The 144,179-nt window shown below is 41.6% G+C and overlaps 3 protein-coding genes, 1 non-coding gene and 1 pseudogene across 12 annotated transcripts; 2 read left to right on the top strand and 3 right to left on the bottom strand.

Annotated features, from left to right (window-relative positions):
• The first annotated feature begins 8,679 nt into the window (after positions 1-8,679).
• On the top strand, positions 8,680-24,564 carry KLRG2 (killer cell lectin like receptor G2). Its single transcript, XM_069462617.1, has 5 exons — positions 8,680-9,466; positions 15,450-15,551; positions 15,914-16,065; positions 23,881-23,984; positions 24,447-24,564. Exons 1-5 carry the CDS (start codon positions 8,680-8,682, stop codon positions 24,562-24,564), a joined length of 1,263 nt encoding a protein of 420 aa, XP_069318718.1.
• Positions 24,565-27,803: 3,239 nt separating this feature from the next.
• Positions 27,804-28,221, top strand: LOC138377328 (large ribosomal subunit protein eL30 pseudogene; annotated as a pseudogene).
• Positions 28,222-47,798: 19,577 nt separating this feature from the next.
• On the bottom strand, positions 47,799-101,712 carry LUC7L2 (LUC7 like 2, pre-mRNA splicing factor). 9 transcript variants are annotated; one of them, XM_069462563.1, is made up of 11 exons: positions 101,237-101,712; positions 87,220-87,290; positions 85,524-85,618; positions 70,039-70,137; positions 66,584-66,694; positions 63,039-63,182; positions 61,063-61,239; positions 58,543-58,634; positions 55,924-55,953; positions 52,940-53,131; positions 47,799-49,108 (listed from the first exon to the last, which is right to left on the bottom strand). In XM_069462563.1, exons 2-11 carry the CDS (start codon positions 87,275-87,277, stop codon positions 48,931-48,933), a joined length of 1,176 nt encoding a protein of 391 aa, XP_069318664.1. In that variant the 5' UTR covers positions 87,278-87,290; positions 101,237-101,712; the 3' UTR covers positions 47,799-48,930. The 9 variants fall into 9 exon arrangements, with proteins under 9 accessions (XP_069318664.1, XP_069318663.1, XP_069318668.1 ...); XM_069462569.1 differs by lacking the exons at positions 87,220-87,290; positions 101,237-101,712 and adding exons at positions 95,288-95,388; positions 95,776-95,854 and having other exon boundaries at positions 47,988-49,108; XM_069462566.1 differs by lacking the exon at positions 101,237-101,712 and adding an exon at positions 95,288-95,306 and having other exon boundaries at positions 47,988-49,108.
• A 10,236-nt stretch (positions 101,713-111,948) lies between these two features.
• On the bottom strand, positions 111,949-116,768 carry FMC1 (formation of mitochondrial complex V assembly factor 1 homolog). The gene is made up of 2 exons (XM_069462572.1): positions 116,082-116,768; positions 111,949-112,411 (listed from the first exon to the last, which is right to left on the bottom strand). The coding sequence occupies exons 1-2, from the start codon at positions 116,217-116,219 to the stop codon at positions 112,208-112,210; spliced, it is 342 nt and encodes a 113-aa protein (XP_069318673.1). The 5' UTR covers positions 116,220-116,768; the 3' UTR covers positions 111,949-112,207.
• A 99-nt stretch (positions 116,769-116,867) lies between these two features.
• TRNAR-CCU (transfer RNA arginine (anticodon CCU)) lies at positions 116,868-116,940 on the bottom strand. Its single transcript has one exon. It is a non-coding gene; the product is annotated as a tRNA-Arg (tRNA).
• Positions 116,941-144,179: the final 27,239 nt, after the last annotated feature.

Raw genomic sequence — 144,179 nt, 5'->3', positions numbered from 1 at the left:
TGGTCACCAAATCATTAGTATAACAGAATACAAGATAGCTCATATATGTGAGGGTGGCACTGTCAGCATGGCCTCCCCACCCTCACCTCCACCCAAACCTTCAGGAAGCTTCTTGAAGGGACAAAGAGCCAAGATTAGGTAGAACAGGGCCTGGAGCTCTCAACATAGGTAAGGGCGCCCTGGCGGTGAGGCAGTAGCACTAAGACCACAGGAGCAAAGTGAACTCTGGAGCTAACGTAAGGGGCAAGGTGGAGTGGATGGTTTTCAGCGGGAGATTTTCACCACAGACAAAAGGACTCAGCTGTCCCAGTCCATGAGAGGGGAAAGGGGAAGTGGGTGTCCAGGGCCCACAGGGGGACGGCCAACTGGGCCCAGCTTCAGAGTGAGGCTGAAGACTCGCATGTGTCTGGTGGGAAATGGGGACCAGGCAGAAGGGCCCAGCGCTCAGGGGTCGGACAGGGGAGCTGCCGTGTTGAGAGTGTGTTCTCCAGAACTCATGGGCTGGAAATTTGGTCCCCAGTGTGGCAGTGTTGGGAGGTGGGGTCATTAAGAGGTGATTAGGTCATCAAGAGGGATTAGTGCCACTCTCGAGGGTATTAATGGGTTAATTCTCACATTCACTGGCCTTTTTGCTTTTCCACCTTTCCATGACATAGCACAAAAGCCCTCCCCAGAAGCGGCCACCATACCCTTGGACTTCCTGGCCCCCAGTGCTATAAGAAATAAATTTCTTTTCTTTATAAATTACCCAGTCTCTGTTATCCTGTTAGAGCAACAGAAAATGGACTCAGGCAAAAGCTGGTGAGAGCCTCCCAGCCACCTGCACGTTAGGGGTGAAGGACCCCAGACACTTCCCGGCTCTCCCTCCCTTGTTGGCTCAGGGCCTCAGTGTCGGGAGCCTGGCAGCAGGTGGCAGGGGACAGGCAGGAGTTCCCACATCTCAGGGAACTGGAACATCTGGTGTCTATCTCCGGCAGTGCTGGAGAAACTTGCCAAATTCTTGTATTTGGAAGACCTTTTCTTATATTCTACTCTTTTCTCCATACCCCTCCCTGCCGAAAATGATTGCTTCATGGCTTTCTTTGCTAATTTTATAAATAATTAGCACCTTTGTCTTGAAACACATGTTCTTCAGCTGTTAATTATTTGATTAGACTGCAGTTTTCTACATTTAGTAACAACTTCCTGGTGATGTATTCGAGGCCCTTTAATTAGATTTTTGCAAGGCCTGATTTGATTCGGTAGATACCCGGTGCCTAAAGACTCCCGGGCTAGCAAATCTCATTCTCTCATTCACAACGGGCTGATTTAGCTCGGAGGGAAGAGAATAACTTCATCCCCACATTTGGGGGCCACCTCACCAAGGTGTTCCTGGGCACTTGTGTCTTCTCCCTTTGCAGCCCTGAGACTCTGGCAATGGGGTCCCCCCCAGCCTGTTGAGAAGAGTCTCCTACAGCCCTGCAGAGTGAGGAGGTGGGTGCCACTTCTGATCTCGTGTGGCCCCGCCCAGCCCCACTCCGTTGCTCCCGTGGTCCTCCCACCTGCCCCCATCCAGGTTTTTCCAGGTGTTGAGCCAGCGAGGTCAGCCTAGGCGGTGACACTACTGCGGAGGCAGGCTAGGTCTGCGGCTGTCTATTGGCACAGTTACGTTCACACAAGGGCTGCGCTTTATAGGCAAGGATTTTGGGGGTGGGGCTCCCGACGACAGAGGGTCTTTGTTTCAACATGCAGGTGACTCAGGCAGATACTTTCCTGCTGTGTCACGGCTGTCCTGCAAGTCTCCTCGCGTGAGCTTGCGTGCAGCCAGGTGGAATGTTTTCTCAGTCCCTGTTGCTGCCTTACCTACGCGCCTGACCCAAAGCCACCTTTGTTCCTCCACTGGAGGCACCTTTGTCTCTCCTCTGCCCAGCCTCGCTGCAAGTGGATCTTCCACTAAATGAAGTAGAAACGGTACTTCTTTGTCACTCCCAGCGGATGGCTAATGTCTTAGAGAGTTACAAGAGATGGCGGGGGGAGGCAGGGGGTACTGGAGGAGCGTGAAATCGAGGCCTGGTCTGCTGAGTAGCCGGGTTGACACCTCCGCCTTGGCCCCAGCCCGTGAACTGCACGGACCCCAACAGCCAGAGACTGGGCATGAACCGCCCAGGGAACCGAGAGGGCAGAAAAGGTGTGTTGGGAGCCAGAGATGGCATGTTGGCTTTCTCCCTCAGGGGTCGTGTGATCCTGGGCAAATTCCTCAACCCCTCTGAATCTCCGTTTCCTCGCCTATAAGGCAGGGCCTGCAGGGCCTTCCTCACAGGGTTATTACCAAGAGTCAATGGGCCTCACAGGTGCATGTGATGTGTGAGCCTTGATGGAAAGCTGGCTGGAAAAAACCGGGGAAATTTGGAATCAGGTCTCTAGAATATCACCTAGTGCATTATTGTTCATTTCTTTGGTGTGAGGATGGCATTGTCCTTATGAAGAACTCGCGTATTCTTAGCAGATGCACGCTGGAATAGTGAAGGGGGAGGAGCCATGCGGTCTGCAGCTCACGCCCGACGGCGCCACAGCAGAGAGCGTGTCTGCACGGAGGTGAGGGAGACGAAGCTGGGATGTGAGGTGCGGACTGTTGAATCGAGGTGGTGGGTATTCACACTTTCAGTTTGTTCTTACCATTTTTCTTAATGTTTAAAATGTGTCAACTAAAAATTTGGGGAGGAAAAGAATAAGTGAGCAAGGTTTGTCAGGCACGCCCCACAGTGCCCTGTTTGGCACTGTTTGATAAATATTCACTAAGACATCAGCCAAGAACGAGGATGAGCTCGCCGGCTACTGGCCCGGGGCCCCAGAGACGAGCATTAAGGGACCAAAACAAACAAACAAAAAAAGTGCACGTGTTGACCGTAGATACTGATGAGTGCTGTGAAGATGGTCCACAGGTGAGAATCTGAGAAGGGGCATGTCACGCTGGCTTGGGTGTCCTCTAAGCCTCTGAGCAGGTGGAATGTGAGCTGAGGATGGGCAGTGCCAGGGAACTGGCTGTGCAGAAACACCTCCCTTTCCATGTGTCTAGGGACCCTAGAAGGGCCCAGGATGCCAAAGGGAGTGGCAGCCACCTAGAACCAGGAGAGGGAGGGTTAGCTTCCTCTCTGGGAAATGAAGTTGCAGCCTAATTTATGCTCTTACAACTCTTCAGTCTCTCCAGACAGGCCAGATACCATCAGCCTCCCTGACCAGTGAACTCCATGGTGTGGGGAGAAGGGGGTGACCAGGGTTCCTGCTGGGCCACTTCCTGGAACCAGCTGGTGATCTGGAACTGACATTAGAGGCAATCTCAGAGGTCCTTTACCCAGGCCCTGACACTGGCCAAGGCACTTCTTGGGGACACAATTAACCAATGTAAAGATGTTCAACTTCATTCATGATTAAAGAAATGCAAGTTGAAATTCAGTATTTTCACCCATCAGATTGGTGAACACTAAGAAGACTGACAATAGGGAGTGCTGGTGAGGCCGTGGGGCAGCCTCTCATCCACTGCTTGTTTAGTCTCTTGCAGAAAATTTGAATAATATGGCAATACCCATCAAATTTGAAAGTGTGACCACCCTTCAGCTCAGCAATTTCATTTTATTGACTCTATTCTGAAGATATCATCAGAGATCTGATTTTTTTAAAACAATGTACAAGGATGGTCATTGAATTACATCTTTGGGGTTTACAGCATTGCAGTAATTGTGTCACCAAAATGGAAATAACTCAAATGTCCATCAGTAGGAGAACTGTCTAAATAAATTACATATGGGAATACACTTAATATGAGTGAAGTTTTGGAAATAAAGATATATATAGGCTGGGCATGGTGGCTCACACCTCTAATCCCAGCACTTTGGGAGGCTGAGGCAGGAGGATCGCTTGAGGCCAGGAGTTCTAGACCAGCCTGGGCAACATAGCAAGATCCCTGTCTCCACAAAAAAATTTTTTAAAGTTAGCTGGTCTCAACGGTGCATGCCTGTGGTCCTAGCTACTCAAGAAGCTGAGGCAGAAGGATTGCTTGGGCCTTGGAGTTTGATATGTGAGCCCTGGAGTGAGCTATGATTGCACCACCGTACTCCAGCCTAAGCAACAGAGTAAGACTGTGTCTCTAAAAAAATTAAAAATAGGCCGGGCGCGGTGGCTCACGCCTGTAATCCTAGCACTCTGGGAGGCCGAGGTGGGCGGATCGTTTGAGCTCAGGAGTTCGAGACCAGCCTGAGCAAGAGCGAGAACCCATCTCTACTAAAAATAGAAAGAAATTATATAGACAGCTAAAAATATATATAGAAAAAATTAGCCGGGCATGGTGGCACATGCCTGTAGTCCCAGCTACTCGGGAGGCTGAGACAGGAGGATCCCTTGAGCTCAGGAGTTTGAGGTTGCTGTGAGCTAGGCTGACGCCACGGCACTCACTCTAGCCTGGGCAACAGAGTGAGACTCTGTCTCAAAAAAAAAAAAAAAAAAATTAAAAATAGGCTGTGCATGGTGGCTCACACCTGTAATCCCAGCACTTTGGGAGGCTAAGGTGGGGAGGATAGCTTGAGCCCAGGAGTTTGAGACCTTCCTGGGCAACATAGCAAGATCCTGTCTCTAAAAAGAAAAAGAAAGAGAAAAAAAAAAAAACTCAGAGATTTCTTGGGTATGAAATGCTGGGGCTTTCATTTTTGACACTATATATTTCTGTAATGTTTACATCTTGTATCACAAGCATGTATTGCTGTTGCAAGCAGAAAAGAAAAGATTTTAAAGTGAGGGAAAGTAAGAGAGGATGGAAGGAAGAACTCTAGTGGATATTTGTTCTTCTTTGTGGCCAGCCAGCGTCTGAAGCCCCTTGGAACCTTTGGCTAATTCTCCTGTCTCAGGGTGCCCGCCACAGACGTTGTAAATGGCCTCTGCCACCAGGCTGCTGTGGCTGTGCCACAGAAAGCACAGGGGACTGTGCAAAGCTTTGCCCTTACCCCAGGGGAGCCGAGGAGCTCATGGTGGGACTCGGGTTTTCTGCCACTTGCAATCAGAGTCTTAAATGATCGCTAATGTAAAGAAGGCTAGTCAGGGTCTCATGAAACCCCTAGAATTGAACAAACAAGCCTTAGGAAAGGCTGAAACCAGACAGACTCTGGGGACCCCAGCAGGAGTCTGTGGACCTGCTCTCTAGAGAGCTGCCCCACTGGGAGTTCTGACAGCTCGCAGCTCTGGGTCCCTCAGTGCCAAATTCCTGCGGAGGGGGATCTGATTGACCCAGCTGAGTCAGCTGGCGGGGTGCAGAGAGTGCTACAGAGACCACCCACATCCTCAGAGCCCTAGTTTGCTGGGGCTGCCGTAGCCAAGCACAGCCTGGGCGGTTTACACGGCAGCAGTCTATTGTCTCATGGTTCTGAGGGCTGCAAGTCTGAGGTCAAGGTGTCAGCAGGGTGGGTCCTTCTGAGGCTATGAGGGAGAACCTGTTCCGTGCTCTCCCCTGGCTTTGGATGGTTTGCTGGCAGTCTTTGGGGTTCCTTGGCTTGTATAAGCATCACCCTGATCTCTGCCTCGGGGTCACCTGGTGTTCTCACCGTGGGCATATCTCTGTGTCCAAATTTTCCCTTATTAAGGACACCAGTCATATCGGATTAGGGGCCCACCTACTCCAGTGTGACCTCATCTTAACTAATTACATCTGCAAAGACCCTATTTCCAAATAAGATCAGTTGCATGCCAAGGTCCTGGGGGTGAGGTCTCCGACACATGAATCTGTTGGGGCAGAGCGGGTGGCACACTTCAATGCATGCTGTAACTGTTAGAGGTGAGCTCAGGAGACAGATCTGGGCTCGGGAGCCACTGACATGGTCCCTGAGAAGCGCCAGCAGCAGACTTTCCAAGGAAGCCAGGGAGGTAGAAGGAAAGGCAGGAGAGCGCAGTGTCAGGGAGGACCAAGCCACAGACGGGTGCCGAGGACGAGGAAAGGATCAACAATGTCAAAAGCTTCTGAGAGGTAAAGCAAGCAGTGAGCAGCAGCTGCTGGATCTGGTGAATGTGGTGCCCTTGGCAAGGAAAATTTGGGCAGGCTAGTGGGGGCGGGAACTGACCTTAGTGGTTCAGGCATGCTTGGGTGTGACGAAATGGAGACATGCATGGGGACCATTCTCTTGGTAAAGCAGGTTGGTTGTGACAAGGAAGAAACAGATGGGCTGTTTGCTAGAGGAGAATATCAGGCCCAAGGAGGCATTTACAACTCAAGCATGAGCTGGGCGGTGGCTCACACCTATAATCCCAGCACTTTGGGAGGCTATGGCAGGAGCATCACTTGAGGCCAAGAGTTCAAGACTAGCCTGGGCAACATAGCGAGACTCTATCTCTGCCCAAAAAAAATTAGAAAAAAAAAATCAGTGAGGCTGAGGATGCCTTGAGCCCAGGAGTCTGAGACTGCAGTGAGCTGTAATCACACCACTGCACTCCAACCTGGGTGACAGGGCAAGATCCTGTCTCTAAAAAAATAAATGTTTAATGGTGATGAGAAAGAACCAGTAGAAAGGAAGAGATTAAGATGTACAAGGGTGGCCGGGCGCGGTGGCTCACGCCTGTAATCCTAGCACTCTGGGAGGCCGAGGCGGGTGGATCGCTCAAGGTCAGGAGTTCGAGACCAGCCTGAGCAAGAGTGAGACCCCGTCTCTACTAAAAAAATAGAAAGAAATTATATGGACAACTAAAATATATATATACAAAAAAATTAGCCGGGCATGGTGGCGCATGCCTGTAGTCCCAGCTACTCGGGAGGCTGAGGCAGTAGGATCGCTTAAGCCCAGGAGTTTGAGGTTGCTGTGAGCTAGGCTGACGCCACGGCACTCACTCTAGCCCGGGCAACAGAGTGAGACTCTGTCTCAAAAAAAAAAAAAAAGATGTACAAGGGGAGAAGAGATCATTGTGGTGCAAGCTCCCAAGAGGGTGAACAGCTGTATATCTACATACCAGGCACGTAATAGGTGCTCAATAAATATTTGTGAAACGAAGGTATGACTGTAGGCAAGAGGGCATGGAATCCAGAAAATAGGTAGAGGGATTGGCCAGGCCCAATTTTTTTTTTTTTTTTTTGAGACAGGGTCTCACTCTGTTGTCCAGGCTAGTGTGCAGTGGTGTGATCATAGCTCACTGCAGCTATGATCAAGCAATCCTCCTGCCTCAGCCTCCTGAGTAGCTGGGACTACAGGCACATGCCACCATGCCTGGCTAATTTTTTATATTTTTATATATTTTGTAGAGACGGGGTCTTGCTATGTTGCCCAGGCTGGTCTCAAACTCCTGGCCTCAAGCAATCCTCCTGCCTCAGGCCTCCCAGAGTACTAGGATTACAGGAGTGAGCCACCACACCCAGGCCAGGCTTACATTGAGTCCACTCTAACTTCTGCCGCCCACTGTTCTTGCACGTGGCCCAGTGTGGTGGCCAGCATTACCACTACCGACCTCTCAGCACCAGTGCCCACCACTGACTCCCTGCAGGGACTGTGTCCCACAGTTCAAATTTAAGGCAGAATTTAGGCTGCCCCTGGGCACCTGGCCAGGGGAACCAGGCCTTGGAGTGTCTCCCATGGGGTTGAGGGAGTGCCTGGGAATGACACACATTCTGTCTTTCACATTATCTCTGACCCTAACCACCTCGAAGGCAAGAGGTCCTCGATTTTATACGCTAGTTGATAATCGTTATCCCGGGAGAAGATACGTACAGCAAGTGAGAAAGCACAGTCAGTATGTCCTATCTGCTATCTGCAGTTTCAGGCATTCACTGGGGGTCTTGGAACGTTATCACCTGTAGATAAGGAAGGACTACTGCACTAAAAACCTATCCCTTGTTTATCTGAAATTCAAATTGAACTGAATGGCCTGTATTTCATGTGCCAACCCTACCCTGGGACACTTAAAAATACCAGAGCCCTTATGTCCCTATGCGATTTAGTAGGTCTGGACGGAACCTCGCCAGGAATGTGTAGTTTTAAAATGGTACTCAGATCACTGGCCCGGTTGGGAACCCCGTACTCTCACCAGGCTGGCGGGGGGGGCGAGGCTCTTCTCCCTGTGAAAATACACATTTTCTTACTTATTCTTCCCTCAATCTTCAGGAGTCAGGCCTCCGTAGTTCCCGTCCCTGGGACTTCTGACGGGGGGGAGTCCTCTCAGGCATGGCGTCTTTTCCCCCACCACCCTGCCGGGACAACTGGTGGCGCTACTTTTACAGAGGCCGCCTCAATTTCCTGCGGACTCCCTGATTTTTCTGATCCAGACAGGCTTGGCCAATCACTCCCTGCCCAAACTGTAACTCTCAAAACCCAACGCAGTGACAGAGAGCTGGAAGGGGACATGGTGGGGCCAGGGACAAAGAGGGAGGGGTCAGGCCGGGCTCCGGTTCCCTCGCACACCCCTCGGCTCTCAGTTCGCTTTTCTCCCGAGAGCCCCCGCCCACCCTGTGACCGCGGAACCCGCAGCCCCACCCAGTTCACTGTTTGTGTGGGCGGGGCTTGTGCCCTAAGGGGCGTGTCTAACAGAGGGTCCACAGCCAGTCACGGCGTGGTCTGGGGGCGTGGCTCGACGAGTCAGCGACGCGCTGGACCAATCCGGACCCAGGAGGGCGGAGCTGAGCGCTACCTGGTCCCAGGTGCGTTCAGTTCTAGCAGTCTCTGGTACTTCGCGCGCGGGATGGAGCTGGCCCGGGAGGCACCGGCGGGAGGCCTAGTTGGGGCCGAGTTGCCAACGGAGCTTGAGGAGAGTCGAGTCCCGGAACTGGAGCAACCGCGGGTCCCCGCGGAGGCGCAACAGCCCGAGAGTCCCGATAGCAGCCCGAGTCTGGCCCGGACCGCGAAGGATGCGGCGGTCGCGGGGCTGGACCTCCCCGGCGAGAAGAAGCAGTCCCCGCCTCGCCCTGGGCTCCTGCGGGTGCCGCCTCTCAGCCTGGGCTACGGCGCCTTCCGCCGCCTGGGGTCCGCCGGCCCGGAGCAGCCGTCGCCGGGCCCCTCCTCGGCCGAGCAGCTCCGGGACGGCGAGGCGCCCGGGGCCGAGCTGCTGCCCTGGGCCGCTCCCGGCGAGCCGGCACCCGGCGCCTGGGCGCCCATGGAACTGCAGGTGGACGTGCGCGTGAAGCCCGTGGGCGCGGCCGGCGGCAGCCGCGCACCCTCGCCCGCGCCCTCCACGCGCTTTCTCACCGTGCCGGTGCCCGAGTCCCCCGCCTTCTCCCGCCACGCCTCCCCGGCGCACCCTCTCCTGCAGCGGGCACCGTCCCTGGGCGGCACGTGGGGCCGCAGCTCGCTGCTGGCCGCAGCCGGGACAGACAGCGGCCGCGACGCGGAGGACCCGGCCAGCCCCGCCGAGGGAAGCGCGGGATCCCCCACGTGCCGCTGTCGCTGCAAGGAGCTGGGGCTGGAGAGGGAGGACGCAGTACTGCTGCACCCTGGCAACAAGAAACTGCCCCGGGCTATAGGACTCATAGGTAAGTGCTCACCGGTGCCAGCAGCACGCGCTGCCAGGTAGGGGTCAAAGCGACTTGAACACATCCACACCCGTCCAGCACCGGGCCACCGAGCAGTGGAGGGGCTAGGGGACCCAGACGACCATCCCGATGCCCCGATCCCGCCTGGCCTCTCAGGCTTACAATCCGTAATATCTGGTCTACGTAATTGTGGTTCAAATTAGGTAAAAGAATAAAACCACAATCCCTCTTAGTGTGCGAAGCACCTGTGAGACGTAGAGACAGGAGGAAGTCCAGATGAGGGGTAATCAGGATCAGGTGGCGGAGCCCGGGCAGGAGCACAGGTTCCAGGCTGGCCCAGACTGGGTCGACTTCTCCAAGGTTCAGGCTAGTTCTTTCTCTCCACCATATTGAGGAGTCTTTGGCCCCACTCACTCAGGCATTCAGCAAATATTGAGTGGGACCACAGGCCAGACTGGCTAGCTCCTGTTTGCCTGTGTGTGTGTGTATGTGAGTTTGGGAGTGGGGAGGGGGGCGGGACAGAGCTTGGCACAGAAGAAAGAGCCTGAGAAAGACATGAACAATCCTGGTCAAGGAACCTGGAGGGTGTGGCGGGTGAACTTGGGCATGAGAAAGCTTGCTGGAGCTGCATCTTCAAAGGTGAGTAGGAGTTGGGAGTGGTAGAGGCTCCTAGGTCGGGAGACTGGCAGGAGCAGAGGCCAGGAGGGCTGGAGCCCTGCCCAGCAGGCAAGCTGGTAGAGGCCTGGCTGATTGAGACGTAAGACAAGCCAGCTCGACAGGCACCAAACCGAAGGGCCTCTACTCAGGGGTTCTTAGCCATGGGTAGGGTTCAGGGGCGTGGATCACTAAGAACTTTTGCAGAGCTTGGTGTGAGCACATTTTCTGCATGATGGAATATTTTCTATTTCAAATTACCACAAATTTAGTGGCTTTAAATGACACAAATTTATTATCCCACAGTTCTGTAGGTCAGAAGTCTGATGGCAGCTCACTGATGTAAAGTCGAGTGGTCAGCAGGGCTGAGCTCCTTTCTTGGGGGTGTCTCGGGGAGATTCCCTTTCCTTGCCTTTGCCAGCTTCTTGGGGCCACTGTGTGTTCAAATCCAGCAATGTTGGGCTGAGTCCTCCTCCTACCACCACTTCTCTGCCTCTCATGTTCTGCTTTCCCCTTTCATTTATAAGGACCCCTGTGACTACATTGGGCCCACCCGGGTAATCTAGGATCCTTGCCCCATCTCTAGGTCAGCGGATTAGCAACCTTAATTCCACTTTGCCATACAACCTAACTGTCACAGGCTCCAGGACACTGACAGTTTGGGGAAGATGTCATTCTGTCCTTCACAATGAGTCTGTAGCTTTTTATCTTAAAAGATGCTGTGACTAACAAGGGTAGGCTGATACCATGGTTGGATTTTTGTTCTAGAAAGAGAGCTCTGACAGCGTTGTGGAGGAAGGCCAGGGCAGGCAGGAGACTGAAGGAAGCGATACCAGCAGGAGGTGATAGCAGTAGTCCATCAGGGGGGCTGAGGGCTTGATCTGTGGCAGAGGTAGCAGGTCCAAGAGGGAGGATGCTCGGCTGGCCCGCGAACAGACGAAGGTAAGCTGACGAAGAGGGGGATGACTCCTGCGTTTCTGACATGAGTCGCTGCAGGATAGGTTGTGATATCCTTCCACAGTGGAGAATGTGAGAAGAGGTGTGGGAGAAATAAATGAGATGGTGCCTTCGGGAGTTCCAGGTGGAGATGTCACTTAAAAGAAGAGGAAGAGGAACCAAACACAGAGCTTGGGAAAGAAAAACATAGGTGGTAGGAGGAGAATCACGAGGTGCAGAAGCAGGAAAAGGAGAGCACTTCTGCAAGAGTGTGGTCAGCTGTGTTGAGTGTCTGTCAGACTCTGGAACCAGATGATTAGGGAGAGTTGCCACATCAAAACAGCTCTAGAGATGATCGGGTAACCAGGGCCAACGGGGAGCGCAGGCGGGAGGGTGAGATCTCAGGTGGGTGCTGATGGTTGGTGCTCTGGGTTTGCTTTCTGGGAAATGTGGGGATAAAGAATCTTGGGTGCTGGGCATGGTGGGCGTACCCGTAGTCCCAGCTACACAGGAAGCTGCGGCGGGAGGATCACTTGAGCCCAGGAGGTCTGGGCTGTAGTGTTCTATACTGATTGGGTGTCTGCACTAAGTTCCGCATCAATATGGTGACCTTCTGGGAGCCAGGAACCACCAGGTTGCCTTAGGAGGGGTGAACCAGCCCAGGTCAGAAACAGAGCAGGTCAAAACTCCCGTGCTGATCAGTAGCGGGATCACCCTGTGAGTAGCCACTGCACTCCAGACTGGACAACATAGCCAGACCCCATCTCTGAAAAACAAACAAAACCTTGGGTTTGCCAGCACAGGGGGGGCGAGGCTTGGCCTGAGGGACGCTGCTTGGATGAGGAGCTCTGCCGGGTGGCTTCTGACTGGGCGATCAAGGTGGTATCTCAACAAGAGGGGCAAACTAAAGCAAAGACTCCATGATGTGCCCAAGCCCTCGTAGTAATGCTGTTTCCTGGTTCCCTCATGAACTTGAGAGGGAACAAGTCCTATGTAGAGGGTCAGGGATGTCGCTGCTTTGTCGCTTCCATCAGTTATTTGGGAATTGTCCAGCCATAAGCTGAGAGATCCAAGCCTTGAGGGTGTTCCGAGTGACTGCCCACCTCCAGGCAGCTGGCAGAAGAGAAATCGCTTTGCAAAGCCTAAGACTGGGGCAAGAGTGAGGTCCTGGGATGGAGAATATTTCTCCCTCAGGCCTTGGTTTGGAGTCACCTTCCCTGATTCCCGAGGCTGGATTAGGTGTCCCTGTGCCATGCCCTCACTGGCCCTGTGCTTCCGCCAGCCGCATCCTTTACACGTTATCGTTGCCTCCTTGTAAGAATCCCCTTGAGGGCAAAGAAGGTGACAGGCACAGACTGTCACTGAATCTCTGACACCTGGCACATCAGTGTCTTCTCAGAGTATAAATACATGCCAGAAATTTGTATTCCCTGGCCGTCTCAGGGGAAAGGGTGCCTGTTAGCACCGACTGTGTGTGGCACACCAGGTGTGGAGGGGGGTGTGAAGTGTCCAACCGGCCCCCTGCCCCCCAGGAGTCCTCCAGACAGGGGGAAAGCATTCAGCAAAGGAAGAATGCTCTCAGTGTTTAGTGCCTGGAGGAAACAGGCATGGGGAGAGATGCATGTCTGGTGTGGTCAGGCCCAGCAGGGAGGAGCAGAGGCCGTGGGCAAGAGTGGATTTGCCTAAAATTGATGGCACAGCAGCAGGCCTCTCTCTGGCATGTGCCCCTGTGAACCCCTTTGTATTTGGAAGTTTGCATAGTTTTTTAAAGATGGGCCCCCAATTGGACAAACTCGAAGTCCCACAAAACCTGGATCCACCCCAGGGCCATTGTATTTGACTAGGAGGAAACAGATGGTGTTTCACTTTGAGGATAGGAAAAGTAGTCAAATGTAGAAAATGAAGATGGGACAAGCAGTGAGAAAGTAAGTGGAGAGTGTGACTTGAGAGATGTCCATCCATGAATTGAAAGGGAAATCGGCAGAAGCCAGAGAAGAGGGCACGAGGGAAGATGCTGGGGGGAAAGGACTATGTTCCCATGGCCGTATGAGTGTCTGGTCTCCTTGGGTGAGGGGGGGTGTTCCCTAGGAACTGGTAAGGGATGGGTCAGAAGGCACCGAGAGAATTAGATTCAGAGAGGAGATCCAGGATTGAGGAAAGGGAAAAGACAAGGCCAAGGGGACATCAGCTTTGTCTGTATTTTCAGACTTTTACAGTGAGCACGTATTTGTGTTACTTGGGTGATTAAGAATTGCTTTTTAAAGGGAGGTGAGGCAGAGACCTCCCTTTGGCTGGTAGTTTGGGAGAACAGGTAGCTCTGCAGGGGGCTACTCCCAAACTCAGCCCCTTGGAATTAGGTGCGTCTTCCTAAATGGTGTGGGAGAAGTTTGTAACAAGATTGCATTTCTTTACTGCTTTGCTTCCTAAAAGGTCAGAGCTAGAGAGATGTGGGTGTTCAGGGAACTCAAAAAATATAAAAATAAAAGGTCAGAGCTCAATTTAGTGTTCAGCGACCATAATTATATTTCCCTAGGTGACTGGTAGATTTATCTTATGTTTCTTCTCTATGCTTTTTAGTTCTGTTTTATTATTTTAAGACTTACAATTTATATGTATCTTTTATTCCAAGCAATTTCAAACCTCTCCTTTTTTGGGTAATAGCTTTATTGAGATATAATTCATACACTATATGGTCACCCATTTAAAGTGTACAATTCAGTGGGGTTTTTTGTGTATTCACAAAGTTGTGCAACCATCACCACAATCAATTTTAGATTAATTTCATCACCCCAGAAAGAAACTAGTGCCGTTTAGCAAGCCTCCAGCACCCCTCCCCAAGCCCAGGGCAACCACTAATCTACTTTTTGTCTCTAGACATTTGCCTCTTCCAGACGTTTCATACCAAGGAACTCATATAATACATATCCTTTTGTGTCTGACTTCTTTCACTTAGCGTGAGTGAAAGTTATCCATGTTGTAGCATGTACCAGCATTTCATTCTTTTTTTATGGCTAAGTAATATTCCCACATGTGGCTATACCACATTTTGTTTCTCCCTTCATCAGTTGATGGAAATGTTGGTCAAATCCCTTTAAGAAGCCGATTACGTATTTGAAAAAAAAAAAACGCTTCAGAAAAGTCCCAGATGGAATGTTGACTTTCCATACATCAGTGTAACACACATCCCTTTCTGATCTTTGAAGCAGGTGTTTTCTCCAATGCAAATGAAAAAATTTGGGATTTCAGAAGTGTCTATGCTTCAAAAGTTGAATTAATGATTGCAAATATGCTTTACTAAAAACCTTGGAAATGTGTCCGCCTCTCTTTGCGTATACCACATGTATGTATGTATTTATATATGGGTACATAATATACTAATATGCTTGTGTTTTTTTAAAAAATGAAGCTAGTCTTTTCAAAATAGAAAATATTGCTGCAGAATCACCAGTGCTTTTTTTTTTTTTTCAGGCTTTGGCCAGTATGATTGTGTTCTTACAACCCTCACACTGATTGTGTGGTTATTGCCGACCACCCCAGGGCCCCTTGCTGCAGGGTTTCTGGGAGAGGAGCATTCTCTCCTTGCTCTAGCAGATTTCATGCTTCTGTGTTCAAATTCAGGAATGCTCAGTTACTTCAGAGGGTGTGAATTTCTAGGTTGAATGCTACTTACAACTGTCTATGGCTGTGATTAATCATATGAAGTCATTCCTGCCCTCTTTTATTCTCTAAGTTTCGCCCTCTGGCTTCCCTGTTACCAGGGCAGGGCTAAATGTGGCATTTAAGTGTGCTGGTCTCCGAGCCTCTGCCTGCCCGCTGCTCCCACCTGCAACGCTCTCCGCCTCCTGCCTCCTCCGCTCACTTCCCTCCCGCAGCCCCGGCCATCTGGTCCACGTGGTGCTGAGCGGCAGGGCCTCCACAGCTGGCACTCATGGCTGTGTCCTGCTCTGAGTCCGCAGAGCACTTTCTCATGATGCTGTATGTGTGCCCTCCAAGACCCAGAGAGACTGAAGAGGCAGGCGTGATTTTGATGTTAAAATGGAAAAACATCAAGAACACGGGAGTGGCTCATGGAGTCAGGGCTTGGACCCAGGCCTGTCGAGCTAGAGTATGGCCTTCGATCCTCTTCCATGTGGTAGTTTCTCCTGCTGCCTTTGCTGCTCGAGTGCAGGGGTCTCTCCTATCTCTGTGGTCTTTGTACCCTGTGTCTAATGTGCATTGAGTGCTCAGTAAGTGGTATAAAGTTGGAACCTAATCCAGTGGTTTATGCCAGTGTCTCAGGCCAAGCGTGTGGGTGCTGGGGTGAGGTGGGTGCCGTGTTGGTGAGATGAGCTGGTTCTGAGTTGGGTGGGTTGGGGTGGTCTCTAACCTGCCTCTCCTGTTTGCCCCGCCCCAGGGCTGTCCACGTACCTGAAGTCCCTGCGCTGGGCCCTGGTGGTCATGGCTGTGCTCCTGGCAGTCTCCGCAGTCGCCATTGTGGCCCTGGCCTCTAGAGCAGGTAGGGTTCCCTCCTCTGCCACCACCATCCCTTCTTCCTGCTGCTCCACCACCAGGGCTATGTCCAGCTCTTATTCCACCTCGAGGAACAGAAAGTGACAACCCCACTGGGAGGTGCAACACAAAGACACGGGGCTTGCTGAGCAAAGTTAAAACAAACTTGCTCCTTCCTTCCACTAGACACAGCTTGCGCCCTGACGGGTAATTGGATGCCAGCTGCCATCCAGGGGGACGTTGTGCATGTACAGACTGTGCAACCTCCCTGGGAGGATCGGTGCCTCCAGATTTGCGCCTTCAGTCAAGGTGATGACAGTGAAGTTTGTTTGTTAATGTGCATAGTGTTAACCCCTACTCTGCTTGCAGGGGTCAGGTGCCAGCCGTGCCCCCAGGGCTGGCTGTGGTCCGAGGAGCAGTGTTACTACCTGTCTGCGGAACCGGAAGCGCAGGCCTGGGAGGCCAGCCGGGCTTTCTGCTCAGCCCACAGTGCGACCCTCCCCCTGCTCAGCCACACCCAGGTGAGAAGGGGGTGGCCAGTCAATGGAGGGTGGCAGGGGTGGGAGGGAACATGTCCTTCCGGATCTCAGAACCCTAGTGCTGGAAGGAATCCCAAAGATCTAGTCCAATCCTCCATCATAGAAGTCACCCGGCCCAGAGGAATGAAGTGACGTGCAGGGGACCAGATGTCACATCTCCAAGGACTTCAATTTGCTCTTCATTCTAAGAGGCAGAGGCAGAGCTGGGATGCTCCCATTCAGCCTGGCGGTCACACAGTTCGCAGCGAGCTCAGGAGCCAGTGTGTGCTGGTCCAGGCCTGCTGAGGGAGACACATGTGTCCTCTCTCGGAGGTCATATGGAAAAGAAAGTACATGGGGTGGGTATACCAGTCAGCTATTGCTGAAATAATGTTGCGTAACAAATCGTCCCAAACCTCCTCTGTGATTTAAGACAATAAGCATTTATTTCTTGATAGGCAGGCTGTGGGTCGACTGTCGATAGGCTGGTCTTGGCTGGGTTGGACTGGACAGCTTCAGGATGCAGCCTGGGCAGGCCTGGCCCGAGGCTGCAGGTTGGGTTTGTGTTTGCTTTGAGTCTCTCGGCCTTCTGCCTGAGTGAGTGTCCATCAGAAACGTGGCCGAAGGGCACGAAGCCAGCCGAATGGCCAAGCATCATTCAAGGTCGCTGCTCATGTCATATCAGCTAATATTCCAGTGGCGAAAGCAATAGCATGGCCTAGCCCAACATCAGAGTGTCAGTGAGTATGTTCCATCCCCAGGGGAGAGGGGATGAGGGGTGAATGTTTGCTGAATAGTAACCTAGTGTTTCTTGGCCTTCTCCCCTGCTGGCCTCTCCTCGGAAACCACCATGCTTCCCTGGCTCTGTGAAGCATTCCAGTTGTGCACCTTCCAAAACCATGTTGACATTTCTCACCTGCTACTGTCTCCTCCCATTCTTTTTGTCTGTCTTTTCCTTCTGTTTTTATCATTTAAGGAAGTTCCCATCTATTGTTATTAATATTTTATTACAACTTTAAAACATGAATGAGTTTAATTTCATCGAATGCTTTTTTGCATCTAGTGAGATGATAGAATCTTTAGTTTCCCCTTTAATCTCTCTTTGTGGTGGTGGTTTTTATTCTTATTATTCTTGGCTTCTTGTGATAAACTTAGTCATAGATTTTTTTTCTTCTCAAAATATTTCTGGATTTGACTTGTTAATATTTCACTTAAGATTTTTGCATACACAAAGTTTTGTTTTCTTGGACTGTTCCTACCCAGTCCTGAAATCAGAGTTCTCCTGCCCCACACAGTGGGTCAGGCACTGTCTATCCTTTTCTCTAGTAGAATTCTCTGGAAGTGCCTGCCTGCATTACGGAAGGATTAGGGATCCAGGCTCTGCCCTGGGGTCAGGGGTCAGGAGCTGCCACATCTGAGGTAACAGTAACAAAACCATCTGTGGCCTGATAGCCCAACCCTCTGGATTTGCCTTCCCAGCCTTGTATCCCACCCTCTCTCGCCTCTCTATGACTCCTGGTCACCTCTGTTCATGCCGCCTCAACTGGGGACAAACAGGCAGAGTGGGAGTAGAGGAACAGAGCCCTAAAGAACTAGCCATTGGGCCCATCCCTGCCAGCTGCCTGCAGTACCCAACATCTCCTGTCCTGGAGGAGCTGAGAGGAGCCCTCCTGAGAACCCCTGGGAGAGACAGGGCAGGAAGTGAATTCTTCAGAACTCACACCAGTATTTCTTTTCTTTGTTTTTCTTGAGACATGGTCTCACTCTGTCAGGTAGAGTGCCGTGGCGTCAGCCTAGCTCACAGCAACCTCCAACTCCTGGACTCAAGCGATCCTCCTGCCCCAGCCTCCTGAGTGGCTGGGACTACAGGTGCACATCATCACGCCCAGCTAATTTTTTTATTTTTTGTAGGGATGGAATCTCGCTATGCTGCCCAGGCTGGTCTAGCACTCCTGGGCTCAAATCATCCTCCCGCCTCAGCCTCCCAAAATGCTGGGATTACAGGCGTGAGCCACCACGTGTGGCCCAGTATTTATTATTGCTGTATTTTTCCTCTTCGAGTAATGTATTCATTATTTAGTAGTAATAGTTTGGAAAACAAACATTAGAAAATAAGCACTAACATAAACTTTTGGAATATTTGCTTCTGGACTTTTTTGTAGGATACATATTTGACTTTTCGTTTTTGTTTTGTTTTGGTTTTAAGTGAGATGTGCCATTTTGTAATCTGTTTTTTCACCTAACAAAGGGAGGTGAGCTTTTCCCTAGCTCATGAAGTAGCTCGCTTAGACTTGGCCTTCCTGGCCTCTTGCTGGGTGGGGCCATCAGTCCACAGCACTGCAGTCTCAGCTTTGCTCCTGGCAGCCATGTGGCCTCAGGCACGAGTTCACAGATCTGTGAAAATAGGACTAATGACAGGACAGTCTCATTGTTTTCCATAAGAATTAAATGAGGTAATTCATATAAAGCACTTTTCCTGGTGCCTAGCAAGTAGCAAGCACTCAGTAAGTAGAGTAGTTACTATATTTATTTCTCTAATTAACTGTTTCCTCATCTTTAAAATAAGGGTAACAAAACCCACTTTATAGGATTGTTCTGAGGATTAAATAAAATAAGTAATGTACATGAACTGAGAATGTTGACACAGAGTAACAATAACAGCTATTGCTATTGTTGATGTTATGACTGGCCGTACCATTGCTAGATACTGTATGTCGTTTGTTTCTACTTTTGCCACCACAAATAACACTGTGTTAAACCATTGATACTTAACATTTTTGTGCACATTTTCTTCACTGTTTTTTGGGATAAATACTTCAAAGTAGAAACTGTAGATCAAAGTGTATTTACATTTGTAATCTTTTAAGTTATAATTTTTGAGAACCTATTATATGAAAAGCCCTGTCCTAGATCCTAGAATATAGTGGTAAAAAAAAAAAAAAAAAAAAAAAACAGATTGGGGCCAGGTGTGGTGGCTCCCAGTACTTTGGGAGGCCAAGGCAGGAGATTTGCTTGAGGCCAGGAGTTCAAGACCAGCCTGGGCAACTGAGCAAGACCCCACCTCAACAGAAAACTTTTAAAATTAGCCGGGCACGGTGGCACACCTGTAGTTCTAGCTATTTGGAAAGCTGAAGCAGGAGGATCGATTTCTCTCAGGATTGCTCAGTCTTTTTCTTGTTAATTTATAGGAGCTCCTTTGGCTGCCAGGCTATTACATAGGGACGTACGCCCTTAGGCATAGCTGTGCTGTAAGAAATCTCCACTTCATGAGCGCTGCGTCATCCCGGCCCTGGTGCTGGGGACCGGGCGTGAAGAGTGAGGCATGGCCAGGGCACAGTCCGGCGGGAGGTCTCGGATCTTCCTCATCCTTCGACCTTCCGATTATTACAGCAATGAAACCTTTTTTCCAAACCTATTGCATTGCTTTACTAGGGCTGCCCTTGCGAAATACTGCAGATGGGCGGCTTAAATAACAGAAATGTACTTCTGTTCTCAGGCTGGAAGTCTAAGATCCAGGCGTTGGCACTTTTGGTCCTTCCAGAGGCCTCTGTCTGTGGCTTACAGATGGCCGCCTTCTCACTATGTTCTTACGTGGAGGTTCTGTGTTCTCCTGTCCCTTGTGTCCCTCTGTGTGTCCAAATTTGCTCATCTCACAAGGACATCAGTCACCTGGGATTAGGCCCACCTGGACGGCCCTGTGTTGAGTGTTTGCTTAATCCCTACTTCAAAGGCGCGACTCCAGGTATAGTCACATTCTGACGTCCTGGGGGTTAGGGCTCCCATGTGGGAACTTTAGGACACAATTCATCCCATGACACTTACGGAATCCCAATAGTCAAGACTGAGAAACACGGCATTTTGATTTGTATCAAATTGTTTTATAAGCTCAAAAAATAATACTTTTGTCATCGAACCCTCACAGCCCTGTGCCGTGGAGATGACGATTCTTTTTCCTGTTTCGTTGATGAGGATTCTCGAGGCAGAGAGAAGCTGAGTAACTTTTCCCAGATCACAGAGGAGGGACTTGCACCGGGTGGCCCGGCTCAGAACCCCCCACCCTGCTACTATGGTTGGAATGAGCCCCCCAAATTTCATGTGTTGGAAACCTAATCCCCGAATTCACATGTTGATGGCATTTGCAGGTGGGGCCTTTGGGAGGTAATTAGGATTAGATAAGGTCATCAGGGTGGGGCCCCGTGTTGGGGCTGGTGGCTTTATCAGCAGAGGAAGAGAGACTCGAACTGACATATGGTCTTGTGCTCCTGCCACGTGATGCCCTCTGCCGTGTCATGACTGCGGTAAGAAGGCCCTCACCAGATGTAGCCCCTGACCTTGAACTTCCCAGCCTCCAGAACTGTAAGAAAGAAATTTCTTTTCTTTATAAATTACCCAGCTTGTGGTATTCTGTCATAGCAACAGAAAATGGACGACGACAATGATTTTCAGGCCACAACCAGCATCGGGGCCATGTCCTCTCCCTGCTCCCGTGGCAGACTCAGGAAAGGGGTCTCTAGCATCTTCCCGTTTTTACCATGTAAAAATCTGCTGGCAGTGATGTTTTATAGCAAACATGGATTATTTCCTAACCACGAATAACATTTATTTTCTAAATGTCATACAAGTAACGTGCTGTGATTGCAGGGGAATGGTAGCCCACGAGGGCAAGAAGTATTCTACACAGATCAGGCTCTGCCCAGGGTCTGGGCCAGGCCCCGAGTTGTTATAATTGAGATGAGAATGGGCTGTTCAAAGGAAGTGTCATGGGCTCCTACACAAAGTGACCCGGGGCCGGTTGCAGCTGCAACATGAAGGCCAGTGGGAATGTAGGTGGGTCCAAAGGTGGGTCTTAGAAAGCACCTGGAGTTGGGGTCAGGGGCCGAGCTGGGCAGGGATTTTGCAGCCCAGCATAATTTTCCATCTCCTGAGCCAGACCAATTGAGTGCAGCAAGTGCCACCAGGAGGCCAGTAAAACAGAGGCCCCTGCCCTGCAGCCTCCCATTCTGGTTTCAACCCAGAATGACCCTGGACCTTGCTGAACAAATCACCTCCCTGTTGCTGGTCAGTTCTCAAGGGGGCAGATGGGTCTAACTATCCAAATTGCAAACAGCCTGAGATAAAGAATTTTTTTAAAACAAAGCACATACAAGATCAATCACTTGCAGCACAAGTAAATTTGTGGAAAACATATCGCAGTCTGGGTCAGCTCCTTCCCTATAAAAAGACCGAAGCTAAGATTCGAGATCCAGGCAGCTAAACTCTGCAGTGTGATGAGTGTGGGGCTCTGGAGCCTTCTCGCGTTCAGGACAAGGGCAGGATGGGGAGGGACGGCCGAGGACACATGCAAGCCCCAGGGACACGCTGGGGGCCGAGGTGCCCACAGCTGCAGGATGAACGTGGCTCATCTTCCCCAAGAGCCCATTTTGCTCAGGATTCGGAAAGAAGAGAACGTCCAGGTGCTCAGCATTGGTTTCATAGCAACTGTGCTTTGCAGGGTGGAGGAGGGAAGGAGCTCACGCCACAGTACATGGTGAACATGGCCACATCCTGATTAACAAAAGGTTAAAATAGGAATAAATACACACACATCCTAGGATTTAAAAAATTAAGTAATTTGAAACATTTTAGTGTTGAAACAGAAAAGTATGGAGACAGAAAGCAGAATGGTGCCCGCTGGGGGAATGGGGAGTTGTTTCGTGGGACAGAGTTTCCATTTGGACAGATGAGAAAGTTCTGGAGACGGATGGCGGCAATGGTTTCGCAACAACAAAGACATACCGAATGCCCTCGAACTGTACATGTGTGATGGCTAAAATGGTCGATTTTATGTTACAAATCTTTTACCGCAATTTTTTTTTTTTAAAGAAACATATGAAGGTATGGAAAATAATTTTCCTTCATTCTAAGATGTAAAGTTCCAGTTCATTCTGCTCAGGATCACATTCCCCCTCCCCACGCTGGCGCCACTTGCGAGAAGCCACAGCTTAAGGCGGTGGAGGCCCCGGGATCTCTTCTGCCACCGTGAGAGAACAGGCCTCTAGGCCACATATTACTCAGAAGTTCCTGGAACTTACAACTCTAGACAATGCCTGTTCCACACCGTCATTCTTGCTAACAATGCTAACAATGGGAACGGGAGTCTGACTGCTAGGAGGAGAAGGGAATGCATGCAGGGTGGGGCGGCAGGGACAGGCCTTCAGCTCCTGCCGCCAAGAGGCCCAGGGGGGAAGGAGGGAGGTGGTTTCCCGTGCTGGGTGCTGGGTGCTCACGGTCCCACAGTGAGCGAGACAAGCTCCCCGCCCGCACCAAGTTCAAGGTCCACCACAGGAGCCCGACAGGCCGTTAAAAGGCGGCACAGCAGCTCCGTTCTAGGCAGGTGAAGGGAGCCCAGGGCAGGGAGGCGCCCCCAGCTCACCTTGGAGAGGGTCAGCCTGGCGTCCCTACAGCAAGTGACCTTTAAGCCGAGACCTGAAGGATGGGTGTAAAGTAGCATCCAGGGGACAACCGTCACTCCAGTGCTTGCTTTCTAATTCCCAGGGTTTATTTATAGAGGTTTACCTTTGTTAATTCAAACAATTTACAGGCAGGAAGAACTGAGCATATGCTAAATTCGTCGACACCACTCATCTCATCCGAGTCGGTGTGAATATGTGCTGCTTGACGCTGTGCGCAATGTGTACTTGTTGGCACGGCCTGCCTTTTTTTTTTTTTTTAATTTGGCATGATTTTATATTTACATTTTCCCGCATAACTACATTTTCTATGTACTTGTCATTTTTAATAGCACTGTAATTTTCCATCATGTTGACATCCTGTAATTTGCCTCGTTATTTCTTGATTACTGAGCATTTGGGTAGTTTCAATTTTTTCTTTATAAATAGCACTGTGTTATCTTGGGATAAGTTCATTTTCTCCCCTTTATGTTCTTGGATCTATTCCCCAGAGTGAAGTCACCCGCGCGCAGTAGGAGTGGTGCTGCTCCTGTTTCCTACGTAGCACCAAGCTGCGTTCCAGCAAGACCGAGCCAGCTCCAAGTCCCCACAGTGGGACTTACGATATTTAAACAATTTTTTTCCAACTAAGAAAATCTTTAATACATTTTTAAAAACATCAAGTCATTTTTGCTTTCGTTAAAAATAAAGTGACATTGAGGACAAATATTTAAAAGAAAAAGTCATCTCGATAGCTCTAACACACTTGCTTTGGTCTTTGCTGCTCCTCGTGTGACCTCCTGCAATATGAATACGTTTGTTATTACGGTCACGCCACAGTTTTGATTCATCTTTTCACAGAACGGACTATAACTCTGTCCCCACATGACTCTGTGGGCTCCACACTCGCCTTTTGTTAATGGCCTTGATACTATTGCGACAAACCGAGGCAAGGTCGTTATGCTCTTGCTGGCAACTGTATTGTCAGCCTGCACCCAGGTGCCTCTGCGGCTTAGTCAATGCCCAGCATGAGCCTCGCCCAGTTGGGCCATCTGCTGTCCCCTGGGCGACTCCCCTCACGCCCCCTTCCTTGTCTCTCTGCCCACTCGATGTGTGTCGTGTGTCTCTCTGTGGGGACTGGTGTTCACATCCCCTTGGCTGAGACGGGGTCACCCTCATTCCTGGTCCCCAGTCCTGAGCACAGCACCCAGCAGCCAGCAAGCACCCAGTACGACTTTCACAGTCGCTAGTGTCTGTGAGCATTGGGTTGAACTGATCCTCTCCTCTGGGTGGGCCGCTGGGACCCTGCAGAAACCTCGGGGAAAACGGACACCCCAGGTGGGCCACGCTGGTGTCCAGAGAAGAGTGACCAGCCTGCTTCTCTCCCCAGGACTTCCTGAGCAGATATCCGGTCACCAAGTACTCCTGGGTAGGGGCCCAGCGAGGCCCCCAGGGCTGGCACTGGATCGACGGGTCCCCCCTGCCACCACAGCTGTGAGTGACCGTGGGCTTTCTCCTCCTTTGCTGGTGCCCCATCCCCATCTGCTCTTCTGGATCCTCCGTTTGTCCCCAGATTCAGCCTCCTTGCTCCACCCCAGCCTGGGGGGCCGCTTGGGAAACCAACCCCACACCCAAGCTCAGGGGCTGGCATTCGTTCAGTCCCCGTTATTCCACCTTGTGTCTGGGTTCCTGGTGCATTCACCCAAGCAGGACTGTCACCCTAGTTTTACAGGTCAGGGCAGGGTGGTCACCCAGTGCCACATGGCTGATCGGCCAGGGGACATTCTCATCGAGCCTGCTTGAGGGTCTTTCCAGACAGTCCCCTTCCAGGCAGTGACTCCCGCGTTGCCTGGGGCCAGTAGGGGAACAGGGGAACAGGCACACAGGCTGCAAGGGCCTGCGCAGGGAAGGAGGCCCCGGCACCCTGATCACCTCCCCTCTTTGCCCCTTCCCCAGACTCCCAGAGAATGACGAGGACAACCCGGATCTCAGCTGTGCAGGCCTGGAGGACGGCAAGCTCGTGGCCATGGACTGCAGCTCTCCAAGACCCTGGGTCTGTGCCAAGGGGACCTAGTGACTTGGGCTCTGCCCATCCTACGCCTGTTGGGGAGCATGCAGCACCCCCCAGCGCAGGCCGATGAGAGCCAGGCAACTTCTTCCTGGACCCAGCTTCAGGTCCCCTGCTCTGCTCAAGGGGCGCCTACCTGAGCGACCCCAGGGAGCTGGCCCCCAACACAGGAAGATCGTGTCTGAGGGGAAGGAGGTTTCTGTGGCCTCGGGTCTGAGTGCGAGTTTTAGTCTCCAGCTTCTGAGGCTGATTGGTTCAGTGGCTTTGTGATTTTTGTTTTTTGTTTGTTTTTGTTTTTGTTTTTTTAGCTTTTCTGAGCCTTGATTTCTCCCTCATTAAAATGGCCATTTCCCACCTTCCCCCCTACCCACCCTCTGCCCTTCCACTCCCGCAGGACAAGACAGGGCTAACCACCCGCTGGTTCCAAGCTGGGTTCTGATGCTCTCGCTGAAACGAGTCTTGCGCTGCAGCCGGCAGTGGGGCTTGGCAGGGGTAACATCACTGCTGGAAATTCCATTCGCCGCGGCTGGCCCAGCTTCCGACAGGCTGTGGAGCACAGCAAAGGGAAAGACGCGCCGGCCCCTTTCCCTCCCCGCCCTGAGAGTTGGCAAAGTGTCGCCAGACAGTAAGGTTCCAGGCAGAGATCCACCATGTGGGGCTGGCGGGCCCCGCAAGGACTAGAGAGAGGACAGGCCTACCTGGCCAGGAGAAGCCAAGCGACGACCCAGCTTGGCAGGTGGAAGTTGCCACCAAGCACGGGGCCTGCGGGAGGAAGGCAATGGGAGAAACGTGGGCAGGTTCGAGTCAGCTCTTCCACTCAGCTGCAGGGACGAGCGGCCTGGAGATGTCTCCCTGCTGGGGCTCAGTGAAAGCAAGAGAGCGGCCTGAAAGCCTTCAAAGCCAGACCTCACGTTCCAAATCCCTTTGCAGCGGAGAAAACTTTGTTGGTGCCTTTGAACCAAGAGCTTGTCTGGGAGAAAGGGATGGAGAGTCTTAGGTGAGAGAAATTTCCCACACTCTTGGGATGGAACAACAAAGAGATGGAAATTTCCTGGCCAGATGTGAATGGGTGGCGGAGGTAGGGCAGGTGCCAGTCACAATACTTCACGCATGGGCAGGAAGCTGTGCCTGTTACCACCCCACCCCCGGAAGTGCTCCTAGTGTCTGTGCCTAGAGAGATGTGTGTGTAGGTAATGAGTATACAGAAATATATTAACTTATTTAGCCTTCTTAGTACCATCCAGAGAAGGAAAACGGTTTGCTCCAGGTCACCCAGCTAGAAGGGGGAGGTCTGCAATAAAAGCCAGTTCTGTCTGACATGTGTGGCCTTCTGACTGAATCCAAATTTTACAGTCTTTGAAGCTTGGATTCGGTCGAGGGGCTACACTTGGGGATCTGGAGGGCTACGTGTGGCCTTGAGGCCACAGGTTCTCCACCCCTCAGAGGATACAGTGGCTGCTGAGTGGGAAGCCATCAGGTGGAGTGAGGGGGAAAGGAGGTACCAAGTTATTTTGCACGTGAGATCATCCACTGCTTCTGTTATCTATTGCACTATGACAAATTGTTCCCAGACTTAGCAACAACTACTCCGAAAAGAACTATTTTTTCCCCTCATGACTCTGGATTGGCCAGGCAGTTCTTTTGCCTTAGGTGGTATTGGCTGGAGCCCTGGGATGGCTGGAAGGTCCAAAATGGCCTCACTTGCTTGGCCAGAAAGGAAATGCTGACTCCCAGCTGGGGCTTTTGTTCCCACACATGCGCCTCTCCACGTGGCTGCTTGGGCTTCCTCATAGCATGGCAGCTGGGATCCAAGAAAGAGCATCCCAAAGAGGGGACAACAGACTCTAGATCTCTTGAGGGCTAGCCTCAGAAGTCACCCAGTGTCACAGGCCACATTTCATTGCTCTACAACAAGTTATAGGGCCAGCCAATTTCAAGGGGAAGAGAAATACATCACTGTGCTGTGTCTGGCTCTAGCTCTTGCTACTTGCCCTCCCAGGCTGGAGGGCAATGGCTCAATCATAGCTCCTTGCATCCTCAAACTCCTGTGCTCAAGCAATCCTCCTGTCTCAGCCTCCCAAGTAGCTGGGACTACAGGCATGTGCCACCACGCCTGGCTAATTTTTTTTAGTTTTTGTAGAGATGGGGTCTCATTATGTTGACCAGGCTCAAGGCCGCACTGGCTGAAATATTTCTTAAGCTAAAAACAACATCCAACACAGTTGTTAACTTTTAAACTGATTAATTATGTCTGAAATATTTTGCAATAAAAGTTTTTTAAACATTGTGGGGCTTTGAATTCAGCAAGGTAATTGTTAATGTACAGCTGTGCTCACAGAAAAGAGAAATCCCTGAAAAAAAGGAGAGAACTGAGAACCAGACCAGGAAGGGCATGAGCTGGTTTTCTGACTCACCCACGAGGTGAAGTGTTAGTCTTGTGAATTATGGGCTATTTTTGAGCTTACGTGGAACAAGAGCTGTAGCCTTAGACCAACACAAGGTGGGGAGGTGGATCTATTTAAATCCAGGAGTTGTAGGGTTTGCCCTCAGTGGAAGGCTGGGCTAGAGGAACAGTGGGCAAAGAAGCTCATCTGTCTCTCCCTGGATGAAAAAAGTTTCCACTAATAATGTGAAACCCTAGGCCTGGGTCTCCATCAGCACAGGATTTGAATTGAGGCCATCTGCATGGCCCAAAAGCTCCCAACCTGAGAAATTACCATCAATATTGTTCTAGGCTTGGTGACACATATGGATGCTTTAGCAGAAACCAATGCAAAACTGCTCTGGAGGGGTGTTCCCATAACCACTGTTAGAAATCCTAATGGATTATGAGGTGGAGGGAATGTTCTAAGGATGTGCTAACTATGCAATTAAAGACATAGAAAATCTTTGAAACAAGAAGACAACACTATGAAAAAAGACTAGACAGAGTTTTAAAAGAGCCAAGTAGAATTTCTAGAAATGAAAAACGTAATTTGGTATTAAAAGCTGAGAGGACAAGTTAAATAGAAGAAAAACACTTGAGAATTAAGGGAACTAGAAGATAAATCCAAGGAAAGTACCCAGAATGCATTACAGAGAGATGAAAAGATGGAAGAAAAAAATGAGAGGGTAGGAGACATAGACAATAGAACACATGCAAAAGATCCAACATAACATCCATAACGGAAATTTTTAACCTTTTTGTGCCATAAATCCCTTCTTAGAATCACGTATTTAAAGGCATAAAATAGGCTTTCTCGCTCCCCAGCCATCTTGGCGGCTGGTCTTGGTTGGGGGCCGTCCCGCACCTAAGGCAGGAAGATGGTGGCCGCAAAGAAGACGAAAAAGTCGTTGGAGTCTATCAACTCAAGGCTCCAACTTGTTATGAAAAGTGGAAAGTATGTGCTGGGGTACAAGCAGACTCTCAAGATGATCAGACAAGGCAAAGCGAAATTGGTCATCCTCGCCGCCAACTGCCCAGCTTTGAGGAAATCTGAAATAGAGTACTACGCCATGTTAGCCAAAACTGGTGTCCATCACTACAGTGGCAATAATGTTGAATTGGGCACAGCATGTGGGAAATACTACGGAGTATGCACACTGGCTACCATTGATCCAGGTGACTCTGGTATCATTAGAAGCATGCCAGAACAGACTGGTGAAAAGTAAATTGTGCAAATTTCTTTTATTTTATTTTTTTTTTTTTTGAGACAGAGTCTCACTCTGTTGCCCAGGCTAGAGTGAGTGCCGTGGCGTCAGCCTAGCTCACAGCAACCTCAAACTCCTGAGCTCAAGCGATCCTCCTGTCTCAGCCTCCCGAGTAGCTGGGACTACAGGCATGCGCCACCATGCCCGGCTAATTTTTTTCTATATATATTTTTAGCTGTCCATATAATTTCTTTCTATTTTTAGTAGAGGTGGGGTCTCGCTCTTGCTCAGGCTGGTCTCGAACTCCTGAGCTCAAACGATCCGCCCACCTCGGCCTCCCAGAGTGCTAGGATTACAGGCGTGAGCCACCGCGCCCGGCCGCAAATTTCTTTTAAATAAAACTTGACAGTGCCTATGATATAAAAAAATAAAATAAAGGCATAAAATATAAGATTATGGAAAAAATTCAATTATGTTGAAATACCATACCAATATGCTTTAAAATCAGCCCAGTTGAGGTACACATTGCATACAATGAAATGCATGCATTTTAAGGGTGCAGTTTAATGAGTTTTGATAACCGCACTGCCCCTGCCACCACACTAATGAAGGTTCCTGTTAATCCCCCAATCCCCACCCCTACCCAGGAAACTGATTTGCTCTGTCACAATGTATTAAGGATATATTCATGCACTTTTCATATAATAAGATGCCACACCACAGCTAAAGTGAAATACCATAATTTCTGTACATAAGTTTTGGACCTAACTGGCCAACTGAATTCCCTTATTTGTATTCATTTTCTGATGGTCTCGAGTTTTCCAGATAGTCATTTCATCTCATCTGCAAATAAGGGTAATTTTACTTCTTGCTTTCCAAATGGTATACAAATTTCTTCCTATTTTTTTTCTTCTTTTTGTTTGAGACAGGGTCAAACAGGCTGGAGTGCAGCGGTGTGATCATAGTTCACTGCAGCCTCGAATTCCTGGGCTCAAGCAATCCTCTCCACCTCAGCCTCCCAAGTAGCTAGGACTATAGGCATGTGCCATCATGCCTGTCTAATTTTTTTATTTTTTGTAGAGATGGGATCTCGCTATGTTGATCAGGCTGGTCTTGAACTACTGGCCTCAAGAGATCCTCCTACCTCGGCCTCCCAAAGTGCTGGGATTACAGGTGTGAGCCACTGTGCCCAGCTCTTCCTATTGTCTAACTGCTTTGGCTAGTATCCTTAGGACATTAAGTGATAGTGATCACAGTCAATGTCCTTACGTTTCTAGACTTTAATGGGAAGAATTCTGTTTTCTCATAGAGCATGAAATTCACTGCGAAGTTGAGGGGTGTGTGTGTACATCTATTCCTATCATGTTAAGATCAGTTTTATGAAATACCGTTTCAGCATCTCTGGAAGTGATCATATAATTTTTCATTTTTGATCTTTTTAACAGTGAATTATAATAAAAGATTTCCTAAAATTGAATGCATTTCAGAAATTTACTTCCTCAGTTATGGTGTTTAAGTCTTCAAATATGTTGCTGGAATCTATTTGCCAAAATTCATGTTAAAGTTTTACAGCAATACAGCCATGTGCTGCATAATGACATAACAACATTGCCTTTTTTTTTTTTTTTTTTTGAGACAAAGTCTTGTTCTGTCATCCAGGCTGGAATGCAGTGCCATGATCATAGCTCACTGCAGCCTCTAATTCCTTGGCTCAAGCGATCCTCCCACCTCAGCCTCCCAAGTAGCTGGGACTACTGCATAATGACATTTCAATCAGTGATGAACAGCACATATGACAGTGGTCCCATAAGATTACAAAGGAGCTCAAAAATTTCTATCCCCTGAGTGATATCCTAGCTGTTGTGACATCATAGTGCAATGGGTTACTCACGTGTGTGTGGTGATACTGGTGTAAACCAACCTGCTCTGCTAGTCGCATGAAAGTATAGCACAGATAGGACGGCCACTTCACTTGAGCCCAGGAGTTCGAGGCTACAGTGAGCTATGATGGTGTCACTGTAATCCAGCCTTAATGACAGAGCAAGACTGTCTCAAAAAAAAAAGTATAACACAAACAATTATGTACAGTACATAATACTTGATAACTATTACTGGTTTAGGTATGGACTATGCTATACTTTTATTATTATTTTAGAGAATAGTCCTATTTATATACATATAAAAAAATAGTTAACTGTAAAACAGCCACAGACAGGTCCTCCAGGAAGTGTTCTAGAAGAAGGCATTGCTATCGTAGGCGATGACAGCTCCGTGCGTGTTATTGTCCTTGAAAACCTCGCAGTGGGACAAGATGTGGAGGCAGAAGACAGTCGTATTGCTGTTCCGGACCCTGTGTAGGCCTAGGCTAATTTGTGTCTTCGTTTCTAACAAAAAAGTTTAAAAAGTGAAAAAAAAAAAAAGCTTATAGAGTAAGATTGTAAAGAAAGAAATTTTTTTGTCCCGTTGTACAATGTGTTGAAGAATTTTTAAGTGTTACTACAAAAAAGTCAAAAAGTTTAAAAAATTTTTTGAAGTAAAAATGTTACCGTAAGCTAAGGTTAATTTATTACTGAAGAAAGTTTTTAATAGATTTAGTGTGGCCTAAGCGTACAGTGCTCATAAAGCCTGCAGTAGTGCACCGTGATGTCCTGGCCTCACATTCAGTCACCACCCACTGAGTCACCAAGAGCGACTTCCAGCCCTGCAAGCTCCATGCATGGTAAGTGCCCTTTACAGATGTTCCTTTTTTTTTTTTAATCTTTTATACTGTATTATTGTGCATTTGCTATGTTTCAGTACACACCTACCATTGTGTTCCAGTCGCCTACAGAATTCAGTGCGGTCACATGGGTCCAGGTGTGTAGCCCGGGAGCCGCAGGCCGTGCCATGCAGCCTAGGTGTGCGGCGGGCTGTCCCATCCAGGGTTGCGGAAGCGCACTCCCCGGTGTTCACACGGCCAACAATCGCCTAAGGGCTGCATTTCTCAGGATCTATCCCATTGCTAAGTGACACGACTATATTTAAAAGGCATTTGTTCTGAAGTTTTCTCCTTCGAATGCTGTTATTGGGTTTTAATGTTAATGATATGATCACATCATTAAAAGAATCAAGGGCTTTTTGTTTTCTCATCTCTGGAGTAGTATCAACGCCACCCGTGTGTTTGGCAGGGAAAAGCAGGGACGTGCTCAGAGTCTACTCGGGTCTACTCCTTTGTTCAAAGACTGTTTTCTTTTTAAGTTAATTAACTTTTGCTTTTAAAAACTTCTTGTCCTCCCCTTTCCTAGGATTATTGTGATTATGTTGAGCATCTTCAGGTGGGAGAGGAGCGGGTTGTCCAGGTGGGCCCAATGTCATCACAGGCGTCCTTAAAGCGCCGGGGCGGGGTCAGAGCCAGGAGGAGGCAGTTGGACGCCAGACACGGCTCGGAGAGGAGGGAGATTTGAAGGTGGAAGGGCCCTGAGCTAAAGAACGCAAGTGTCTTCTAGAAGCCGGAGAAGGCGAAGAGCAGGTTGTCCCCAAATCCCCCAGAGGGACACGGCCACACTTCTGACCGCCCAACGGTAAGTTACAAATTCGTGTTTTAAGCCACAGAATTTATAGCAATTTGTTACAGCAACAACAGGATGCTAATCAAGTGTATCACAGCTTAAAAAATATCTTTTATAACTGTATATCAGTATAATTGATTTCCTTTGTAATCCTATGTATTTTATACATTTAAAAACAGTATTTTAAGAAGGAATCTATAGGCTTCAGCAGGCTGCCAGAGAAGTGTGTGGAACCAAAGAGGGTTAAGAATTCTTGACCTCCGTTTGTTTGCTCCCTTGTGATTTCATCTGGTGTCGTGGCTTTGAATACCACCTACAAGCCAGTGACTCCAGAAATGTGTACCTTCAGGCTGGGCCTCTCTTCTGAACATCAGGTCTGGTCCCTGCCACCTGCCAGGCCTCGTGTCCCCTCTGCCGTGGGCTCGCTCCTTTCTTCAGCAGCTCCGGCTGCTTCCCAAGCCCCTCATTGCCTCCCTCCCTCCCTGCTTCATTCCCCCCACAAGGCTGCGGTCACCTGCTGGGAAACCACACGTGAAGCCTGTTGCGGGGCCTCTCCTCAGTCCCAGCTACAGGGAAGGCTGAGGCGGAAGGTGGCTTGAGCCCAGGAGTTCGAGGCTGTAGTGCGCCATGATCATGCCTGCGAATGGCCACTGCACTCCCACCGAGGCAACATAGTGGGACCCTGTCTCACAAAAAAAAACCCAAAACCCATAACCCATATATGTATGCTTGTTTATGTGTAAACTCTGTGAGAATAGGATTTGTCTATGCGTGAATCCATTCTTAGTGCTTAGAATAGTGCTGACCCATAGGAAGTGGAAGGAAGGTGGGAGGGAGGAACCTTCCTGAATCCCTTTGTGTTCGGTGGATCTCTTGCATACAGTTTACATCGGCTTTGCTTTGTTATTCAGTCTAAGACTTATTATAACAGGGGAGCTTAGTCCATTTATATTTATGGATAAGAGAAAATATGTTTGGGTTTAGCTCTGTCTGCATATTTATGTTCAAAATATTTCACTATTTGGTCTGTGTTTGCTTTGTAGGGTAAATGTCTTATAGTTTGGAAATTTTGTGTCTTTGTACTAGTGATTGCTTTTATGTCACGTTACGCTGCTCGGGGTGCCATGACAAAATACTGTGGACAGGGTGCAAGGAAAACTTAAATCACAGAAATGTATTTTCTCACGGTTCTGGAGGCTGGAAGAGGTCAGGGTGCCAGCATGGTTGGGTTCTGGTGAGGGCTACCTTCTTAACTATCCTCACATGGCACAGAGAGAGCAAGCTCTTTCTTGGCTCTACTTATAAGGGCACTAATCCCATCATGAGGGCCCCATCCTCATGACCTCATCTAAACCTAATTACCTCCCAACAGCCCCACATCCAGGCGCCATCACATTGGGGCTTAGGGCTTCAGCATATGGATTTTGGGGGGACACAGTTCAGTCCATAGCATATATGTTTACAAAACTCTAGGTCCTCTATTTCTTTAAGCAGTGTTTTAACTTCTTACTATTAGGAATAAATTACAGTTCTTCCTCCTCTTGTATGATTCTTATTGGGATTGATCTTTATTACCTATACCACTAGTGCTTTAAATGATCTCTTTTGACCACTAGCTATAAAAGATGAGGAAATTGATGTACTTACAGTCCCTGTTACCTTTTCCCCTTCCCCTCAGTTAGTTACACCATTGCTATATTCCTAGCGTTTATAAGTTTTAATATCTTTCTGTAACTATAATCCTCACATTTGTTTTGGTCTAAGTTCTTCAGCTAAATGGATGCAGTGCTTTACATACAGTCCTTCTAGTTTCTCCATTATTTTTGGTTAGCTGAAGTTCATTCCCGGGTAGATTATTCAGGAAGGGCTTGTGAAGATTATAATCTGAGTTTGCACATAATTTGTTGTATATGTATATAACACATGTATTTTATGTGTAAAAAATGCTTGAGCAATAATTGGCTTGGTATAAAATTCTTGGGTTACACCTTTATTGTGTTGAGGGGTTGGAAGCCATTGCTTGACTGTCTTCTAGCATTGAAGGTTACTGTGTAAAAGTCTAAGCCAGTCCAATTATTTTCCCCCTTAAAGATGACTTTATATCTGTATGTCTGATAGAGTCTTGTCTTTTCGTTTTCTATAAAGTGCACTAAATTTATTGGGATATATGTCAGTGTTGGTCATACTATCTCATTGTTTTCACTGGGACTTAATATACACCTTTTCAGTATGTTGATTTGAGCCATTGTATTTTTAGAACACTCTCTTGGCTTATTTTAAGTATTTTTCTGTTCCATTATTTTTGCTTTCCCCTCTGGGAATACTAAGTGTACGTAGTACTTCTAGGATCTTCGTGTCTGTCATTTTCTATTTGTTTCAAACTTTTCTTTGTCCATTTCCACTGTTTGCTCAATCCTGGTGTATTGTTTTTCCTTCTCTTTTTATGGTTTCAGGATCACTTGTTTTCAGTTGTGCTGCATCCTCCATGGACGGGGCGTCTGCGACGGTTTTATTTCCATCTCCCTCTTCTTTCCTCACCTCTGCCACTTCATGTTCATCTCCTCATCTCGTCTCACCATCTCTTTTTTGAGATCTTGTACATCTGCCCTGAACTTATTTTTATTTTAAAGCAAACTTATTGACATGTATAACATACCTGCAGAAAAGTAACAAATCATAAATGTACAGGTCAATAAATTTTCATCCATGTAACCAGCCACCAAGCCAAGAAATAGAACTAACCAGCACCCCAGAAACTTCCCCTTGTGCTGACTGTCACTCACGGATTGCCCCAAGGACAACTGTTCTGAATTCTGTCACCATAGATAAGTGTGCCTGTCATTGGGCATAATGGAATCATTTATATTCTTTTGGGCCTGGCTTCTTTTATTCAACATAATGTTTTTGGGATTCTTTCCTGCTTTTGCATGTATCTGGTTTGTTCTTTTTGTTGCTGATTGTATTTTATTGGATGAATATACTGCACTTTACTCATCCATTTTACTGTTGGTAGAGATTTGGGTTGTTTGCGGTTTGGTTATTTTGAATAGTGCCATAGTGAATGCGACTTTTGGTAAACACATCTATGCATTTTTGTTAGGTACATATATAGGAGTGGGTCAGAGGATGTATGTAGGTTAGCCTGGATTCTGTGAAACTGCTCACTTGTTTTCCAGTGAGGTTGCACCAGTTTGCACTCCCATGAGCAGTACGAGAGTGTTGCAGCCGCTCCATGTCCTGACCGGCACTTGGTGTTGCCTTTTCATCTAGGCATCATGGTGGGTGTGCGGTATGATTGCATTGTCATTTGCATTTTCCTGATGACTAATGAGGTTACTTTTTAAACACCACCCCCGCCTTTTTTTAATCGGAGTTGACTGTTTCAGTAAGTGCTACGACTTCATCACAGTCATGTTTGATAAAAATTTCCATCTCCTTCAAGGCAGCATTGACTAATGGTGTGTACTTTATTTGTATTTGCTTTTCTTGTTCCTTTTTTTTTTTTTTTTAAGAGATGGGGTCTCGTATGTTGCCCAGGTAGGACCTGAACTCCTGGGCTTAAGTTATCCCCAGCCTCAGCCTCCCGAGTAGCTGGGGCTACAGACAGGAGCCACTGTACCCAGCCACTTGTCTCCTTTTTGACTGCAGTGTCTGCACACGTCCTGTGCTGGCTCCTTCTGATTATCAGTCATGTTTGAGTGAGGCACGTCTAGACCGCCTCGATGTCAGGAGTTGATGGTTAGATAGGGCCTGGGCCATGTTCTAGGACAGCAGGCGTTCTTGGGACACAGAGATTTGTTAGGTTTCACTTCTACCTGTCAACTGAGTTCATCAGATGCAGGCTCACGATGGACCGCTGCTGCCCCCGCCCAACCTCACCAACAGATTGCTTCCTGCAGAGAAGCTTGTCTGCGCCACTCGTCATTCGGCCTTTGCCCTGCCCAGCTGTGCACCCGGGTCTGGGCAAGCCCCCACCTGAGCATCCTGTCATGCTTGTTCCCTGGGGTGTGTCACGACTTTAAAGAAGTATGCTCCACTGGCTTCTTCCAGCATCCGTGACGGTCTTTGCACACCCCTGTGTGATGGTCACGTCGGTTGGCATCCCTTCCTCATACTTCTGTGGTTCAGGGTTTCAGATGTCTCCTAGTGTCATTAGTGCTAACGTTTGAATTTCTGCTTCCTGTTCTTGCTGCTTTTGGGTAGATTTGGAGAGAAGCAGCTGAGAAGGCTGCATTACCCTGGCATTTTTAAACTGGAAGTCTTCTACCGGGTTCCACCACCTTCTCACCAGCCAGTGTCTATTTAAAGGGCAGCAGCAACAGAGGAGAGAGCACATTCAGCAGCTAAATCTCGGAATGTCGACACACAAATCCGCACTGTTAGTGCTTTCCAGCAGAGAAGTGTACAGACTGCTGGGTGAGAGCCATATATATAAAGATCGCAGATTACAATAGAGCCTGCGGTTAGGGGTTGAATTGTGTCTCCCCAAATGTTGAAGTCCTAACCCCCAGTACCTGTGAATGTGATTATTTGGAAACAGGATCTTTGCAGGTGATCAGGTTAAGATGGGGTCATTAGGTCAATAGGTCCTGATCCAATATGACTGGTGTCCTTATAAAAAGAAATTTGGACACAGAGACAGATACACACATAAGGACAGCCCCATGTGAGGAGACACAGGGAGAAGATGCCAAGGAACCCCTGAGGCTACCAGAAGCTGGAGAAAGGCCTGGAACAAATCCTTCCCCAGCACGTTCAGAGACAGAACAGCCCCATGCGCACCTTGATTTGGGACTTCTGGGCTCCAGAGCTGTGAGAGAATAAATTTCTGTTGTTTAAGCCACCCAGTCTGCGGTACTTTGTTACGACCGCCCCAGGAGCCAGTCCACCCATCTCTGTGCCTGCTGTTCCCAACGTCAGCATCCCTTCCTTGCGCTGAGGCCAGGGTCCCGAGGGTGACAGTTCACATGTTACCCCCCAGGACCACTCTGCCAGAGCAGCACAGTGTCCGGGGACAGCAGGGAACAACTAAGCATAAAGAAGGAGCCTCTGGCACAGCCTGGAGTCCCCATGAGTGTCCCCGACTGCACTCAGAATAACAGGATCCTGACACACCCCCAGGCCCTCACTGTGTGTCCTTGCCCTCCTCCCAAGCCTCGTCTCTAACTGCTCCGTCCGTGCTGAACTGTTCACCTTGGCATCACCCAGGAAGCTCCCTCAAGCCCCTTTCTGTCAACCCCTCACCCACCCCGGAGACAAACACTGTCCGGATGTTTTCCCACCACACGCCCTTTACCTGTTAGAGTTCGTGTACACAGAGTCGTACAGCAGGTGCATTTTATTCGGCATAATGCTGTTGGAGATTCACATCCATCGTAGGAACACACAGTACTACAATTTGTTTATCCATTCACCAGTCGATAGACATGAAGTTCCTCTCCAGTTTGGGCTTGTTCTGTATGAATTAACTGCTGTGAACATAGTTCAGCACAAGTCATGGCATGGACATATGTTTCATTTCTCTTGGATTCCTAGGAGTGAGACTGCTGGGGTCATGTGACAAGTATATAGTTAACCTCATAAGAAATTGCCCAAATGTTTTCCTAAGTAGGTGTATCATTTTACATTCCCAACAACACTGTGAGAGTCCAGGTGCTTCAAATTCTCACCAACATTTGGTGGTGTCTTTAATTTCATCCATACTGATGGGTGTGTAGTGGTATCTCATTTAAAATTGCACTTGTGCACAATATACTTTATTTAGCTGCTGTGCCTGTAGATGAGCTTGGATGGTTCTCCCAATCTCAGCTGGGCTCCCTGACATCTGCAAGTTGGCTTGGGGTGGCCTTTCCTAAGCTGCCATGGCGAGGGCATCCTTGGACCACCAGGGCCGTGGGGCACGTTCTCCTCATGGCAACGGCAGAGGCGCAAGAGGACGAGCAGAAACGTGCGAGGCCTTCGGAGGCCTAGGTCAGAACTGGCCCCCCGTCCTTCACCAACAGGCTGTCGGCCAGAGCAGGGGGGACAGCCAAACCCAAAGCCAAGGTGTGGGGGATGGACCTGCTCCTTCAGTAGACGGAACTGCAAGGCCAGAGGGCAAAGGGCGTGGATACCGGGACAGGAGAAGAACTGGACCAATGACAATGTGATCCCTTCTGTGAACTGCTTACAATTTATGCCTCGTAACAGTGTAGAAAAATGAGTAATTGATTAGTTAATTTCTTAAATGAATATTTGTAGGAAGTCTTGAGGATGGATGGATCTGTCAATTGCACACAATGGCCTCTTTCTCGCAGATGGCATTTCTCAATTCCCTGAGACTTAAAGGTGTTTCTTGGCCCCTATCAATTCAAGGTCAGGCCCAGAACCCTGAAGTTCCTTCCCCACGCGGTGCAGGTGGGCTGTGGGCTAAGGTGTGCGTGTCTGTGAGAATCCCAGGACACCCAGTGGAGGAGAAGGCAGCAAGTCGCAATGCGTGGCTCCTCTCGCTGGGAAGACCTTCTACGGAGTAACGTAACAGCTACCACTTCCGGCAACTCTGCTGTGTCCCGGGGAGCGTGTTTACGCGGTTCGTATATATTAACGCATTCGATCTCCACAGTGACCCAACAAGTTAGCAGGTTAGTTTGGATTCTTCGGGTTATTAGAAACAATAACCCAATTCCAAGTAGCCTAAGCAAGAAAGGGAAATTACTAGAAGGCTCTAGAGGGCCTCCGAGATGCCAACAGTGGGGAGACAGCTGAGCCCCTGGGCTCTTCACATGCCCGGGTCATTCTCTCCCGTGGGGGCCGACTTTAGCTGCTCCTTGGGAACACAGTGTCACGTGGCCACAAACAGCTCTCAACTTACATGTCCTCAATTTAAGAGGACAGCCAGTCTGAGCTGGAAATTTCTGGTCACAAGGAAGGACTCTGTTTTAAGTAGGCTCAGGCACCCACCTCTGGACGACTGAACCGTGGCCAGGAGTGAGGTCGTGTTATTAGCATGGAAACTTCCAGTTGACTGAAATATGACAGCAGCCGGGCAAAGGCAGAGCTCCCTGGAAAGGACCATGGGTGAAGCGGGGACAAAACGGTAGGAGTCTTCCATGCTTGTATTTTTATCTCCACGTGACAGATGAGACTTGAGAAATTTGCAGGTCGAGTCATGTTAAGAGGGTAGAAAAGATTTGAATAGACACTTCAGCAAAGAAGATATACAAAAAGCAAATAAGCACATGAGAAAATGATGAAGGGGTAAACTGTGGTACATTCTTACAATGGATGCCACGCAGACATAAAAAGCGATGATGCATGGATGCTCACAACATGAAGGAATCTCTTTTCTTCCTTAAAATTGTACATATCTTTAACCGGGGAGTTGCCCTGAGTGTACGCTCCCCAACACGGATGAATCTCCTAAGTTTGTTAAGGGAAAGCAGCCAGCCCGAAAGTCTGCATGTTGATAATTCTGTTTATACAAAAATCTCAAGAAGATAAAACTAGTGCTAGAAAGGAGATCAGGCATTGCCAGGGGCCAGAGCCTTGGGGAGAGAGAGTTGGGACAGGGCAGGAGAGAACTTCCGGGGACAGGGAACTATTCTGTATCACGACTGCAGTGGTGGTCACACAATGGGATACATCTGTCAAAACTTACACTTCAAATTGGTGAATTTTATTGTGTGCAAATTACATCCAATAAAGCAGATTTTTAAAAAAGGAGGAAGCCGTTATCATTTTAGGCATCTCTGTGATAGGTTTTGCCTTTGAATAAACTCAGTAACATAGAGATGCAGGCCCTAGAGTTAGTCCAAACTGCATTCAAATCCCTGAGGCCCTTGTCTGGCACCTTGGGTGCCTTTCTGACTTCTCTAAACCTCAGCAACCTCGTCTGTAAAACTGGGATGACAACAGCGCCTGGCTCCCGGGTTTGCTGCCGTGAATGACGGAGGGAGGCAGGTAATTCCTCAGCGCAGCGGGGGTTATTTAGCCCGGCCTCGGTAATACGAGCTATTATTACTACTGCCTGAGGCCACACAACTTGTAAGTGGCAGATTCAGGGCTCAAACTGAAGTCAGTCCCCAAACCCTAGCTCCCGGCCACCACACCGCACCGCCTCGCGAGCGCCCCCTCGCGCCAGCTCTGTGCTGCCGCGGCGCACGTCTGGCCGTTTGGCTTCCCTGGTAGAACACAATGATCAACAGACAAGTGGATCTTGTCCTATTTATTACTCTGAGCAGAAAGCTGACATTTTACTTTTGTAAATACTTTTTAAAAACAGGGACAGGCTGCAGGTCGGTTTTGATTTTTGCAAACTCTGAGAAGCAGGCAAGGAATCCAGGGGGGCTTGGGGTTGGGGCGCAGGCGTGGGCCCCAGGACCAGCAGGTCACCAAGAGAACTGCCCCGCAGACGGGGTCTGGCTCTTCATACTCCCAGCAAGGAAGGAAAGGTGGCCGGCGCCTGCAGCTACAGGCAGACCCACGGGGGCCAGTGGTGGCGGGTGGGGGGTGGGGAGAGAATGAGAGCGAGGTGCGGTCATGAATTGGTCTGTATCTGAGCCGGCAAAGAGAGAGCTACCTGTGGCTACACCTGAGCTCTGACAAGGGCAAAGCTGGAGCCCTAAGTATTTAGATTCGGGCTCCTAAAGAGCACGCTTGACAGCCATGAGATCTTAGGAACACTTTGGTGTTTCACATGGCTTTCTTCTTATGCCAACCAAAAATTAACCTGGGAGCCTAAGAACATGGTCGCTTTTTAACTCTCTTCAGAGCCCTTCCCAGCAAACATTCTGTGTGTGGGCCTCAGGCTGGTTTTTAACATCAGGAGCCCTTCAGCCCCTCCCAGCTTCAGGGCCAAGGACCACAGGCCTGGGTTCCCCGGGTGGGGTACCCCTTGGAATCACTTGTGGAGGTTAAAGAACACAGGTGCCCAGACTCAGCCCCAGATGCAGATGTGGAATCTTAGTGAGGAGAAGGGTGGCCAAGTGGTGGACGTGGTCCTAGGGCCTGGAAATCTGGAACTTTTTAGCTTCACTTGGTGAGGAGCGAGTGAACTTCCAGTCTGCCACCGAGGAAGCTACATTGCAAAGTTGGCAGCCAAGAAATAGCACTACAAGCATATACCATTTAGAAATGTGAAGGCAAATACTAGAAGGAACAGCAAAAAGCATCTAAGTGGTTGCCTAAAACTAATCGATGGTGACTGAAGTCAGAACAGTGGTTATTTGGAGGCGCCGAGACTATTAGCTGGGAGGGGGCATCAGAGAACATTCCAGGGTGCTGGAAAGGGTCTGTATCTTGATATGGGTGGGAGGTGAATGTACAGTTGGCCCTCCACATCTGTAGCTTCTACATCGGCAAATGCAATCAAATGCAGATTGAAAATATTCAAAAAAATTAAAATAACAGTACAATAATAAAAAATAAACAATATAGTTTAACCAGTATTCACATAGCATTTACATCGTATTAGGTATCATGAGTAATCCAGAGGTGATCTACAGTACCTGGGAGGATGTGTGTAGGTGACATGCAGATACTACTCCCTTTTATATCGGGGATTTTGCATGGGGGGGTGCTGGACCCCATCCCCTGTAGATACCAAGGGATGATGGAAACTTATCAAGCTGTACTCTTAAGCTTGTGTACTTGACTGTATATAACCTAAACTTTTTTAAAACATGTTTGGCCTCCAAAGAACAGCAATGAGGTTGCAGGGGACTGATTTTTTAAAATGGGTATTTACAAGCTTAAAACCATGTTCACCTTAAAAAAAAAACAAACCCATAATATCTGGGTACTACTTTGATAAAAATAGAAATCAGAAGTTTAGAGAAGGCCCATGAGATTCTGGTGTGCAGCCTGACTTGAGAACTTCTAACTTGAGAAGTGGTTCTTTGGACTGCCTGTTCTGTTACCAGCCTCTACGTCTTTCTCTCACTGAGCTAAACTCTCCCAAGTCTCAGCCTCTCCTTCAGAGCGTCTTTCCCTTTCTACAAAGCAGAAGTTGGATGAGGAAAGTTACACAGCAGGTTGGTCTGCATGGAATTCCTGGAATTTTCTAGTCTCCTTTCCCTCCAGGCACTGCCAAGTGCTAGAGTTTGAAATTCACATCCCGCACTGCCACCAGCACTGGCTGATGTCATGGAGCTTCTGAGCTCGACCTGGACTCGGTTGGCCCAGTGGCTCACACCACCAGGAGAGCAGCTCTGGACCTCTGGTTTGCGTAAGGGTCCTCGCAACTCACCCTCGCCCAGTGCCTGAGATTCTGATTCAGTGGGACAGGGGCCCCCAAACCAGGTCTTTCCCAGCTTTCCTGGCGAGTCTGATGCCGATGGTCCAGGAACCACATTTTGAGAAACCCTGTGTAAAAGAGCCCATATTGCCAACAGGAAAAAAAAAAAAAGTATATTTTAAATAAACTTTATTGAAGTGTAATTCACACAAAAGAAAGTACACCCATTTCAAGAGTGCCTTTTGACAAATGTAGGCACCCGTGTAACCACTGCCGATCAAGACGCAGAATTCCAACATTTGTCCGAGGGAAGAAAAAGTTCCTTTGTGTCCCTTTGCGGTTAATCCTTGGTTCTCCCTGACCTCCAGCCCCAGGAAAATCTGTTTTCTGCCCCTATAGATTAGTTTTGACTGTTCTAGGATTTCATGTAAAGAGAATTTCACAGTATGTTTTTTGTGTCTGGCTCCTTTAGCTCAGCATGTTTTTAAGGTAGTCATGTTGCTGGATGATTCCGTAATTCCTTCCTTTGTAGGGATGTATACAATTTGTTTATCTACTCTGATTGATGGATATTTCAGTTGTCTCCATTCTGGGCTATAATGAAAACACCTGCTATAAACATTCAAAGACATGTCTTTCACTAGACATAGGTTTTCATTTCCTTTGGGTACCTAGAGGATGGTTATTGGGTGCTATGGTAAGGATATGCTTAATTTATAAGAAATTGTCAAACTGTTTTCCAAAGTAGCTGTAACATTTCACAATCCCATTGGCAGACACAAGAGATCCAGCTGCTCTACATCTTCATCAGCATTGGGTACTGTCAGTCCTTTTAACTTGTGGTCATTCTACTGGATGTGTGGTACCATTTCGTTGTTTTAACTGATATTTTCATGATGACTGTTGACATTGAGCATCCTTTTATGTGCTCATTGGCCATTCGTATATTTTCTTTTGTGATTCTGATACAGAATGTTCACAGACCATATTTTTTCTCAAACACCTATTTTATAGGAAAGAGACTTGCACAGTATGTACTCTTTTGTGTCTGGCTCCTTTAGCTTAGTGTGTCTTAAAGACAGTCATGATGCTGCCTGTATCAGTAACTCCTTCCTCTGTTGTAGGGATATATACAATTCATTTATCTGCCTAAAAACACCAACTTACATCTCAGCCAGGACAGTGAACTTAAAAGTGATGATTTACATGGAAAATCTAAGAGTTTCCCTCTGAACTTTGTGAAAAATTTCAAAATACAGAAAAGTTGAAAAAAATGACAATGAACACCCATATGACCTCTACTTAGATCTAACAATTGTTAACTTTTTGCCACATTTGGTCTTTATTTATACATACGTGCATTGAGCCATATCAAATTGTTGAACCACTCGGAAATAAGTTGCAGACATCGATACTTCACCTGTAAATACTTGAGCTCACATCTCCTAAGAATATTCTTCCATGCAATTGCACCATGACACTGAATAAGATGAACAGTAAGTTCACATTTAATCCATATCCCAATTTCCCCAGTTAGTCCATTGTCCTTTTTTTTTTTTTTTTTTTTTTTAGACACAGTCTTGCTCTGTTGCCTGGGCTAGAGTGCTGTGGCGTCAGCCTAGCTCACAGCAACCTCAAATTCCTGGGCTCAAGTGATCCTTCTGCCTCAGCTTCCCGAGTAGCTGGGACTACAGGCATGCGCCACCATGCCTGGCTAATTTTTTCTATATATTTTTAGCTGTCCAGATCATTTCTTTCTATGTTTAGTAGAGACGGGGACGGGGTCTCGCTCTTGCTCAGGCTGGTCTCGAACTCCTGACCTCAAGTGATCATCCCGCCTCAGCCTCCCAGAGTGCTAGGATTACAGGCGTGAGCCACCGCGCCCGGCCAGTCCACTGTCTTTTGAACAAAGATCCAATCAGGATTCAAGCACTGTCACTGGTTATCCCTTTGGTCTTTGTATTTCATCACATAATAGACTGGAACATTGATTTCAAGAAATTTGTATCAAACTTTCTGGAAAAAAAATTTCAGGAAACCAAAAAATGTAACCCATGTATCCCAATTTGGGTAACTATGGGCTCTTCATGCATTACTCTCCGCTCGAGAGCTAGATGATGTTAACGTGAGACGGTAACGAAGGGTTTTGGAAGTGGAATGGTACATACAGTTAAACTCCGCTTCACTCATTCTGGCCGTTTTTGTTCCTTCTCTGGACATTTCTGTTGCTCACTTCTTGCCACTCCCAGCCCAGACATATCTGTCCCAATGTTATGCCAGGAAGAGCTTTGGGATTAGAATGAAAAAGATGTCAGCTGACTGTCTCGTCTTCTGATTACTCACTACACGTGGCTCATCCGCCACCTCTGGCAAATGGCGTGATGGTGATAGCATATGGTCCCTACCAGTGACCACAGGATTGTTGTGCGAATCAAATGAGATTATGTGAGTTAATGTGTGTTTGAAAGGAGGCACTTCATTCATTCCACATTCATTGAGCATCTACTGTGTGTAGGTCTCCATGCTGAGCACAGGGATGTGAGAAAAAGGCTGCCCAAGGCTTCTGGGAAAAGATGCTTTGCTCTTAAGATAGAGACACAAGATGGAATGGTTTCTCCTCATACAGATGTAAGGCTCAGGTGCTAACCCAAAGATGCAGCTGGCACATGCAACTTGATCACATGAGCAATAAAGTCCCTTCATTCTTTAAGCCCCATTTGAATTGGATTTTCTGTTACTGGTAGCCAACAGTAAAGAGAGAGGAGTCAACTGCATTTGGGATCTGGAGAGCCGGTCTCCCAAAGGAGTGCCAAGAGCAGATTTTGGTGCTGGCATCAACTTTTAGCCTCTCCTGTCCAGCCCCATCTCCTGGATCCTCGCTTGACTGAGTGCCCAGCTCTGTATCAGTGCCTTGCTGTTAGCCCAAACCCTGCCGTGCTGACCATTAGCCTAGTCTGATCCCCGGACACGCCTGTAGACCCCAAACCTCTAACACCCTGAGGTTTCTGCTGGTACCTGGAGAATGTGCAGGTGCACCTTACAGTTGTGAAACATCTGCTGGCCCAGAGCCTCCAAGGCCCTGCTCACCTGTGGCCCCAGCACTCTTTGCTGGTAGACCCCTAGCTGGTCCCTTTGGTCAGCCTTTGCCAGTGAAACCACCTTCTCAGCCCTCTTCAGCCTTTCCTAACTCCACTGAGGCAGGGACTATTTTTTCAAATAAGAACAGGCAGTGAAAAGAAAAATATTGAGAAAGGGCAACCTTAAATTGCCTTATTTATGTCCTAGGAAATTTTAATTATTAACAGTCAAATATAATAAAATCACGATGTAAATTGCTTTGCTTTTTCATGCTAAAAACGACGACAACAAAAAAGATGCTTTTCAAAATGTTTAAGTCAGTATAGCATGTTGCAGCAAATTAACTTCTGGAGGCTCTCGGCTGTGCCAGACATCAAACTTGAGAGGTGGGAGGATGGCCTTGGGTTGGGGGAAGGCCCTTAAGCAGCTCAGGGCAGCAGCCAGTTACCAGGTGAAGAGACATGTTTCAAAGGTTTGACTTGTTGTAGTCATAACAGCTAACTATTTATACCTTAGAGATATAGATGTATTTTTTAACTATGTAGTATTTACTTGGATTTTTAAAGTTAAAAAACCTATACATGTTTTAATAATTATCACCAGTATTTATTTGAAAAAAACATATAACATGTAGATGACCATTACCTGAAAACCATTTTAAAAGGTAATTTTTTAGAAAATTTTTTTAGAGTCTCGGTCTTGCTGTATCACACAGGATGGAGTGAAGTGGTGCAATCACAGGTCACTGCAGCCTCGAACTCCTGGGCTCAAATCATCCTCCTGCCTCAGCCTCCTGGGTAGCTGGGACTACAGGCTCACACCCCCATGTCCAGCTATTAATAATTTTTAAAAAATTTTTGCAGAAATGGGGGTCTTACTATGTTTTCCAGGCTTGTCTCAAACTCCAGGCCTCAAAAATGCTCCTCCCACCTCAACCTCACAAAGTGCTGGGATTATAGACGTGAGCCACCATTCCCAGCCGAGAATTTATTGCCACATCAAATGGTAAAAATGTTTGTGGAAATTGTAATGAATGGATGCTTGTCTGTGGCTCAAAAGGCCAATGTTGAGAGCTATTATTAACATACTAAAATAGAATCTTAAAATGGAACTTGGAAAAGATAAATTAAGCTTGATTTTAGGTTTCATAATCAGAGGTAAGAAAGTCTTAACAAGTCTACTTAAAAATGGAGGCTTTTTCCCTCAATTTCAGTTGATGCTGCTGACATAGCTCAGCAAAAGGAGCTTTGGGGGACTGATCAATGACAGCAAAATGAAAGAGGCCTTAGTGAAGGTAAAAACACTCAGTGAGACATCCCCAGAGGGTCAAATGTTTTTGCAAATATGACTATACTTAGTCATCCTTTCTACCTCAGTCACCAGCTAACAAAGAAAAGTACCAAAAATTTTTATGTTCAGCTCAGGTGAGGTGGCTCACACCTGTAGTCCTAGCACTCTGGGAGGACGAGGACGAAGGATAGCTTGAGGTCAGGAGTTCGAGACCAGCCTGAGCAAGAGTGAGACCCGACTCTACTAAAAATAGAAAACAAATTAGGCGCACATGATGGCGCATGCCTGTAGTCCCACGTACTCGGGAGGCTGAGGCAGGAGGATCGCTTGGGCTCAGGAGTTTGAGGTTGCTGTGAGTTAGGCTGATGCCACGGCATTCTACCCAGAGCGACAGAGTGAGACTCTGTCTTGGGGAAGAAAAAAAAAAAAAAATTATGTGTGTATGAGAAATTGAGACTGAGATTTTAGGGTTATTCTAATTCAGAGTGTCTGGCCTGTCTCAAGGATGATTATTTAAAATGTAGACTGCTGATCGGAAAGTCCATATAAAGAAGTATCCAAGCAACCGATTTGTTCTAATAGGATTTTTAAAAATGGGATCACTCATGTGAAGCACCATGCACTTGAAGTGACCCACCAAGGTGCACATCTCCGATGATGGCGTGCTTCACTGGCAATCCTTGGCTGTCGCTGCCCTAACAGGGCTATTGCTGCCCTCTTCTATCTATGTAGCCTAGATAGAACACCTAGAAATCACAACCGTAGTTCCAGCTGATAATAAAGACATGAATACCTATATAGTCAATTCTAATTATACAAATGTAGTGAAACAGATTTTTTAAAGTATGTTTTAGAGTTCCATCTCTAACTCCAGCTATGCCACTAACTATACTGGGGAAGGTCCCAGACATCTTTCATTGCACCTGCAAGCTAAACCCTTTTAATCTTACTCCACACCCCCAGGTGCTAAATCCCAAGTGTTTGTAAGGATTAACAGCACAGACTACCAGGAATGAAGCAGATAGAAAACAATTCCTAAGCACCCCAAAATAAAAGGTAAACAGGCCATTTATGCAGATGGGTCTCTAAAATTAAACTCCATATAAATTAAAGGCATGGAACCAAATATTGCAGCAGACCTTCAGTTAATGCCACAGCTTGGTAAACTGGGGACTTGATGCGTGTCTTTTTTCGATGTAAGTCTGATTCTCACTAGAACAGCCTTAGTCCTAGTCTCTGTGTTCTTTCTCGCACATACACAGAGGCCACCTGTCTGTCACATGGAATCTGTCAAACTTGGGGCCCAAAGACATGAATAGTTCTTGAAAGGTGATCTTAGTTAACTACCCATAGATACTAATTTCATGACTTGACGAATTTTTGTTCCTCATTTTCTAGAATCGCATGTGATACCTGCCAACTATAGTTTAAGTCACTAGTGGGCATACAGCTCTTCAGTGCAGAAACTTAGTCTCATTATGTTGATTACATCTACACTGTTTTTATTTAGGTTTGTTGAATGAGAAGAAAACCAAAAATGCCCCAATTTCTTCTGCAGGTCCAGTCCCTCTCTGCAGTGGTTGTTATAGACAACCCTGAAGTGGCTGGAATACAGTCAGCAAGGAGACCAGGTGGAGCAACAGTTCATCCGGAATCTTTGCAAGTACATATTTATTTCCTTTAGTGCCCTGCACAGTAAGGCACGGTTAATGATGTAATAGAATAGAGGAAATGCCCACAGCAAATAGTTCTAGTGACAATGTACTAGACGAGTTAGTTTAATAATGGTGGTGATTGTTTCTTTCATTTTATTATTATTTTTTACAATAAGGGTATAGCCTTTATACTCCACACACACAAAATAAAACGAGTGCTTATTACGAAAAAGTCCCTGCCCCCACCCCCGCAGAACATCCTGAACATAGCAATTCAATAGAACAGAAAAATCAAGACAAGTTTGATTTCAAAAATTTCAATAAAAAAGCAAAAGTATGTAATACAACAGCTGTTCAATTTCCAACTCTAAATAGGCACCGTTAAACAAACACAAAACCCCAATATTATAAATTTCTCCAGCACACATTCCAGTATAAATGCTCTGAACTGTAATCAGCAAGTTAATAATGGGAATAGAACCTTACTTAGAATAGAAGCTATATTGCTTCCCTGTCCCCTTCTCTCTTACGATTGGAAGGTGCAGGTATTATGGGATACAAAAGTCAGAGGAAGAAAAATTAAAAAGAACAATTCCCAAAGCTGCTGCTGTTTAGACTAGAAAGGAAGACAGCATTTTACAAATGTTCAAAAAAATCCCAAGGCAAGTAACACAATTTGTTCACTATCACTCCTACTTGAAAGAATAAAGAGATCAGTGTCTTATTATATAAAACGGTACTTTCAGAATTGTATTACAGGTTCACCAGAAACTATGGATGTAGTTTTAGGTTTCATATTAAGGAAAACAGGTTCAGTTCAGATCAAGTTAGATACTGTCCCTCTAGCCTAGCTGGATCGGTGTCTGGATCTGCTCACTGTCAACCTGAACAGCTGTAAACTAAACAATGTATGTAACTCCATAGGAAGCTTAAGGATTGAAGATATGTACACTGCTAGTTAGATCTCCCCTGCTTCGCGCTCTTCAGAGCTCCGCCTGTCTTCTGATCTGCCATTAGCACTCTCATAGGACCGCTTCTTATCTTTTCGATCTCTGTCACGAGGTGATCTGTCTCTTGAACTCCTGTCTCTGTCACGTGATGCTAAGTCTTGGTCTCTGAATCTTTCTTTTGAGGATCTGAAAAATATTAATTTGAGGAGCAAAATATGTTGGGAAACCCAAAACCCCAAATGAAAGAATAGGATAAATGTTAGGATATTGACAGCTGAAGATATATAGAAGAATATACCCAAGACAGAAGAGTTAGTTTTCTGAGAGAATAGAGCACGACCCGAGTTGATAAGGAAGTCAGAGATGGGTGAAAACAAATAGCTGAAGGTCAAAAAGCATAAGGCAAAATGATGACTCTCATTGTGTCAGAGACAACCACAAAGCTTCTCTAATTCATAAAAAGAGCATATAATGTAAAATATATATACAGATAATAGCTTTAAAAAGTGAAAGGTATTATCAAATTTTTAAAAATAGAATAGATTCCCAATTGGAGGGAAATCAATGACTTCGAACAGGGGTCAGCAAACCTTTTCTGTTTGCTGTCTGGCCAGACAGCAAATATCTGAGGTGCTGCCGTCACATACAGTCTCTGTAGTAAACACTTTCCTTTTTATCAACCCTTTAAGAACATAAAAACCCTCTACAGCTTGCTTGGCTGTATAAAAACAGATTTGGCCTGTAGGCAACAGTTTGCCAACACTCAACTAAGACAATAGAACTACTCAATAATATCGCTTAAATAACTATTATTTCAAAAATCTGCTTTACTCCTCCTGAGTTAGCTCACTCAACCAACAGAAAAAAAACAGAATAAAAGACATATAAAGATGCTCACACTGTACTAAATTTTGATTAACCATAACTATTAACAGTTATGGTTACTACCTTCTCCATTCCTAACTTCAATGGTAAATAATAACAAAACAATCTCATATCAGAGATTCATCAGAAGGAGAAACCAGAAGATATTATGGGATTAGAATAAATACGGAATCTTCTACACTTTTATTTATTTGGTTCTTTATGGGTGACACAGTACTTTTACATAATTATCTCACTTAACCCATGTTCAGAATTAGGATCTGAGGTACTGCCAAGAATCTGAATAATACAGTCAGGAAAAAAATTAAAATACTTCTTTTTTTTTTTTTTTGAGACAGAGTCTCACTCTGTTGCCCAGGCTAGAGTGAGTGCCGTGGCGTCAGCCTAGCTCACAGCAACGTCAAACTCCTGAGCTCAAGCGATCCTCCTGTCTCAGCCTCCCGAGTAGCTGGGACTATAGGCATGCGCCACCATGCCCGGCTAATTTTTTCTATATATATTTTTAGCTGTCCATATAATTTCTTTCTATTTTTAGTAGAGGTGGGGTCTCGCTCTTGCTCAGGCTGGTCTCGAACTCCTGAGCTCAAACAATCCGCCCACCTCGGCCTCCCAGAGTGCTAGGATTACAGGCGTGAGCCACCACGCCCGGCCTAAAATACTTCTATACTCAGTTTTAGAAATATAGTTGAGGGTAAAACAAAAAAGGCTATAACATCAAATAATGTCAATTTTGAGCATTCTACTGAAGGTTTTAATAAACTTAAAAAATTCACAATGTGAGTCTAGCTATTGCAAGTCTACACCAGCCCTATCCATAGCCTTTGCAGGATAAATGATACCTAAGAATAAGGGCCCCAGAGGTCAGTAACTATAACTGAAATACAACTATGAGATGAGGATCAATTAATGTTTTGTTAAGAGAGTACGAACTCCCACTTACAAGCAGTTACCATATACTACGTTTCTCAATTACCAAAAATCCTAATAAAGCTGGTACTGTTACCATCTCTACTTAATAGATAGGAGACAGGTAGGAAATTAAGTTACTTGGCCAAGGCCACTGAACCCATGTAGTCTGACTCTGAAGTCCTCACTATACATGTCTGAATAGAGCAGAAAGCTGCAAGTGGTCCTTGTTTATCACGGTAATTGTTGCCAGGAAAAGGTCACAAAAAGACAGTCTACTTATATCAGAGACCAGTATTTCACAGTAGGATAAGGAGAGGAGCAAAACATAAAAGGAATTTTTGGAATTTTTACCTGGAAAAATTAAACATGTAGCAATAACTTGTCATCTTATGCAATCACATGTAGCTTTAATAGCAATTATCTGCTAATTTTTGGTAAAAACAATGATGCTTTAAAAGAGAATTTGAATTCAAAGATGAAAAGTGATCTTGAGAAAAGCAAAACTTTTAATAGTTTTACAAAAATAATCCTCTTTATGAACATGCTGAAATCTTAAATGTGAGGGGTATCATGTAGTACGGTGGAAAAATTTCCCATACAACTTCATAAGTGCAGGAAGCACCAGGGATTAAGATAACACAGTCTCAGACAAGGGGACTTCATGCCCATCCCTCCCACCACCAATAAAGACATTTGAGTTCACCAACACCAGAAACAATGACATTTGGGCAGATCAACACTAATTATCTAGACTTTCTATCACCTAGCAGGATGATTCTTAAAATTTAGTGTGCAGGCAAGCCTCACAGAGAACTTTTAAAAAATACCTATTTCTGAACACTGCATTAAGGGTAGCCCCCAAAATTAAAATTTCAAGAGTATGAGATGAGTGTCCTACAACTCACTATCCCTTACAAATTCCCTGATCATTCTCTGCATTTGCCTATGATAGTCACTCTACATGGAATCTTTTTCCTACCTGATTCTACCTGTTCAAATTATACTGACTTTATTCAAGTTTCATCAACTACCTAATGCCGTTTTTGATTACTCTGGTATTTCCCTCATCTAAACTCTTAGAACATTTACACTGCAATATACAGTTTAGCACTTTATAATATGTTGTTTTATACTAGTCTAATTATTGTCAAAAAGCAACTTGAATAAAGTTGTTCAACTATGTTATTACTGTTAGTACAGCAGTAGAAAGCATACAATTCTAACTGATTAAAGACATCTTAAGGATTGCTCAGAACAAGGCCAGAATGTATGAAATAAAATATCGAGATCCTATTAACAAACTCAGCTTGTAAATGACTTCAGGGAATAGCTAGTTCAGAGTCAAAAAAAAAAATAAATAAAGATTTTAACAGCTTTCTGTGGATTCTATTTATGTATAATAATCTACAGAAAATGTAAGACTACTATTTACTAGATACTAAAAAAATGTTTATCATATATATGCTTTAGCTGCTTTAGTTGTCGAGAAAAAAGTCATTTTAAGCACAGTTTATGTTACATAGAAATTACCTGGTTTAAGGGCCATCATGTGACCTGAGAAATTTTGGGAGCTTGGTCTATACAGACAATGAGTGCTAAACTCCTCTACCAAATTCTAATCCTTTGTCCATTCTCAATAGATATTCAGGTCCTTAAATATACCTTACTCTGTGTCTGCCCCTTTTGAGTTTTCTCATTATACCAAGGAAGTCTTGTAGCTTCCATAAGATTCTGAATCTGTCCTGCCAAGCTAAAGGTATAACAATGCATATCTAGAGTGCAGATTAAACAAGAATATACTAACGTGTGTCTACTCTGAAAAAGTATACCAGTTCAAATAAGTCTTGGAAACAATAAATCAAACCTAAATAACTCTTCTGATGAAAGGACTTCTCAGAGCCCCTAATTTGCTACTGCATATGGCAAAAACTATAAGAGTATTGGTACCTAAAATTATTTGCCTGTAAAGAACTTTTTTCCAAGACAAGCAATAACCTCTGCACATATCAGTTCCAATTTTTTGCTTTGGCTCATAAGTATATTTTCAGAACAACCCATATAATCATGGAAAAAAGTGTTTTTGCACACACATACAAATGTGTACATATTACCAGATGCAAGTTTTAAACCAATAATCTAAGCTCTAAACATAAGTAACATAAGTAAACAAGCAACTCTAAAACATAAAGGTAGCTCCACATCCTCTGATCGACACATCAATACCTCCTCTTGGATCGTTCTCTGCTCCTATCTCTAGAACTGTGCCGACTTCTCTGGTGGCTACGGCTGCGACTGCGGCTGCTGGAGCGGGACCTGTGGCGATGGCGCTTCTCCCGAGATTTGGATCGAGTTCTCCTCTTGCGCTCCCGTGACATGGAGCGAGACCGATGTCTGCGATGCTCTCTGGACCTGGATCTACAAGATGACAAGATTTGATTTCGTTTTTAGCTTCACCAGTACTACATTTCTCATTTACTATAAAGCCTTTTCTTTAAAAAAAAAAAAAAAAAATTATTTTTGTAGCCTTAATGCCAATTCTATATGCCAAGTCAGCTAAATTTACCCTAAAATAAATTGCAGGCATGTTAATAACTACACACTGAAATTTCAATATCAAAACACTAATTCTCAGAGGTCATTCAGTATTCTATAAATTTACATTAGAAATAATAAAAAAAGACAACACTGGAACCATTACTATATATACCAGGCATTGCATTATCTAGATGCCTTATGAATTTAATTTCATTTAAACTTTTTTTTTTTTGAGGCAGAGTCGCACTCTGTTGCCCAGGCTAGAGTGCCGTGGCGTCAGCCTAGCTCACAGCAATCTCGAAGTCCTATTCTCAAGCGATCCTGCTGCCTCAGCCTCCCGAGTAGCTGGGACTACAGGTATGCACCACCATGCCTGGCTAATTTTTTCTGTACATATTTTTAGTTGTCCATATAATTTCTTTATATTTATAGTAGAGATGGGGTCTTGCTCTTGCCCAGGCTGGTCTCAAACTGCTAAGCTCAAACAATCCATCCAACTCAGCCTCCCAGAGTGCTAGGATTACAGGCGTGAGCCACCGCGCCCAGCCCCATTTAAACTTTTAAGATTTTTAGCATTCTTTAGAAATTAAGTATGTACTTGGTAGGGACAGAATGGAGAAGCATGAAGAAGAATACTGTTTAGGGTAAATTACTACCTATCTAAATTAGAAAGGTTATGTAACCATAGAAGTAACTTCTGAATCAAGCCCACAATATGCCCAGCTGCAGTGTCATCAAAATGCAGTAAGACAGTTCTCGGTTCAGGTAGCACATTATTTGGGAGGAAAAAAACTTGCAAAAATCATTTTAGACAACTGAAATTGCCGCCCCCCTACCCAATATATATATATTTCTAATGAGTACACAGAGTAGAAAAGGAAAAACATTCTGAAGAAGCAGAAGGAAAGACACTTTTGTAGCCTCGACCGGGTCACAAACTAACTTGTGGGTGTGTGGGTGTGTGGGTGTGGTTGGTGAGGATAAGAAGGGCATGTAGAGAACATAAATATCTGACAGAAAACAAGGGGGAAAAAAACACAAGCAACTCTGTAAAAAGAGCTATCATGAATCTTTCTTCCAATGCATAATTTTATTCATCTTTTAAAAAATTCCAGATAATTATTCATATATTCAAAAAATATTTACTGGGTACTTTCTGCACCCAGTACAACTCTCTAGTACCAGGGAGACTGAACGGCAAATAAAATAAAGTCCCTGACCTCTTATGAGCTTATACTCTAGAAAGGAGTCTCTACAGATATGGAGGCTGTAAATAAAGGTATGTCAGCTATGAATGAAATGGAAAACCTCTGAAGGGTTTGAACCAGGGGGCTGACATGATGTGGTGGTGGTGCTTTTTTTTTTTTTTTAAAGGGCTCATTCTGGCCAACATGTAAAAATCAGAATGAGAAGGGGAAGGGGCAAGCACAGAAATAAGGAGCCAAGTTAAGAGGCTATTGTAATATCAAGGTAACAGGACTAGAATGGTAGAACTAAATTTCTGGTGCAAATATCTAAAGATGTTCTTTGTACAAATACTTTATCTCTTCCACAAAGGGACAGGCTTGTATTAATCTACCAGTAAACGAGCAGTATCATAATTTAATGTTTCTACTTCTCACCCTGGATCTGAGAAACAGTAATATAAACCAGCCGACAAAACTGGTCCCATTTATTAATGTCCTTTAGTTTTTTAGTGTTTTAAGCAAAAATACCATTGGAAGATTCTACAAAGTACTAAGGGGTATAGCTAATATAAACAGGAATTTTTTTGTTTGTTTTTTCATAACAACAAATACTCTACTTTTTAGGGAAAGGTTCTTGGGTAATAGTTACTCTCTAGAGTTTAGAGTACTCAGAAGGTTTCAAAAAGAAGATGTGATCTAAACAAGAAGAATGGTAGGATTTGGAAAAGAATGAGGCGGCATTATGAATGGGAATGGATTCATGAAGAAAGGCTCAATAACAGGAATGAGAATAGCAAATGAAGAATTGTGGAAGAATAAATAATGAAGTAGAACGTTTCCCCACCTTTGTCAGACAGAAAAAAATTCATCAGCAACTAGCAAAACTATGAAGACTCCAAAAAGCCCCCAGATATTAACACTGAACATCAAAAGAAAGTATTATCTTTTTCTCTTCCTCTTTAAAGCTGTAAGTGCCCCTTTCAAAAATCAAAGTTTTTGTGATCACTGTACAAAGGGCTGAGTAATAAAGTCACATAAAGACTATAGCACATACTAAACATTTTAGTTTCCCTCAACCCACAGCGGATCTCTCACTCAAAAATTTAATCTACCTGTGTTTTTAATAAGTATAACCTCTAAGAATGTGTTTCTTAAATGTACCACCTAATTTTTTAAAATAAATTCTATTACATATTTACTCTGAGCCAGTAAAAATGATTTCAAAGAAATATTTTGAAATATTTTTAGCTTTCTCCTATAACTCCAGAGAACTGAATACAATTTTACTCTGATCAAACTAAATTGTAGCTCATGAGTATCTTCTTTTTTGAGTTTCTTCTCAAATAACAATGCTGAAAATTGAGCTACAAAAGAAATAGAGTACTAATTTATTGTCTCATTAATTTTTACAAGATATTTAATCTATAAAAACTACCTTTGAAAAACACAGCTTTACTACTTATACCTATCTTGTGTAATACATACCTTTTGGGATTCTTGCTATGTGATCGGGACCTAAAAAAAAAAACAAAAAAACCTATGTTTAGAAAAGTGGCTATAAAGAAATTTAAAAAAATGCAATGTGCTGTTAATTATTCTTGATTTCTACTTTTTGTCTTAATTTTATAAATATAAGGCATGTGCTAATACCCACAAAGTTTTCCAAAATGCACCACAAACTCTACAGATGTCTCCACGTTGCCAGAGCTCCCTTAACTCAGGACACCGGCTCTTAAAGAATATGTTCCTGGAAGACTAAAACACAGTACAGGTGGAGTATATCCCTTATCCAAATATGCTTGGAACCAGAATTGTTTTGGATTTCAGATTTTTTCCCATTTTGAAATATTTGCTATAACTATAGTACTCCAACGACCATTTCCTTCGAACATCATGTTGGTGCTCAAAAAGTTTCAGATTTTGGAGCATTGTAGATTTTGGATTTGGGATGCTCAACCTGTATATCACAACTACCTAATTATCCAGAAACCACTTCTTCCCAGCCTGGAAAAAATCTTTTTATATCTCTGTCATTTCTTTTTTTTCCCCTTCTGAAAATAGTGAAATTTCTATGATCTGAGATGCATATACTTTGGACCTAATACAATAATCCCTAGAACAGCCAGCTCAATCTTACAACATCTGTTTCTTCATATAAAATGAGATACTCTCTGTTTTTGTTGTTTTTTTTTTTTTTTTTTTTTTTTGGTTTTCCTTGGTTTCTTGAGACAAGGTCTTGCTTTGTTGCCCTGGCTAGAGTGCAGTGGCATGATCATAGCTCACTGCAGCCTTGAACTCCTGGGCTCATGTGATCCTCCTGCCTCATCCTCCTGAGTAGCTGGGACTATAGGCACTTGCCACAATGCCTCGCTAATTTTTCTATTTTTTGTAGAGACAGGAGTCTCACTATCTTGCTCAGGCTGGTCTCAAACTTCTGGCCTCAACTGATCTTCCAGCCTTGGCCTCCCCCAAAGTGCTAGACAGGTGTGAGCCACCAAGCCCAGCCGAGATACGCTTTACATAATGCACTCTTCACATTTCCTAGCAAACAGTTAATGCTCAATAAACAGTAATAGTTAATATTTTGGTTATTAGGACACCACAAGGATTTTTGTGGATAACACATAACATGGTTGGAAGCATGGCTTTGGGTTCAGCCAGATGTGAGTTTTAACTCTGGTTCTACCATTCACCATTTGTGTGATCTGGGTAAATTATGTATCCTCCTCCCTCGGCTTAGTCTGTCATTAGCAAAAGAGGGATAGTAACATAAATTACACTGCAGGTGGGGGTTTGTAAGGATCAGAAGAATATAGCTAAATTCCTTATTTATAGTAGCTGGCATACAATAAGTGCTCAGTAAATGATTGTGATTTCTCCCCCCATTTATCCTTTTCAAAACCATAGTGGGAATCCCATCTTGTGTAATTTTATACTAGCTATTAATTTCCTTAACTTCCATACTTAGTTTCATTTCCTCAAATTCACAGATTTTTAAAATTTTCTAAACATTTCTGAAATAAGGTTACATTTTATAATCAATGTCAAAAGAAACTTGCCAGCTGGCAGGCAAAGGAATAAGATGTTATGTAACTTCTTATCATCTACAATATGAAAGCACAGTCCTTCAAAGAATTTTTGTTCTCATTTGACCATCACCTCAGCTGAATCTTAAACTGAGATTTCCAATGTTACTTAAAATGTCATTTATTTCAAGTGCAGGTTTTCTATTATTTAAAAAAATTCTATTTATATTGTCTTAAATATTAGAATACCGGGCAATATTGCCATACAGTCTTAGTGTACACAAGAAAACAAGATAAAGCTCTGAGGTAAAATTTACAATAAATGAAAATATACACACACACATACACACACCTCTCCCTCAAAAAAAGACTGAGATCACTTCCCCTAAAAGGGGAAGATATGCAAATGTAGCTTTAATTTTGTCTTTACAATGACAAAAGCTTACCCATCACAACATACGTAATATAAATAAAGTCCATTTAAACTTCTTGAGATACTGAATATAATATGCTCAAAGCTAGACCTATTCACATACTATGAAGAATTATGATTTTATCAATTAATGAATACTAATAAAAGCAGAATGTGTACATTTAGCTATTATTAAATTAATGTATTTTTAATGGTTTATGGCTCTTAGAATTGAGGAAATAAAGGGCCAAAGTTCAATGTTAAAAAAAAAAAAAAAAATGAAACAAAAAACCCCAAATCTTATATCAACACGTATATATCATAAAAACAAAAATAGTTCTATGCCAACGTGGTACAAACCTAGCCCAATATGAAAATAAGAGGGCTAGAAAAAGGTTTTTTATAAATCTTACAAGACAAAGATATGAAGCATTCTTTATTCACTCTTCCACACATTTTGAAAGAAATCTGAAGAAATTAAATGGTCATGAATCAATATATTTGTATAATTATATCTTGTATAATTCACATGGTAGTATTTTTTAAAAGTAAGCAGAAATTGTGTGTCTCATAACAGATTTACAGCAACTAATATCTTACATCAATCATCTCTCTTTTTAGAAACAAGGAGATTTAATTTCAAACACTTAAACCATTACTCCATACCTCCTCAGTTTCTCTCTTTCTTCTCTCTCCCTTTCTTCTCTTCGTTTCAGGCGTTCTTGGTTTCTTTTCTCCTGCTTCTCAGCTACAACTCTCTTAAAAATGATAATAGTAAATGAGAGGGATATTTACTGGGTCCAATCTTAATTAGCTTTACCCTAAACTTTACTATATCTGGTTTCCAATATAATTACCCTCAAAATCTGTTTAAGGGTGGGTGTGAGATAAAAACTTACCTATTGGGTACAATGAACACTATTCTGGCAATGGGCACACCAAAAGCCCTGACTTAAGCATTATACAAGATATCCATGTAATAAAAACATTTGTACCCCCTTTATTTTGAAATAAAAAACAAAACAAAAATATGTATAAGAGCAATTCAATTCAAAGTTTTGTGAGGTATAATTATTGATATTAGGCTTACAAGTCTGCTCTCCAGAATCTTTCGCCCTTTTGTGGAAAATTTCATATTTTTCCATGATTTTTTTTTTTTTTTTTTTTTGATACAGCGTCTCTCTCTGTCACCCAGGCTAGAGTGCCATGGCATTGGCCTAGCTCACAGCAACCTCAAACTCCTGGGCTCAAGAGATCCTCCTTCCTCAGCCTCCCAAGTAGCTGGGAATACAGGTGCATGCCACCATGGCCAGCTGATTTTTCTATTTTTAGTAGAGACAGGGTCTTGCTGTTGCTCAGGCTGGCCTCGAACTCCTGACCTCAAGTGATCCTCCCACCTCAGCCTCCCAGAGTGCTAGGATTACAGGCATGAGCCACTGTGCCCAGCCTCCATGATTTCATAATCACTGCTGCAAAACTTTTTCTCCTCTGAATGTTTTCCAGCACTATTTTGTACTTTTAAAAGAACATCAACTATTACAAATCACAATAAATTCCCATGCCCTATGATTTCTTTTTTTTTTTTTTAACTGAGACAGAGTCTCACTCTGTTGCCCGGGCTAGAGTGCCATGGCATTAGCCTAGCTCACAGCAACATCAAACTCCGGGGCTCAAGCAATCCAACTGTCTCAGCCTCCCGAGTAGCTGGGACTACAGGCATGCACTACCATGCCCGGCTAATTTTTTCTATATATTTTTAGTTGTCCAGCTAATTTCTTTCTATTTTTAGTAGCCACGGGGTCTCGCTCCTGCTCAGGTTGGTTTCGAACTCCTGACCTCGAATGATCCTCCCGCCTCGGCCTTCCAGAGTGCTAGGATTACAGGCGTGAGCCACTGCGCCCAGCTGCCCTGTGATTTCTAATATGGAAATGTCTTCGCCCACTTCTAACTACCATCCTGTTGTTGCTTTTTAAAGACATAAGTAAAATGCTAGAGTTCTATTGCTAGGCCTTTATCTGCAGAGACTTCCAAGTGGGTACCACTTCTGAGTTTTAACTTAGAGCCCAACAACAATTTGCTATAGTAAAACTCATTTTGACTTTTAAAAAAATTTCTTGAGATCATCCCAGCTACTCAGAATACTAAGAGCCCACTGTTAAATGCAAATATGTAGACATCCCTGGGCATTTTCTAATTCCACATTATTTTAAAAGTAAAGCTATAGCTCTTGTGTTAATTCTAGAGCTAATAATTACATAGAAAGTGACTACCCAATGTTTCCCATCTGGAGTGAGTTCTCAATTCATGAATAAACGCTACAGTGCCACAATTCTTACAAAGCTAGCCCTATCAGACAACATATTGGCATAAATTTTTTTTGTTTGTTTGGAAGACAGGATCTTGCTGTCTCCCTGGCTAGAGTGCCGTGGTGTCAGCCTAGCTCAATGCAACCTCAAACTCCCGGGCTCAAGAGATCTACCCACCTCAGCCTCCCGAGTAGCTGTGTCTACAGGTGAGCATCCCACCACACCCAACCAATTTTTCTATTTTTTGTAGAGACAGGGTTTTGTTCTTGCTCAGGCTGGTCTTGAACTCCTGGCCTCAAGCAATCCTCCCACCAAAGTGCTAAGATTACAGGCGTGAGCCACCATACCTGGCCTGATTATTCTTTTTATAAAGTAGGTTTCATCCTAAATCCTTTCTGAAATGGGGACAAAAGCATAAAATAACTCTTAGAGGTTCTACAAGCTTGTTTTAGTGAAGAACTACAAAATAGTTCACATAAATATTGGGCTCATTTTTTCAATCTTCCTATAAGTAAATATTATTATATTAATATTATATTGACTTTATTGAAAAGAAAGATAACAAGGTAAATTTCAGGGGATTTGTATAAATTAATTAATGTTGAAACCGGTTTGAGAGCTTCCTAATTCATCATATCAACATAAAATACTACCTCCCAAAATAACAGGATAATATTTAAAAGTCTACTTTTCAGACATTACCTACTAAACTAGCTTAGATCTCCATTTATAATCCTATACCATTCAGTTTGATTTGTTAGCTGATACTAAACCTAACTGAATCATAGTCAACAATACTGTATAAAAAGACAACTAACATAGATCAAAAAAACAAGTGGCTAAATAGGATATGGTGAGGGATACTAATGTACCAATGTACCTTTAATTCTTCAAGTTTCTCTCTTATTTCAATAAATCCCAGGTGCAGTTTACCCCCAAAATGATCAGCCAGTCGTCTGTCATTATCATGAAGACCTAAATAGGCAGAGCAGACTTCACAGACTCGAAGCTTCTGCTGTTGGAAACTGGAAGCTGGCATAGAATTCCGATAAACTTCCTGAACAAAAGTGATAAAAACAATGATCATATAAACCTCATTAAAAGGCATACAATTAAATAAAATATACTATGCTTATACCAAAAATGTTTTCTAATGAATGCACAAAAACATGGCTATTTTGTCATGAAAATTATGTGTGTCCCTTTACCCCATCTTCGGCCCTTGGATCTCTCTGATGGAGGTCAAAGGTCACACAGCTCCAAATAACTTTTGCCAAGAAACTACCGTAACAATTGTACCATGGTACAGAACACAACTTTCTAAGAGGTTTTCCCAATATTCTACAATGCTGTTTCCTGTAACTTTTGCTAAAAATGAAATGTAGGCTGGGTGCAGTGGCTCACACCTGTTAATCCCAGTACTTTGGGAGACCGAGCTGGGAGGATCTCTTGAGCCCAGGAGTTTGAGGCTGTAGTGAGCTACGACTGCAACATTGCACTCCAGCCTAGGCAACAGAGCAAGACCCCATCTCAAAAAAAAAAAAAAAAAACCAAACAAAAAAAAAAACCCCAAGAACAAAAAAAGAAGGGGAAACACTATGAACAGCTTTATTCCAATAAATGCAACAACTCAGAAATTTTTGTGAAAGACAAACTTCCAAAAGTGATTAAAAAACAAGAAAAAATTGAATATCCCTATAACTACTAAAGAATTTAACTCCTAAGTAAAAAAACTTCCTATAAAGAAAACTCCAGTCCTAGATGGCTTCACTGGTGAATTCTACCAAACATTTAAAGGAAGAAATAATATCAATCCTATAAAAAACACTTTCAGAAAAGGTAACTTATGAGTTGGCATTATCCTGATACCAAACCAAGAACAAAGTCATTATGTGAATAAGTTATTAAGAATGGCTGGGAAATAAGATACTCTGATTAATAAGTTTTCCTTCAACTCTCTCTTTTCTGTGAAAAATATCTAATATGTATTAGGTCCTCTTCTTCCTTCAAAAGCAGCGAATACTCTATTGAACATAGTACCTGCCTTAGCCTCCCAAGTAGCTGGGACTATGGTGTGTACCACCGCACCCAGCTTCCTTCCTTTTTTTGACCTTGCCATAATAGACCCTGCTATCTTAACAAAAAAAGAAAACAAAAAAATTGGCAAAAGGTTTAAAAGGGGAAAAAAAAAAAAAAAAGAGGAGGAGTGCCCAGGATTGAGACGAAACACTGCGAAGGAGGGATCCCAAGCTCAGGTATCTATGGAGGCCGTGCAGGTTACTATAAAGTAGGCCAGGTGTGATACAGTTAGGAGCAGTGGAGACTATGGTAAAAGGGTGAAGTACAATCCCTAACAAAGACACTCAATTTTCTAAAAAAAAAATTAGGTGTGCCAACTGAAACAGAACTATGTCTGCAGGATATCAGTTTTGACCTGCACAGTGAAGGAAGAATGAGAGAAGGCTCTCAGGATGCTAGCAGCAGACTGTATTGGGGTAGGAGGAGAAACAAGAATGCTACAGTTGCAAGGGGCTGAGAAGGGACAGGGTATCACAGTGACCAAGTATATACAGAGTGTGGATGTATGTCTGTTACATGTGTGTAACTGTTGAGCATGTATTGACTGGCTACTAATTTAATTTCATTTACCAGTTATATATTTCAACAGATCAATGGCTCCAAATTCCAAAAAACCACTAATTTTGAAACAAAATCTATTACTATAATATGAACCACTTCAGTATTTTTAAATTGCTTTAAATTCTCTTTAATAACTTTTCAATAATTTCCGGTCAAACATATGTTCTTCAAGAAGTACAGATATTAAAGCTTTATCTACTACTATGAAGAATGTACCTCTGCTTCTCTCTTCTTTGCCCGTGCTTTCTCTACTTCATCCATTACTTTCTGGGATTCTTCCACATTCCCTTCTGCTCCTAGTTGTTCCACCTTGGCTAACAATTTACCAATTTCTTCATTTAACTCATGAACACGTTCTGCCTAAAAAGAAATAGAAGATCATACTTAAACAACAAAATGAATATTAAACCTCGAAGTACTTCAGAAATGCTCAGAAAAGACTTGTTATGTAAGCAAGAATGAATATAAACAATGATTTCTGAGCATATCCTGAATGAGCTGATGAGACATCAGGATGTTTTGAGCCTGCCTGCCTTTACCTTGGTGAGGTCAGGGATACTATGGATCCCAGTCTAACTTCCCAGCCTCTGCTTGGGCAGCGTGCTCCAGGTGTAAAATACCTTTTCTTCCATGATCTAGCCCTCTATACCTTCCTAAATCATCTCTCACTGTTCCCCTACCTCACAACATAATCTATACTTATTTTTAGTTTCCCAAACTTACCTTGTTGCTTTCTGCCTCTGTGACTACACATATTGTTCCCTCTTGCTGGGACACCACTCCTTACCTCTCAGACCCCTTGCCTGCCTAGTGAATGTCCATTCATCCAACAAGACTCACCCTCAAGTGTCTTTTCAGTGAAGCATTCCTGAACAAATACTACATCTCATCCTCACTTAAATACATATATACCCTTCTTTTGTGCCACACTTTTGTATCTTTTTTGACAATTACTCTCATAAATATCATACTATTTAAGGATGTATGTACCATGTTTGTATCTCCAATGCCCAACAAATAACACAGGCTCAAATATGAGTTTAAGAAATGAACTGGTGGCTATGTTGTAAAGCAACTGGCAGGTACAGCTCAGAAGTGCAACAGATCTGGCTTATTGCTAAACCAATTACTAGTTGTGTAATTTTGGCCAAATTACTTACACCTGAATGCATTTCCTCATCTAATAAGTAGGAATAGTATCTATCCCACAAAGTTGTGAGAAATGAGAAAATGTGCCTTGCACACAGATTGCACAGCACCGTGCTGATCTGCAGTATACTGACATGGTGCCCCCGCTCCCTTAGTCCTTGCCTTTCCACTGGGATTAATTCTTGCCTTGGGATTTGATATGCTCCTCCTCGGCAGCAGCATCATGGGAACATAGTTCATTCCTACTGTTTTAATTGCATATGATACATATACATAGTCTTTATTTTGGCCCCAGAATTAGTATTTAGTTTGCTATGTAGCCAGTTACATTAGCAAAGGTCTTAATTTGGTATGAACATCTAGTCCCAACAAACTAGTCTGTCAACAATCTTTACTTTTCAAATTTCCTTCAATCCAAGAAATTCCTTCACTCAACGAGATTCCCATCTCTATTATCACTATCTACCCTCTCTGCCAAAGTGGTATCTCCTTTAAATATGTCATTCAATGACTGCACTGATGCCCAAAACTCTTCACCCTTCCCTGTTTCCATGCCCTTAACCATGAAACTGTGTGCCACCATATTCTGACTCTGAATTTGGCCATAAACTTGCTTTGGCTACTGGGATGGTAGCAAACATAACCCAAGAAAGGTTTGAAAAGCACTTGTGTGACGGCTTGATGCTTTTGCACCTCTGCTACCACCATGAGAACATGGCCAGGCTAGCCTTCTGGGCATGGCTCAGTAGTCTCCAGCTAACTGTAGATATGTGAATGAGCCCAGCTTAGACAGAAATAGGTGCTCAGTCAAGTTCAGCCTAAATCATCGACTATAAAGTCATAGACTAAATATTTACTGTTTAAGTGACTGAGTTTTGAGGTGGTCTGTTATACAGCACTTTTGTAGTGATAGATATGCAATACAGCTTGGCCTCTACACCAAGCATTCGTTATGGGTCTCTCAACCATGAGATACTAGCCACATCTCTCATGCTTTAAGATGCCTATCTTAAAGTATCCACCTTCAGAAAAAACTGGCTAAAAGTAACCCTTTTCTCAAACAAGGGAATCAATTTCCCTTTGTACACATATATCTGAACATTATTTTAACGCTGTCATCTGAACTCTACCTGGGTAAATATTTTTCTACCATTCTGCATTTTCATAAAACGAACTAGTATATTGAATTGACAGAATAATGTTAAAAGTAGTTAAGTCTTCAAATCAACCAAATGCAATATATAGGACCTTGTTTGAATTCTACCAAATTAACTGAGAACAATGAACAGATACTGAATATTAGATGACATTAAATAATTAACTTTACTCTGATATTATGATTATATTTTACAGGTAAAATATAACATCTAAAATTTGCTTTTAAAAGCAAGAAAAACAAAAACAAAAAACTGTTAGCTTTGAAACTCAGTGACAGATCCACTGGGATTCATTGTACTTTTCTCTCTACATTTTCTGTATAACTTCACAACAAAACATTTTTTAAAAGTAGTGAGTTGAGTAAAACATGAATACTAAAAACTCAACATTTAAAAAACCAGCAATCCAATTAGAGAATTGGCAAAAGATATACAAAAATATTTCGCTAACAAGGATATACAGATAATAAACACACGTAAAATAATGTTCAACATCATTAGTCATTAGAGAAATATAAACCGAAACCACAATAAGGTATTACTACACACGTATTAGAATGGATACAATGAAATATAGTGAGGCAACCAAATGCTGTCACAGATATGGAGAAACTGGATCATTTACACATAGCTGGTAGGAATGTAAAATGGTATAGTCACTCTAGAAAACAGTTTGGCAGTTGCTTTCAAAACTAGAAACAGATTCTCCTTATGACCCAGCAACTACATTCTTGGGCATTTCCCCAAGAGAAATGAAATCATGTGTCAACATAAAAATATGCACACAAATGTTTACTGCAGCTTTTTTGGTAGTAGCCAATAACTGGAAACAACCCAGATGTCCTTCAGCGTGTGAATGAACTATCCAGTACTCTGAGTGGAGTACTATTCAGAAATAAAAAGGAATGAAATGATACAAACAACTTAGAAGAATCTCAAGGAAGTTGCGCTGAGAGAAAAAAGACAATCTCAAAAAGATACATACTGCAGGATTCCATTTATGTAACACTCCATGAAATAACATAAAGATGGAGAACAGATTAGTGGCCACCAGGGACTAGGGATGGTGGGTGAGAGGGTGGGTGTGGCTACAAGGAGGTAACATGAGGACATCTTCTGGTGATGCTATAAGTATCTTAACTATGGTAGTAATTACACATGTGCCAAAACTGCATAGAGCTATCCATACACACATGCATACACAAATAAATGCATACATAACTGGCAAAATCTGAATAAAATATAAAGATATGGCTAATGTCAATTTCTGATATTGTGATAGTTGTGAAAGATGTTAACATTAGTATAGGCAAGAGAAAGAGTACACAGAATTCCTTGTATATGTCTTTGCAATCTCATGAAAATCTAATTATTTCAAAATAAAAAGTTAAAATAGAACAAAAATAGCAAGTTGAAACTATACTTTGCAGTAATAAAAATGACTGAAATTCTTACCTTCGCTGCTACTTCAGCACTAATCTCTTCTTGAGTTTCTGCTAACCTTTTCTTAGCCACTTCTGTTCTTCTATCACAATCTGCAATGAATGACTGCAGATGATCCATGGCCTACAAAGTTTAATTAGAAGACAATTACTACCAGAAAGTCAACTTTTAGAAATATCTTTACACAAAAACTAATTTTCACAGTAGCATTTTAATAAAAAAAGCAAAATGTAAGAAATAACAAAAGCAGGTTCAATTATGAATCCAAAATACTATTTGTGAGCTATCAAATTGGCAAAGAGTAAACATAAGTAATTCCAAAAGGTAAGGCTACAAGGAAACTGCCATTTTCATACCCCACTGAAGGGAACACAAACCACTGCAGCCTTTATAAAAAGGCAATATGGTTTTTCTCATCAAAAGCCTTAAAAATGTCCTTTGACTTACTAATTTTACTTGCAGAAATTTATCTTAAGTAATCAGAGATATATGGAGTGATTAATACTCAAAGATGTTCTTCACAGTGAGATGTTCTTCAGTGTTATAATAGTGAAAAGTTGTAAATACACTAAATATCCAGCCAACACTATAAAATTTTGATATTTAGTCATTAAAAAGTTTTTAACAGAAAACTTGAGGACATGGAGAAATGTTCAGGATTCATTTATAAATAAAATACAAGTTACAAATATTATATGCAATAGGATTCCAATTTTGTAAAATGAAGCATAAAAAATGAAAGACCATACATAAAATGTTAATATTAACTATTTCTGAATATCTGAATAATTTTTAATAATTTATTTTCCTGTGTTTTTTAAAATTTTCCACATAAGAATGTTACACAATTAGGAAACCCTGCTTTTTTTCAAATAGACCATTGAGAATTTTAGCAGTGCCTACACTATAAAAATCCAGTTCAATATTTACACAAAAGATTTGTGAGGCACATATTAATATGTCTATAATAGTTCATTTAAAAGTAAACTTAAAAAATTTATTCTAAAATTTAGCCATTTTAGACTTCCAAATCTCACTGTACAGAAATACAGCTAATTCAAAATACAAATGTTTAATCAAAAATATAAATTTATCCAACACATATTCAATTCCAAAAATGGTTGGATAATCCAAGAATTTCTTCAAAGTGAAAAGCAGTAAGGATCATTTAAAAACTTTTAACTGTGATGACATAAAAATAACTTTAATTTTTTAAATTTGCAAATTATCTTTTAAATCACAACAGAAATCTATTCAAATTTCCTTATGTGAAGATAAAGGTGGCATCTCAAAGCAGTATCAGAAACGATGCACTAATCAACAGTGTTGGGTAACTCAGCAACTATTTGGGGGAAGGAGTAGAACCATACCTCAATTCCTTAGACCAGAATAAATTCAAGATGGATCAAAGATTTAGGCATATAAAATTAAGCCAAAGAATACCAGAAGAAACCACTGGAGAGAACTCTTATCACCTCAAAATAAAAAAAATGAAAAAATAAAATTCTGCAAGACAGAACAAAACAAAACAAAACAGTCTGGTGAGGTGGCTCATGCCTATAATCCCAGCATTCTGGGAGGTCAAGGTGGGAGGACTGCTTGAGCTCAGGAGTTCAAGACCAGCCTGAGGAAGAGCAAGACCCCATATCTCTACTAAAAACAGAAAAATTAGCCAGGTATCAGGGTTTGGGCCTGAAGTCCCAGCTACTTGGGAAGCTGAAGCAGGAAGATCGCTTGAGACCAGGAGTTTGAGGTTGGGCAGTGAGCTATAATGACACCAGTGCTCTACCAAGGTGACAGAGTAAGACTCTGTCTCAAAAAAAAAAAAGCAAAAGAAAAAATATTTGCAATGTATATATCTAAGGAAAAAACTAATTTTCATAATATATAAAGAGTACATCAGTACAAATCAATTAGAGAAATGCTAATATCCAAGATTAGCCAATAACCTCCAAATAATTGCACAATGACAGTTCACCAAAAAGGAAATATAAAGAGATCTTAAATACACGCAATATGTTCAAACTCATTCACAAGAGAAATGCAGATTAAAACTATACTTATATTCCACATTTCATCTATCAAAGTTGCCTAAAGAAATCTGGACAACACACTATGTGGCCAGAGGGGAAACAGATAATTTCACAAATTACTGGTGGGAGTGTAAATCAATAATTCTCATAAACAGCAACTTAGCAATATTTATAAAATTACTATTTGACTTAGCTGTTCTATTTCTACATATTTATCCTATAAATACTCAGTGTGTGAAAATAATGTATCATCACATTATAATAGAAAAAGATTGAAAACAGCCTAATGATGATGAGCCCTGCTGTGATTTAAGCCCAGAGCATATTAAATCATAATCCAATTACTTTAAGGTGTTTCACTCAATTGTTCCAGCCACATATTAAATTATATTTACAACAGTAATTTTCATTCCATTAGCAGAAATTCTTGGAAGTTCAGAGAAGTAAAGACAGGGAAGCCTATTTATTGCTTGATATCCCAAACCAAATAAAAACACGTAGTATCTCGTTAATAAAAAGTATCATGAGATTTATGCATATTACTATGTTTTATGTAATGCTAATGCTTTATACAGATGCTTTATATAAATCCTTTCTATAAATGTGAAAAAAGGTTCCCTACTTTTATACAAGCAATTTTCACGTAAAAGCAACAATATGGTCGCATTTTGGGTCCTTTTAGATATCTAAATGGTATCTTCTATTTCTTCTATTAGTTTTACATTAAAAACATCATCCTTAACACCCACTCCCATATGTATATACAGCCATCCCTCGGTATCCATGGGGGACTGATTCAAGTATGCTCAAGTCCCTTATATAAAATGGTGTAGTATTTGCATGTAATTTACACATATCCTCCCATATACTTTAAATTATCTCTGGTTTACCTATAATACCTAATACAATGTAAATGCTCTGTAAATGTTATAATGTTTAGGGAATAAAGACAAGGAAAAACGTCTATGTTCATACATGTTCAGTACAGACACAACAATCCATCTTTTTTCCCTGAATATTTTCAATCCAAGATTTTTGGTTTTTAATCCAAGAATATTTTGAATCCATAGATGCAGAAAGCATGGATACGCGAGGCTGACTGTATATACATATACAGACATGAAAATAAATATGAATATAAAAAAATTCAGAATAACTAGAGAAAGACCGTTATAAACACTAGAAATTTTCAAAGGAATATATAAATTGCACGACTTTTTGACTTTTATACATTTTCTTAAAATACTCAGTCTCAACTTCATATTTTAAAAAGTGTTAACAAGAAAGTACATGATCTTACTTAAGTATATATTACACTTAAATAACCACAATGAAGATAATTTGCTAAGAGTTTTTCCTATTGAGATGTTAATCCATATTGAAAATATTTTACTGCAAAAAGGTAATATAACCCATTAAAGCAAAATCACATACATCAAGTTCAAAGAAAAAGTCTTGTTCTTTGGATGCAATTTCATAATCTGCTCTTAAAGCCAGGTCATGGACTTTTAGACACTCTCCAAGATCCATTCTCTGGAGGGGGAAAAGATACATAATATTAAAACACAAAACATTAAATATTAAAATTGAAAAATTAAAACAGAAAACTTTTCAAAAATACATTAACAACCACAATTCTCTTCAGAATACATATTAAGTCATACAGATGCTGCTTTATTTATGGATTTTCAAATTTCAAAATTTCAAGGACAAGTATAAAACTTGGTGTCAGAAAAATAACAGCACCATTCTGTCTACAACAGATGGGAACAGTGATCACTTTTGTACTTAAGAACGAATGGATATGACAAGCTTTTGGGAATCCTAAAAAACCTTCTAGCTTCTATATCACAACATACTTCACTTAGCCTAATGACACAGAACAGATAACATTAATTTAAAACCAAATTAAAAGAACATATAAATCAAATTGCTGAATTGTGGTCAATGTTCTTTGAAGAGCATTGTTTTTCAAATAAAGATGGAATCCTCAAAAAACAGCCTGGTGACCCTTATATCAGACAACACTCCAAGTGAACTAGTAAAGAGATAATTTATTAATAAGATCCCATACAAACTCATAAAGAACAAGTACCTAATCCTACCTATGATGAGCATATGTCAGGAAAATAAAATAAATACTCTTACTGAACACTAGAAACTTTCTACTTGGAATTTCCAATTAGACATTATTGACCAAACTAAAGGCTTTTCTCCTGTCTGAGACAAAAATCCCTAAAAATCCACCCATTGTTACATGTATCTGGGCAACTAAGATCTTCCATGAAACTCTTCTGGGGGAAAATGGAGCAAGATACAAAGATAATTATAGATGTGATTAATGGGTGATCAAAGCAGAGATTTTCCAATTGAAGGTATGTGACCAGAATGTCTCAAAATCTCTGAAGGGTTGGTGAAAAGAGGGTACAATAATTCAAAAAAGTGACTCGGTACAGCAGCTCATGGCTGTAACCCCAGCACTTTGGGAGGCTGAGGTGGGAGGATCACTTGAGACCAGAAACTCAAGACCAGCCTGAGCAAAATAGTAAGACCTCGTCTCTAAATTTAAAAAAATAACAGTAATAATTCAAAAAAGTATAGTAAATACTCCTTTTGGTTTTGTTACAAAAACTATACACAAAGTACAAGTACAACAAAACATGGACAGCAGTGAAATCATTCCTTCAATTAATAACTAAATACCCATTTGCACCAAGCACTATGCTTTACACAGACATAGTCTGACTTCACGGAACTTACGTTCTAGAAAAGGGGTAACAAATGATAAAAAGAACATCTATGAACAAAGTTAGGTGACCTAATAAAATAGTAATGCTCCTCATAATCATGGAGGCCACTTGGGAAGAGGTAGTCAGAGAAGACCTTTCTGAAAATGATGCATTTACTGGATCTAGAGAGTGAAAAGAAAATGAACCTTAGGAAAAGCCAAGAAAAGAGTGTTTCAGTTTTTATAAAAGATTAAGAATGTAGATCTTTAAAAGAAAAAAACTATGCCAGTGTTAATCACAGACAAGTTTCTGGTAACAAGAAACAGGTCTACAGTATCTATAGCACACAGGTCTAGGACTTAACTTTGTATACAGTATCTACAAATGAGGCTGGGTGTGGTGGCTCAGATCTGTAATCCTAGAGCTTTGGGAGGCTAAGGTGGGAGGTTGCTTGAGGTAAGGATTTCTAGACCAGCCTGCACAACATAGTGAGACCCTGTCTCCACAAAAAATAGAAAATTAGCCAGTGGTGGTAGCACACACCCATAGTCCCAGCTACTCAGGAGACTGAGGCAGGAGGATCACTTGAGCCCAAGAGTTTGAGGTTGCAGTGAGCTATGATGATGTCACTGAACTCTAGCGGGCAACAGAGCAAGACCCTGTTTCAAAAAATTAAAATAAAAATAAAAAAAAAAAGTAAAACTGACTCTGCCTATTTAACTTTCTTGCCAACAACCCGAACAGGATATGTATAAAACAAAGAATATGGTCAATTATGTACAATATCCCAAATTAAAAAGGATAGCAAATTCATTGGATCAAGATTCAAAAGGATTAATAAAATTTAAAGAAATAAATATGAAGTCCTATAGTTATATATTCAAGGAAACAAATTTACAAGTAAGTATGACCAAGCCAGGTACAGTGGCTCATGCCTATAATCCTAGCATTTTAGAAGGAGAGCAGAAAAGAATCAATTGCAAAAAGAAAACCCTAAGTCGGTGATTGGCAAATAAAAGAATCAATTGGAAGGAGAAGCAGAAGGATCACTTGAGGCCAGGAATTCAAGACCAGCCTGAGCAAGAGCAAGACCCTGACCCTACAAAAAATAGAAAAATTAGTCAGGCATGGTGGCACACACCTGTAGTCCCAACTACCTGGGAGGCTGGATCACTTGAGCCCAGAAGTTTGAGGTTGCAGTGGACTGTGATGATGCCACTGCACCCTATCCTGGGCAAGAGTGAGACCCTATCTCCAAAAACAAAAAAACAAACAAGAAAAAAAAAGTATGACCAGATAATCAGAAAAATTAAAAAACATAACTACTCAAGAGTAAGGATTACAGTATGGCATGACTGAGATAAAGCTATATGGTATAAAACTAACTTAAAGAGGACACAGTATGAGCAACATGAGAAATCTCTACTGAAGGCTGGTTTTAAAGCAAACCGCTGCCCTCCAAAACACTATGTGCTAAGACATTTCAAAAAACGGATATGAATAAATCAGACGAGTGTCTCAAAACCAAGCTATATAAAAAAATCAGGGAAGAGAAGTAGATGGAGAAGAGAAAAATCAACTAAGATGTCAATCTAGTCATCAATCAACTAAGGAACGTTTCATTAAGAAACAGAAATAGGGCCGGGCGCGGTGGCTCACGCCTGTAATCCTAGCACTCTGGGAGGCCGAGGTGGGCAGATCGTTTGAGCTCAGGAGTTCGAGACCAGCCTGAGCAAGAGCGAGACCCCATCTCTACTAAAAATAGAAAGAAATTATATGGACAGCTAAAAATATATATAGAAAAAATTAGCCGGGCATGGTGGCGCATGCCTGTAGTCCCAGCTACTCGGGAGGCTGAGGCAGGAGGATCGCTTGAGTTCAGGAGTTTGAGGTTGCTGTGAGCTAGGCTGACGCCACGGCACTCACTCTAGCCTGGGCAACAGAGTGAGACTCTGTCTCCAAAAAAAAAAAAAAAAAAAAGAAACAGAAATAGATTTATTATGGTCCCAAGGGACTCCAGTGAGTCAGATTTTAACTACCCTCAATATAAGAAAATATTTACTAATAATCACAGCTTTCCAAAGGTGGAACAAGCTTCCTCGGGGTTGGTGAGCTCCCAGATAACTGGGTAGTTCAAATACATTTCTAACTATTTTTCTAGGAGACTGAGCAAAGAATTCAACCATCAAGTAGTTTTTTTATTTCTTGGGATATTTTTGAGACAGGGTCTCACTCTGTTACCGCGGTTAGAGTGCAGTGACCTCATCACAGCTCATGCAGCCTCAAACTCCCAGGCCCAAGTGATCCTGCTGCCTCAGCCTCCCGAGTAGCTGGGACTACAGGCGTGCACCACCATGCTCTGCTAGATTTTTTTTATTTTTTGTAGAGACAGGGTGTCTCTCTCTTGCTCAGGCTGGTCTCAAACTCCTAACCTCAAGCAATCCTTCCACCTCAGCCTCTCGAAGTGCTGGCATTAGAGGTGTGAGCCACCACGCCTAGCTGTAAAAAATGATATCACAGTAGAGTAAATCAAAGGGTTAATTTATACATTTGAGTGTACTGGCAAGTGTACATTAATGACAATATTATGTTAATGAATATATTAGTAATAGAAATTGGCAAAGCAACACCTTCAAATAACTAAATATACTAGCTTTGGTACATGCTATTGTATTTGCTCAATCCTATGAGACAGATCTTGAACCAAATTACAAAACAATGTGAGAATATAATTCCTGCTATCAAGGAATTTATATTCACAATGAAAAAAACAAGACATTAAAGTTACAAATGTACACAAAGATGTACATACAAGGATTTCAGTGCCACATCATACACCAAAATCAGAAACAAAGACTATTAATAAATTAAAACTCACTGGATAAGGAAAAAAAAGAACAGCTATCCTACAAAATATTATATATTTTTTTTAATGTACATGACTGATAATGGAAACCTCTTCAAGACAAGTGAAAAAAACATTCAAAAAATATAATACCATTTGTTTTTTTCTGTTTTGGTTTTTGTTTTGAGACAAAGTCTCACTCTGTTGCCCAGGCTAGAGTGCCGTGGCATCAGCCTAGCTCACAACCACCTCAAACTCCTGGGCTCAAGAGATCTTTCTGCTTCAGCCTCCAGAGTAGCTGGGACTACAGGCATGCGCCACCATGCCCAGCTAATTTTTTCTATATGTTTTTAGTTGTCCAGCTAATTTCTTTCTATGTTTAGTAGAGACGGGGTCTCACTCTTGCTCAAGCTGGTCTCGAACTCCTGAGGTCAAACGATCCTCCTGCCTCGGCCTCCCAAAGTGCTAGGATTACAGGCGTGAGCCACTGCACCCGGCCTGTAATGCCATTTGTTAACACACATGCTTGTGTAAATGCAAAGAAAGGATAGTGAAAGATATACACTTCAGTGTTGACAAGGTTTGGGTCTGAGAAGGGGGGTGATGTACAATGGGAAACATGTGGCTGGGCATGGTGACTCATGCCCACAATCCCAGTACTTTGGGAGGCCGAGGCGGGAGGATTGCTTGAGGCCAGGAGTTCAAAACTAGCTTAGGCAACAGTGAGACCCCGTCTCTACTAAACATAGAAAGAAATTAGCTGGACAACTAAAAATATATAGAAAAAATTAGCTGGGCATGGTGACACACATTTGTAATCCTAGCTACCCGAGAGGCTTAGGCAGGAGGATCGCTTAAGCTCTGGAGTTCGAGATTACAGTGAGCTATGATTGTGCCACTGCACTCGAGCCTGGGCAACAGAACGATGCCCTTTTCTCTTAAAATTTAAAAATTTTAAAAATAAAAGAAAGAAGGGAAATATTCATGTTTTATGCTATATGCTCTTGTACTTGAAGACTACATCGTCTAAGTGATAAACAAATTAAGACAGACCGGGTCCTGGACCAAGTCATAGGACCTCCCTTTCTCTTATTACCTAATTGACTCTGAGAAATTCAATTACTCTCTCTGAACTTCTCTTTTCTCAAGTACTTCAGGATTGCTATATAGATCAAATAAGATGTTTATGAAAGCACTTTGAGGACAGACCATTGACCTACTTACTTTTGCATACTGACTGCACTGGGATATAAGCTCAGTGAGGGAAGGACATTTTCTTTCTTGATCACTGTTACAGCCCCAATATCTATAACAGTGTCCACCACATAAAAGGTGCTCAATATTTTGTTGTATGATACACTATTATAGTGGAGTTAATTGAAGGGCAATAGGTGTTAATTAAAGGGCATATTTTTTGGCTCATAACTTGACATATTTCTAATTCATCCATTTTCAAAGGAATTCACGAAACAGAGCTGTTGCTATAGTTTTAGTGTGTATAGGGACGTTTCCAGGAAAAGTGAAAATGATTTACATAGGAAAAGACAAAGAACAGCAGGAAATATCGAGAGCAAATGCTTCAAGAGAAGAATAAATATTTCCTATCTGGAAAATGAAAAGTGTGAGAGCTTAACTGGGACCAGATGGTTTCTAGTAGAGGATAGGGGAAAATAATGTTGAAAAAAGAGGATATAGGATTACTTTGGCCCCAGAGGCCACCAGTTTGCAGCCTGTAACTACTAAATTGTGAAAGAGTCTGAAAATTAGTCCAAAAATGCAGAATTTACTCTATAGGCAAAGAAGAATGCTTGACTATTTGAACAGAAATTACATGACAAAATCTGTTTTGGAAGCATCAACACCACTGGACAGATTGACAAGATGGACTGACAAGAAAGACACCAAGGGCAAGAAAAGCTATTACAACAACCCAGGAATAAAGACACTAGGGTCAAATTAGAAGAGGAAAGAAGAAAAGTAGTGATGGAGGTAAATAGAATGCCAAAAAAAAAAAAAAAATCATTTTAAAGATAAGAACTATCTCTGAAATCATCAATTCCATCACATCCTCCTACAGATAAGGAAATCAAGATTCAGAGAAGCCAAATGATTTGCCTAAGAGCATAAGCTGGTAGCAGCAGAGTAAAAATCTGAACAGATCTTTAATATAGCTCACAATGCCTCTCAATCAACAGTTTTTAACTAAATGGAAATGAAGTATGGAAAGGAAAAAGTCAGGAGTCTTTTTAAGCCTTCGAATATTTCAAGCAAAAGAAAACAATAATGCCACCAAGAGAACTGACTAAATCAAATGGGAGAATTCATTTGTGAAGGAAAATGTCCTGTTTGGGATATGCTTTGACGTAACAGTAGGAAATCTAAGTAGCAGTGTCTAGTACAGATCTAAGACTATATTTACCGTAGGCTTTCTTTATTCAACTAAGTTCTCCAACCAGAAAGTTTTACATATTCTTCCTTAGACTTACAGCAAGGACTTTTTATAGGAGACCCTTATTAACAAATCATGTAAGAACAGAGTCTCACCTCCATGTCAACAAGCCACAAACATGAGTACAGGGTGTGGAGAAATGGGGCACACTGCACACAGAAAGCAGTTCCTGCTTTTCTACCACTTCCCAATTTATTTTTTTTATTTTTTGTAGAGATGGGGTCTCACTATGTTGCCCGGGGTGGTCTCAAAATCCTAAACTCAAATGATCTCCCGCCCTGGCCTCCCAAAGTGCTGGGAGTACAGGCGTCAGCCACCGTACCCAGCCCACTTCCCAATTTCTTAATTGCCCAGTATGTTCCAACTCCGAGTCCATTTTTCCCCAAGTAGATAAAGAAAAATAATGCTCTTCTTCTACCTTAATATTTTTTTTGAAGGGCATGACAGGAAATACTTTTGTATCTATTTCTGATCCTAGATAAGCAAAAATAACTAGAAAAAATTAAAACAAGAGGTCTTGCCCCACAGAGAACATATACACAAGATAAATAACAAGTGCCCATTCAGCAGCATAGACAGCAGGTGCTATACTAGGTTTCAGAGGCTAAACTGCTACAGGCTAAAGCAATCATATGTAGTAAACCAGGCAGGATTTAAATCTGTAGAGAGGAAAAAATATTGCATGCAGAGAAAAAAGGGTAAGGCTAAGTAAGAAGCATGCTAGGGAAGGAAAGTAATGAGACAACAATGAATAAATCAATTTGGTCAAGAGAAGACCATGCTGATTTATTCAATCAAGGGAGAGGTAGACTGGGCTGTGGATTTTCCATTTTTTACTACAGGTATAAACAATTGGGAACTACCACGAGTTTCTGTGTAGGAACAATATGTCAAGTTGATTCCCACTCAGGAATGACTAGCTTCTTCTCAACATTCAGATCTCTTCAACTGTTACTTCTTCAAAAAGGTTTTCTCTAACCATCCTGTCAGAGTAGCCCTTTGCCTTGGCCCCCTCCTCTACCCCATCCCAAGCACACTGAAATACCTAACCATGCTTTTTTGTCATAGGACTTATCACTACCTGAAATCATATTATTTCTTTTCATACTTGGTTGTGTGCTTCCTGCATTACAATGTCAGCTCCCACCACTAAAGCACAAACCCATATCCACTTCTGTATCCCCACCACCTAGTATAACATACAGCACATAGTAGGTACTCAAGTATTTGTTAAGTGAGTGAATGAATAGTAATCTCAGCCATCAGCACCACTTTCAGAGAGATGAAAAATTAAATTACTCCTTGAAGTGTGACCCTTTTTGTTAACTTTTACATTTAAAATTAGTTTTTAAAAAAAGTTAAACAGTCACATTGGTTTTTATTTGCAGATGGTATGATTTCAGAAATAACAGTTCTAAAAACAAGCACTGTGAATTCTCTTTACTTTCTCTATTCAGAACTCATTAATCTGATCCTTCTTTGCTCATTCGTTTCTATTTCATCCTCTGCTTAATCCTACTGTTACTTAAATTTAATCACTCTAAACACTATTACAAGAAATAGAGAAAAAACAAAAACCTATTTAAACATGGAAATTTTACAAATTACATCATCTGACTAAATCAATACATTACAGCTATATTTTTTATCCTGTAGACCAAAAAATCTTATGGGATAATATATATTCAAAATGTTCAATTCTATATAGGTCACAGTCAAAACACTATATGCTTATAAAAGTACCCTTAAAGAGTAAGAATCATCAAACTAGAAATGATTTTACTAAGTCATTTCATCTTGCTGCTGGTACATCAAGGTATAATAGAATTCATCACATTTTAAACAATATTTCCAGTGATAGAAATATCCTATCTATAATTATCTGTAACTTTGCTTGATGTTTGTAGTTAATCACTTATGTAATAAAAATACTTCTGTTTCAAGTTTTCATTTATTACATGTTTGTTCTGTTTAATGAGCTACATCCTCCAAATGATGTATTTATAATGCCATACTACCTTTTTCAATGAAGAGCCTCAGAGAACACACTACTTTCCTAAGACTCGTTAAAATACATTTTATGAAACCATATATATTTCTAAAAAACATCTAGAGAGCTCAGGAAAAATACTAAGAGAATGATTCCTGGTTCTTACCTTACTAATAAAGCATTTGAGACTCACCATATAAAAAACCAAATGCGACACTGAAATATATTAACACATTAACTGCCATGCGAGTTGTATTTAACTCATGCTAGTTTTGAGCCTGGGGCCTCATGAAGTATATGTAACTCACAAGTCTCTTCACCTTGGGAGCCGTGAGAACTATTTTTCAAGTTGCATATAAGTCACGCACAGAAAACAATAAAAAAATAGCAAATTTTTCATTAAATTAGAAAGGATCACTTTGTTTTCTAAGTTTTATTCTATTTTCTTAATAAAATACTGTGGCCCCAAGGAAAAAAATTTTTTTTCTAGTGTGGCAGTCAATGTGTTAAACACACAGTAGGACTATGAAAAACAATCTGCTTCAACAATGACTTACAGACCTCCCTGTTTTGTTTAGGAATAACTGGTCTCTTTGCTACTTTCTATTTATACTGTCTCAAGAGTCAGATCCAAGATTTAAGATTTGCTTTTACAAAAACGTGGGGGAGGCCGGGCACAGTGGTTCATGCCTATAACCTGAGCAATCTGGGAGGCTGAGGTGAGAGGATCGCCTGAGGTCAGGAGTTTGATACCAGCCTGAGCAAGAGTGAGACCTCGTCTCTACTAAAAATAGAAATATTAGCCGTGTGTTGTGGCGCATGCCTGTACTCCCAGCTATTCGGGAGGCTGAGGCAGAAGCATTGCCTGAGCCCCAGGAGTTGGAGGTTGTTGTGAGCTAGGTTGATGCCACGGCACTCTGGCCCATGCAAAAGAGAGAGACTCTGTCTCAAGACAAAAACAAAACATGGGGGAGAGAACATAAGTGACTATAAATAAAACAAGGTAGGCATAAATAAACCATTTACTAAAGCTGGTTGATAGGTACATGGAAGTTCACTTTACAACTCTCTACTTTTTTTATGTTTGAAATTTTTCATTACAGAAGTTAAAAAGATTCCTCTCTCAGACTGATTCAACAATAAAAGGTATAATTAATTTGCATTTGATTTATAAAACTGGACATTAACACTGTAGTCCATCATACCTATACTGATGTATATTTGTACTTAACCATTAATCTAATAGACAAAAGTGCTGACAAACCTCAACTAGAAACAAGAACTAAAAACCAGAACAAGATTCTAAAACATATGGTCTGTGGGTCACCTTAAAAAAAAGTCACCTCCATAAGCCTGAAGGATATTATTTTAAGTAGTATATAAAAATGAAGATAATATTATTCAGAATAGAGCCGGGCATGGTGGCACACACCTGTAGTCCCAGCTACTTGAGAGGCTGGGGTGGGAGGATTGCTTGAGCCCAGGAATTCGGGGCCAGCCTAGACATTATAGCAAGATCCTGACTCATAAAAAAAAAAAAAAAAATTTATTCAGAATGATAGAAAAGGGTTGTCTACTTCCAAAGGGAGTAAGCACCCCAAGTTGAATAGTTCAGAGTATTCACATGCCTATTTGCTAACAATGCTCTAAACTATTCAAGATTTGGTTTTTAAGGTTTGATAGTAAAATTTTGATTATTCACTGGGAAGCTTTAAATGTGCCTCTAACTTCCTAGGCACCGAATGCATTTTTGGTTTCTACGGTCTCTAGAAATGTTGGTTAAAGGAATGCATATATTTTTATAACAGACTGAGAAAAATAAAACACAACATATCTGCTGAAAAAAAAGGACCATATACTTCAAAGCCAAATCTGGTAAAAGCTGGGTTATTCTGCTAACTGTGAAGCTCTAGAAACTGGCTGTTAAAGAAAAAAAAAATCAAGCCAGTAATCTGGGTTAATGCCAAAAACACCTGTTAAATAATACTAAGGTAGCCCAAAATAAACCATTTCTGAGGAAGAGGTTATTTAAATTTAAAGAATCTACAGTTGAACTTTTCACATTTATATGTATAATCACTATCATATTTTGATAAGCAATTTACCAAAACCAAGATATTCTCCGTATCTGTTAAAAAGTAACTTTTGCCATTAACAATTGTTAATTTCTAAAACTCAAAGTTGGTTTTTGAAACAATTTAATTACCACTCTACTTTTGGGTGGGTTGAATACAATACAATGAATGGACTCTGTTCTAGATGCTGGGGATATAGCACTGAACAATACAAGGTCCCTGTCTTTATGAAACTTACATTCCAGTGGCTAGTTGAGAAAATCTGGTACAGATCTACTTCTTAACACTTATTCTGCTTCTCCATATTTTCACGGCTCTTTTACTTATGTACTATCAAAGAGACTCCAGCAGTCTTAAAGTTCAGGTTTGTACGTATCTAAGTAACTGATTTTAGACCAGGCCTTAAAAGAAGAGTCAGGGAAGCAATAAAGGACTTTCAATTAGTAAAAACCACACTTTGGATAAAACCCAGAACCTACTGGAGCACCACAAAACTCAGTCAGAATTTTTGACAACCAACATTCCCATCCAATCACTTCAAAAAGGCAAATAAACTTTTACTTTGATAATGACTTTGCAAAGTCCCTAATCCTGTTCCTAAGTATTTTTCAAGATCAGTTCTTTGAAAATTCCCTGATTTTTGAGCAGCAGAAAGTCCTTTTAAACGAAATTTCATGGAAAATCCCTATATTTAACACATTGCACACTAGAAAAAAAATTTTTTTCCTTGGGGCCACAGTGTTTTATTATGAAAACAGAATAAAAATTTCTAAAACAAAACAATCCTTTCTAATTTAATGAAAAACAAAATTTACTGACTCCTATTCATTTAATCATTTTTAGAATTAACTTGTCTCAAGGTTCATCCATATTGCCAAAAAAAAAAAAAAAAGAATTAACTTGCCAATATTAACTGTAACAATAAGAACATCAGCAAGATTTTTCATGAACCAAATGCAGGGTTTTGCTTCACGAGGCCCTGGGCTCAAAACTAGTGAGTTCAATACAACTCACACGGCAGTTAATGTGTTAAAATATATATAATTCTAGTTGAAATAGGAGAAGCTGGCCTACTCTCAAGTCCTTAGTGCATGAGATACCTCCAAGGATGTTTCAGAAACATCTCAAAGTCACTGCCCTAGGTAACTGTGTTATAACAAACTAATAACAACAAAAATTTTTTGTAAGTATTTAGATTTAAGCAAATCTAAGATTCCTACATGGTATAGAACACTGATTTTTTTTGATTGTGAGATATTTGACAAGCACAATTTCTCTAAGCCTTAATTTTTCCCATCTATAAAATGATGACTTTACATTAGAAGACATAAGGGCCTATCAATGCTAAAATTGTATTACGATGGCAGCTATAATAAAATTAGTGGTAGTCATTTCTGTGCTTTGGACAGGCATATTATGACAGTATACATTTCCATGTCTGTAGATCTTAATTTAAAGCTCATTACATCTTTGGCTTTAGATTTAATGCCTTCTATATATTAATACTATCATATACCTTTTTCCCAAATCACAACTACTAGGAAAGATTTTTAAAAGCACTTCAATATCTTTATCTTTCCTCAGGGAAGATATGCACCAGAAACAATGTATTGGGGGGGAAAAATGACAAGTCAGCTTAGATTTTTTTGTTTTGCTAAATCTGCAAGGGGATGCTGCTTACATTCTGCACAGTGACTAGAACAGGGAGAAACCAAGTCTGTCAAAAGGAGGAAAAGAGTGGGACTAGAGTAAGAAAATATTCTAGATGAATAGGAAAATAATCCAAGTCTTTGATGTACAGTAACTGCCTAAGCAATAAGAAATATTCATATTTCTTATAAAAACAATTAGCCAAAAATCTAATTATTTTGATTCTGTTCATCTTATCTACTCTGATCAATTTATTAGCTTAAGAATTAGTTACACCGGACTAACAAAGGTAAAATGTTACAGGAGCATTTTTGTGAAACTGAATTTCATTCAGTATGAAAGAAAGTCCATACTAAATGTCAATTATGAATACAAGTTTTAGAAATCACACTCTATATCTCCAAGTGTTTGATATAAACCTCTTTATCATAAAAAAAAGCCAGGGAATACATTTCTGTATATTCTTTTATATTTATTTTTTTAAGAGATGGGGTCTCAGTATGTCGCCCAAGCTGGACTCAAACTCCTGGGCTCAAGCAAATCTCTCGCCTCAGTCTCCTGAGTAGCTGGGACTAGAGGCACAAGCTACCACACCAGGCTTCTGTGTTACTCTTTTGCTAAATAATATAAAATATTGGTAAGTTATATTCTGCTAGAAGTGACAGATCACACGAACAAGGTCAGGGAAGCTAAAGGGCAACCTTCAGTTGTACAACAAAGAAAAAGCATTATAAAACAGCAGTTACAATTTAGTTATTTTCATTCTTCATTTATTATGTAAAAAGAAAAGAAATAGACATCTTCAACATAAAGAGTTATCAACTATTAGACTGTGTCCCAGAAAAGCATTTGTTCTATAGGAATTGGCTGCTAAAGAAGTCACAGCTCTGTAATTACAAACCATTTGTACACAGGGTGAACTGTTATAAACAGCACTTTTTAGTAATAATAAGAGTCATAAGGAAATCACACGATGGATGGTTTTCAAGTTCTTAAGGATACCACTCTGTGACAACTCTTCACAAAGTCCTTTAGCTAGTCCTCAAAACTCTGCTTAAATTCTGCAAGAAGTTCTCAACTACTTAATCTTATCTTTACATATGACAATCTCTTGTCTATTAGGCTGGCAAAAGGTAGAGATTTCTCCTCCAGAGTCTTTTCTGAAGATGCCTTTGGAAAAGCTTGTCTTAACTGTTTTTTATGTAATCCACAATCCCATCAATTTTAAACTTCATCATTATGTTCTGTACCATTAAAAAAATGCTACCAATTAAGACAGTGTTTTTCTACCATAGATTTTAAGATGTACATTTCAGAGCTGTCAAAATTTGAAAAAAAAAAAAAAAAAAAAAAAAAAAATGTGTATCTTAAACTCCATCTATAAGAATTTTAGGAAAAGGAAAAGTCCCAGAGTCACTCATCCTTTTTATTTAAGATCATAAAGAGTTAAGTATTCCTTGCAAAGTAGAAAGCATGCTGGACAATCAGATCAGAAAATTTGAATCTGAAGAATGGCAAAATGTTAACAATTTGTTAAACCTGAGTGATAAGTATTAGGTCTATGACTGCTCATTTTACTATTCTATCTCTGCTTATATATGTTGGAAATTTTCTGCAATAAACGTTGCAAATATTTTTAAAAAATTGGAATTTGGTCTCAGTTTCAACAGACCTCAATGATTTTGAATAAGTCACTTTAATAAAGCTAAATTCCAATCTGTAAACTGTTGGATAAAATAACTCACAATCATTTTAAGAAATAAATGAGCATAAATGTGTTACAGACATTATGAAATGTGAAGCACAACTGTGAACTCATATTTTTATTATTAATGTCATACCTGAAGAATATAACAAGTCAAGTCTTGCTATGGCTGGTTTTAGAGTATTAAAAAATAAAATAAATAAAAAATAAATTCTGCCCTTTTGTTAATCTTAGTCTCAAAATTTATCTGAAATAATTAACCATTAAATAAAATGACTTTAACTGTTAAATTTTATACAACAGCAAATATGGAGAATCAATGTATACTACAATTACAGATTTTATAGATTTCAAATGCATTATAGCACAGTATAAAATACTTCAATTATATAAACTTTAAAGAGTAGATATAAGAGAGCTTATTATCTGTTATATTATCTATCATAGTCCTAATTCAAGTGCTCAGAAACTAGATTTCTTGCCCTGTGGTATTATCCTTTTTTAAAAAAGGCTCTTTTTTTCCCTTTTAACGTAATATAGTTTCAATTATCTTTCCTACTGGAAAAAGACATGTTTCCTATCGCATACGCCTTGATACATCTCTCTTTAGGGTATGTCCTTAATTTAACTCTTCCTATCAAAGAAGAAACCACGGATGTAGACATCTTTAAGGAACTCATAGCTTCTGAAAAGGCAAGCTGGATATCTTTCCTTCATTTTACTCAGTTTTGGCAAATGAGAAATAAAACCAGCTCAAGGTTTAGCCCCTGTTAGCTCCCCACTACCATCGGATGCAACGTGAAGAGAAGCTAACTGTAGTAATCATTTCACCTAAATCCAAAACTCAGGGAATCAAATCCTTTGTTCTGTTTAAATAGGTCCATTACCACGTGTGGTTTTATCTTCCAAATTAAGATGATAATATTCTAAGATCAACCACCATCTCTGTAGACACAGAATTGAGTTTTATGTTATTAGGAGTCAGCAATATAGATAAATTTTAAGTAATAACACTACTTTCAAACTAAGCTGTGTGGATTTATTTATTAATATGTTTTCCCCCACTGATTCCACAATATAAATGTGCACAAATCTTAATAAAAATGTATACTGTTCTGTACAAAAGTCTACTCTGTTTAATAGTAAAGGCAACTACTTTAAAAATCCGTTATATTATTTCTCAACTAAAAGTGCAAATGCTGTATAACATCATAAAAACTACCTCTGTATTCCAAATGCTTTTTAAAAAAATTGCTCTGAAGAATGGAAAAAATATAAATATAAAACAAAACATATCGACTACTTTTCTGAGGAAACCCATTACTACAGATTTAAATCATCAACATGAATAAACAATAAGGGAGGCAACACAGTGTCAAAAAATAGTTAATAATTTGACAAAGAATTAAAACTTCATCAAGTAGTTCATTACTATAGCATACCAGTAATCAAACAATAAATTTAAAAAATACGTACAGTTCCAGAAAGGACATCATGGGGGCAACAGTTGAGAAGGTGACTCTTGCATACTCTGTCATCACTGAATTTGATTCGCTGACGAGTAGTATCTCCTGTAATATAGAAAAGTTAATAACATTCAAGGTTAGACAACTAGAAAGTATTTATTTTCTGAGAGCCCTACTACCACTAGCTTTTTGTGTGTGGCTATATACACACACATTTATAAATCAGCTCAAGAGGGATTAGTTTTTTATATAACATCCTATAGAAAAACTATTTTAGACAACATGCAGTTGCAGTAAGTATACTGCACATGTAATTCAAATAGTCAAAGTGGGAAAGCAATGCATTCTGTTAAGAACAGTACTTCAGAAAAGCATAGGGTTTTAGAGCAGGAATGGACCTTAAAGATTATTGAGTCCAACTCCTTCATACTGCAGATGAGAAAACTAAGGCCCCAAGAGGTTAAGCGAGTTGCAGCAGACCCACTAGGAGAGTTTCTACTGGTATACAATGTTCCCTTCTTGATAAGCATTGATATATTTTGTAATTGTTTACAGTAATTGAAAAACATAAAAAGTAATCTTGCAAACATTGCATACACACTGCGAATCCCCACTGAACCCCAGACGCCATTTCTTCCACTATTTTGTTCCAGCTGAAGTGTCTCCCTTTTTGCTGCTGGGAGGAGTTAGAGAGGGTAGAATAACGCGTTTAAGAGCGTACAAACCTGGAAGAAGGACTTACACACCAGTCAAACAAAGGCACATTGCCTAAATGAAACGTTAACTTTAATGCCTCCAAAGGTTCCATATCTCCAAGTTTTATGTAGTCTGTGCTGTATATTGCCAAACTGGGTACATTTAAATTCATTCTGTCTTCATATAACACAATACACCTCCTAAGCAACTGAAGCATCCAACTTGCTTATCAAATATGGCTAGCTACTCAAAACTTTAAAGAGTCTAAGAAAAAGAAAAGTAACTAGAACTAATAACAAAATACCGATGTTAGTTACAATTTTTTTGCTTAGAATCTCTTTGGAAAAACAAAAGAAAAACTCAAAGGACGTTTCCTCTTTCTATACAGAATAAGCCCTAAGAAATGTGGGTGTTTTATTTTAGCCTTAAATTGATATCATCAATGATGAATGAAAACCTACTGGTGAATTACTGAAGCAAGAACTATTGGTACCAAAAGATACTGTAAATACCTCTGTACTTCACATGATGCCTGCAGCACTCCAAAAACTTTCATCTAGGAAGTGATTCAATCATTTAAATTAATTTCTGTGTTTCCACATGTGAATAACAAAAAAGGTTAAAACTTTACCCCTTCATGTGGTCTTACACTGAAGAGCTTAACTTGAATTCAACTAAATACTGTCATTTTTAGATGGGGTAAGATTTTGTTCAAATTGTTTTAACATGGTTAAAAAGATTTAAAGAACATTCTAATTTGTAACCAGGGTATATGAAGTTTTAAGAACAGTAATTTACAGCTACAATGATAGCTTCAGAGCAGTTCAACAATAGGTTTTCTAGAGGATAGTCTCTAGTAGGTTATTTTTGACACAATTTGGAATAATCCATTTAAGTGTTCACGCCTGCTACTATAATAAAGGTTATTTTGATGGTCCTTTTTTCCTTTTAAACACAACTGCTTTTGTTCCACATTCATTAACACATCTGAAAAGTTAGTGATAACTCACGGCTCGGCGAATGCGGGGCCTTTCTGACACTCCCTTGCAGATTGAAGTAGGCAGGCATAGATACATTGAACCTTTACAAATAAAACAAGGGGCCAGATTGTTCAGTTTGTATAGAATAGACTCTGCCAGCAATTTCAATACAGCATCTAGAAGTACATGTTGACTGTAAAGATTCTTGTATATGAAAACAAAAGTGAACAAAATCAGGATGTTTTATTTTTTAAAATACTGACTTAACAAGTGTAACCCCAGATAAGAATATGACTGACCATAGGTAAAAGTCCAAGGCTGGAGTTCTGGAAAGTAGTCCTTGGGCCAACTGGGGTTTAAAAAAAACAAAAAGTCTCTTAAAAAAAGTATATTTCAAGACTTTGGTGAGGGCCTTCAGCTCATGTGACAATGGTACTATGATAAGCTCAAACCAGAATAGCAATGCCATATTAGAAGCTTTTTGCTTCCTAGCATATGAGAAAAAAATTTTTTTGTTTTAAATCTATACCCTAATTATGGTAAGGAATTTAAAAGGACAAAATTTTCAAAGTTGAAAAAAATTAAAAAAAAAGAAAAACCTTTACATATCCATTAATAGTAGCCTCCCTGCTACAAGTATCTAAGCTTTATGATAATGCAACAGCGTATCATTTCAGTGCTTTGTTAAACTAACCGCTCAGGCCTTCAAATAAAATCAATATTCATGGAAGTTTTTTTACTAATCAAATCTTTCATCAAGTTTAGTGACTGTTTTTGCTAAATATATCACATTAAATTTAAAATTAAGGCACATGTGTCCTGAAGACTATCAGGTAAAATATGAACAATTCTAAATATAAATATGGAAAACCAGCAAGTATTCCTGGTGACTTTTTTTATGGATACATAATAGTTGTACATATTTTCCCCGGTGAGTTTTTAAAAAAAGAATCAGTTTCTATAAATGCCAAAAAGCATTTAAAAATAACTCTTCACTACAAATGAATGGGTGCTCCATAAATATATGATAACTGTAGCAAACACAACAAATACAGCTATCAAATATCATCCATTATAGCAATCTTTAAAACAATAAAATCCCTAATAATCTGAGATATAGAAATACCCTGAGAGGGAATAACAACTAAGTATCTGTTTATTGATATTTTTAAACTTCTACTTAAGGGACTTTATGTTTTAAGGTTGACATTTTAAAACAATCTGCCTACATAACCATGCAGTATTTAATAAATTTATTTGGGCTTATGCCATGAAAGTGCAATTTTGCTAAAGCAACAAAGAATTTTAAAATAAAAATACTGGTAATTTTGGTTTCTGTCAAGGTATCTGGCCCAAACCATGTTTTTCAAAAGAAACTAGGTAAAACAGTCCTATTAACCAAAAAAAAAAAAAAAAAAAAAAAAACCCCACAAATAAGGAATATGAACCAATCTCCTTATAATTATTTTATGAGTTCAATGTACTTTACCTTTGGGTTTTGTGGGCACTCATATAAAAATAACCTAAATTATGGGGAAAAAATTTGCCCTGTTCCAACGCTGGATTCAAATCACAGACTCAAACCTATTAGTGACTATATCCTCTGTACTAGGCAATGGAGTTGCAAAGAGGCATAATAATACAAGCTCTCTACCCTCAAAAAGGCCACAATTTTTCTAAAGAAATAAGTCATATAAATGAATAAGTAATAATACAAGATAACATGATCCAAGTGCCAAATGGGTGTTTCAATTAAGTATTACTTCAGGAATTCTATGACTAGAATGACCACCAAGACTGGAGAGGTTGGGAAAGGCTTCATACAATAAGTAGAAGCCAAAATTTAAAGGAAAGATAGAACTTAGACCAAAGGAACAGTAGAAAAAAGAGCATTCCAAACTGAATAAAGCTTACAGAGGCAGGAAGGTCTGGGGAACAATAAGTAAACCATATTTGGCTTTGGCAAATGGCTTCATGTAAGGAAATAGCAAAGTTGGGGCCAGAATAACGTACTTCGGGTAAAATTTGATTTCTTATTTTTTTTTTCATTTTTTAATCTAAATTTCTAGTGTATAGACAAAGTAAAAGAAAAATCAAAATAATGAAGCAGAGATTAGACCAAGTGATTTCAGTCAACAAAAATGTCATACCTGTAAAAACATGGAAGTCTCTCTACCTTATAACCTCCACAATAGTTAATTAAGCTTTGCATACAACTACATAGTCAAGTTTTTAGAATTAGAAACTTGATTTAGAACTTTGGCAGGTGAAGCGTTTTTCATTTTAACAGAAGCATCAAATTTTCTTTAATATTTCCTACCAAACAACTATCTTCAAGGTAACAACTCTCTCACCTCCCTCTTTTGTTCAACACTTTCATGAGTTTCATGAATTATAACATTTATTTGGGAACATCTGAGTCACAGGTAAACAATAAAAACTAGGATGCATACCATTCCTCTCGAGTTCCTTCACCAATAGTATCAGAGAGCCTAAGGTGGTACTGAGGTAGTCAGTTTCACTCAGGGAATATGCACAGGTCATTTTAAAAAGAGGGCTCCTGTCCAAACTGTACTCAAATACTGCTATTCTCAAAAACCCCTTGAATCTGTTAGGAAGGAAAAACAAGCCCATTGCAATTTCCAACACTGCCATTTTATGGTCCTGCCTTTTTCTGAAAGTGATTTAAACTTAAATGTTACTAGTAACAGTTAAAACCTTAGCCTAGGTGGTATGTGACATAATTTTATTAATATATATGGTGCATGCTATTTTCCCAATATCCACCCCTCCCCCACCAGTGCTACCCACCCTCTCCCTCCCATACAAACAAGAAATCAAATCAACTTTCACAGATTTAGTTGCTATTTTAAAAACATCAAAATTTTACTTTACCCATTCTCTCCGATGCTCCCTGTATTTTTTTAAGCTGTGAGTGGATGACCATGCTATGTGATCAACAACTGTGAAGGCTAAGCAAAAGTGAACTGAGTTTAGTATTGTAATTTCAAAAGAACCTTCAAGTTTGTAATATTTGACATACTTAATGGTATGCAGAATCCTATTTTACTGCATATTATCAGGCATTAATGGCAAGCAATTTACAAAAACAATCAGTATTTCTTTTGTACAGAATTAGCTTAGAGCTTACTTTAGGGAAAACAAAGAGGGAGGAGAAAATTCAACAGCACACAAAGCAATGGAAGCATCCCCATGTCTACAAATGGGGGCAGGGGAGGGGAAGCCCTCCCATATTCTCCAGTGTGACAATCAAAACCCTCCCCACAGGTACAGTTGTTGGGGGCCATGTGTCACAGGTGGCTTGAGACAGGGCAGGCCCCTTCCCTCTGAAAGATTCATAACGCTTCAGTGAAAGGAAAGCTAGATTTAGTGAGGTATAGAACTGAAAGCTTAAAATGTCTTGTTTCCCTGACCCCTTGAATCCTCAAAGGCAGAAAAATGTTCCTCCCTCTTTTTCCCTCTAATTTCCTCCCTCCATTTGTTCCAACATAAGCTACCAAGTCCACATAATAATGTGAGAACTGTATAAAGACCCATGGCCAATCTCTAGTCTAGTCCAGGGCAGAAAGAGACCTTAAGAAATGCACAAGTAAAACCTGTGTCTTCACATGGAACCAAGGTAAAAGCAGGTGACTACTGCTGCACAGTAACTATTATACTCAGGAACCAATCTGATAATTTTTACACCCTCCTCAAACTTTCCCACCAACTCTACTAACTTCTCCCACCTACCTTTGTTGTTCCTTCAGAAGTCATCTTAAAATCCACCTATACAAACCCCTTAGTAATTAACCTTTAAAAAAAATCCTTATTACTCCTCCGCTCTATGTTCCCTTGTTAATAGATACACTCCATTTAACCCACTATATATTTAAGCAGTTCAAAGTGTAGGGTTCATTTTATAAAAAGATTCACCACCATGTTTTAACATAATATGACTATAGATGCTTTGAAAACATTTAATATGACTTGATATATGTTAAACTTTTCGGGCATATATTGATTACATAAGGAAAGAAAAGAAAGAGTACTACACCAAAGATGGCAATGGGGGAAAAATTACAGCAGTCTGACTTCCAAATGTATCAAGTCATTTCTTTCTAAAAGAACTTATAAAGTCATACTCAGTAGTGGTAGCAGTTTTCCCTTCCTCCAGAAAATGCAAACATACGGCACTATACAGTTCAGAAAGGCCATCCCTTGTGATCCTTTGGTTCACATGGCCCTGTAAGTTTATAATTACAAATAGGTACCAATATCACTACCACCAATACTCCCCATGACAAGCCCAAAATTTAAAAAACACAATGCCCATTGTAGAAGAAATTTCCAGAAAAAGTTCATTCTTGTTGGATATGATCAAAGATTAATAATGTTTTTAAAATGCTGAAAATCTAGTCCACTTGTCTGTGAAAATCCATGGAACAAAATTATAAAGAATGAGACTGGGAATCAGCCTTGGTAGTAGGAAAAAAAGCCTGTAGGGTCTTTTAAGAGCTGAGAATGGTGATGATGGAAATGTGAGAACAGAAATACTAGAGTAGCTACATTCCAAGGGCTCTATTCCACTCCCTACCCCAACCCTATCTTCTCTCCTCATACAGAGTCTTAGCAGCTAGCAAAGATGAATGACATTACATTTCTGGGGGTACCTACTTTAGAAAATCTATTAACATATTATTCGAGAATATCTGAATGACAGGTAGTTTTCTCTTCTTGGACTTAAGAGAGACATTAGAAAACCTGAATAAATAGTTACTTTAAAATTAAGTTCTATGAGCCCAGGATTTCGAGGTTGCAATGAGCTGTAAATGCACCACTGTCCTCCACCCTGGCCAGGCAACAAAGTGGGACCCTGTTTCTAAAAAAATAAATAAAAATTTTTAAATAAAAAAAAAAATAAAGTTCTAAAGTGGGTTACATAGAATGTGTTTTAAGATGTATGTCATAGGCCGGGCGCGGTGGCTCACGCCTGTAATCCTAGCACTCTGGGAGGCCGAGGCGGGTGGATCGTTTGAGCTCAGGAGTTCGAGACCAGCCTGAGCAAGAGCGAGACCCCGTCTCTACTAAAAAATAGAAAGAAATGATCTGGACAGCTAAAAATATATATATAAAAAAAAAATTAGCCGGGCATGGTGGCACATGCCTGTAGTCTCAGCTACTCGGGAGGCTGAGGCAGTAGGATCCCTTAAGCCCAGGAGTTTGAGGTTGCTGTGAGCTAGGCTGACACCACGGCACTCCAGCCTGGGCAACAGAGCGAGACTCTGTCTCAAAAAAAAAAAAAAAAAAAAAAAGAAAGATGTATGTCATAAAAGGGTGGGCACGACGGCTCACACCTGTAATCCTAGCACTTTGGGAGGCCAGGGTGGGAGGATTGCTTAAGGCCAGGAGTTTCAGATCAGCCTGAGCAACAGAGAGAGTCCCCCCAAAACAAACAAATGAAAGATATATGTCATAAAAAGTTGCAGTCTGCTAAATTATATATTTTGATACTTACTTGCAGAGCTGCAATTCTGCTATAGTAACACTTGCACTCTGGATATCTGGTACCTTCTATTATCCACAACTTTCTATACACAAAATTAGAAGTAATGAAAGCTACCTTTGGCTATGAAGAAATAGCTGAAAAGAATCAAAGAAAAAGTGATTGGCTGATTTATCTATCAAAAAAGACAGTTCTCATCCATTGGTAAAAGCTATAGGAGCCAACCAGAGCCACCCCCCAGATCTAAAACCAACAAAGGAAAGAAATAAAAAGGGAAAAGAAATGAGAATATTAAAGGACAAAGGTGACAGACAACCAACTCAATGATAAAGGAAGGAAATTAAGATGAAAAACAGATTACCATGAAGGAGACGTGAGCCTTAAAACTACTGAAACAACACAGCAGAAATACTCTGTCACGCTGAATACACACCAAATTCACAGCAAGGTGTCCTCTGGGGAAAGGACTGAGACCATGAAGAATATATGGGACTTTATTTATAATGCATTATTCACTTTTTAAAATCTGACAGAAATGTACAAAATAACATGTGTTCATTCACATAGGTGTTTGATTGTCCTTTATACTGTTTAAAACACTTTTCCAAAATCAGATACCTAAAATCAGTATCACAAAATGTATCACTTAAAAATAAACATAACTATACATGTGTAAATCTTCACTCCCCATTAGACTTTTGGTCCCTCTAGGATTATTTTAGCACAGAATCAAAAGATGACAGAGCAAGTATGTCTATAATCTCTAAGAAAAGGAAAGGAAGAAATAACTAAAGCAATTCAGCAACCTGGGGATACTAAGGAAAGTAAGATTCAACTGCTATCAACAATGACTATACCCTAAAGCACATCAACTAATAAATAAATAGAACACCATGTGTAGGGAAATATTCCCTCTAACAGGAGGCAAATTAAATCGTAACTTGTGTAACACAGGAATTTCTCAATACTAATACATAGCTTCTAGACTCTGAGGTGAATCAACTGCTATTCCTAGCAAGCATGCCCTGCTCTGTTCCTCTGTCTATGATGCAGAATCATAGCCACTTCCCCCAGAATTTCTATTCCGGGCTTCTCTTTGATAACCAGCTTTTCCCACAGACAGGCACCTTTTTGCATTCCTCTTGTGAAATCAGTTGGTGAAATTCTGCAGAACTGCTGATCCCATGGACAAAAACTCTAAAGGAGAGGTGAGAAATCGAACTAAATGAGGTAATCTCACCGTGGAGGCCTAGAGGGGCCTCTCTAAGGATCTCCTACATCTCTCTGTGTCACAGGCTTGTATTTCTGGCCAGTCATTTCTGCTTACAGGCTTGGGTATATACAGTTCAATCAGCTTTCCTCTCACATGAATACTACCTAGAACAATATTTTCCAAAGTATGAGATTTGCATAAAAGATGATTCTAGGTGTTGTATGATTTTACTAACATGAAATTTTACGGTTACATATATATATGTAACACACACACACACACACACACACATTTTTTTTTTTTTTTTTAAGAAGCAGGGTCTCACTCTGTCACCCAGGCTCAAGTACAGGGGCATGATCATAGCTCACTGCAGCCTTGAACCCCTGGGCTCAAGCAATCCTCCTGCCTCAGCCTCCCATTAGCTGGGACTACAGGCGTGCATCACCACACCCGGTCAACATGACATTTTTAACAACACTCGGTCACTTAGTAAGAAAGTTATTTATCATGATTACGTCAGGAAAAAAGTGCCCATTTGGCAATAGTATATTTAATACATCTCACAAGTTCTAATTTTTAGCACAGGGAACCCTAAGTGACAATACGGTCTAGTTATATCTTTATAATACAACATTTTGTTTCATTTGTATTTATTTTTATGGTGATACAAACTTTTAAAATTTAAATTTTTAGAAAGTTAGTTGACATAAAGAAAAATATTAAATAAACAGAAAACAGTAAAAAAAAAAAAATAAAGGCAATATATGTGATGAACATTTGAGAAACATTTATCTAGGACAAGGTTTCTCAAACTTTTAATGTCCATCAAAATCACCTGGAAGGCTTCTTAAAACACAGATTGTTGGGGCCTGATCCTCTGAATTTGCATTTCTAACAAGTTCCCAAGTAATGCTGAGGTTGCTGGTCTGAGGACCACACTTTGAGAATTACTTACCTAAAAGAAATGATCACTTTTTCATAAACTGCCAGATAGTAAATCTTTGGCTTGTGGAACATATGACTCTGTTGTAACTATTCAACTCTGCTGTTTTAAGGCAAAGCAGCCACAGGCAATATGCATGCAAGTAAGTGGGCATGTTTGTGTTCCAATAAAACTTTATTTACAAAAAGCAGGCGGCCATGGTGCCAGACCCTGATCTAAAACATACCCTCAAGTAACTAAAAAGGATATATTGTGTAAACTAATAGTAGAGCGGAATACAGAACAGAACAGCCAGGTGTTCTATACCTATTATCCAGTAAATATCCACAACCTCTTCAATTGAAAAGCAAAGCTTTGGAAAGTTTAATTCTAAAAGAGAAAACTGGGGTCTGCAGAAATCTGAGGTCTCAAGAAGAGGAAAAAAAAAACTATTTACCATATTCAGGAGACATGACAAAAGATTCATCAAGGGCAGCTGGTTAAATTCTTTTCATGTTGAGTCAAGTAGGTCAAACATCTGTAGTACGTGGTTCACAACTAAGTTAGAACATATGGGTCAATACTGAGTGAGTGGTTTTTGGAGAAAAGTTTTAAAGATTCTTTTCTCTGGCCCATGTTAAACAGCAAAACATGACATTTATTCAGTTGACTGAACTACATGTTACTTTCTGATGGCTTTGACTTCTTAAAGTCAAAAGTTACACAATTCAAACAAAAACATGAAGCTGCAGACAATTTCAGAGTGTTTACAAACTACTTTTTTCTATATCCTCAATAATCTTACAAAATTAATTGTTCTATTTCAGCCTTGTTTTCCAATATCTACCCTAGCAGCTGCTAGTGCTTGAGAATTTAAACCGAAAAGAAAAAAAAAACGCTTTCCTGCAGGTTACTAAAGCCACAAGATTCCCATCAGAAACTTACCCTCTTTCACTCCCTCATTCCTTCTCCAGCAAGATGTTCCAACTTCCTTCATCTTCTTAGTCTACAATTTCTTAGCAGACTGATTAAGTTGGGTAGAATTGCTTGTTTCCTCAAGAACTACACATACTAACAGCACTGAGCTTTAAGGATTCAATCCATTTCAAGCATCTTTCTGGAATTCCACTCTTGAGGGGAATCTGCCTCATTTATCTAGTCTTATCCACACTTACTGACCTTCAGGTTTAAGCCATCTGCCTATCTCAATCCCACTGCTTCCCTGAACTCTCTCTCAGCAACTTCAACCTTTAATGCTTGTATGAACTACCTGCTACTGAACACTGTCTGACTCACTAAACCTGACCTTGACCCATGACACCTAATTGCCTTTAAATCCCCATTACCCATCTTGAACATGCAGCTCACCACCATTTATCCTCATATGACATCACCCTACCTAAACTAAAAGCTACTACTTTCCTCTTATAGAGCTGATGCAGAGATAGACAAAATGATTTTTTTATGGTTTCATTTTTTTTCACCTGAAGTAAAAGAATATCTCAGAAGCATCAGCTTACTTGATGAGAGCTAAACAACTGCAGAGAATCCAGGGATAATGCAGGGTCATATGAGGTGATATTTTTATTGTTTTCTAGGCTGCTTTGTAGATAGAAATACTATTCAGAATTCAAAATGCAAAATGTGGGCCAAACATGGTGGCTTACACCTGCAATCCCAGCACTTTGGGAGGCAAGGCAGGAGGATTGCTTGAGCCCAGGAGTTCAAGACCAACCTGGGCAACAAAGCTAGACCTCATCTCTCTCTCTCAAAAAAAAAAAAAACCCCACAAAATGAGGAAAACTTTTTTTTTTTTAACTGATTCACTATGCAGATGCTAACAGAGCTTTCAGTGCTTTGGACATGCCTGGAACACTGATAAAGTCAAATAGTTACTAAAACTGAGAGAAACTACTGTTTAACCTAACATTTGCTAAAATTTCTCATAATGTTAAAAAATTTCCAAGCTCTAGACTAAGATATACCCCATACCATTTCAAAAATACGAACTTGTACATTAAAGGCTCCGCCTCTTTCAATTAAAATGAATGCTCCAAGTGGAATAAAACAATGGCTCACAACTGACCAAGAAATGAATATGGTTCATCATGTCAATGAGAGAAAATTAAGAGAAAATGCTTTCAATGTTGATGACAAGTCAAGGAACACAGATTACAGTAAAGATGATTTTATAAAGAAGAAATCCACTAAAGAAAATACTACTTCCATCTTTAATTCAATAATTTTGCAGAAAGGCAGCAATGTCATACTGTCCTATCACTAAACTTATATTAGAAATAGGTAAATGACTTTCTGAACTGTATTTTCCTGGATATCTCCCACGATGAGTATCCTTTCAATTTTACATCCCATAAACTATAACTACTGCACAATATAACTGATCAGCAGAAATATTATGATTAACACACCCTTATTAATTGAGGGAGCACACCATACAATTAGAAAGATTACTATCAAAAATAGCTAAAATTATCTGAAAGATTTAGCTTGCCTAAAACATTTCTTAACCACAATGGACAACTAAGATGCTATAAAATTCTATTCTGTATGTTACATTCTTAGCCTACTGGTTGTTTGAAGGCAGGCTGCCATTCCTGGCCTGTTTTAACCTTTCAGAGATGGTCTTTGCTCCCATTTAAAGGTATAAGCAATTAAAAGATATGGAACCCTCAGAATTACCTTCTGTAACTTCCCTAATTTCTAAGCTTAGGATGTAATCTAAATCCACACCCTCAATTTTATTTAATTCCTATCTCTTACACCTTCCCAGGCCTTCCTGGGATCAGGACCAGAGACTTCTTATAACAAAACTGTATTTGCTGGCAAAAGGACTTTAGCTAAGGGACACTCTTGTAATTAATCCAGCACAACAAAAATGACCACAGTCTGTGTGTGGACATTGGGTTCCTCCAACTGTCACATAAGACAATTCTCAAACTGTTTCTTGAATTTTCCTGTGTAGCTCCTCCTTGCTTTCAAATGGAATATGTTCAGGGAAAACAAATTATCCTTCTCCCCTCTATTAATGCTAACAACTAAAACAAAAAGGTATTCAGAAGACTTAAATGAAGCATAAAGTTGAGATAAAGTAAGAGACTAGTAATTAATATCTACTTATAGTTCCTCCTTTCTAAGAAAAACTTAAAATTTATTTTTCAACATTTTTTTAGTATAACATAGGAAATTATTTGGTTTCCCATATAACAAATTATAGACTTAACTTGAGGCAAAAAAGTTTAAGTGACTTACCCAAGGTTACAATTAGAGGTACAGCTGGGGCTAGAAACCAGGTCTCCTGAGTCTCAGCCCAGTGCTCTTTTCCTTAGCCCATGATGCCTTATCAGAAAAATCCAAATACAGTCAGACCCCCAGTTATATGGGTATGAGTTACACTGATTCACATATACAAACTTTATATAGTGTGACCAATGTTTCAACTCACGCGGTACCCTGCTTCCATTTATGCAGTATGCCAGGCATCGGCACGATTTTCAGTGGCACACAGGCGGTTGCCACCACCAGGGCCCTAGGCAAAATTGCAAAGAAGGCAAAGTTTGTCTTTGGCCCTCCCACCTCCCTTATGCATTCCTCTCCCACCTCCTGGTCATCCCCTGCCCAGCCTCCCAGCACCATCATGCTGCCCTCTGGTTGTCCAAAGCCCCCCACTTCCACCACTCACCCAGGACTGTCCTCTCTTGAAGTGCCCAGTGATCCAAAGTTACCTCTCCATTTCCCTACTACCAAAATTCCTATTCCTAAGGATTCCAGTGAAATTTAGGTAATCTACATAATTAACTGATTTAAGTAATTCAAGATAAGGTACTTTAACTAACAGACTTAAATCTCTAAGGAGTTTTAAAAGGAACTAATTAAAAACTCTGTTGGGAAGAGGAAGGGGAGAGCAGTATTTTCCCAGAGCACCAGGACTCTTGTGCCACTTCAGATTCCTTTACAGATAGGACACTAAGGATTAAGGGGGTCATTGCCACCTTCAGTGAGATTCACTACCCAAAGAGAGTGGTTGTTTTATAGTTAGTCTCTGGGATTTAAAAAAAGAACAGAGCAGCCTTAAATACCCTCCCACCTACCTTTTCCACCTCTCTCCCACCTCCTGGATCCCCATTTCCACCTCTTAGTGCCAAAGACACCCAACAGCGTTCCCCGTAAGCTGTTCATGTGTCCAATACAAGGCTTCCCATTATATGGTTTCAAATTACATGGTGTTATTCAGGGGACGTATCCATGTTCCCCTATCCCTGGATAACTTGAAGTTGACTGTATGCTAAAAAAGAACAATCCTAATTATTTAAAGGTCCTGAATCATAAAATGAAATATGTAACTCATTAAATATCTGGTAAGAAGGAAAAGAATGTTCTGATTCTTATCTTTCATATATAAAAGAACAAATTTGGATATCTAAAAAAACATTCAATTCTTTTCCTTGAAAGTAGTATCTTTCTTACTTCTGACCCCAATACAGCAGTGAAAATCCAGTCATCTCAACTAAATAATATCATAGACCCCTAATTATGAGTTCATTCATAAATCCTCTAAGTATGAAGGCAAAAAATCCTGTAACAGATATATTTAAAAAAATATACAAAGCAGAGTGGATTTTAAGAAATCCATATTTCTGCTGACTACACACACAGAAATATATATAAATATTTTAAATTTAGCTTTGCAATACCAGACGGGCTGCTTAGTTCAGAAACTTATCAGGTAATGGTTACCTTGATCCAACTACCCTCCCAGTAAAATGAGGAAATCCAATCCACACAGAAGATAACCAAAAATGGTATCCATCAGGGATTAAAAGGATCATGTAAAGTAAGTCTTAAATGATTTCTACAATTTTATTACAAAGATTATTCTGTTAGCTAAAATCTGATGAAGCATGTTCCCGATACCCTCTCTTATGTTTGAAAAGGAGCAATGTTAAGACGTGCTGCAGTTATAAAGTAAACATTGTTATCCATACATGAGAAACAATAACCATTAAATTTCTCTAGTGGCATTTTAAGCTAATGTTAACTTTCAAGGGTTTACACGCAAATAAAACTCATTTCCTTCCCAATCTTTCCCTCCTCTCTACACAACCACAAGTAGATATGCCATCTACAACCATCTGTCTATATGTTCTATGAAGAAAAGTTCCCAATGTGGGTTTTTACTAAAACTCAACTGTGAACACTGAAAAGCCATCCTAAATATTCATTGCTAAAAAGGATTTGAATGCAATAGTTTTTTTTAATCTACTCACATATTTTGCTGCAAAGCACTCAAGTAAATTATAAGAGCAATTGTTAAAAACTAAATTTAAGATGTGTCTTTTCTCTTAAATCAAGCAATTTAAATAACTTGTCAGGAAAAAAAACATTTAAGTGGCTAAGAAACTATATGCCTAAACAAGCAACATAGAAAAACTAACAAGGACTCTTGCATTGTTTTTAAGAAAGTACTAAACTAGACCTTTCTTCCATATGTGCATGGATTTGAGTTGAATTTGAAAGAGTACATCATTAACTGTCATCACCAAAAAAGCAAAAAGTATTTCATCGTTTAGAAATTCTCTTTATAACAAAAGGATAATCCAGCACTTAGTGTCTTTCTATACAGATTCTAACCTAAACGCCTAAAAAGATCTTTGTTTCCCTCAATTCTACTTCACTGGGCACCAAATTTTCAAAATGGCTCTATTTGGGGCACATGCAAGATTTGTCAATATTTACTGAACAAAGCCTCTATTAAATTAACAAAATGGAGGTCTCTCAGAAAAACAGGCCATTAACATTTTTCTTTTCACAAAATGGGGCCAAACACACCCACTTCAAGAAACCATGGTTTGGGTCAGATTTTCCATAAAAATGGTTGTTTTTGTGGGGCTCGATGGTGCATCTCTGGGACTGGGTTAGGAGTAAAGGTTTCCTCCAGACCGAAGAAGAGGAAGGGGGGAGCTTCTCTCCGGATACTCTAGAGGACGGCGGCGAGACATGATCCCAAAGCTCTGGGTTAAGGAATTAGATTAGGGGGCGGAGGCTTTAGCGGTCCACAGGTACCTAACCAGCAACAAAACGGGCCTCCAGACTACGCAAGAGACTCTTCGGTCCCAGCCAAGTCAACATTAAAAGCACAAACTCTCCTTTCTGCCTCCAGGCCCTGCCTCATCCCATTGGCAGCAGTTCCCGCCAATCCGCACTGTCACCGCCCCCCAAGCCCGCCTGCCAAGCCCTGATTGGATGGGACGGGGGCCGGGGACCTCGTGTTACCAATCTGGGAGCCCCTTACTCAAGCCACAGTCGCGCGCCCAGGTGCGCCCTCGGACCCCCTTCCCTTCTCAGTGCCATCCCCTCCCCCACCCCCAGGGCCCTGGCAGAGACTTACCGTCCCGGGAGGTGCCCATCAGCTGGTCCAGCATCGCACGCATCTGGGCCTGCGCCGACATGGCGGCGGCGTAGCGGGCGGACGGCGGGGGTGGGGCGCAGACCGGGCCCTTCTGGGCGGGGGATGAGGGAAAAGGGTGGGGGAAGGTGCGATGCTGTCTCGGTGGCCGCCGCCGCCGCCGCCTCGAGACGTGCGAAAAGGGAGCCGGAGGGGTTGCTGGAGAGTCCGGGCTGCGCTCCTCACGACGACGTGTACGTGGAAGGCAGCAGCCCCCGAAAGCGACCCTCGTGCCCTCACTCTCCGTCCAGTTCCTGGGACAGAAGCGACACAGGCTAAGCAAGCTCTCGCCTCCAACACCGCCACCCGCCAGAAGCCGTCAACCCCCCCCTACAAGCTCTGACGACGCTCGCCGCCACCGTCGCCGCGACGGGAGCGCGCACGTTCCTCGCGCTCAGTCGTTTTCCGCGGGGGCTCCTCCAACTGGCGTCCAACTGTATTCGCTCTGCCCGCCCCACCCAGGAGGAGTTCCACCCTAACGGCTCTCGGGCGCGTGCACGCGGGCGTCTCCCGCCCCTTTCCTCTCAGATCTCGCGAGACTCTGGTTCGTCCACCGACTCTGGAGCAGGACTTGGCCGAGGCGCCAAACCTCAGAGTCCCGGCTGTAGGTCGGTTAGGGCCGCGCGGCACGCTTTGCTGGCGAGCCAGACCCCAATTAGCAAAATGTGCCGGAGAGTTAGCCCGAGCCGAAAGTAAGTAGAGACCATGCCCGTCGTCAGTTCGACTGAGGATAGCAGTCTCGGTAGCTAATATGGGCCTATTCCTCACGAATGTTCACCGACCAATAATTGCGGTTTCAGGGGCCCACCCAGAATCGTGGAGACGCCACCTTTTCCTCGCTGCCGCCTTGCCCTCGGCAGGAGGAGTCCGGGAGTGCTGACGTATGGGCCATGCTCCTTCATCTGTACTTCCAGGGCTTTAAGGCTCCCAAACTGGGATATGTCAAGTTAAGGAAATAACGCCTGAAGTCAGTACACTAGGAACCAGGCGCTCCAACCCATTCGGATTAATCACTACCATAGCGAGAAGCTGTTAGTCTAAATTTGGAAGTGTAAAATTGAGCAGAAATTGTAGTGATGTGTATCAGCAGCTCTGACCACGGGAAAGCCCAGGGCTTCCTTAGCTTGCCATCCCCCTGGATTCACTACCTAGGTAGAGCGGGGCACAGTGGCTCACCCTGTAATCCTAGCACTTTGGGAGGCTCGGGGTTCCAGACCAGCCTGAGCAATATGGTATAGATCCTGTCTCTACTAAAAATAGAAAAATTAGCCGGGCGTGGTGGCACCGGCCTGTAGTCCCAGCTACTCAGGAGGCTGAGGCAGGAGGATCCTTGAGCCCCGGAGTAGGAGGTTGCTGTGAGCTATGATTAGGCCACTGCACTCCAGCCTGGGCAACACAGCTAGACCCTGTCTCAAAAAATATTAAATAAATAGAAAAAACAAAACCTTTGTTGGCCAGTTACTAACTGTGGGACCTTCAGCAATTTATTTCTTAATTGCGCATGACTAAAGGAGATAACCATGCATCCCTTAGAGTGTTGTTGTGAGGACAGAAGTAGCTATCAGAAAATATCTAGTCCATAGTCTTTCCCTGGTGTTTTTAAAAACTTTTTTGGTAAGATATTAATTCCTTAAGATGAGACATAGGCACTTGCAAGATATTTTGAAAGGGAATAATGGTAGAAATTTTTGTTTCACTAAAATTATATGTGCATGGCCTTGGAACTTCTAATTTATTAGCAGGATCAACAAAAAATTAACATTAAATAGCAAGCATAGCCCCAAGATTCCTTTAAATGCATATTGGCCAATAAAAATTTTAGAATCACATTATCTTTAGTAATTGACAAAATAGTTTCCCTGAAGTTATTCAGAGAACTCAAAATTCCAAGCAAGGCCGGGTGCAGTGGCTCAGGCTTGTAATCCTAGCACTCTGGGAGGCTAAGGCTGGAGGATCGCTTGAGGGCAGGAGTTCGAGACCAGACACACCCACCCACCGTCTGTACTAAAAATAGAAAAAACTAGCCAGCCAACCAAAAATAGAAACAAAATTAGCCAGGTGTAGTGGCAATCGCCTGTAGTCCCAGCTACTTGGGAGGCGGAGGCAGGAGGATTGATTGAGTCCAGGGGTTTGAGGTTGCTGTGAGCTAGGCTGACATGGCACTCTAGCCTGGGCAACAGAGTGAAAATCTGTCTCAAAAAAAAAAAAAAAAATTCCAAACAACCCCAAATACTAGATCATCCTTTGAAAACTGATTTATAATAATAGAAAATTTACAAAATGCTAGGTCCATTATATATTCAGTATGATCTTATCCTGAAAAACAGTATCTTTAAGGAAATACACTATAATATTGAATGATTATGTTTTAGTTAAGAGATTTTAGTTCTTAACCTTTCTTTTACCTTCTGGCTTTCTAGTTGCTTACATTTTAGATGTATCTCAAATAAACAGCATATAATTGGGTTTTTAAAAATAGTCATATTCACTGTGTTTTAATTGAAACATTTAATCATTTATATTCTTGTAATTACTTTTGGATTTAAAGCTTATTTTTGTCTATTGGTCTCACCTGTTTCATGTTTAAATTTTCTCTCCTTTCTTGCCTTATTTCTAATTATCCCATTTTTCCCCCTTCTAGTAGTTTGGAAGTTTTATCTTACTTTTATTCCTTTAGTGGTTACCCTAGAAGTTACAACGTACATCCCTGAAGACATCACAGTCTAATTTAATCAATACCTTACAAGGAACCTAGAACACTAGCTCCATGTTATATATTTCCCAAGTTATATGTTATTGCTACCAGATGTTTTAGTTCTACATGTTTCTTAAAACCAAGTTTTATATAATCAGTATTCACTTATTTACCACTTTGCTCTTCAGTCTTTCTGAAATCTGTCCCTTTCCATCTGGGATCATTTCCCTTTTCCTGAAGTTTATCCTTCAGGACACAGGAGTCAGCAAACTACAGTCCACAGGCCAAATCCAACCCACTGCCTGTTTTTGTGAATAAAGTTTCACAGGAGGGCTGGGCACAGTGGCTTATGCCTATACACCTGGCCCTCAAGGAGGCTGAGGTAGGAGGATGGCTTGAGGTCAGGAGTTCAAGACCAGTCTGAGCAAGAGTAAGACCCTGTCTCTACCAAAATTAGAAAAAATTAGCCGGTGTGGTGGTGGAGCACCTATAGTCCCAGCTACTTGGGAGGCTGAGGCAGAAGGATCACTTGAGCCCAGGAGTTTGAGGTTGCAGTGAGCCATGATGACACCATTGCACTCCTCCCTGTAGGGCAACAGAATGAGTCTCAAAAAAAAGTTTCACTGGAACACTGCTAGGCTCATTCATTTACATACTGCCTATGGTTGCTTTTGCCTTTAGAACAGCAGAGTTGAGTGGCTGTGACAGATACCATACTGTAAGGCCTACAAGACAGAAATATTTACTATCTGGCTCTTCATATTAATAGAAGTTTGCCTACTCTGCTTCAGAGTTTGCTTTTGTCTTGGCCTGCTAGTGGGGACCTTTCCCATCTTTGTTTATCTGAAAAGAACTTTATTTTTCCTCAATTCTAGATGGATATTTTTATAGAATTCTAGGTTGGAAGTTATTTTCCTTCAGCACATAGATTTTCTCTGTCCTTTACCTTCCACTGCTCCTGAGAAGTTGGTTCTCAGTCTGTCACTCCTTTGAAGGTAGCTGGCTACTTTTTTGCCTTTGGTTTTCTGCAGTTTTACTATGATGTATCTGGGTGTGGGTTTATTCTTATTTATTCTGCTAGGAACTCATTGAGCAATGAGCATTCATTCATTCCATTGAGAATCCATGAACTAACATCTTTCATCAATTCAGGATATTCTCAGTTGTTATCTCCTCAGATATTGTCCCTCACACCTTCTGACCCTTTAGATACATATCTATTAGATAGTTTTCCCTGTATCCTCTCTATCTCTTTACTCTTGGTTTTGCATTTTCTACCTTGTCTTTCAAAGCTGCCTACTTGATATTTTTTTCCTGACAAATTTTATAGTTCACCGATCCTCCTTCAGTTGCATCTAATGTGCTATTAAATCCATCAGTTGAATTCTTTATTTTTCAGTTCTAGAATTTTTACTGGGTTCTTTTTCAAATCTACCATATCACTTTATAGTTTCTGGTTCCCTGATGAAATTTCTAAGGTTGGCTGTTTCTTTGACCTTAGGGAACAATTTTGTGTAATCTGAGTTTGCCAGTTAGTACCTGAAGGTTTTCATGGTCTGTTTCTATCATCTGTCATTTCTGCTGATTCTTGCATATGAATTCTTGTTTTCTTAGGTGTCTGGTTCTCTTCGTGTACTGAACATGTATTTGAAAAAATGTGTATAGGAATAATGCAAGCCCTAAGTATAGCACATAATGTTATCTTCCTCCAGAGAGGATTTTTACTTTTTTTCTGTTGAGTAATTGATTACTATTCAGAGACTACCTAAGTTTCTCTTGACCACCAAATGATAAAAATCTGGGCTGAAAGTCTGGCAAGGACCTCTTTTTTTTTTTTTTTTCACTTCCAATTCACACATGAAGGTGAACTGCAGGGTCCTAACTTAAAGTGGGTGTGGTTCATTAGAGTCCCTACCTTGATGAGCCTAGTGCTTGTCTGCCTGTCCTACAGGCTCACCCAAAGGGCAGCTCAGTTTCAATACTGAAGATACTCCTACCAAATTGACAAATACCCTCAAGCCAAAAATGTGCCTTTGTGTGTTACACTTTTCTTGGGTGTCTTCCCCTAAGTTTAGGCCCAGTATTTCCCCACTACTATTAGTTCTTTAATGATTTTAAGAATTTTCAAAAATATTTCATCCACTCATTTTCAGTTGTCTTCAGTGGAAGGTTTACTCCAAATACCTAGACTGATATTAACAGAATTGGAAATTTGTTCCGTTTATAAATTTTTTTCCATTTTTTAAATGTGGTTATGAATTAATCTTATCTGAAAAAAAAACTCTGTACGTCTGTCTACATTTTAACAATGATAACTGTTCCTCTTCAGGAACAAGGTCTCAGAGGGAAACAGGAAATTATGTAAAGTAGGATTAATCCATAAATTAAAAACTGGGGCCGGGCGCGGTGGCTCACGCCTGTAATCCTAGCACTCTGGGAGGCCGAGGCGGGTGGATTGCTCAAGGTCAAGAGTTCGAGACCAGCCTGAGCGAGACCCCGTCTCTACTAAAAATAGAAAGACATTATATGGACACCTAAAAATCTATATAGAAAAAATTAGCCGGGCATAGTGGCGCATGCTTGTAGTCCCAGCTACTCGGGAGGCTGAGGCAGTAGGATCGCTTAAGCCCAGGAGTTTGAGGTTGCTGTGAGCTAAGCTGACGCCACGGCACTCACTCTAGCCTGGGCAACAAAGTGAGACTCTGTCTCAACAAAAAAAAAAAAAAAAAAAAAAAAAAAAAAAAAAAAAAAAAAAAAAAAAAAACTGGGTAGGCCGGGCGCGGTGGCTCACGCCTGTAATCCCAGCACTCTGGGAGGCCGAGGTGGGCGGATCGTTTGAGCTCAGGAGTTCGAGACCAGCCTGAGCAAGAGCGAGACCCCATCTCTACTAAGAATAGAAAGAAATTATATGGACAGCTAAAAATATATATAGAAAAAATTAGCCGGGCATGGTGGTGCATGCCTGTAGTCCCAGCTACTCAGGAGGCTGAGACAGGAGGATCCCTTGAGCTGAGGAGTTTGAGGTTGCTGTGAGCTAGGCTGATGCCACGGCACTCACTCTAGCCTGGGCAACAGAGTGAGACTCTGTCTCAAAAAAAAAAAAAAAGAAAACTGGGTAGTTAAAAATTAGAATAGGTACAAGTAACATATGTTTTGCTAGCTGTCCAGAACAGACAAGTGTTTAATTTATTATAATTTATAAACTAAATGTAAATAATTAAAGGTTATATAATGAAAATTAATATTGCAGTTATTCTTGGGGCATGAGTGTATACCTACAATCAAATTTTATGAACATGGTCCCTGTTAATTTAAAGGTAGATTTAAAAATTCAAATTCTGTGAAATTATGTATCTTTTAGTCAGATGAATTAAAAACTTACCTTACAAACAGAGTATGCCTTGGATCAGCCTGCCTTTCATTCAAAGCAACATAAATTTCTTTTCCCTCTACATAATCCTAGTATGTGAACATCTTGTTCTTATCACATGTTCTTTTTGGTATCCCTAACACTTACCCTGAGACAAGGGACAGCGAAATACTAGTAACTATTTTATAGCCAGAAACATCCTCAGTTCTAGTGAAAATAAGTGGAAATGCATTAATATTTGAAGCTTGTGGAGATGAGAAATGGCAAGAGCCAAATCTAAACTGAAAGAGCTAGTTAATTGCTCTATTAAAGACAGGGGAATTAAAAAGCATATACAAACTATGTTGCTTGAAAGAGAACACTTTTACTTTTTTTAAGAGTGAAAAGTTTACCTAAGCCAGTGTGAAACACATAGTAGGCATTCATAAATGCTTATTGAAGGAAGAAAAGATAGTAAAATTTACCCTGAAATCTTGAAGAATGAATAGGAAATAGCTAGGGAAGGGCAGTATAATTGAAGGAAAAGTTTTCCATGCATAAGGAACAGCCAGATGTTGAAATAAAGACCACAACTAAGAACTAAATTTCAGTATGGCTGAACTGTTACATACAGGGAGAGAGTAGAGATGAGGCTAAAAGGGTTTGGCAAGGACCAGATCCTGAAGGCCCTTTTACTTTGAAGGGTTGTAAGTAGGACTGTGACCAGATCAGATGTGTGCATAGTAGAAAATGGATTGAAGAGAGCAAGATTGGAATTAAAAGAGACCAATTAGGGAGGGCAGTGGTTAAGGGAAGAGATGCAAGAGGTAAGCGGTTTAGACTAGAATAGTAGCAACAGAGATTCTTAGGAGGTAGAATCTAATTTAGTGATTGTTTAACTGAGGATATGAAGGACAGAAAGCAGTCAAGAATAACTGAGATTTCTGGCTCTAATGACTAAATGAAAGTGTCATTGAACTGATAGGGAATACCAGAAGACAACTGTAGGGGAAGATGGTGCGGTTCCATTTGGGATGCTTGAGTCATCTAAGTGGTGTCATCTGCCAGGCAGCTGGACATACAGGTCTTCAGCTTGGGTGGGGGTCCTGAACTGGAGTTATCAGCACACCGAGGATAACTGAAGCCATGGGAGTGGAGATCACCCAGGGAAAAGCATGTAGAGTGTGAGGTAAAGACCTAGGTCTGAGCCCTGAAGGAACACAAACATATAAGGGATACACAGAACAGAAAACTGAAAACAAATGGCTAGAGTGAGAGAAGAAAACAGAAGAATGTGCTGTCATCAAAGCCAAGGGAAAAGGAGGGAATGGTCAACGTCAAATGCTTCCTAGAAAACAGAAAAGAAATGAATAGGATTCACTGGGTTTAGTGGCCTCAAGGTCATGTGTAATCCTGTGAGGCATTTTTGGTCGAGTGGAGAGGCAGAAACCATGCTGCAGTGCATTGAGGGTGAATGAGCAGTGAAAAATGCAGAAAATGGATACAGCAACAACATGGTTTACTAACCTCAAAATCAGTATTGCTGAGCAAAAGCAGCAGACTCGAAAGAGTGCATACTATATGGCTGCATTTGGATAAAATACTAGAATAACCCAAAATCATCTATGGTGACAGCAAGCAGGTTAGTGGTTGCCTGGGACCAAGTGTGGGGAAGGGGGATTGACTGCAAAGGGGCACAAGAGAACTTTTTGGGGTGATGGAAATGTTACTTAGCTCTCTTGGGATGGTTATTACACAAGTGCATTCATTTGTCAAAATTCATTGACCTGTACACTTAAAATGAGTATATTTATTATATATAAATTTTACTTTGATGACTTATTTTCTAAGTTTTTAAAATGTAGCAAATGAATATAATTTATTCGAGTCATTGAATATATTCAATTTATTTGTGAAGAGAAACAAGAGATGGTAGTCGCTTAAAAAGTAGTTGAGATAGAGGCAGAGTAGTTGTTTTTAGAAGGAAGATCCTTGAGCATATTTAAATGCTAATAGGAAAATCCAGTGAGAGGGAGTTGAAGTTAAAGGAGAAGGGGTAAAAGCGACAGCAAAGTGAAGGAACAGGATAAAGCGTGTATCACATCAAACAAGAGTAGTACGGTACCATGGTGCCAAAACCACAGGATTCCCTAGTCTGGGACCTTCCCAATGTAGAAAGTATACTGCTAATATAGTTTGTGTTCTAAAATCAATTCTTTCTGACATTGAGTTGAGCTGATTCTTGATGGTGAGACTATTAATAGGAGGTACAGGTTGATTATATATGGATAGAAATGGCCTGAGCAAATTATTTAAACCATAAGACACAATATAGCTATTCTTCTGAAGCCTGGTGGCAGTAGGGCTTAGAAAAGGGCTCATGATAAAAGGAATGAGAATAAAGTAAAAAGGTGTAAACAGGCCAGGCACAGTGGCTCACGCCTATAATCCTAGAACTCTGGGAGGCCAAGGCAGGATGATCACTTGACCTCAGGAGTTGGAGACCAGTCTGAGCAAGAGTGATAACCCTCTCTCTGCTAAAAATAGAAAAAATTAGCCTGGCATGGTGGCAAGTGCCTGTAGTCCCAGCTTCTAGAGAGGCTGAGGTAGAAGGATCGCTTGAGCCCAGGAGTTTGAGGTTGCTGTGAGCTAGGCTGACGCCACAGCAATCTAGCCCAGGCAACAGAGCAAGTCTCTGTCTCAAAAAAAAAAAAAAAGATGTAAGCAATAAGGTTTTCTTTTTGTCAGGCATTCATTTTGTACTGCAAATGTTTTATATGAACATTATTTTCGTTTATTACAACCACCTGGTTGGCATTCCCATTTTATAGAAGAGGGAACAAGTGCTGGTCAACTAACCTGCCCTATATCACACAGCAAATAAATTATAAAGGTGGGATTAAAAACTAAATCTGTATGATTTAAAACCCATAATAGACTGGGGATGTTGGCTCACGCCTGTAATCCTAGCACTCTGGGAGGCCAAGGCAGGAGGATTGCTTGAGGTTAGGAGTTCAAGACTAGCCTCAACAAAAGTGAGACCCCGTCTCTACTAAAAATAGAAAGAAATTAGCCAGACAACTAAAAATAGAAAAAATTAGCTAGCCGTGGTGGCGCACACCTGTAGTCCCAGCTACTCGGGAGGCTGAGGCAGGAGGATCGCTTGAGCCCAGGAGTGTGAGGTTGCTGTGACCTAGGCTGATGCCACTACACTCTACCCAGGACGACAGAGTGAGACTCTGTCTCAAAAAAAAAAAAGGAAAAAAAAACCTTGGGCTTCATTTGGCATTCCTCTTTCCTCACTCTTCACATTCAACCAGTCAGCAATTTCTGCTCCCAATAGCTCTGATAGCCTCTTGCCCTCTCTATCTCCACTGACTGCCCTAGTTCAAGCACTGATAATCTTTTTTTGGCTGAACCATTAAAACAGTTTGCTAAATGGTCCCTTTGCTTCTAATGTCCTTAATTCTTCAAATAAAAATTATTCTGAGAACTGGCAACACTTCTTTATCTCTGACCCCTTTATGGCATATGTGTCAGTTTCTTCTGGTAGATATGTACTATAATCTCTTTCCTCCTGTACCGTAAACTCCTTAAGAGTAAGGACCACGCCTCATTCATCTTTGTGGTTTCCAAAGCACCTTCCACAGTGACTTACACATAGCATGTATTAAATAAATGTTTTAAAATGCATAGCTCAGTTAGTTCCACTCACTAGGAGTACAATCTCAACAACAGAACTATTCATAAAATATTTCCAAACACTATCTCTTTCCTCTATGAGATTAACATTAAAATAATAGTATTAAGAGGTCATATAGCCATTTATTCAATTGAATGGATCAATAAAATAGAAATGTTTAATATACTTTTAGATTTGTTATTAATATCTGAAGATATTTTACTTTGGTAAGAGTTAAGAAAGCAAAAGGATTAGGATAGGTTGATGTTTTGACTCTTTTCACTCTTGCTCAGGCTGGTCTCGAATTCCTGAGCTCAAGCAATCCCCCCACTTGGGCTTCCCAGAGTGCTAGGATTATAGGCTCATGTGAGCCACCACGCCAGGCCCAAAGCCCAGGTTTTTTATTTGATTGGCCACATGCATGGTGGAGCCACTTACCAAGCTAAGGAACTCAAGAGGAAAAAGAATTTTATAAGATTAGGAAATAGAAGATGTCAGTGTGCTCATTCCCTCCCCTTCTCCCTGGACTTCCTCCCTGTGGGCTACAGTTGAGCTGTGGCCATTTCCTCCACCAGAGGGCCAGCACTTGTCAGCCCTACGGAGATAAGGGCTCCCCACTGCTGTTAGTCCCTCAGCGTCACTATCTTGACCTTAATTCAGCCTAAATCTTTATGTATCCCTTTAATTCTCCTCAGTAACCCTATTTGAGTATGCCAACTATTTCCTGCCAGGACCCCAACACATCATATTTGTATATTTTTAAAGAAGGTTTCTAACTGTTTGTAAATGCATAGGAAATATCTGGAAGGATGCACATCAAACTGTTAGTAATGGTTACCACCTGGTAATGGGAGTAGAAGAGAGGAGGGATGAGGGACAAGAAAAGAGGGTTTACTTTTATTTTATAACATTTGAATTCCTTAAAACAAAAGGCTTGTATTATTTTTAAAATAAAAAAACTAATCATTTTAAAAGTTAAGAACATCAATCAGCCTAGTGTGAGAAGTTCAGTAAATACTCTGAAAGTAAAGAAGAAATCTCCAGTTAATTCCCAAAAACCATTCCATCAACAAAATTACAGGGAAAAAAAAACCCCCTAAACTTTAAAAAAAATTTAATGATAAATACATATTGGCAGAAATGATTAAATTCTCATATGAATGCAGCATCCAAGGAAACTCTCCATGTTCATGGCTCCCAGCCCTTCCCTCCAGGCTGATGGGGCAACTTGAGACCCACCAAGCCAGCAGACTCCTCCACTGAGCGCTCACCCTTGCCATGAAATTCTTGATGAAGAGCCACGTGTTCCCGGATGCTGCGCAAGAGGCAGAGATAGGTGGCAGCTTGGAAATGAAGCTCATGTTGGGCTCTGCATAACTTCTCACTGGTGACCTGGAGAAGTAGCAAGTCAGAAACTCCATTAACACCCCAGATACAGGTCCACAGAGAAAGAGTTAAGAAACTAGCATTCTCTAGAGTGAAAGTAAATTGCACAGAGGAATTTACAAACATGTATATGTGTATACTTAATACACTTATAAACCCACTCTTTAATTGTTTATTACGAAAGCTGACCTCCAGTTAATCAGAGGATTTTTAAAAGGAGTTTCATTGAATGTCCCTATATTTTAATACTGAAAGAAGTCATATAGTTTCAACTCCTTCATTTTATAAATGAGGAAACTAAAGCCCAGAGATACTCAGTGATTGGCTAATGGCAGAGATGATCATTTATGTCACCTAAGGAATATAATATGGAACTTTCTCCATTTCAAACAAATGAAGAACTGCTTTAGTTTATGTTTCTGTGGCTTTGGTTAATGTGGCACAAACCTTTTATTTCAATGAAAATTGAAAACTTATCTTGGCTGAAACGTAATAGCTTTGTCTTCAATAGTAACAAATGAAAGTTTTATATATAAAATCTGCTTATATTCATATTACTTAATTACACAGTCAACCCTCCGTATCTGTGGGTTCTGCATCCTTGGATTCAAACAACCTCGGATCAAAAATAGAAAGAAACAAGAATGTTTGAGTCTGTACTGAATATGTACAAACTTTTTTTTCCTTGTCATTCCCTAAATAATACATCAACTATTTACACAGCATTTACATTATATTAGGTATTATAAGTAATCTAGAGATGATTTAAAGTATACAGGAGGATGTGCATATGTTCTGTGCAAATACTATGCCATTTTATGTCAAGGACTTGAGCATCTTAAGATTTGGGTATTCTGGAGGTGGGCAGGAGGGTTCTGGAAGCAGTCCACCACAGACACTGAAGGATGACTGTACTTGGCTTTCACAATTTACTTATCCATCTGAAAAATCCAGATTCTAATGACTTTAAGAAGCTAGAAACTCCATATCCATTCTAGAGTTCCCAATGATTCCAAACTTGTTTTTTCATCATACTTAACTTTGAGATTAAGTCAATACACTGTCTTTTACTTGACTGGATTTGTATTCTGAGGTTGTGAGAAAGGAACGGTGAGATGGGGATGTGCACATAGCCTTGAATGACTGAAGGAGCCATGTCCAAGTGTGGATTAGTCTCCGGGCACCACTGCCTATATGATCCCCTTTCCTTCCCTATATGAATATCTAGGACTAGAATCTGAAAATTAGAATGTGTGGTTTAAGATCTGCAGATCACATGTGTGAATGTGGCACTTATTAGCTGTTCAAACAGAATTCATCTGGTTTAATCAAATTTAATTTATTTTTTGAGATAGAGTCTTGTTCTATTGCCCCCAGCTAGAGTGCAGTGATAGCATCATAGCTCAGTGCAAACTCTTGGGTTCAAAGGATCCTCCTGCCTCAACTTCCTGAGTATGTGGGACTACAGGCACACTCACCTCACTATGACACTCACCTGGCTAATTTTTTTTAATTTTTTGTAGAGATCGGGTCTCACTATGTTGCCCAGGCTGGTCTCAAACTCCCGGCCTCAAGTGATCCTCCCACCTGGGCCTCCCAAAGTGTTAGAATTACAGGTGTGAGCCCCTGCACCCAGCCAAATTTAACTTTTTAATTAAAATTTTATAAGACTTTCACATTGACACCAATGTCAAAGTATTAACAAACGGTGGCATCCATTTCTATTATATAAACCCAAATCTGTAGTATTTGAAACAGGAATTGTAGGTTAACGTAGGATAGGAGAATACTGATCTTGATTTGGCTGAGCCTGAGTCATGAGAGGTCGGGAGAAAAGGGTCAGCAGCATACAGGACACAGTAAATGAACCACGGAGACCAAAAGAGACCAAATACATTGAACACGATATTTTCCCGAAAGAGAAAGCAGGGGTTCCTCCCTTCTCCTTAGGGAAAGCATAGAGAAAATAGGCATAGACCGTCATTGAGTTAGCTCTGAGCCAAAATGGAATAGAAACCATTCCCCATATCCTCATATGCATTCCACACAGTGGTGTTTCTAGAATTTCTAGCATGAATTTCATATGGATTTCCAAGGAATTTCAGAGCCATTACCAAGTCTCTCTCAAGAGTAATGTTACTTCCATAAGGCACAACTATTAATATAATCATGTCACCTCCTTGCAAATCTTAGAATGGCCTCTCATTACACCTACAATAAAATTTAAATTCCTGCCTACCTCCTCTTCTTCCTCACTTTACCTCCACACCCTAAGACTCAACCATTCTCAACAGTCAATTCTTCTCCTCTCCAGGCTTTCAATTCTGCAGCTTTTATACCTGGATCTTCAACTTCCCTAAACCCCATTTACTTGCTAACTACAATTGATCCTTCAGGTCCCCAATTAACTTATTCCTGAAAGTGTTCCCTAACCACCCCTTCTTTATACCGCGGCCCCCTGATGTCTACACCTCTAGCACTTACTTGTCCTAAGTGCTTCATTACAGGCCTCCTCGGGTGAACTATAAGCTGCTTAAATGACAGGACCAAATGCATCTTATTCTTCGTGTTTAGCCCAAGTTCCTAGCCTAGTCCCTAACATTGTGATTTTTTAAAAACTAGGTGAATTTTAGTTCCAAGATTTTGCATTCTTACTTCCATGGCTCAGAAATTCAGTCAAGATGATGGGTCTCCCTTTTTCCATATTGCTCAAGGATACGAAGTGTCCTTCCCTAAAGCCGAAGCTTTAGGGACTCTCCAGTTTATTTCTGAGATAGGTTGCAACTTCTTTTCAAGCCAGATCCATAACGCCAAAGGCAGCAATTAAGTGTAAGAATCCTATTTGGGAGCCTGGTAACCTAGGTCCTAGTTATTGTTCTACGAGTCTTTGCACAGTTCACTGCCCCTGAGCCTCAACTTTCCCCATTTGAAAAATGAAAGTATCTTCCACTGGCTTTCGCCTAAGGGGTATATGGGTGGGTTTCACGATGGTATTTCCCAGGGGATGGCCTCCCGCATGTTTAGATTTATATGCTACAAGTAAAAAATATTTCTGGTCATATACCAAGCTAATGCTTTAGCTGATGGTACAACCTCGTTACAGGTTTCTAGCCCCGCTTTACAAGGCACCATTTTCTTAAGTGGTGCAGGGGACTACAACATAAATAAAACAGTTCCTGCTCTTTAAGAAGCTCCCAATATTCCTCACCTTCCTACAGTTTTTTTCTGCCTCAAAAAATTGCTTCTTAGAATAGTTCTTCTATAGGGTGAGGGTGAGCAGAGCGTTGGATAGACGCTGTGTCTTAGTCTAGTGGCGCTCCTCCCTTCACCAAGCCCATCTTCATTCTTTCCCCCTCCATTTCCTCCATTCCACTTTCCTCCCACTTTCCCCTCCGCACAGGCCACAGACCAGCCAATGAAGTCTTTCGGGGCGGCTCCACCCCTCCGGAGGACAGGAACGACGTCCCCAGGGCGACTTTGCGCCCTACCAGGCCTTGGTTGGTCCCTGGGTGGAGGCCTGAGCATGGAGCCTGGGCTTGAGTTTGGTCCGCGCAGGGCTCGGTGGAGGTTCGGCCTCAGAAATGCAGGAGTGAAACTCAGCGCTCCCTACCCCCGCCCACACCCCACTCTTCCTCCCTTCCTGGGACGTGGAGCACCCGGGACATGGCTTCCGTACCCGATGTGCACGAAAAGCCTTCATGAGGTACCGATAGGCCGCGGTGTCGCGATAGGGTCGGCCAGTAGCTGCGTTCAGGTAGCGCAACTCCCGCAGAAGGCCTCGCAAAGTGCGCGCTGGTGACCCTAAGGCCGCCATTTTCCTGCCCTTGGATCCCGGTTCCTGACAAACCCCCACTAACTCCGTCACCGCGCGCGCGACCACTCCCCCCGCGGCCGGGCGCTTAATGGTACGGTCGGATCCAGACTACCGGCTTCCCCTATCGACTGACGAGCAGTGGAACGTCTCCCTTCCCTACTTTTACCAAGACATATTAATGGAACGCCGAGGGGCGCCCTGACGAGTTAAGAGAAAAGCAAACGAAGGCCGAATGTAATTGAGTACCAGGTCCTGAAACCCTGAGAAAGGATGGCGAGGGGAAAGGAGGTCCTTTCTTGACTGCGTCATTTAAGACGCCGCCAGGTGACCGACCGCTGAATCTCCGGAGGACCGGGCCTAGCGGGAATGAGTGTGGATTTGATGTGGAACACGCTGAGAAGATATTTCTGTAATGATTTCTAGAAGAGATATCAAAATTCAGCATACTGACAGACTTCTCAAAATCCCTACGGGACCTAAGGCTCAGAGGAAGGAAAAGAAAAATGCTGGTTCTCGAGAACTGCACCCCAACATGTAGTAAAACCACACACACACGCTTCTCATTTGGAAAAAGTAAAATTAAGTTGGCAGATTTTGCTATAGTTGTTTAAGAAAAGAAGAGAGAATTTTAAACACAAAAGGCAAGTCCACCCCAGATGGGACTCGAACCCACAATCCCTGGCTTAGGAGGCCAATGCCTTATCCATTAGGCCACTGGGGCTTCTGTGAACGACGCGCTTAAACAACGTATTCAATTTTTTTCCTCTTTGGTACGTCATCGTCACTTAAGTTTCTTTTTACCCTATCCTGGGAAACCACACCTAACACCAAGACGAAGGGCCCGGCATGCTGGGAGTTGTAGTTCAGAGAACAAAAGCCTGCGTTACAGCTCCAAAGGCTTTACCCGCCGAACACCACCGCTACGAAGGGCGCAGGACGGGCGCGCGCACGCTTTTGTGTACGCGCATGCCTGCGCAGTAGCCCCCGCGCCTGCGCAAAAGCGGGCATGCGACGTCGCAGAGCCGAGCTCGCTGGGCAAACTTGCCGGATCTTCGAGACTCGCCCTTTGAGCTTCTGCTCCGTTGCGATATTACCGGAAATAGCCAGGCCCCTTCCGGTGTTGCGACTTTCCGGGCTTAGCTTCATTCCAGCCGGCCGTTAGGTGGCGCGCGCATTGGTCAGTTTCTGCTTCCGGTTGAATGCTTACGCCATTTCCGCAGAGCGTGTGACGAGTTAGAAACCTCTTCCTTGTCCTTTGAATTGGCGGGTCAGCGGTAGATATGGGACAAAGGGAAACTAGTAGTTAATTCATTAGGAATTAGTTAATTAGAAGTAATTAGGAGTTAGTTCATTTTCTGGTTATGTTCTTAATTGTATACCTTGGACAAGTCACTTCTCAGAGTCTCAGCGACCTTACCCTTTGCTTAAAGTCTGTCAGTGGCTCCTTGTCTGTAAGCTACAATTCAGACTACTTAAATTGACATACTGGAGTCTTCTTAAGTTGACCTCCACTTACATCTTAACCTTCATCTTTCACTATTTGTTTCTTGCCAGCCTCTGTTCCGAGTATCTGAACTCTCATTGTCTCTTCCCAGCCACACATTGCGTGTTATTCCCTCTGCCTTAACCGTTTGTGTTTATAATATATTCCTCTTTACCCTTTCGGCTTCAGCTTACTCCGGAAGTCTAGGTTAGATGCTTCCCTAGGCCCTTCAGGTCAGTATGGCAAGATTAAGATGATTCACTTCACCTCCTCCGGTCTCCTGTTGCTCCCTTTATTTACTCTGTCATACATAACTCATCGTGCCATATTAATAGTTATCAGTTTCCACCATCAGACTGGGAGATTGTTCAGCTCAAAAAGTCCTGTGCTTCCAGAAAAGTGTATTCGGTCACCAGGCTGACTCCTTAGTAGGATAGTCATGACAGCTTAGTCTAGGGCTCCTAAAGGGCCTGGCACCTTATGGCTCCAATGGCTAGGAGACATGAGCTATTGAGTAGGAATGACAAACACTAATGGAACACTAGTGGTACATTAATGAGTAAAGCAGAGTTGGTGGGAAACCTGGTGAACTGGAGAGCACCTAGCCCACCCATCCAGGGGTGGCCACTACTCACCTCCATTGACTGGTACCATTTAGGAAAGCAATTTTTGTGGGTTTTTTTTTTTTTTTTTTTTCCCCAAGAAAAGCTAGAAGCCTTTCTTTTTTTTTTTTTTTTGAGACAGGGTCTCACTTTGATACCTAGGCTAGAGTGCAGTGGCATCATCATAGTTCACTACAACCTCAAACTCCTGGGCTCAAGCCATCCTCCTGCCTCAGCCAAGTAGCTGGGACTACAGGTATGCACCACCATGCCCAGCTAGTATTTCTATTTTTAGTAGAGATGAGGTCTTGCTATGTTGCTCAGGCTGGTCTGGAACTCCTGGCCTCAAGTGATGTTCCTGGCTGGACCTCTCCAAATTGCTGGAATTACAGGCGTGAGCCACCACACCTGACCGGAAGTCCATTTTTTAAAAATGCTATATCTTTCTTTCTAAATATCAGCCAATAATTTTTTTTTTTTTTTTTTTTTTTTTTGAGACAGAGTCTCACTCTGTTGCTTGGACTAGAGTGCTGTGGCATCAGTCTAGCTCACAGCAACCTCAAGCTCCTGGGCTCAAGTGATCCTCCTGCCTCAGCCTCCTGAGTAGCTGGGGCTACAGGCATGTGCCTCTATACCTGGCTAATTTTTTCTATTTATTTTTTAGTTGTCCAGCTAATTTTCTTTCTACTTTTACTAGAGTTGGGGTCTCACTCTTGCTCAGGCTGGTCTGGAACTCCTGAGCTCAAACGATCCACCAGCCTTGGCCTCCCAGAGTGGTAGGATTACAGGCATGAGCCACTGCGCCCAGCCTATCAGCCACTAATTAATACTGGTAAAGTACTACATGCCAAACAAAACTCTTAGCTCACAGACTTCTAGTTTGTAAAGAAAGAAGGAAGAAAAAAAGAGAATAAGAGGAAGTTGAGAGAATGTAAAAATACATGCTGTGCCTACTTCTTCAGGAAACAAGTTGCTTTGGTCACCTGGCCTTACCTTTTGGAAAAGAAGCTCCTGAGAATAAATATAAACAGTAAATTGATTTGTATTGACTTAACCTGGGAGATTCTGTTCAAAAGGCAGTCTCAGTACAAGTATCTCTTCAGCACCCTCAGCTGATGACCACACTGGCTAAATTATGGAATGAAACCACAACATCTTAACCTTCTGAAGTTTGTTTACCTTTTTGAATGTCTCCCACACTTTATGTATTTTCAAATGGTGTTTTCAGATAGTACTTTTGGGCCAAACTTAACTTCCTTAAGGTGAACGTACAGTTATAGAATTAAATCACCCAGCAGTTTGGTGCCTCGCTGGCTTATCATGATGATGTAATATAACTCACTGGGCCCAGTGGGACCTGTGTGTGGTTCAGCTTTGGTCTTTGGGGCTATCCCTGAAACAGTAGATCTCTAGAATAGAAGCTGCAAGTGATGTCAGCCTTGTTCAGCGATGGGCCACCAATATGGCATATTGTATACCTGATGATATCCTGAGGCAGCTCTCTCAGTTGCCTCTATATTTCCAGTAATTGAAAGAAGGAGATCCCATAGACCCTCCATGGAGGACAGTGTTGGTCTAAGACTCTTAGAAACCCAAACAGTTTACTTGTTTAGTTCCTATTCACTATGCTTTGTTTGTTATATGACTTGAGGAAGATTATATGATTCACTAAGGTGAAACCTGAATATCAGGTCGTCTCTGCCTAAGCATCATGAATGTAATGAGAATCATTTGGTAAACTCACAAGTCTGAATTGATTCAAATGAAATGGAAGTGACCTTGGAATTTAAATAGGTGCTACTCTCTTGTATGTGAGGAATCTTAAGCTCAGTGAATTACACAAATTCATTCTGCTAGTGACTTGACTACCAAGCCAGTGCATTTTGTTCTTGTTACATGTGACTTAGGATTTCATTGTGGCATCAGATGAGGATAGGGAACAGCTTGCCATGGCATCCTGGCCACCTTGTCTTTCCATGCAGGCCATGTAGACTGCAGTCGGGCAGCCCCAACATCTATTTCCCCACTTTTGGGTAGAGTGCCCTGTGATTGCTCCTGATGCAAACGGAGATGAGCCAGGTAAAAGCTACCATAAGGCAGTTTCTCATCTCTGTTTTTGGGGAAACTAGTACCAGGTCATTTCTCACCAATTGCTCTAGTTTCAGTTGAGCACAGAACTTTCCATTTCACCCTGATAGTACAGCTGCAGACTTCTGTGTAAGTCTATAAAACTGCATGACTATGGTTTAGATTTGGTTCCTCCATGGCTGAGTGATCTACCACTGGAGGTATCTATCATCTGGCCTCTCTGATTCAGTGTCATCCTTTTGGACTGGGGAGATGGAAGTGGACACCATGCTGATCTTGCTTTTGCTGTCCATATAAATAATAAACTGTCTGAATCCAGTGGACTCGTCATCTCCTTATTGATTGAATCTATGGAAATTTGGCAAGCCAATCTAGAAACTACTGCAGTGTTAGGCACTGAGCTATTGCTTAGGGACTGCTCAACCACTGGAAAATGAATTTGAATGTAAAAGGAATGACATTGCACATTTGGAGTCACCCTTGATGGGTGAATAATAGAAATCAACTGGTCACAATGTCTATCAATGGCAATGAATAAAGAAAATGTGGTATTCCATACAGTGGAATACTCCTCAGCAGTAAAAAGGGACAAACTACTGACGTATGCAGTAAGAATCTCAAAATCATTATGCTGAGCAAAACGAGAGACACAAAAGCTACATAGTATATGATCCATTTATATGAAATGCAAATTATAGTGACAAAAAACATCTTATTTGTGGTGGTGGTTTCATGGCTGTACAACTATTAAAAACCATTGAATTGTATACTTTAAATGGGTGAGAGTAATTTTATATAAAATATTTTTGGTGATTGTAATTTTACTATTCCAGCCACACGAAACACCTGGGCTCTGTGTGTATCAGTTAGTTATCTGTTCTTTCTGACTTGATTTCCCATCTGTATTAATTAAACACTAAATTGCTACAGCAAAGAAGCTTCAAACAGTGGCTTAAATGAAAAATTAAATAAAAAATTATTTCTGTCTTACAGGATAGTCTAGAACTAGTTACTCTAGGTCCGTATGGCAGCTCTCCTCCAAAAAATCATCTCCGGACCCAGCCTCCTTTCATCATTTTGCTGTTGTCGCCCTGCCTCTCTCAGGGTGCTGTTCTCATCAGTGTCGTCAGATTGGTTGGCTTCCACGTCCACATACCAACGCAAGGAAAGTGATTTCCTTCAAAGCAAGGCATGAAGAACTTACATCATTCTTCTTATTTTGTGAGGACAAAGTCACACTGTTACATTTGGCTGTAGGAGAAGCAGCCAAATGTAACAGTGTAATGTAATCTCTAATTAGGTACCCACGTAATAGTTAATAATAGCTAAAGCACTACTATCATAGAAGAAAAAGTGAATATAGTTGGGGGGAGCAACTAGCAGTCTGCCAGGCCATCTTTTTCCCAGGATCATGCCTCAGCCTTTCCTGACTTGCCTGCCCCATCACAAGTTCATGTTCTTTAACTTTGGCTGGAGTTCTTCATTGCCTCTGATACTTTAAATCTTTTTTTATCCTTTCAATCCCCAGAGCATTATGGGCTTTTTCAAACCATTGTACTTTCCCTGGAGGCCTATACAGAAGCCTCCCCTTATCCACAGGGGATGTGTTCCAGGACCCCCAGTGGATGCCCAAAACCTTGAACAGTGTGAAACCCTATGTACACTATGGTTTTTTCCTATACATATGTATCTATAATAAAGTTTAATTTATAAATTAGGCACAGTAAGTGATTAACAACAATAAATAATAATAAAATAGAACAATTATAACAGTATCCTGTAATAAAAGTTATGTGACTGTTATATCTCTCTCTCTCTCTCTCTCTCTCCTCTCTCTCAAAATTTCTTATTGTACTGTGTGCACCTGTTTTGGGACCGAGGTTGACTGCGAGCGACTGAAACCACAGGTAAGCGGTGGGGAGACTAGTGTATTCCATCAGATCCGCTCTTCCACAGATTAGCCCACTCACAAGGAACTCTCTCCTTCTGCTACCCTCCTACTTGCCTGCCCTGGCTTTCTGGGAGGAGAAAGACTTCCTGAAAAGCATATTTTTGTAGTGGAAACCATGAATTACTCATGAAGAAATCCAAGATAGGGAGGTTAAGTGTCATTTTACTCAAATATTGATATGATCTTAAATATAAGTCACTCCTCCATTTTTCTCAAGAAGACTTTTTAAAAAAAGTTTTGGACAACATGACTATATTAACTTTTAGGAATGTAAATGACATAGCCAAATATCTACACATACTAATTATTAATTTAATTAGAATTACATTTTTAAATACAATATGCTGATTCAGAAGCACTTTTTGAATCTGCACATTATGGTGCACTAAAAATGTTACTAGTAACAAGTACCCATTCACATAAACCTTTAAAGACTTTGGCTTCTGTTTTGTAATTCATGGTTTCCGCTACATAAATACCCTGCATTATTGATTTTCAAAGGAATTTTTTAAAACCTTGTTTACAGCATCATCAAGCAATTGAATATAAGTGGTCATATCACACGTTTATACAGACTAAATCTGTGTAAAATTTCCCTGCCACTGGCTACTATCAAAAATAGAAAACAATCAGTGTTGCAGGGTGTATAGCAGCTGGAGCGCTTGTGCACTGCCGGTGGGTATGATATGATAAGAAACATAGTCGGTATTTGTGCCTGGTTCCTGACAGAGAGCTACTAAAGTCCTTGGAATTGCCTAAGTTATACATAAGGGGATAGGAGTGGCTTTCGTTCTAATGGGGTGACTCGGCAGGCCCTAGGTGGCTTAAGAATGGGAGCTGGTCATCAGAAAGACCAGCCTTAATTAGAAGCTTGGAACTTTCAGCCCCAGTGCTCACTCTCTGGGGTGGGGAAAAGGGCTGAAGATTGAGTTCATCACCAGTGGCCAGGGATTTAATCAATCATGTCTACGCATGACTATATATGAAACCTCCACAAAAACCCCTAAACGATGAGGTTTGGAGAGATTCTGGGCTGGTGAGCACACTGAGGTGCTGGGAGGGTGATGTACCCAGAGTGGGCAGAGAAGCTCCTTGCTTCCCCCATCCTCACGCATTGCTCTGTGCACTTTGTCCACTTGGCTGTCCCTGAGTTGAATCCTTTGTAATGAGCTTGTGACAGTAAGCAATGCACTTTCCTGAGTTCTGCGAGTCGTTCTAGCAAATTACCAAACCTGGAGGAGGGAAACCCCTACATTGGTAATTATGCTGGACAGAAGTTTGAGTAACCTGGGGATCCAATACTTATGACTGGCCCAGGTCTGTGAGCAAGTGGAGTCTTGTGGGACTGAGCCCTTAAACCTGCAGAGTGTGACACTAACTCTAGGTTGTGTCAAATTTTAATGGAATTGTAGGACATCCAGTTGGTGTCTGGAAAGTTGGAGAGTTGGTCCATGTCAAGAGGGAAAATAAAAGCCTCATTTTGTGTCAAAAATGATGTGAGAAAAAACCTAACAGTGGTATTGTAAAATGGCGCAACCACTGTGGAAAACAGCATGGTGGTTCTTCAAAAAATTAAAAATAGAACTATCATATGATCCAGTAAACCCCACTTCTGGGTATATGTCCAAAAGAATTGAAAGTAAAGAGTCAAACAGATATTTGTACACCCATGTTCATAGTAATATTATTCACAATAGCCAAGAGGTGGAAGCAACACAAGTGTCCATCAATGGATGAATGGATGAAGAAATGTGGTATACATGTACAATGGAATATAATTCAGCCTTAAAAAGGAAGGAAATTCTGACGCATGCTGCAACATGGATGAACCATGAAGTAGTCATGCTGAATGAAATGAGCTAGTCATAAAACGACAAACACTGTATGATTCCACTTATATGAGGTATCTAAAGTAGTCAAAGTCATAGATACAGAAAGTAGAATGGCAGTTACCAGAGGTTGAGGGTAGGAGGCTAAGAGGAGTTGTTTAATGGGTACAGAGTTTCAGTTCTGCAAGATGGAAAGGTTCTGGAAATCTGTTTTATAACAATGTAAACATATTTAACACCTAAAAATAGTTAAGATGGTAAATTTTATGATATGGGTTTTTTAAAAAATACAAAAAAGAAAAATTTCTCTGCCACTTTTTTAAAAAACTGATTTTGTCAGGTGGCCTCCATAAACACCCCAAATTTGCATTAATTGAGGTCATCTAAGGATGTATGTTTGAAGCAAATACTTCTTTTTTTTTTTTTTTTTTTCAGACAGAGTCTCGCTCTGTTGCCCGGGCTAGAGTGAGTGCTGTGGCGTCAGCCTAGCTCACAGCAACCTCAAACTCCTGGGCTCAAGTGATCCTCCTGCCTCAGCCTCTGGAGAAACTGGGACTACAAGCACGTGCCACACACCTGGCTAATTTTTCTATTTTTGGTGTGGATGGGGTCCTGCTATGTGGCTCAGGCTGGTCTTGAACTCCTGGCCTCAAGAGATCCTCCCACTTCAGACTCCAAAAGTGCTAGGATTACAGGAGTGAGCCACCAGGCCCAGCGCAACTGGCCATATTGATCTCTAAATCATTCCTTAGCATGATTTCACACTAATTTTTGCCCTTTAAGTTTATGATTTTTTATTGCTGCTAAAAACCTCTGCATTACTTTAGAGTTTAGATTCATCTTTAGTTTCTTCTCATGGGTTTCTGATTTCTGATTTAACATATTTCTCTCAGTCTCATTATGCTGACTCTGGTTCATCTTTGGTGTGACTCGTGGTTTATCCCTGTTATTTTCCCTGGACTCTTTCCCAACACAAGCCAGATTACCTGTCTCAGCTCCATCACCTTCCACATGAGCCAGGATGCAGCCACTCAGAGTCAGGACTTCCCATCCTAGCAGCTCTCTGTCCTAGGTCCCTGGCAGGGTCCCCTGGCTCTAGCTGTGTCCCCATTTGATATAATCTTTCATACTCTGGCTGGAATCTTGACACTTTCAGAGTCAATAGAAGAGGAAACTGCATAACTTAATGAGAATGAATTAATCTTTCCCAGTCGGACTCATAAATTATTCATTTTGTCAACCTCTAGTTCACAAGTATCTGATTTTAAAGGGCAAATATGCAGGAGGGATTAGGGAGTGCTATCAATTATTCTTTTCCTTATAGAAATTTAAGCAGTTTTCAGGCCAGGCACAGTGGCTTGCGCCTGTAATCCCAGCACTCTGGGAAGCCGAGGCAGGGAGATCACTTGAGCTCGGGAGTTCGAGGCCAGACTGAGCAAGAGTAAGACACCCCCCCCACCCCCCGCCCATAAAAAATAAAAAAATTAGCTGGGCATGGTGGTGCAAACCAGTAGTCCCAGCTACTCAGGAGGCTGAGGCATTCTTCCATTAAGACAGAGTGCCATGGTTTGAATGTGTTCTCCGAAGTTCATGTGTTGGAAACTTCAACCCAATGCAACAGTGCTGGGAGATGAGGCCTAATAAGAGGTGAGTAGGTCATGAGGGCAGATGAGTTGATTAATGTCATTATTTTGGGAGTGAGTGAGTTATTGCTAGAGTGGGCTGCTTGTAAAAGCGAGTTCGGCCCCCTCTTGCTCTCTTGTTCTCGGGTGCTCTCCTCCCTTTCCACTTGCCGCCTTCCCCCACGGGATGGTGCAGTACAAAGGCCCTCACTAGATGCTGGCACTTTGACATTGGACTTCCCAGCCTCCAGAACTGTGAGAAATAAATTGCTTTTCTTTATTAATGATCCAGCTTATGACATTTTGTTAGAGCCACCCAAAGCAGACTAAGACACAGAGTAAATAGATAATTGGAAAATGTTGGCTCTATGAAGTCACTAGTCTCCAAAGACAGCTTCCAGTAATCCTCTCCTCCCTTTAGATGCATGTTGCTTCTTTTTTTTTTTTTTTTTGAGACAGAGTCTCACTCTGTTGCCCTGGCTAGAGTGCCGTGGCGTCAGCCTAGCTCACAGCAACCTCAAACTCCTGGGCTTAAGCGATCCTTCTGTCTCAGACTCCCAAGTAGCTGAGACTACAGGCATGTGCCACCATGCCCGGCTAATTTTTTTTTTTCTATATATATTTTTAGCTGTCCAAATCATTTTTTTCTATTTTTAGTAGAGACGGGGTCTCACTCTTGCTCAGGCTGGCCTCAAACTCCTGACCTTGAGCGATCCACCCGCCTCAGCCTCCCAGAGTGCTAGGATTACAGGTGTGAGCCACCACGCCCGGCCCATGTTGCTTCTTACATCAAGAGGTAAAGCTTATTTTTCAGGGTACCGAGCCCACCAGCTTGAGTCTGAGCTGGGGTTGTGGCTAACTTTGACCAATAGAATGTAGCAAAAGTATTATTAATAATATTCTGAGACTTGCACCCCCAGGCCTTAACACTGGCAACTTCCACTTCCTGCTTCTTATCTAGCCACCATGCTGTGAAAACCCCAAGGCACAAGGGAAGAGTACTGAGGCTCCACTGATCTGACGGCCAGCACCAGTCATGTAAGGAAACCATCTTGAATGTTCCTGCCCAGATAACCACAATTTCAGCCAATGTCATACAGAGCAGAAGAACTGCCCAGCTAAACCCAGTGGACCCCAGAAATGTTAGAGGTAATAAAATGCTGTTTTAAGCCACTAAGTTTTGGAATTGTTTCTTGTGCAGCAATAGAAACCAAAGTTCTTAGAGACAATTTAGTCAAACTTTTTAATTTTGCAGCTTTAGGAAATCTTTATATCCCTAGTGAAGGGTAATAAACTCAAAACTCCTACAGCAAAGACCAGGCAGATGAGTGAATTTTTCTATCTCTTTAAAAAGGACTCTTTTCAGCTCAATCTCATTGTTGCAAAGTAAGAATGTGGTCCCAGTGTTGCCAGGCTTCTGATTTTTTAAGAAAAGTTGTAAATTTAGAATATTTATGAAATTCCCTTTAAAACATTTTTTTTTTTTTTTTTGGAGATGGGGTCTTGCCATGTTGCCCAGGCTGCACTTGAACTCGTGGGCTCAAGAAATCCTTTTGTCTCAGGCTCCTGAGTAGCTGGGATTACAGGCACATGCCACTGCACCCACGCATGGCCATGCACTAACTTTTAAATATTAGCAATCAGTTAAAAATAACACTGTTTGTCAAACAAAACACTTCTGTTGGCCTTACATAACTCAGGGCTGCAAGTGTGTGAACTATGTCTCAGGGCACCTTACAGGCAATACCTCATTGAAGCCTCACCACAATCCTATGAGGCAGTATCCTATGAGGTAGTATTCTGATTTTACAGAATGTGGGAACAAGCTTACAAATGTGGGAACAAGCTCAGAAGAGTTACATGATTTAGCCAATATTACTAACTGATCAATGGTGAAGCTTGTATTAGGTCCCAGGCAATCTAACTCCAAAGCCTATTAAAATTTTATTTAATTTTCTAGAAGAAAAGAGATTTTATTAAAAGGATGCTGAGTGTCCCTCAGAATTTTCTGGTATGTCTAGAGACGAGGCTTGGGAGCCACATAGCCGACCACCTCACCTCAAGTCCTGCCACAGATCTGGCCCAGTGGAAACATCCCCAGGCACACGGCAGCTCGCAGTGCTGACACAGTGGCTCTGGTCCAGCACCAGACACGTGCCCCAGAGCTGCTGCTCCAGGACATGGGCCGGAGCTGGCTTCTCTGCTCCCACTTGTGCCACGATGAATTTAAGTCATTACCTAAGAGTCTTGTTCTCAGGCCAGTGCTTCTAACTGGCATGGGTCACGTGCCCAGCTTCATAGAAGGCTGGGAAAGCAAACATTTTACCATTCAGTGACTTTACTTGAGCACCTGCTATGAGTCAGGCACCCGTCTAGACACTAGGGAAACAAAAACAAGCAGAACAGGTAAAACTTCCTGGATTCATGAAGCTTCTATCCTAAAAAGGGGGAGATAGATGATAATCAAATAAACAAGGAAAACAAAGTATGTCAAATGGTGACGTGTGCCACGGAGAAAAATAAAGCCAGGGTTGGGGACTGGAACCTGCTGCTGTATAACATGTTTAGGGAGGTCCCTATGGATAAGGTGATATTTGAGCAGAGTGACAAATAATATGAGGGATCTGTCTTCTTAGCTGGTGTGTGCATGTGCTGGCTGGGGCAATGCCCACATTTTTAATAAATTTATTAATTATTAATAATTAATTTTTTTTAGGGATAGGGCCTTGCTCTGTTGCCCAGGCTGGAGTGCAGTGGCCTCATCATAGCTCACTGCATCCTTGAACTCCTGGGCTCAAGCAATCCTTCTGCCTCAGCCCCCCGAGTAGTTGGGACTACATGCACGTGCCACTATGCCCAGCTAATTTTAAAACTTTTTGTAGAGATGGGGTCTTGCTATGTTATCCAGGATCGTCTCGAACTCCTGGCCTGAAGAAATCCTCCCACCTCAGCCTCCCAAAGTGCTGGGATTATAGGCGTGAGCCACTGCACCTGCCCCAGTGCCCATATTTTAAATTTGAAAGACCCTATCTCCACTTCCCAACCCTTATGAAGCCACCTCTTTCTTGTCCTTCAAGCTCTGTGTGAGGGTAAAGGAGTTCTGGGACGAGAGTTTTCTATGCCCAGCGAAACTATGGGAACAGTTCTTTCTTTTTTTTTTTTGAGACAGAGTCTCACTCTCTTGCCTGGGCTAGAGTGCCGTGGCGTCAGCCTAGCTCACAGCAACCTCAAACTCCTGGGCTCAAGTGATCCTCCTGCCTCAGCCTCCCAGGTAGCTGGGACTACAGGCATGCGCCACCATGCATGGCTAAGTTTTTCTAGTTTTAGTTGTTTGGTTAATTTCTTTCTATTTATAGTAGAGACGGGGTCTCGCTCTTGCTCAGGCTGGTCTCAAACTCCTGAGGTCAAGCAATCCTCCCGCCTCAGCCACCCAGAGTGCTAGGATTACAGGTGTGAGCCACCGCGCCCAGCGGAGCAGATCTCTTAATGTCCAGTCTTTAATCTCTGCAACTACAGCAGGGACTGGCTACCTGGCCATGCATACAGACATCTTGGGCAAATTTTGATGGGAAAGTATAAGGACTAATGAAAAAGGGTAGATATGAGAGAATATACATACGTATGCATGTGCTTCTATTGATTGCGATGCTATAGATACAGACACGTATCCTAAAGCAGTGATTTCTAAACTTTTAAAATTGTTTACTCATATTGTTAAAAATCTGTGCAGCCCTGTAAGTCTTTGTATTTATTTTAAAATTATATACATGTACTACTGAACCAATGTACTATGTACATTATTAAAAATGCACAAAATAGAAATAAAGGGTGTTTTTAAAATGAAATACACTATATTTTGAAAATATTTTTATTAACAGTAAAAAAAAAAAGTCCTAATTTCTCCCCGTAAAGAAAGATTATTGTGTATTTTATTGACAACAATGTAACTCAATATGTTTCATTATTTTGAAAAATCTTTAACACATTATTTTGGGCAAAATCACATAATGATAAACATTTCTAAACATCTATTTTTAAATTTCTCTTCATAGCATAAATTTCTTTTCAAATGGCAGTTAATGTCTCATTATAGCTTAAAAAAAAAGTCACTTTTAACTTAAAAAGACCGATTCAGTGTGTCCATTTCTTCTAAAATATCAGCTAGGCATCTGTATCAGTCAGGGTTCAGTAAGAAAAACAGAAACCACTATAGGCCTTTCAAGCAGACAGGAATTGAGCGCAGAGGGTTTAGATGCTTAGAACACTATTAGAAGGGCGGCGGGGGTTAGGGGTTAGGGGAAGTTTGTCGCCACACAGGAGTTCAGAGTATAGGAGGGTGGTTGCTGCTGTCATCCAGGTCAGAAAAATGCAGGAGCCCCTGCTGTTGATCACAGCGGCCCCAAAGCACTGAGATAGGGGCCGATGGGTCACTTGGAGGCTGCGGCAGGACTTGAAGTCTAGCGTGGCCTCCACATTTGCTAGGTGCTGCCGGAGAAAACAGTAATACCACTCGCTCCTTGCACCTACGAAATCTTGAGTAAGCACAACAGAAATCACATGCAGAACCCTGAAGGCAAGGGAGTTTGGGAAATACGGTTTCCATAATTCTAGTCCCTACAATATGGAGAGTAGCACATAAGGATTGGGGAATGAGGGCTGTTTGCCCCAAACACGCAACAGACTGCACAGCAGCACACGGCTGACAGCCTCTTGTTATTAAAGGAAAGGTCAGCAAATGAGAAATGCTTATCTCTTTTGTAAAAGACAACTAGGTGATTCATTCTGATGTTTGATGACTCTTGTACATGAGCTTTTCATGGCTACTTCCCATTCCATAGTAATTTCTGTTATTTAAAAGTCTTACTTTTACTCAAATTAACCCCATTGATACCATCCTGTAGCATATAAATTGCAGTACATTATGATACTCAGAAGGAGATGTGACTCTTAACAAGCGAGCTGGACCCGCTAGATGCAAGAGAGAGCAAGTGATTCCTTCCCACCAAGGCCACCTGTGAACCTGCTGGGTGACTTCTTCCTCTCTTGCATGAAATTGGGGGTGGTTCACAGAGCTTTTCCAGGAAACAGGACAATCATCTTCTTTGGTTTAAAAAAAAAAAGTCCAATCTGCATAACATTAAAACTCCAAAGTCCATCCCATGAAACTTCTCCCCATTGCTGGCTTAGGCTGCCAAGGGCTGGAAATGGGCCGGGAGGGCAAGGCCAGCCTGCTTCCCGGGCCTGCTCTTCTGCTCCTCAGATGCAACCTTCTGCTGCACAAGACAGTAACTTTGCTTTCTCGTGAGTGCCCCTGCAAATTGCTTGTAATGGTATGTTTTTTTCTAGGTCTAGGTGAAATTATAGCTTTTCCAGGCTCTTTCAGGTAACAAATAGATTAAAGAGTTTTGCTTTTTTTTCTTACTTAAAAAATAGTCTCTTTTTCTAGGTATTAGCAGTCTCATCCAGTGTTATATGGAAACCTCAAATGTCATTTAAGTTCAATCTTCTCCCCGCCTCCAGCCCTGAGTCTGTGGCAGAAGAGCTCACGGCCAGCGTCACTTCCCTCTCTCACACTCCTTCCTCCATGCCGGCTGCTCTCCTGGGGAAGCAAGGGAAGAAAGGAGAGGTCAGGTCTAGGAGTCTGGGAGTGGCAGATTCCAAATGGTGCTTCCTTTCTCATAGGTGCTTTCTCGTCAGTTCTGGACCGTGTCTCCACTGCCAGGCAGCTCTCACCTGCTGTCCCCTGGAGGCCATGCCTCCTCTAGCTGGACGCCAGGATTCCTGCCCCAGTCCCTTTGTTTCCAGCAGTCTTCCCCTCCACCGAGGTTATCCCATCCCTCTGGGTGCTCGCTTGGGCTAGACCAAATCTGCCTCCCTTCCTGAGAGCCACAGCAGGCCCAAAAGAACCCTGGAGTGCGAACCATTCCAAAGGCAGCCATGTCTCTTCCGTCTTCTCCAAGAGCTGGTCACTGACGGTTTGTCTTTAGACATTTTAGGAGTCAGATACCAGTCTCTGTGCCCCTCAAACTCCAGAAGACGTGTCATGCTTTCCAAATGGTCCTCCTGAAGTGCCCCTCCTTTGGCATGAGGTGAAGAGGAAGCACCTCCACTCTCTCCTGCTCGGGACGAAGGGAAACGTCCCGCACATAGACTACTGCTTCCAAAGCAGTCTTCTTAGTCCTCTGACACAGCCTGGAGGTGCACGCTGAGCTAAGCCTTCCCGACACGGAGCGAAGGGCTTTACAATCTCTTAGCATGTGCTGCACAGGTGATCCGCCTCCTCCTTCCTTTAGAATGTGGAAGTACTTGGCAGCTACTGTTTTGTTTTCAGCCTTTGGGGTCTCTGGTGAAGCTGACACAGAAAGAGTCCCATTTTAGTAAATGAAGTTACCATTGTCAACCCCTCCTCCTGTGGGACTCTCCTTTTTGCATCAGGATGCCTGATGCCCTGTGGGTGTCTTAGGACAGCCTGACTTACGAACTGCACTATGAAGGTACAGTTAATATAGAACTATTGAATATTTATATATTATATACTTATATTAATTTGATTATTTTTACACAAAACATATACAGGACTTTTTGTTTTTGACATTATGGACAATTAGATGTGCAGAGAAATATCTGTCAATATAGAATAGCTTAAAGTGTTGGGCAAAATTTTAACAAACAAACAAAAATACTTTTTTAAAGCATAACTGAACTGGCAGGAAAGTAAAGGTGGACAGAATAACCCGAGGTCAGACAGGAGGAAAGAGTAAGAACACTGACAGCCGATTCGTCCTGAGGGCATACGCTGTTCCTTGGAGCCTAGAGTCTGAATTTTTTTTTTAGAGACGGGGTCTTGCTATGTTGCCCAGGCTGGACTCAACCTCCTGGGCTCAAGCACTCTTCCTGAGTAGCTGGGACTACAGCTGTGGCCACTGCACTCAGCTTTAGCGTCTGGATTTTTAATCTGCCTCAGGTAGTCAAAAGAAAAGAAAGCCTCAGCCTAGCAGCATGGGAGAGCAGATCACAGATGCCTGCATAATGCTTGTGCCCCAAAGAGTAGAGGATTTCTGAGAATGAAAAAAATCCCTGACCTCAACAAGGGAGACTTTTCAATCTTCACCACAGCTCTGGGCAGGGAACATCCTACAGGAGTTCTTAACCACCAGCGTTAAGCACGCATGTGCATTTGTGGCTGAAATTCGTCCTGTCTCTATGGCCCCGAAATCCTAAGCTGAAAATTCAGTTTGAAGTGGTCTTGCATTGGTAATGTCCCTAGGAGCTTGGAAGAAGCAAACTCAAGCACTCTCTAAGAAGAATGCCTTAAATCCAGGCCTCAAAGAATGCCCATAGCTAATGTTCCAAAATACAGGGATATACGATTAAAAGAAAAAAATCACTAAACACATAAATAAGCCATTGTGAGCTAGTTAGTAGAAAACAATAAACTCCAACCTATTTGTTCAAGCACAGGCTTGTTGGAGCACGTGACCTTGGCCTTGCCCCTCCTATACATCACCAGCTGAGAAAGCTGATAAACCCAGGGGAAGCAAGCCCACAGGTTAAAATGACCAGATTTATGAGTACAATCACATTAAAGGAGAAAACAAACTGAACTGTACCAGACACACCAGAATGGAACAAGACAGATCAAGAATCTAAAATAAGCATCATAAAGATCCTCAGAGAGATAAGAGGATAACAATAAGAAACAAGCAGTTACACAGAACCAAATGGAAACACTGAGCACGGCACAGGTACAGTCAACAAACTCAACAGAGCGGATAAAAACAAGACTACACAGCTGAAAAACGAATAATGATCCAGATCAGATAAAGGAATTTTCCCAGATGTACCTACTGAGAAGTAATAAAGAGATGGGAAATACAAAAGAACATTTAAGAGAGCTGGAGGATAGAAGTGTCAATATCTGCCCAATAGGAGTCCCAGAATGAGAGAAAATGGATGTAAGAAAGATTTTAAAAAATCATAAATATAAGCTTTTAAAAATTAAAGATTAAAAAGTCCTTCAATTCAAAGGTCTCATGGAGCATCAAATAGAACGGATAAGGAAAAATCTAAACTTTGATACATTATAGTGAAATTTAAGAACCTCAAAGACAAAAAAATATTTCAAAAAGCTTCTAGAGAGAAGAAGAGAGTCCACAAAAGAATAAAAACTGTATTGACATTAGTCTTCCTAATGGAGGAAATAGAAACAAAAAAAAATATCAGTGAAGTTATATTTCTAAGCGATGAAGGAAAAGAACCTAGAAATTGTACCTACCTAAACTATTATTTAAATGTGAGGAAGCAAAGATGATCCTTTCAGACATATAAAGCCTTAGAAAGTTTACAGCACAAAAATCCTCTTTGAAAACTCTCCTGGAATAAGTACTTTTATACTTAATATAGTAACGTAAGTATGTTATACTTAATATACTAAGTACTTACCAAGTACATGAAAAGATGATCAACACCATTACTAGAGAAATGCAAATCAAAAGGAAAATGAGATACCACTTTATATCCACTTTAGATCTACTAGGATTGGATAGTTTTAATTTAAAAAATGGACAACATGCGCCAGTGAGTATGCAGAAAAATTGGAACTCATACATTGCTGGTAGGAATGTAAAATGGTTCAGCTACTGTGGAAAAGAGCTCGGTGGTTCCTCAAAAAATTTACAGCTGGACTTAGTGGCTCATACCTGTAGTCCCAGCACTTTGGAAGGCTGAGGCAGGAGGATCACTTTAGGCCAGGAGTTCGAGACCGTGTCTCTACAAAAAATAAGAAAAAATTGGCCAGGTGTGGTGGCACATTCTTGTAGACACAGCTACTCAGTAGGCTGATGCAGGAGGATTGCTTGAGCCCGGGAGTTTGAAACTATAGTGAGCTATGATCACACCATTGCACTGCAGCCCAGGCAATAAAGCAAGACTCTGTCTCTTAAAAAAAATAAAAATAAAGAGAGAAAGAAATTTACCATAAGACCTAGCAATTCCACTCCTAAGTATATACCCAAGAAAACTGAAAACATACATCCCTACAAAAACTTGTGCACAAATGTTAATAGCAGCATTATTTATAACAGCCAAAAAGTAGAAACAGCCCAAGTATCTAGCAACTGATAAATGGGTAAACTGTGGCCGGGCGCGGTGGATCACGCCTGTAATCCTAGCACTCTGGGAGGCTAAGGCAGGAGGATCGCTCAAGGTCAGGAGTTTGAGACCAGCCTGAGCAAGAGCAAGACCCCATCTCTACTAAAAATAGAAAAGAAATTTGCTGGACAACTAAAAATATATATAGAAAAAATTAGCCGGGCATGGTGGCAATGCCTGTAGTCCAGCTACTCAGGAGGCTGAGGCAGAAGGATTACTTGAGCCCAGGAGTTGGAGGTTGCTGTGAGCTAGGCTGATGCCATGGCACTCTAGCCCGGCCAACAGAGTGAGACTCTGTTTCAAAAAAATAAAATAAAATAAAAAAAGAATAAATGGGTAATCTGTGATATATTCATACAATGGAATATTAGGGATATAAATATCTGGAACATCAAATTTAATATTAGAAAGGGAAAAACATTATGAAGAAAAATGAGGGACATTGTATTGGTAAAAAGAACATTATATCAAAAGATATAACCATAATGAACATATATGGATCCAATAATATTCATGGTTCTTTGAAAAATTATTAAGAAGGAATGGCAAGACTAAATAAGAAAAAGAGGGAGATGTATATAAACAAAACAGAGCAGGAAAACAAACATTGTAAGAATAAAAAAATTACGAATTTCTAAGAAATTTTCTGCAAGTGTTGATCATACATAGGTATTATGTGAAAAGCACTTGATCTAATTCAACTCATGTACGTAGTAAACATTCCAAGAAAATTAGGGATAGAACTTTCTTAACTTCATAAAATTTATATGCCAAAAATCTAGAATAACACCATACTTAATGGAGAAAACTCAGATAAATAAGGAACAAAGATTTTAATGTTCCCATTAAAATAAGGAACAAGGATGCCACTTTTAGTGCTACCTATTTAGTACAGTATTAAAGGACCAGTCTAATGCTCTAAGACAAGACATAAAAAGTGAAAGAATTGAGAGAGGAGATAAAACTGTCATTATTTGTAGATTATATGATCATCTCCATTGAAAAGCTAATAAAATAATCAGAACAAGAGTTTAGGAAAACTGCTGAATATAAAATCAACTTTCAAGGATCAATAGCATTCCTTAATACCAGCAATAACAAACTATCAATAGAAAATAAAGAATAAGATACCATTCATGAAAGCAACAGCTATAAAGTACCTAGAAATCATTATATAAACAAGATCTTTACAGAGAAATTTTAAAAGCTTTATTGGAAGACACAAAAAAAGATTTGAATAAATGGAGAGATATGCCATGAGTGGGGTAACCTAAAGATTCTATTATTCTTCTTAAATCACTCTACAAACTAAATCTAATCCTAATCAATATTTCAGCTGGAGTTAAAGTGGAACTTGAAAATTTTATTCTAAAATTCATATGAAGAATAAAAATCAACAATTAACTGAGTAAACATAAAATTACAAAGAGGCAGAGACTATCTTTACTATTTAGTAAGGCATACTATAAGTCTACAGTAATGAAAAACAGTATAATACTGGTGCACAAATAAAAGAACCATGGAACAGAATAGAGCTGAGAAATAGACCCGTCCATGTATGAGAGCTTGACATATGATAAAAATGTTACCACATTCATGGAGAAATATTCATAACACAAAATAGTGCTGGGGATTATCTCACAAATACAGAACAATAAAGCTGGACCCCCACGTTACACAATATACAAAGGCGGACAACAGATAGATTATAAATAAAAAAGTAAAAGGTAAAACTATAAAGCTAACAGGAAAAAATGCAAGAGGGTATCTTTGTGGTCTAGGGGTAGGACAACATTTCATAAACAAACTCCCCAAAACACAAACAAGAAAAAGCCTCATTTGATCTATTAAAAAAGTGAAGATTCCTGTTCAATAATGGATATCACAAAGTTAAAAGACACTTAACAGATTAGTGTAACTGACACATCTAAAATTGATAAGAGATTAATTTCGACAGTGACAACAACAAAAACCAGAAAATGCAATTGCATAATGAGCAAAGGAGATGGACAAGCAATTCACAGAAGGGAAGACTACCTATAACCCTGTTTGTGGTATTAATAATAAGGAGTTGAAGACAACTGAGGTATCCACCACTAGGGGAACAGGTATGTATAATGTAGTGAACGCACACTGGGGAATCTATGCAGGGTAAGAAGCAACACATAAGATATACACACAGCAAACATGCAAGATGTACATATAGCAGCATGGATAAATCTAAGGAGGCAAGAAAAGTAGGAAATAGAGCAAAATTTATAGCATAGTACTAGTTGTACAAATTAAAGTTGTATATACACAAAACACCACTACTTATTTTAGAAGGATGCATGCCTAACAAAAGGCACACATCAAAAAGGTAAGAGCGGTGCCTGTGCGGCAGAGCAGAGGGGACACTAAGGAAGGGAGGGAAGGAGTTCTCATGCTGACTGACGAAGACAATGTGCTTCATCAATGAATCAAGGTATACGATTAATGCATTGCTTTGCATTTGAGGTACAATGAAGTAAAAATAACTTATACACAACACACACTGGCATATGGTTTGGAACTACAGCAGGCCTTTGGCTATGAAGGGAGAGGCTGAGGGGCTGCCCGTGGAGCCTGCCCTAGGCATGGTGGAGCGAAGACAGAGCGCTGAATCTTGGTGACATGGAATCATCGGAGAAAGCTTCATCGCACTAGGGTTGCCTCTACAACTACTCAGTTATACAAGCCAAAAGATTCCCTTTACTCAAGCCAAAGGTTTCTGACAACTGTGATGACAGAATTTTAACTGATCTTTTCCCATGACTGTACTTTAAGCAGTAACTATACCAGACCTTTAAAAACACCGTTGGCTTCACTTGTATATTTTGGAAAATCAGGGGAACAAGAGGAAGCATACATTTAGGAAGTGAAAAGACAGAGAAGAGACAGAATAGTAGCAGCCACCATTTGTAAGTTCTCATTATGTGCTAGGCACTACGCTAGGTGCTTTTCACACCTGTCTCTAATCCAAACAACACATGCGCCACGGGGTCTTATCACAGTACAGAAGAGGAAACAGGCTTGAAGGGGCCGAGAATCTTGTCTAAAGTGACACAGCTTCACAATGGGGTCTTGTGAACCCCAAGTCTGGCTAATGTCAACCATACGATAGTGGGGAAATGGTGAAGGGACACACATAGGCACATAGAGGTAAATATATACAGAGACAGAAAAACAAGCCACGTCAGGGCACATACCGATGAAGTACAATCGTTTTTGAAGTAAGGACACTCATGACATATTGGAGTATACCTACATGAGAGGTTGTCATTGTCCTTTGAAAAGCACACATATCACTTGCAATGTAACCTAACCCTTGGTGTACCCAGAGTCAGCTCTTTTGCTTTTGTTTCCAATTTTCAAAACACTTTTAAAATATTTATTTTCTCAAGTACTACTCAAAGTTTCATACGTAGAGGAAGCAATGTCACAGATTCCAGACACTGACTTTCAAGTCTAGAGTGTTAGATCATTTATTGTCCATGCCAAATGAACTTTTGATCACCCATTTGCTATACACACAGATTACAAATATCAAAAGGATATTGTGGTTTTACCTGTGATAGTAATCTAAGTGCCCAACAATAGGTGGTATAACAACTATGGAATACTACGCAGCTGTTCAAAAGAGCATGACAGACCTCTACGTACTGACGTGAAATAATCTCCAAGAAAATAGAAAAAATGCTAGGTACAGTGGATATGTATGCCAAGTTTATATTAAAAAGTCAGATACATATTTCTGCTTATAACTGGAGAAATTGGTAGTTGGTTGCTCTGGGGAAAGGGAACTGGAATCAGGGGTAGGAAGAAGATAATGCTTTGCACTCACTGTATACTCTTGTACTTTGTACTTTTTTTTCCCACCAAAAGCAAAGTTAATCTCTTAAGAAAGAATCTTTATTTTAAACCAAGCAGTTCACTGTGTCTTCCCTCCAAGCCAAATCAGGATCTCATAGGGTCTGGGTGGTATACTTTGCTTTTCCCTTCTCCAGTGATGAGACAGGAAGAGCTTTCTTCCTCTCCTTCCCATTTCTTTCTCCCTCTCTTCAACCAAGTCCACCTATTTGTGTCTTAAAAAAAAAAAAAAAAAAAAAAAAAAAAAAAACCAAAATAACTTACTCATCCATGTTCATTGAAAATACATTTAAGTAAAAGGAAAAATAAAGTACTCCTACCACCACTTTGTATTTTAGGGTGTATGTTCTTCTATATATTTTTCTATGCATATATACACACACACTTACAACTGCTTTTCCACTTAATAAATGGACATCTTGAGGAATTTTTAAAGAAAAATTAGCATTAATTTTATTTATTAAACCAATCCCCTCTAACATGGCATTAAATTGTTTCCAACTTTTACTGTCACAAGCAACACTGATGAATACCCTTGTACACAAACCTTTGTATTAGGTTAAGTATGAAATGTCCGATTTCCTCAAGTAGTAGTTTGACAGTTGCTATCTCCGTTTCACTTTGACACTTGTTTTATTATACAAGTCCATTTTTTCCTTAGAATAAATTTGTAAAACAAAGTAGCATCATCACCAGTTTGTTACATTTGCCTTCCAGCTCCACCTGTAGTTGCTCCCTGCACCCTTTTCTCAACCAGCTGCACTTTCCCAGGCCAAAGCTCCAGTCTGAGACCGTTTCTTTCCTACACGGAGAAGTGTAAAACGTACTTCCTGCTTTACATATTTTTCTATACTCCCTTGAATAATCCTACCTTCTGGACACCTGGCCCTTATTCTGTTCAACCCTAGGGAATTGGTTTTATTCATCTATTTGCTTATTTCTTGGCTCTCTAAACCATTAGCTTATTCTGAAATCCTTTAACTCCTCAGGCTGTATTTTTTTCCTTTTAAAAACTTTTCTTGGTTTTTTTATGTACAAAATAATAAAACAAAACTAGTATAAATGACAGTAAAGTTAACATTTATCTTGCACTTAGTGTGTGTTAGACATTGTGCTAAGTGCTTTTACACACCTTAAATAATTTACAGGTAATTGGAGTTACATGAAAAGTGTTCCATGGTCAAATACTATTGGGGGAAATAATGCATTAAAAAACTTTAACAATAACACCTTTAACATGTTAATATACATTTACAAGATGGTGAAAACATAGTTAAGTGCAAATTATTTAACAGGGCCTATTTTTTTTTTTTTTTGGTCAAAAAACATCTTGAGGAGCTATTACTCCCAAGAACACACTTTTGCAAAACTGTCCTTAAATGTTAGCTAGAGGCACTTGCAGCCCACCCTCTCCCCCCCCCCAAGAACCATGCCATTTTGAAATTCTTACTTCTTTTCATTGTCATGATAATACACTGAAAATACACAAAGTAAAAGGAAAAAAATAAGAAAAAGCACCCATACTACCATTCTCCATATTTGGGATGTATGTCCTTTTCTGTATTTTCTATGCATACATACATATATACTTATACATGACAAGCTGTCCAGTTTCTCTGACAAGTTGCTATCTCTCCATCTTTTTTCCACCCTCTACCTGGATTTCTAGCACTCAAAGCAGAATCATACCCCTAGGCCAAGAAGCCAAGGTCCCTACCTGAATTTCTAAGGTTGAATTTTTTCTTTTTCTCCCCACTCACCTCCAAATTTTTTCTCTCAGTAATACTTTTCCTACAAGTCCTCTATAAGTAAGGCTTGAAAAGATGATCCCTTTTGTGAATAATTTCCATATCTATATGTCAAGCCTTGACCCTGGTAGCATCAAATGCACACACCCTGTCACCCAAAGGAAGGACCTAGTGAGCCACATTCAGACTCCCACACTCTGCCCTCCCCTACTAATCCAAACGCACACCTCACATCAGACTGCCTGCTTCCTGCTTCTTCCCGACTCTTGCCAATTCCCACCTAGCCCTGGAGGCCCACCTTAAGTGCCATCCATTTGACCAAGACTGCCTAGATCGCTCCAGTCCCACTTCTCCCCCTACCCAATTCAAACGTCAGGTGGCAAAGGACCACACTTTTTCGACATATTTTGAACCAGTATCTTTTAACATGACTCATTAAAGACTCATGCGATTGCTAATTGTTTGTGAATATACTGAGAGTGGGGGCTGTGTTCTTTATTTCTGTATCTCACTGTGCCTAGCACAGTACCATACAGACAACAGCTACTCAACCACTACTGAAAGGATGTGATTATTTTTTTTCAAGAGACAGGGTCTCGCTCTGTTGCCCAGGCTGGAGTGTAGTGTTGTGATCATAGCTCACTGCAGCCTTGAACTCCTGGGCTCAAGCAATCCTCCCACCTCAGCTTCCTGAGTAGCTGGGATTACAGGCATGTGCCACCACTTCCAGCTAATTTTATTTTTTGTAGAGATGGGGTCTTGCTACGTGGCCCAGGCTGGTCTCAGCCTCCCAAAATGGTGGGATTACAGGTGTGAGACACACCTAGCCACAAGTGTGATATTAAATTCAAGTTAATACAATAATACAACAGACACGAGAATAATATGTACATTCCTCTTTATTTAATACAACAAACACGTAACACATACAAAAAGAAAAAAACACTCATGTAAAAGGCCCTGTCACAAAGGATAGACAGGAAACATCTACACTGAATCAAATAAGGCTCTTGCTTCAAAACAGGGGTTTGCTAGCTACACCTGGAATATGAGCAAGGCTGTTGCGAAAAAAATATAAAATAAACAAAAATCCCTGCACTGAAGGAGTATATCCATAGAGTTAATTTACTAAATTCACAGATCCATATTCAGGAATGTTTATGCCCTCTCACATAGCCAAAATTCATCAGAGTTTTATGAAATGTGTGATATTTTTTGGTTAAAAAAATTTACCTGCCTCCCTGTTTTTAAGGAAAGAGTGACAAGAGCTTTCTAAAAACCAGAGACCAGCAGACCACCCAAAGTTTGAAATGTTTTACTATCAAAGTTCAAAGGGCAGGTAGAACTGAGAACGCAAAGGCAGGATGGCAGTGGGAAGAAGAATTTAACTTATCAGTCATTTCCTGGTAGCTGCTAGCATTTAATCAACCATATGGAAAATGACAAAATGGAAATACCTCGGCTCAGTGCAGGGTTCAGTAGCAGCAGTTTGTCCATATTCCTGCTCCGATCTGAGCTGGAAATCAAACAAGCACCAGTTCATCTCAAAAGAGCCTTATACAAACACACACACATACATACCCACACCCATTCACATGTCGTCACCACCCCCTTTTATTTAAATTTATTATTATTTTTTTTTACTAAAATAATACAAAAAAGGGAGACAGGTATATTTACAAAAGTCCATGGCTGGTACAGTACATAATTTTTAAGACACACTAAATGCTACAATCTTTCAGGTCCTGAGATTATTACAAATATCAACTCAAAGCTTGTGTTCAGGTCCAGTTTTTAAAGGAGGGGAAAAAAACTCCCAAAATATTAAGTCACACACTTATTTGAAATACAGTATACCCCTTCAAGTTAGCAAAAACACCTCCCTATAAGCAAATGCAATACAGTGATTCGTGCCTTTTACCCAGAGGATCATAAATTGTTTAGGCTTCTTCAAGACTGGTTTCGAAACATGTTGGCATCTACATCAAGTGTGGAGGCGGCTAACATCAGAGGAAGATGTGTAACTGGAGGGAAGTTCCTCTGGAGAGTGAACATTCACTGTGTAAATAAGTCCTGTTTTTCCTTCTGCTACCAAACGAAAGTTTTTCCCTTGTCAAAATTCATACCATAAAAGTTGGAAATATGTGCTTACCCAGACTAAAAATCAGAATAATTATTTCCAATCAGTGACAGCAAATAGGTCTGCAGTTTCATAATGATTTTTACAACTGCAAATAAACTTTCTCGCTTGTAATAAAAGACAGAAAACACTCATCACTTAGTTACCTTGGTAGACTTTTTTGTATTATTTGGGCCACAAAAGTTTCACCAGCCAGAGATTTATTTTCTTCTAAGTTTGACAGTGTTCAGCAAGTGAAATGCAAGAGAAAGCCCCGATTATATACTCTCCTTAAGGAATAATTTGGTATTTTTGATACTTTCTAAAATAAAAAATTTTTCAATGACGGCCAATAAAAGGACAATGCAAAGCTTGAATCTTTCTCTGGAGGCTGGCCATGGATCAAAGGAAATTATTTGTAGGCTGGAAACCCACATACAATGGTGGAAGGGCCCGATGATTATTTGAATGTCCCAAAGGTATATGTAATTAATTACACAGGCATAGCCAAGACTTAAAAAAAAAAAAAAAAAAAAAAAAAAAGCAGCCAAAGTTGGCCAACTTTTAAATTATTAAAAACAGTAATACCTTTGTCAACCGAGAATAACCTCACTTTCTTTTAATGCTTCTTAACCAATATTGGGACAAACCTTGGTAATCTTGCAGGTATGGTAAAGAAAACCCAATTTTCTGACAGAGGGCATAGCACCCCTGCAAACAGCAGAGATAAGCAAAAAAGGAAGAAAGTTTATGGCTGCAAGGATAGAAAATACAAGATAGCTAAGATTTGACAATTTAAGGGTAGGTTATAACATAGAAAAACATGTCCACTGGCTGGTCTTAGTTGATGTTGACTCCTAAATGGACTTTGAGGATAGATGGAGCTGTTAACTTTAAAAACAGTATTTCCAAGTTATCTTAAGTAATAGTCATCTTGTTTATATTTCAATTAGCTTTCTATTAGTGCTCTATTATAAAATCTTAAAAGACAGATTTAAGATAATGTAACTATATTATCATTAGCAAAATGTGAGCAAATAATGAAGAGAGAGAGTTTTCTGAGAAACAAACATAAAAGTGGTACTAAGGATTCATATGGCCCATGTGCAAAAGTAGGCATATTCCGGGGAAGTATGAAAATAAGGCAGACGATTATGAGAAATAAGAACCCCTAACAAAGGTCTGCATTTCTTTTGAATAACTGTGAAAAGTATCAAGGGGGAAGGCATGAAATGTAGCTACTACACATTATATAGTAGCAAAATCTATTTTTTAATACAAAGGAGAAGAGGAGAAAAAAATCCAGTCACCAGTGATAACTACTGATGACTCTAAGTCCTGGACATACGGACCCAAATTATACCAGTGAGATTTCTGAAAAGCATTCTTGACCTGTTTGGCTAACAGTTTGGAAAAGTGTCAAAGCTTAAGTACTAACCCACTTTGAAATGGAACTATGTAGGACAGATTGAGAAGCAGA

The sequence above is a fragment of the Eulemur rufifrons genome, chromosome 29 (genome assembly GCF_041146395.1).
Source record: "Eulemur rufifrons isolate Redbay chromosome 29, OSU_ERuf_1, whole genome shotgun sequence".
Lineage (NCBI taxonomy): Eukaryota > Metazoa > Chordata > Mammalia > Primates > Lemuridae > Eulemur > Eulemur rufifrons.
This window is presented reverse-complemented; position numbering and strand designations above follow the sequence as displayed.

Coding starts and splice junctions, on each gene's coding strand:
- KLRG2 (XM_069462617.1), top strand. CDS start 8,680: ATGGAGCTGGCCCGGGAGGCACCGGCGGGAGGCCTAGTTGGGGCCGAG. Junction 15,552..15,913: donor GGCCCTGGCCTCTAGAGCAG/GTAGGGTTCCCT, acceptor CTCTGCTTGCAG/GGGTCAGGTGCCAGCCGTGC. Junction 23,985..24,446: donor TCCCCCCTGCCACCACAGCT/GTGAGTGACCGT, acceptor CCCCTTCCCCAG/ACTCCCAGAGAATGACGAGG.
- LUC7L2 (XM_069462562.1), bottom strand. CDS start 101,297: ATGTCGGCGCAGGCCCAGATGCGTGCGATGCTGGACCAGCTGATGGGC. Junction 85,619..101,236: donor GATGGGCACCTCCCGGGACG/GTAAGTCTCTGC, acceptor TCTATATTACAG/GAGATACTACTCGTCAGCGA. Junction 63,183..66,583: donor GTGCTGAAGTAGCAGCGAAG/GTAAGAATTTCA, acceptor ATTTCTTTTTAG/GCAGAACGTGTTCATGAGTT.
- FMC1 (XM_069462572.1), bottom strand. CDS start 116,219: ATGGCGGCCTTAGGGTCACCAGCGCGCACTTTGCGAGGCCTTCTGCGG. Junction 112,412..116,081: donor AGGCTTTTCGTGCACATCGG/GTACGGAAGCCA, acceptor CTACTTCTCCAG/GTCACCAGTGAGAAGTTATG.